At 37.1% G+C, this 144179-nt stretch overlaps 4 protein-coding genes across 4 annotated transcripts; 2 read left to right on the top strand and 2 right to left on the bottom strand.

Annotated features, from left to right (window-relative positions):
• The first annotated feature begins 7734 nt into the window (after positions 1–7734).
• LOC121417670 (angiopoietin-1-like) lies at positions 7735–17212 on the top strand. Its single transcript, XM_041611404.1, has 6 exons — positions 7735–7797; positions 9254–9299; positions 11892–12056; positions 14191–14265; positions 15607–15755; positions 16949–17212. Exons 1-6 carry the CDS (start codon positions 7741–7743, stop codon positions 17210–17212), a joined length of 756 nt encoding a protein of 251 aa, XP_041467338.1. The 5' UTR covers positions 7735–7740.
• A 25986-nt stretch (positions 17213–43198) lies between these two features.
• Positions 43199–44494, top strand: LOC121417669 (trace amine-associated receptor 7a-like). Its single transcript, XM_041611403.1, has one exon. The coding sequence runs from the start codon at positions 43199–43201 to the stop codon at positions 44492–44494; it is 1296 nt and encodes a 431-aa protein (XP_041467337.1).
• A 14894-nt stretch (positions 44495–59388) lies between these two features.
• On the bottom strand, positions 59389–92871 carry LOC121417279 (zinc finger protein 665-like). The gene is made up of 6 exons (XM_041610922.1): positions 92773–92871; positions 72330–72496; positions 70736–70831; positions 64992–65071; positions 63982–64534; positions 59389–61401 (listed from the first exon to the last, which is right to left on the bottom strand). Exons 2-6 carry the CDS (start codon positions 72463–72465, stop codon positions 59477–59479), a joined length of 2790 nt encoding a protein of 929 aa, XP_041466856.1. The 5' UTR covers positions 72466–72496; positions 92773–92871; the 3' UTR covers positions 59389–59476.
• A 7711-nt stretch (positions 92872–100582) lies between these two features.
• Positions 100583–138550, bottom strand: LOC121417278 (zinc finger protein 260-like). The gene is given in 9 exon segments (XM_041610921.1): positions 100583–101162; positions 101164–102002; positions 102171–102338; positions 102927–103502; positions 105138–105396; positions 105817–105896; positions 129414–129509; positions 131360–131548; positions 138347–138550. Coding segments are annotated over 8 exon segments (2310 nt in total). The 5' UTR covers positions 131496–131548; positions 138347–138550; the 3' UTR covers positions 100583–101006.
• Between the last annotated feature and the right edge of the window lie 5629 nt (positions 138551–144179).

Here is a 144179-nt window from a genome sequence, read left to right as displayed (position 1 = left end):
TAATGAAATATTACAGTACAAGTCCAAGTCTTTTTCCAGACCCGGTTTTTCAAAATTATAATATACGTCCAAAGTCTTTTTACCAGACCCGGTTGTTTCAAAATTATAATATACGTCCAAAGTCTTTTTTCCAGACCCGGTTAATTCGAAAATTATAATGCAAGTCCAAAGTCTTTTTTCAGACCCGGTCGTTTCAAAAATTATAATATACGTCGGTGAGGGGTAAAGACAACACTCTAAGCCCAAGCATTTTAAGTGTGTTTAATTTTGAAGATTGGTCTCAGCTGTCATTTTTTTTTTCAATATTTCTTTATCTTTTAAATAACCGGGTCCAGACGAAAGACTAAGCATAATACTCGTGTTATTCCACAAGAATAAGAATATGAGTCTTTTGTTTTTAGGATTGTTTAAATCATGTTTAAATCACCGGGTCTGGAATAAAGACAACGCTCTAAACATGTGCTTTTCTACATGCATGGTCTTAATTTGGAGGATTGTTGGTTCTTAGATTCGTTGTTGGGGGTTGAGTTTTATTGATTTTTTATTCCTGAAATAATTGTGTCTGGAGGAAAGTCGATCTTCGACAATCGGTCTTCATGTTGTTCCACAGTAATTAGATTATTTGGTATTCGTTTTAGAATATTTGTAAAAACTATTTTATTTTTCAAATAGTAACCAAGTCTGGAGAAAGGATGTCTGCTTTACCCATGCGTTATTACAATGTTCTGTAGGGGTAGTAGTATTATTTTAAAAAAAAAACACATATTTTTACTGGGTGAAACTTTGGAAATTTGGTCTTAGAGAAGTTTTTCAGTTACTTTTTTTAATAGCCGGGTCTGGAGGAAAGAGTACGTTTTAAACTCGTGTTATTCCACGAGAATAAAAATATAAGGTCTTATGTTAGAAGATTTTTTTTTCGTAACTGTTTTAGGTCTGGAATATAGACAACACTCTAAACCTCTTTTAAAACAGGTTCTTAGGTTGAAGGTTTGTTTGGTCTTAGACTTTGATTTTTTTAATTCTTACTATTAGCGTTTTTTTTTGGAAGAAAAAAATGGTCGGGCTGAAAGACTACGCTATATCCAGCATTAATAAGATTATGGGGTCTTTATACTGTTTTTAAACTGTTATTCATGTTTAAATAACAGGTAACCGGGTCTGGAGAAAAGACTACGCTTGATTCTCAATTTACTCTTAGTGCATATATTCACAATATACACCGTATAAGTTGAAACAACAACAAAGTCATTAATTCCACCAGTTTTAATTAACTGGGTCTGGAGAAAAGACTAAGCTCGATTCCCATTTTTTCCACAGGAATATCATTATCGTATCTTAGTTTGGACTTATATTATAAATTTTGAAATAACTGGGTCTGGAAAAAGACTTTGGACTTATTAAAATTCTTGAAACAACCGGGTCTGGAAAAAAGACTTTGGACTTATATCACAATTTTTGAAACAACCGGGTCTGAAAAAAAGACTTTGGACTTTTATTATATTTTTTTAAACAACCGGGTCTGGAAAAAAGACTTTGGATTTATATTATAATTTTTTAAACAACCGGGTCTGGAAAAAAGACTTTGGACTTGTATTTTGATGTTTTATTAACCCGGTCTGAAAAAAAGACTAGGTGAACGCATTACTATAGGATTTTAGTTCAGAACGGATTCGCCAAAAATCCCTTCAAATTTATTACATTTGTGGGTAAAGTCATTATTACATTTGTGGGCGATCAAAAATTATTACATTTGTGGGTAAAGTGTTATTACATTTGTGGGCGTTATTACATTTGTGGGTAAAGTGTTATTACATTTGTGGGCGTTATTACATTTGTGGGCGTTATTACATTTGTGGGTGCAACAGGGGGGAGGGAGTCAAATATATTGCTGTACACACGCGTGACCAGGGAATTTCCAAACACCCCCTAAACGAGTTTGTCTCTGTGTGCAAAATAACCCCCTAAACAAGTTTTTCGCGGACTTTATTTACACATTTTGACCCCTAAACAAGTTGTCGCCAAAGTATGACCTCGGGGAAAAAGCTTGGGGGGGGGGGAACATACCCTAAACACGTTTGGCTAGTCTTTTTAAAAAGAGCTTTGGGGAAAAACATACCCTAAATACGTTGAACCCCGCGATTGACCATTTTCCTGTCTTTCAAAACCACCCTTTTTCTTGAAAATCTGTGTTTTTGATACCCTTAACGAGTCCACGCGCGGACCGCGTCCAAAACTGAAAAAAAACCACACCTTTAAACGCGTTTTTTTTTGTCACGCGTGTGTACAGCTAAATATTTGACTGCCCCCCCCCCCCCCCGGAAATCAAACATATTCTGCGAAATATTTATCTAACATTTCCCTTGCATTTTTAGTCAACTGAAATAAAACGGATTCATTCAAGCATTTTAAGCACTTTTGCCACCCAAATTGAAATTTAAACACTTGACTACCCTTTATGTGCCATCTGGATCTGAGGACATACTGAATCTGAACGAAAGTTTATTATCAGACATCTCCAGCATTTTTTAACTAAGTTTTTATCATTTAAAGTGGGTTTAAATTTCATTTTTTCATTTAATACCTTTACACTTTTCCCAAGCTTGACAATGAATAACAAAATGAAAATCATGCAAGCCTACGCCATTTCATGAGTGTAAATCCCAGCTCAGTGTCATATCGTCACGAAGGCCTCGTTGTTTGGGGGAGTGGGGTGGGGCACAATGCACTCTTCGAAGTGTTTTGGGCATGGAAACAAGTTTTAAAAAGGATGAATATATCTTCAAATTAATTTTACTAGCTAAATTCCACGTGCTCTTTATGATTAAGGTCTAGCTTTATTCCCATAACAATTTCAAAGTTCTGCGCAAATCATTTTTCACTATTAAACTTTTAAAAAGTTAGTGGTGCTCACTCAAGCGGAAATACTTTTCGACAGTTACATCGTCATTTTGCTTAAATGGATCTGTACCAATGTGTAAATGTGGAAAAATCTTTTGGATATTACATATGTATAATTTTGCAGGATTTTATCTAAGTACTACGCACTGTATTTTTTTTCTTTGAAAGGATGAATATAGCTTCTTTCTTCTTCATTTTTTCTGTTCTACAAGGTTTTTCTGACTTTTTTTTCTTTTCTGTTTTTTTTTTGGCTTCCCCTTTTCACTTTAGCTCTTTTATTTTCCCTTTTACTCTCCATTACTTCCCTTCCCTTCTCAATTTTTAAATTTGATATTGCTGATTGACAAAAATGAATGAATATGACTGACAAACACTGATTATACTAAGTGGAAAGATATATATCACCACTATGGAACTATTTTTTTTACTGGCGAAAGTATTTGGGCCATTTCACTCTCTCAAGACTAATTTGATCCTGTCAGGTGTAGCCTTCATAAATACAGATTTATTTTAAAAATGAGCTGGTCGAGGTACCCTTTTCTGGTCAGATATGGAATATCAGATATTTATCATATCCACTGGTAGTAAACATCCATTAACCCTCGAATTTCATCCTTATTTTTATAATGTTTTTTTTTAAGTTCCGCTTTAGCACACGAGTCTACGGGAAATTATATAGGCCTGTGATACTAGGAAAACGTTTACAAAGCATTCACATGTTCGCGTCGACACTATTCAATTAATCATGACATCCTACTTCATGAATTATGGCATTATGGCATACGTGGGAAGGCCTTGGAGTGGTTCAGGAATTACCTCTCTAACAGAAAACAATTTGTTTTTCTTAATGACCATTCCTCCAATTTGTGTAATATTAATTGTGGTGTGCCACAAGGAAGTATTCTGGGACCCCTCTTGTTTATTTTATATATAAATGATTTTTGCAGAGCATCTGACATTTTATCTTTCATTATTTTTGCTGATGACACAAATCTATTCTTCTCTCACAATGATCCGCTTACACTTGTTAACATAATAAACTCCGAATTAACTAATATTTTGAATTGGATCAGAGCTAACAAATTATCAATTAACCTTCAAAAAACTAAATATATTTTATTCAGTAATACCATAGATTCCTTACCTTTTGACATTTTTATTGAAGATTTCCGATTGGAAAGTGTCACCTCAATTAAATTTTTGGGAGTTCATGTAGATAACAAACTCTCCTGGAAATGCCATATTGATAATATTTGTAAAACAATATCCCGAAATATAGGCATCATAAATAGGTTGAAAACGTTTATTCCTGTTACTTCTCTACTTACATTATATTCTTCTCTTATATTACCATATATCAACTATGGGATCCTTGTTTGGGGCAATACCCATCTAAGTTTACTTAACAAAATATTATTATTACAAAAAAAGCCCTTCGTATTATTTCATTCTCACACCCCCGTTCTCACACTGATCCGCTTTTCCTTGATTACAAAATTTTAAAGGTTCAAGACTTATACCAATTTCAGCTTGGGCAGTTTATGTTTATGTATAAAAACAGTATGGTTCCTTTTGCATTTAATCATTTGTTTTCTCAAAATAACAATTTTCATAGGTATCCTACCAGACAAGCCGATAACTTTCATCTGCCTATCTTAAGAACTCGTTTTGCGCAAAATACTTTTATTTTCACCGCCCCCAAATTTTGGAATTCATTCCATAAAGATGTTCAACAGGCCCCCTCTATCCACTCCTTTAAGAGAAAACTAAAAATAATTCTTTTACTGTCTTATACCAAAGTAATTAATTAGTTTGTATATTTTTAGTACTATCTAAGCACGCTATTGAGTCACACTCTCGTTGATCCACGTTTGCACTCTCGGTCTTGCCCCCCCCCCCCTTTATCTCTCTCTTTTTCTGACCCTTTCTCTCCACATAATCTAATCTGTGTCTGTCTGTCTGTGTGTGTGTGTGCCTCTATCTCTCTCTCTCCCCTCCCTACTTATCTTTGCCCTCCCTCTCTCTCCCTCTCGCTCCCCTTTCAGTACTTTATCCTTTCTCTCTTCCCTCTATTCTTTATCATGTCTTTGTTTTCTTTTTAGTTTTAAGTATCGTCCCGTATCTCTGTCATCTTTTTATCATTTCTATCACTCACCATCTTGTTATTATTTCCAATATTCTATTTCAACTTATTGTATTTACACCTGCGAATGAGTCCCATTTCTCAAATGTTTTGATATACTTTCTTAGGGGATCCACGCTCTACAAGCAATGCTTTTTAGTGGATCCCCTCATTTCCATATCAGATTCTGTTAAAACTATTTTACAAATATTTTGTACTTGTAATTGATTTGTAATCATTGTTATCACATTTCATTTTTTTTGTTTATATTTATAATGTATGTTTGATCTGTATTTGCTTGTAATGTTGATAATGGAAATGGAAAATAAAACTTGATCTCGAACTTATAAAACAAATTGAATAACATATAATGCATATTTTGTATGATTTAAACAATCTTAAGGCCCCTGTTTGGAACTGTTTGTAGTGACTCATGTGGGGCGATTTATCAAAATATATCAGGCTAAAATCCGCCATTCTTGCAGACAATACCGCGGTCCAATTACTTAATGAAATTACGCTGTAATTTGAATATAAAAAGACGACAAAACAAAGCAAAAGATCGACAAAACAAACCAAAACAAAGCAATGCCGACAATGGGAAGCAACCCCAATCAAGGCAAGTGTCCATATATTGATAGATACCCCTAAGAATATCCTCACTGCCTTGTGTGACCTGGGGGGCCGGGAGGTGGGGGCGGCTGCTGATGGGGGCGGGGGACTATGTGGAACCATGAAAACATTAACCCAAATTAGAACTCAAGTGTTATACCGAGGTTTCATTATACCGAGGTTTTTTTTTACCTGAATGCTAAGAAGGCACGAATGCCTGTGAGCAAGCAACCAGGGGACCGACGGCTTAAGGACCTCTCCGAGGGACCTGGTAATGAGGATAAATGCCTTACCAAAAGGGCACTAGCGCACCACTTGGGAATCGAACCCGGGTCACCTGAATCCGAAACCCCCGCTCTACCGACTGAGCTATCGCACCTCCGTTGTGAATTAGCTCGGAACTCGATGGACCTCTGCAAATTGGGCTGCATGTACTGTATGGGAACTGGAATTCAACATGAAATGGGTGTCGAGAAAATGACCCCTTAAAATGAGGGGCTTATGGGCCGCGATACTGCTATTATTCGCGAGACCCCCCCCCCCCCGATATGTGACTTTAAAGGAACTGAGTCTCCCTTCTCCGTGACCCGACCTCAATCACTAACAAACGCATTGGCCATTCAAGTATACGTCTCACTCCGGTGGCTTCCTCATATGGCTATTATTCTCATCTTGACCATTCTGAGCCATACCCAATTAGTGTAATGGTCAATAGGGAAGGACGGTACTCCCCTATTGACCATTACACTAATTACCTTTCAGCCCCTATCCCCTTTGAAGCAAAGTTGATATGCCGCATGCAAGGAAAGAAAAGTGTTGGATTTTATTATCATCAAAAGAGATAAAAGAACAAAATTGAAAGAAAGGAAACTGTATAGGGGAGGCCTGGAAGAGGAGAAGGGGGGGGGGTGGAGCGTTGTGGCCCAGTAGATAAGTCTTCTGACTTCGAAAGAGAGGGTCGTGGGTTCGAATCCTAGCCATGGTGTAATTTCCTTCAGCAAGAAATTTATCCACATCGTGCTGCACTCGACCCAGGTGAGATGAATGGGTACCCGGCAGGATTAATTCTTTGAATGCATGAGTGCTGAAAGGCAGCTCGAGCTAAAGCCGGGGTAATAACAATAATAACAACGCGCCCCGGAATAGAATATTTCTAGATAGATGGCGCTATATAAATGCCTATTATTATTATTATTAAGAAAATGCCTATTTCGTCGGTGTCTTTAAGACCTTGTTCAAAACGCATTCCTATAAGATGCTTGTACAGTCAATGATTCTGGTATATTATGAGATGCGTGTTGGTCAATTCGATTAGCACGTTATACGTTATACGTTATATGATTTTTTTTTGGGGGGAGGGGGGGAGAAATATTCATTAAAATTAAGCGTACTAATTATTGTTATGCCGATTTGATTGATTTTTTCAAATCACGCTTTAAGTCATAACACAAAAATTGGATACTTAAAAACTCCTGTTTTACAAAAGCCCTATAAGCATTTTTTTCCATTTAATGTAATTCTTTCAATATCAAAAATGAAGAATGCAAATAACGTGCAGGCCTATTTATTTAACATTTCCATGGATTTTGATGTGATAATTTCCATGATTAATTTGTTATTACTCTGACGCGTTGCTTCGTTAATTAATTGGACCTCCAGATTGCCTGCCGGAAGTCACACCGTTCATCCAAAAGAGATTCGATGACCACTCTAATTTGGACGATGGTGTGTGCTATATAATGCAATTGTCCATATGGCCATCAATTCAGTCGTCCGATATTTTATATATCAACGTGGGCTCAACAAACTGTGCTGAAATCCTCATTTTCACCCGGGATGATGCTGATTTCTACCAGTTCGAACAGACGTACGATTTCAAAATGACAAAATTTTTGCATATTAAGCTGTACGCTGATCCAGCAACTAGAACCTAACGATTATTCACCATTGAATAATTATAGAAGAGCACAGTAAACATAAGAAGCTTGCAATTAATGTAATTGTTTTGACGTGTTTTGGCTTTTCATAGTTTAAGACCTGAATTAGACCAGAATTAATTTTAAACCGGAGTTTAAGAATACGAGTCTACGAGTTGACAGGACTTGACAATGCGGAAGGATACCGTGGTGTGCAGACCAAAAAGACTGAAATTCAGGAATGAGACGGTGAGTTATCTTCCAATGTTAGTCATTATTGATCAGCATGGCCCTGGAAAGCGGGAGTGCTGCGTGTAGTATTCTCCGTACGCAGCACCCCCTGAAATTGATCAATTTTCCTAGCTGATCCCACAAATTTTCAATTGGGTTCATGTCTGGTGAACAAGCCAAGCAAGCCATGGATCCAAGAGCTGAACATTGTGGTCATCCAGAAATCTTGGACAATGTTCGCTCGATGGGGATGCGCATTGTCATCCATGAGAAGAAACTGTTCGGATCAGCTAGGAAAATCGGTCAATCAAAGAATTCAACCAGGAGACACTCTTCAAGATGTCCGGCGTTATCTCCGGGAAGAATGGGACATCACCCCAGAGCAAATTCGCCGACTTGTGACAAGCATGCGACGTCGATGTGCTGCACACATTCAGAGCCAGGGTGGACAAACGAGATATTGAATTTTCTTTTGCTTATGCCAAGATACTGGAATTTGACATTTGTTTCATCGATAAACTTTGATTTAAAATTCTAGTGGAAAAGTGATGCATCCAAGGTGGATAACTTTCTCTTCTCTTTTAGAGTGGTATTTGACTTAAAGTTTGCTTTTATCGTTTGATGGATATTTATGCCACATAAACTTTCACAACTGAAATAATAGCCATGATAGCTGATCGTTTTCTTGCAATTTTCTTTTACTGACATTGCTATTGTTTAATGCCTGTAACCAGCCATGCACTGACTGATCCATTTCTTGCAATTTTCTTTTACTGACATTGCTATTGTTTAAAGCATTTAACCACCCATGCATGACTGTTCACATGAAAATTTCATGTCATACTGGAAGAGGAATATTGTCTGGTCATGTTGACATACAATAATTTGCCTTTAATCAAATATCTATATGGAATATTTTAACTTTTATAAGTGTCCAAGAACTTTTTTTGCTGAGTGTATATTGGTGAAGGTTTGAGGAAAATCATTAGAAGTTTAAGTTTTCGATTTGTGACTCCAGATACGAGCAACTACGTATACCCTTTTAGAATGCATAAATCTCCATATTCAGTTGCCATCGTGCGTAATTTCTCTTTCTTTTTGGAGAGGTCGTGAACCAGTCTGTCTGTTGATATACTGAATTAAGGTACAAATAAAATCATAATCACCTTTTCTGTAGAAAATTACACTTCATTGATTTTCTGTATACTACACGATAAATGGAAAATTAAATTGCTCGCATATAACGTCACAAGTCAAATAATTACAATTCTAACAACTTTATACATCTTTGATGGATTTTCCCCAAACATTCACCAATATTTTCATCATTTTATTTTGCAACTTTAACAATAGGTTTTCTGCCTTTTTGGCCCATTTTTTCTCCTTATACCTTTCCTCTGAGAGTTAATCCTTTTTTTTTTTAATCTGAACTTCCACCTTAAATGAATATATATTTTTCATTCTTGATCATTAGATCCTAGCGCTTTACACCATTCTCCAAATAGCAGCTTATATAGATGGTAAGTGTTCTTATTATCGTGATCCACTGGGGCCCACTTACATTGGCGAGTGGATACCATGCGCGACCAAAAAAACGTAAAAAGGATGTCGTTTTCACGATAGGGCACGTTACGTACGTAACGTAATTAAGGGTGCCAAAACAATAAACTGATGAAAAAGGGGTATCTATTTTCGCTAGGAAAGCTACGCGTTTAGGGTCAAATTTGCGAGGGTATAAAAAATTAAGACTAAAATGTTTTATAAAGGGTGTACTTTTGCCCCAAAATTCAACACTACGTTTTTAGAGTACAATTTGCGCAAGGGGTGGGAGGTGGGGCTGTACAAAACCCAATGATGTTGGTAAAGGGGGGTACAACCGACGTCCGTGACATAACAACTGAAATATTGCTGTACTTGTTTAGGGGTTCAATTCAGGAAATACTTGCCAATAGTATCGTTTTGTTTCAATACTTGTCAAGGGGTGCATTTTCAGAATATGGAAAATACGCGTTTAGGGTGCTTTTCGAGACCTCATGGTCGCGCATGGTATCCACTCGTCAATGGAAGTGCCCCCCCCCTGGTCGTGATCATGCTTATTGGAAAAAACAGTGTTCCACAGTGTGCAACACAATAAATGGAATCGCCTCCACACTGTTAAATTTGATAATTTCAACATATTCACATAGTCGAACATGTGAACACGCTGTGGTGGAATAGTCACACAGTCTGTCGAAGTGTCCACAGTGCGGAAATATCTTCACACTGTTGAATTTGAGCAATTTAACAGTATGAATACTATCTTCACATAGTCCACAATGTGAACACACTGTGATCGCACTGTGCGACAATGTGTACTTTCCACCCGGATGCTTATGATTAGTTATTATCTTTTAAGGGAGTATACTCTGTCGGGTTGAAATATTATGTTTGAGGTGCATGGGTAATATCTCTGTCACATTTGCTCTACGGCGGATGTACGGCGAATCGAAAACAGCTGTTTTATTCACATTTATTCAAACCACCTCACTGGTACACCAAAATGTTAGAACGGCTGTTTTCGAATCGACGTATGGCCGCCGTGGAGCAAATGTGAACGAGGTATAAGACATTAATAGCGAGTATTCGCAACCACTACGCAGGCACTTTCCGGAACGTTTAGAATATAAATAAAAATGCTTATTACTAATCAGAATGAACGACTTAGAGTTCATTGTCGAAAATAAGTAAACCGTCCGGGACAACATATCGTCCTAAGATTATAATAATAACAACAATAATATGGGTACCAGGGAAACCACTTCAGTTCTGAAAACTGACGAAAAATTGCTTAACTTTGTTTGGAGTCCAAGACGATACTGCTGCTTTGATACACCGATTTCCGTCAAAGGCTTCTTCTTATGACAAGCTCTTAGATTCCATGGCCCCGGGAAGCAGTGGAGCTGGGGTACTGAAGCATCCTCAAGATATTCAAGGGAGGGGGCCGGGGGTGCTGCATTTATTATTCTCCAATGGCAGCACCCATCGAATTCTGGAAGGTGTGACAAAAAAGGGAAAAATGTAACAGACATGAACCTCATTCTGTAGTGAAACCTTTTTTTTTTCCTTTTTGTAGCGAAAATCTTTAATAATTCCCCTTTTTTGCTTGCTTGTCAAATTAACATCAGCACCCCGGAAAAAATCGTTTCCAGGGCCTTGCTAGATCTTAACGCTCCAGAATTCGTCTGTGTATATAGACATGATAGAGACTAGCATTGCTGACAGCATTTCGTGGTATAGGGTTGACATGCTCTTTTATCTTATGAGTGACAGCCATGTGGCAAGCCGTATTACGTATATATTTTACTCCTAGCGTCGTGGTCTATAGTGCTTACGACTCTCGTTTTTCAATTAGAGGGACGTTCCTGGGCTCGAACCCCAACCATGGCGTATCTTCCTTCAGCATGCAAGAGATTTACCTGCAGATTTTGCTGCTCTCAACCCAGGTGAGGTGAATGGGTACCTGGTAGGATTCATTCCTTGCATGCACTGAGTGCTGGAAGGCAGGTCGAGCTAAAGCTGGAGTAATAATAACAACGTGCTTCAGAATTCATCACTTCTAGATGAATGGTACAATATGGAAGCGCCGTGGTGTAGCGGTTCTGACTCTCGCCTTGTAATCAGAGGGTCGTGTGTTCGAATCCCACCATGGCCTAGCAGACTTTGGCAAGACATCAATCCACAATTTGCCACTCTCCACCCAGGTCTTAAATGGGTACCCGGTAGGATGTGAAAGCCTATGTAGTATGCCTAGCAATCGAGTCTTGGAACTCTTGTTGGAATGCTCCCAGGGAGTGGAGAAGGTGCATATTGTATGCGGGTATGCAATGATCCGATGACCGGGGTAATAATATATCTGTATAGCGCTTTGAGACGTCGTTCCGATGTGTTAAGCGCTACATATACAGTAACGGCGGAAATCGTTTGTGGAGCAATGGTCATCCTTAACATGGAATGTCTGCATGAGCTGCACACTTGCACTATCCGCTGTACATTGAAAGCATGGGGGGCCCATGCGATATTATTCACAATCATAAAATCGGTAAAACTTTAACATTGTGCCATTTCATACACAGGATTGGGAAATATCGAAAGACCATGTACTCCCTTGATACCATGTGGCTCTATTACATCTCGCAATAGTAACGTCATCGATTTAATCCCGAAGATTTCAAACAGGATGATGACAAGCAGAGCTTTTAACAGAAAGAGTGAGGAAATGTTAATGTGTTCTTTGCCAGGTATGTAAACTACTTGGCCCGTATTCTGATAGCAGGTCTAATATAAACACAGGTTTAAAGTTGTGGTTTAAGTATAGGAAGCCAAAAGTATCAACATTTTTATTAAGTTGTATATGTTTACTTTGCTCTTTCCTGATTCATCGATGGTGACGACAATCATCTATTTATACTTCCTCGACAATTATGAATGATTTCGGAGCCAAATGAGCTGAAGTATGATATCTCCACTGTTAGTGATTTATGTAACAATTGGCTATCCATACTTAAACCACAACTTTAAACCTTGGTTTAAGTTAAACCTGCTATCAGAATACGGGCCCTTGATTTTGATAGATCAGATATAAGTGAGTGAGAGAGAAAGAGAGAGAGAAACAAGGGGTGATCAAGAAAACTGCTCTAATGATAAGTTTGTATAGCGCTGTTTTTTATGAGTATATTCGGCTGCACTTGTTCAGAGATGTATATATATATATTTTTTTTACTAGATTCTACATGTACATAACAATTTCTTAATATAAAGACACGTGTTTTCAATTTCGACTTTGAAGAGTCATGAAATAGGCAGGCTATTCATAGTTTTGGTGCAGTAAGTGCAAATTTTATTACTATCACCAAGTGTGACTTTTTTGAAAGTGGATCTTGAACAAAAAATTATCTGCGGAACTACGGAGGCTTCGACTATTTGATTTGGTTTTAATTTAACGTAATTCTGTTATGTAGTGCGAGACTTGACCGATCACAAACAATAAAAGAATTTTGAATGAAATACTTTGACGTACTGGGCAGCTGCTAAACAGTGGAGCTCTCTCAGAAGAGGTGGCGTGGAATTGAACTATTAGGAGAGAAAAGGTGTAAAGGGAAATAAGGGTGTTTGTTAGTCAGGGCCCGTTACATTACGCCGTACAGCGAATAATCCTGTGACTGCTTTTTGCGAGAGATCCTTCACAATAACCATTGGATCACTCTTAGCAAGCAAACTTACGATCAATCGCTTAGTTCTGCGTTGCGACAGATTAAACTTATCTCAGACCTTCAGTTAAAATATGTTGCATGTTCATTATGTTTAAACAATTATCTTTGATGTATTTAATTTTACATGAAAAATGAAAATCTTTTGTTGATTGTACTATAATATATGTTTTTCGAATTTGGAGAGAAATATGATATTACTTTGAAAAGGTTACGAGGTTAAGGCGCTTGTGAGTATTATCAGAGATTTGTGGATGTGTACTTCAGGAAGTGTGTGATATCTATCTGATTGTCTTATATTATTGAAATGATACAAGTCCTGTCTGTTAGAGAGGGTGTGTTACCTTGTGTGAAGGGGATATTTAAAAATAATATATACATGCATACAGTGCGTCCTTGAAAGAAAAAGAAACCAGGATTCTCATGTCTTTTTTTTCTTTCAAGGTAAATGATTAATGATATTTCATTACATTATAAATTTCAGTTACTTCTCTTTCCTTTGATACCAGTATGAGACACTTACTTCACGCATTAATGAGCAAGAGGAATTCGAACTATTAATATCAATGCCAAAATTGGGTTGCGCAGAAAAAAAATACAATAAATTGGTTTAATAGTAAGACGACTGGGCTTATCCGACCATTGGCTCATTAGCATAATTATTATATTCTTTGTTTCTGTCAATGATCTATAAAATGAGATTGGATTCAGATTCACACGTGAGCTTCTGCGCAAATCGTTTCCGATATGCCTTAATATTCATTGTTTGTAATCCGTCATGCACGAACGATTTACTAAATTTTTGGTGTTAAATCAAAGATAAGATCCTACTCTTACCAGGCATGAATCATATTTATAGTTAAAACGTATCAATAATTGTAAAATGGGTTTCCTGTTTGTTGGAATGCACTGTTGACTTAATAAATTCATTTCCTGATGAATTCCTACCGGTGGAAATTCGATTAAAATTGTCTCTTTACGTTTGTTTCATTCAGCTCATTGCATTTTGTTTTAAACTGTTTTAAACTTTATATATATATATATGTATATATATATATATATATATACATATATATAAATCTTGTATATTCATACATACATGTATATAAATCATATGATGAATACATTTCAATGAATTATGAAATATTCATAATATCTCCAACAGCCTGCCTGAGTAACCCTTGTCTGAATGGTGAAACCTGTGTGGAAACCATGGTCGGTTATCGATGCGAATCATCGGGTGAATATCTATTTTCTTATTGCATGCACTCGAGTTGTAAATCATTGTACAGTTTATTTTCATTCCTATCATTGAAAACGGACATTGATATCTTTTGTATGGCTTTTAACTTTCTATGCATGTAGGAATTTGAGTGGGAAGTTGATCAATAAACGAGAAATATAATGATATTGTAATTCATGTATCTCCTTTTTATGTTGATACAAAGCGCATGATGCAAGTAGATATAAAATGGATTTTATATAAATGATTTTTCACAGGCTTTTTTTTAATAGGGCAGGTGATGTACATTGTTATTTTTGATTGCGTTAAAAATAATTCCGAATGGAGCTAGGAGTCACATCTGTTTCGAGTCAAAGTGACTGGTTTCCGAGATACTTCGACTTGGAAGCGAGTGATTTTCACCTGATGACACAACATTCTGAGTCAAATTCATTCCGTCTGGGTCATATTAACTCGGATTGGCTTTGAGTCCCAAACGGAATCATTCCAAGTCAAATTTTACTCTGTAGAAACAAGAGTGCATTGTTTCGTAAATTTAAGGAGAAGAAGGGGGCGGAGGGGTTATATTACATGTATACAGCACAACCTGTCTATACCAGTGACCTGTCTATAGTGACCACTAAATCTGATTTCCATGGAAGCAGATTGCGTGTAAAAGAACCTGGGGCCGTTTCATAAAGCTGTTCGGAAGTAAAAAGTGACTTTATGATCGCGACTGGTGATCTTTTGTTGTAGTAAATGATATCCACCATTAAATGTTGATTATCTAGCTCGTAAGAAAGGTTCACCAGTCGTTCTTAAAGTCGCTCTTAACTTATGGAGAGCCTTATGAAACTCCCACTTGTCTATAACTGCCAGCTGTCTACATAGGCCACATTTTTTGCCCCGTGAGTGTGACGTCATCAGTTTTCCTTTTTTTCGAATTTCAGAGTTTTGATACCATATGTTGGTAGAGCATGATGAAAAAAAACTCCCTACCAAAATTAGGTGGGAAATGGTCCATGAGGCCTGAGAAACGACTTCATGAATACATAATTAGCCCCATTGTCCAAAGTCAATATATTATTGGTCTGATTCTAAATGTTGGGAACCATGCCAATAATACACTAACTTCAGTGGGGCTAATAATGTATTCATGATGTCATTTCTTAGGCCCCCATGGACCGATTCCCGCCAAATTTTGGTAATGGGAGTATTTCATCATGCGCTACCAAAATATGGTATCAAAAACGCTGAAATTAATGCTAGAACAAAAATGATTTCTGTGACGTCGCTATTGGCAGGTTTCACTGTCATTATTATCATTGTCTTTATTCTTTCCCAAATTTCTTTTCCCAGTGTGCTACTCTGATTGTAATGCTGCGCTTGACGCTGCTCACCGCGTGGATGGTGTCTATCGGATCTGTTTTATCACATCAGACGGTGTTTACAAAGGACCTTACAGTGTATGGTGCCGCTATGATGAAACATTTCACATCGGATGGCTGGTACAGTCCTCATTCATTTCCTGGGGCCCGTTGCAGAAAGAGTTGCAATCAATCGCAACTCTAAAAATAATGCGTAACTTGTATTTCAACCAATCAACAGCGCGCATTTGGGACTTGTGATTGATTTTTTTACTTGCGTTTAAACGCAACTCTTTCTGCAACGGACCCCAGCAATAGCAAGTTTTCGCAACCACTATACAGACGCTTTCTGAAACGTAAAGAATCTACTGAAAATGCCCGTCAAATAACAGTGAACAGCTTAAAGGGCATTGTCGACTATCGGTTAACCCGGGCAGCAGATTGTCCTAAGATTCGGAGATGACAAAATGAAATTATAAATGTGTTGTTTGTCCCATGGACCTACTACTCCTCTAGGTCCATGTCTGTCCAGAGTACAGGTGGGTGTTTCATAAAGCTGATACGTAAGTTAAAAGTGACTTTAAGAACGACTGGTGATCCTTTTTTGTGGTAAATGGTATATTCATAGGAGGTGGATATAACGCGTGAGAAAGGATCACCAGTCGTTCTTAAAGTCACTCCCAACTTACGAACAGCTTTATGAAACGGCCCCCAGAACGACACTGCCGTCTTGATTTACCCATTTTCGACGAAGGCAGCTTTGACATTAAAGGCCTTTGACAATAAATTCTCTACGTTCCAGAAAGCGTATGTGTAGTTGTTGTTTGAGTGTATGAGACTACACACGTCACAACTCAAACTGTGAGTCCCCTATATTGTCAAATTAAAAGAATGTGGGGGTTGAAGTTAGAGGGTGTGCGTGTGAGGAGGGGGTGGGGGTTGTGAGTGTGTATATGTATATCACAATGATTTCGTATTGAAATACTCTCTCTGATATGCATTTGTAATTTCGGTTCGTACGGCAAACATATCCATTTAATTCAGGTGGGTGTTTCATAAAGTTGTTGGTAAAGTTACGAACGACTTTACACACGACTGGAACATGTTTTGAAGTCACAACTCAATTACATAGAGATATCACATCGCATAAGAAAGGATCACCAGTCGTGCGTAAAGTCATTCGTATCTTACGAACAGCTTTATCAAACACCCACCAGGTCATACAGAGGGTTGTGTGTGTGTATGTATATCACAATAAATTCGTACTGAAATACTCTCTCTGATACGTATTTGATTCTTTTCTTTTGTATGGCTAACATATCCATTTAATTCAGGTCATACAGAGGCGTTATGGCGGGAGCGTTAACTTTGAACGGCCGTGGGAAGACTACAAGCACGGCTTCGGCAATATCTCGACGGAGTTCCGGCTCGGCAACGACCTCATTCACGACCTGACAAGTAGCAGGACCTTCCTTCTCCGCATAAGCATGTGGAGTGAGGACGGTTCATACTATCACGTGAGATACCATCCTTTTCGAGTCGGAGACGAGGGTAGTGGTTACCAACTCCACCTTTGTCGACGTACATGTGGTACGTGATGCCCGCCTGTTTATTTTGGTTTTTATTTTGTATTGATAGGCCTATTAACCCTTCTCACAGGCTTGTTTCATTCCATTGGGTTTTCTCGTCGCAGCTCGTAATCGCGCAACCCGACCATTCAAGGAATATTATCATTCTGTTAACCAATAGTCTGATGAGTATTGCTTATTCGTTCATCATAATTTGCGTTGAACGAGGGTGCCTTGGAGGCTCGTAATGCAAAAAGTTTCATTAAGAAAAGAAGTAAAGAGGGTGAAATATACCAATTCTCGATGAATACATGTCTATTCGAAATCTATGACTATTCAATTTTTCAAGGTCTTTGCTATTGCATATGCCATTGTGTACCATCTCGGCTCGTTGTGCCACTGGTCATTATACAGTGCGTCCCACAAAAAACGAAACCGATATCTATTGATGATAACTTAATCACAAATACAATAGACAAATGACCTACCATTTTAAAGCTTAGAATCTTCTCGTTCATCTGAAATTACTTAGATTATTTTTCATTCATGCATGAGTGAGCAAAAACAATTTGAAGAGGAGATACAAAAAAGTAATTTGGCGGGCTTTATCTGTGTTTCAAATAGAAAACCACATTTTAAAAATGTTCATTATCTGCTCTTTAATTTGATACCTCAATTACACAAAATGTTCAAGAAATAACAAAGTTCTAGTTATTTGAAATAAGGCTTGAATTTCAATAATTTCATAAAATGAAGAGGTTTTACAGGTTAGCATTCAAACTCACTCCACACTCCGTTTGTTGACGGTCATCCATGCATTAAGTCTTTTGTTAACCGTGCGATAGCTTCTGTGGGAAACCGATGAAAACACGTTTATTTAATGAAATTATAGAAATTAATACAAGCAATGTTTCGAGGGAACATAACCTTTTTACTTCTTGACCATTTGTTGTGATTAAGGTATCAAATAAACGAGCAGATATTGAACTTTTTAGGCATGTGATTTTCTTTTTGAAATTCACATACCCCCGCCAAATGAGTTTTTAGTGTCCTTTCTTCAAATTGTTTTGCTCACTCATGCGTGAATAAGGAGTAATCTAAGTAATATTAGATGAAAGAGGAGATTCTGAGCTTTGCATTGGTAGGTATTTGTAAATTGTTTTTGCGATTAAGTTATGATAAATCATCGCTTAATCTCAGTTTCGTTCTTTCTAAGACGCACTGTATAGCCTACAAATAGTGAATAGGAGGAATGAGTTTAATGGTACGAGATTTGGCCCGTCATACTCATGCCTTAAATTCGTATTCTTTTTAAAATGAAGGTTGATAAAAAAGATAATTGTGGTTGGCTTATATAGGATATCGGTTAAAATTTTTCCAATAACTGCAATGTCACTTAAAATTTCGCCCTTTAATTGTTGCCTGTCTCCTTTCACCCCAATCCATGGTGAAATCAAACCTTTAATTTCTTTTTACGCATTTGCTTGAATTAGATAGCAGCTTCGAACTGCAGGATGGAGCTAAGTTCAGTACGATCGACCGGGACAATGATGTGCTACCGGGGAATGACACTTCATGCGCCCGTCTGAAAGGGGCTGGATGGTATGAACATTGCGGCAACGTCAGTTTTAACACGAGACGAACGGAGAACGGAACAATTGGGGTATGGCGGTCGGATGGAACGGTGATAAGGTTGGGAAGCTTTGAATTTAGGATAAGACCAGATTAAATTGATGACAGTAAGGTCAATATTCTTATGAAAATAACAACATTTGTAATTTATCTGCAATGACATTTATTGAGGCCAGGGGCGAATCCAGGATTTTCTTGGGGGGGGCACATTTTCTCGAGGAAATTTTGAAAAGCAAAAAAAAAGAGCAAAAAAGGAGGTTTTTACCCCAAGCTGATGGTCATTTCGTCCATGAAAAAATTGAGAAGCCAAAAGGAAAAAATAAGCTTCTCACCTAACATGTATGAATGACATATTCCCATTAAAAATATATACCGAGACTTTCAAAGCGTGGGGCGGGGAGCTTGTCTAAGAACGGCATATCTACATTTGTATTGACTATCTCGGTATCTTGCCATTCGATTTACTCATTCACTGATTCTATTTCCAAAAGTAAATGTAATGAATATATAAAAAGGGGCCACAAATAGAAATTACACAATGTGTTTGTTCTTGATTTTGAATTTGAACCCGTTAATCTTCTTAAAAAAAGGTTGTATTTCTTGTGAAAGTTGTTTTATCGGGATATTATGATCTCGCGAGGGGTATCTAATACATTCACATTAATTTTGCCCTATACGGCGGCCGTACGCCGAATCATCGAAAACAGCCTTTTTATTCATTTTTATTATGTAGCTGGTACAAAAAAAATGTTAAGACGGCTGTTTTCGACTCGCCTTACGACCGACTCAAAGCAAAAGTGACTGACTGAGGTATAACTCTTTTTGGCGGTTCGGACACAACCAAGTGGTCAATATTTGTTATATGTGATAACTCTTGTTAGTATATTTGGCTAAATACGCGTGAACAAGAAGCAAAAGACATATGATACTACTAATAGCTGGATTTATATAGCACTTTTTGCCTTCAGATTCAAAACGCAGCTATTATTCCCCCAGCCTGCCTATTATAAGCGCTCAAGCATTGGAGGAATTTCTTCCTACCGAGTACCCATTCACCTCAACTGGGTTGAGTTGCAGCACAATTTGGGTAAATTTCTTACTGGAGGAAAACACACAATGGCTGGGAATCGAACATCGAACGTCCCTCAGATTGGAAGACAAGAGTCATAACCACTCGACAACGACCATTCCAAGCAAAGTACATGAAATTATTTCGAGACAACTAAGCGAGAAGTAATGCATTTTAAATATACAATAAGAATGATAAAGTATTCATTGTTTCGTGTTCGTACCGAACCAATTTCACGACACACAATATTTCGAAATTACATGGAATTTATAAACATAAAATCGAATTCTTAGTACTTAAACTGCTGTAGATTTCTTACCAACATGATTTAAATCAATTTGTAATTATATTGCTTTTACATCACAATGCACAGAGTATATACTTGTTAAAGACCCACATTACAAATTAAAGCCTCACTCACCTTATATGCCTTAGAAAGCAAGCAATTGACTAACTGTTGTGGGTTTAATATGCTTTCCAGCTAAAACTGATTTTGTAATTTTATCCTGTAATTTTTCTATTTCTATGTATGATCTGAGTATTGTAAGTCAGTAAGTAAGTATTGAGTAAGTTTTTCTTTTGTTCATTATGTGTCTGGAATGTGATTATCGACAATTCGTGCGATATATATTAAATCTTACATTATCATTATTATCCAGAGTCAATAATTTGTAAAACAATATCTCATAATACAGTGCGTGTAAACAAAATGGGACAGATTTGTTTCATATCATGTTGTCTATATTTTGGTGTTAATAGTTGGTCTGAAGTCTTATCTGTTAAATGCAATTTAAAAAAATAGTTTCGGTAATGCTTGAGCGAACACAGAATGTTTTTGTTCTGGGGTTAAAAAGGAGGCTTGCACCAAAACGGCATAAAATGATATGATGATCGGACTTGTTGCTAATCAGCAGACTTCCTCTTAATCTTTTCATTATCTAACTAAGCCATAAGTTTCGAATTACGCGGTCAAAATTCTTTTTTTTTTGCTTGAATCTTTCTGTTGTTTTATTTCAAATATGTTCTCTTTTAGCTTTGAAAATTCCTTCTTCAAGCAAAAACACTTTTTCAACCGAGCTATGGGAGTGCGTTTATTTTTTTCTTCTTCAAATCCTTTGATTGTGTGCTAAAAAGGCTATGGTGCCTTTAAACAGTGGCCTGCTGACTGGCGGGGCCCAGGGGTGCTCCCCGAATAAAAAAAAATCATGACCAAGAAAAAAGTGGAAAGGAAATAAAAGGAAAGATTAAAAAAGTGAAATATGATTTATTTTCTGAATATTATGTCAAATCTATCACAAAATTTGATAGTTTGAAAACAAAGTGGACATTTTTGCTTGCTCGCTTTGATCGCTCACAACTTGTTTATACATTTCATCCGATCTGCCATATCTAGCTCCTTCAAAATTGACTCGATACACCATTGCCATTGAAATACATGAATCATTTCCTGTTTGTCCTGTCAAGCACATAACTTGGTCAAGAAATCAATAAACCCTTGAAAGTAGGATTCATTTCTTTTATAAAATATACCATAACATAATTTGTTCTACATAATAACATTACAATTTCTCCCAATTAACAATGGAATTCTTCTTGCTCGGGTTGACAAAAAGGTCTTCTCTTCAAAGGTAAAGAAGTTTCAATGGAAAAGAAATAATTCAAATAAATAGATTTGTAAATTAAATTTGACAGCCTGATTCGAAAATAATTGCTAAAAGTCTGATCATCAAATGATTTGCATAAAATTCAAATACCCAAAATTCAATGACGCAAACATCTTATTTTTAAAGTGATTCTTTGATATATGTCTTTAAAAGAATCTGATGCCCATCTGCCGTGCCTTTTAAATAGGCGATCTGGTACTCCGATTTGGGCTGCTGCGGTAACACCGCCCGCCCTCAGGCTATAACCCAAACTGCTCGAGTTCACCCCGATAGCTTCCAGAACTTCTTTGCAATTCTCTCTACATCTTGAATATGACATCTTTCCTTTTCTGAGTTTGTAACATTTCTGAGATGTACAAAAAGTGAGAACACAAAACCATTTTCTTTAGATACAGATTGTGTACTATCTAAATATATATCTGCGCATATTTACTGGACATGTTATTCTTCCAGTGGTAAAAACGATTACCCAGGCTCCTCTCGAAATTCGTCAGTCTTACTTTTCTCAAGGAAAACTTCCATGTGAGAATCGAATAATTCAATGTCACTAAGCTTAATGTTGGATAGTTCATCGAATCTTAAAATTCCTGCATATGCTAACAATAACATAGAACAATTAAGAAGATCTTTCACAGATCCCGAGTCAAACTTAGAAACGATACTCAAAAGCATGTCAGGGGTAACGGATTCTCTCCTATTCACCGGTCTTGCTAGGATCCTCTTGATCCCTTCTAAAATCAATTTCAAGAAATTAGATACACAAGGATTATTTCTGTTCCTTGTATTGAAAGAACAGTCAAATTGCTATTTCAAAGCATAAGAAGCTGTCTCTATTTTTGCTATATGGGGATCCTCCATTTAACAATATAAAGTACATACATGTAAGTCTTGACTTGCCGTGCCACTGTTACTACACCAAGGTTTCCTTGCTTCTACTGCACGTTTATATTTCTTGACCGTGCTCTCTGAGCGGGAGGCTGCTAAAAATCTCATGAGCGTGTCTTTGAATTCAATGTCGTGTATAAAATATAAAATGAAAGTAAAGAGGATACATCCTCCTCTGTGAATTAGATGAATTCTCCATGAAAAGCTGCCAATGCAATCATTAATAAAATATATATTCATTTTGCTACTGCCATGCAGTGCAGATGCAAACAGACAACACTTCACAATTAAGGGAAACCATTGTATACTTTTAATACCCATTCTCCAGTGAGACAGTGTAATTTTTCATCTCCAGTGAGATACTATCGCTCTGCTGTCAATCTATCTACCGACTAAACGTAGACAATGACTCCACTTTTGAATTCATTGGATCCAAAAACGGTATTTCTATTTTGGCCCTGATCAAAATGTGATTTGGATCAGAAAACTTGATAATCTGACGAATTATGCTTGAAAATGTGCTTTTTCTGGAGAAAAGTAAAAGCCAAAAGGGTGCAGAAGGCCAAATAAGAACCACAAGAGTAGCTACTGTTCAGTTCGCTTTAGTGTGTCTGATAGCTTTTGGTACCATTTTGATAAGGGAACTAACCAATTATTGTGATGTTCCCAGGACATTGAAAATGCATCTAGTTGATTAGTATTGGGGATGTAAATTTGGAATTGAAATTCGGAATCTTAGCGCTGTGTTCGTTTGCAAAACTATCAACTGTGTGTGTTCCCCAAAGTCTATCCATGAAGCTATTAAACAGACTAATAGCTCTATGGTCTATCCATAAGAGAAAAGGGTTTCTGAAACACCCCAATCATCCGAATCAATTTATCTGCTCGAGGCATCTGCCTCTTGATTTTGCTTTTATCGGTATCCACTGTATCTCCATTACTATCTTCATTTGATAACAGTAATCTACTAACTCAATAACGCCCAGTCTGAGACTGGGCGTTGTGGCGTGCGCCTGTAATCTAAGCTGTGGGGAAGTTACAAATTGATGCGGAGGTACGAGGTTCGAGCCCTGGTCACGTCTTTCGGATGGTGACGTTAAAGGTCGGTCCCAGACGTAAATAATCATATCTGATTGATACACGTCTGACAAAACTCAAATACACACACAATACTAAGCTGATGCAGATCATTTTTCATACTGCCCTTCTTTATCATCTTCTCTACTCCAGTATTATCTGTGAATATTTTTAACTGTTTGGTTTCTTATACTCTTTTCAAATGCATTTACTGCCAGTGCAACACCTTTTAGTTCTCTCTAAGTGGAACGTTTACCTTGCTCTTCTGACCAGATGTGTTGGAATTTCAGTCCGCCGCACTCTGCTGACCTAGCTCCACATCCGATGTGGATGGCGTCTGAAAAGACAAGTATCTGTGGTATAGAATAATGCAATATATTTCGTACATTTAATGACTTAACATTATCTCTCCAGAAGAACAGTTCTTTAAGATATCATTTCGTGTAGATAGATTAATTTCTTTGTCCCAGTGTTTGCAGGAGACAACAACAATTGATGAAAATCTAGTTCTCAACTGTGCGATCTGCCCAGTTACAGGTAGCAAGGAAATAATTCTACCTATAAAGGCCGCTAATTTCCTAGCGGTAGTGTGTGGTATGAATTCCAAAATGTTGACAATTCTACGATCTGATGCATATAAAGTGCCACTTTTGGAATCCCACGTCAACCAAGCCAATTAATTTTCTTAGTTGTTATCCATACTGACTTCTCTATTTTAAGCACTAAATCCGCATTCAACAAGTCATATCTGACTGCTGTGGCAATTTCTTCACATTCGTGAAAGGAGGATGCATTAATCCATTCATCATCTAGAATACAACTACAAAAGTACGTTTATTCCTCCAGTACTTGACAATTTTAGTGAAAATATATGGAGCAAAGAACAATCCAAAAGGAAGTACCTTAAAAGAGCAATATGTAATAATTCCGTTGAAGTTCCAGCTGGAACATAAATACTTACAATAATCTTCAATGTATCAATATGGTGATAACCCGACTTAAGGTCAAAGGAAACAATGCAGTCAACCTTTTGAAGGTATTCCAGTGCTATATTCCAATCTTCAAATTAGGATAATCTTTGTTTCCAAACGTTATATATCTTAAATCTAAAATTAGGCACTTCTTGTCAGAATTGTGAAAAGGAACTGTAAAAAGATTGACGTATAGTACAGAACTCACTTCGAACATGTCGAAATCAAATCTTTATTCAATACTTCAAGAACAGCTTCCGAAATGAAGTCTGTATGCTCAAGGGCTGATTTGTTATTATGAAACACTTTTGGAGGAGGGGTCTTAAGAAAGGGTATCTTATAACGAAATTGCATCATTTTCATTTTCTTATTCTTTGGCTCCTATTAATTTCCAGAAGTCAACGTTGACTTTCATTCTTCCTCTAACAATGGGTTCAGCTGTACCTTGTTCGTATTCAAAATATTTGATTCTGTAATCTTCAATTTCATACCGATTCTTCTCTCCCCTGTCCGATTCCAGATCTCTTTCTACTCTTTCACTTAATTCAGGAAAAGCTGAAAACAAGAATCCAAGAAAACATACTGATATCCAATAAAAGCAAATATATTGTACTCATTGCAAGCATGACAGTTTTTATGATTTCTAGAAGACCCATGCAACGTGACAGTATTCTCAGTAGAATTTGACTTCTCAAAATCTAATCAATAAATCATGTTTACGTGAAAGAAATTGTCACCATATGATTATCTGTAAGATTCCAACTCGGCCCACTTTTTTTGGGAAAAACATTCAATTAACTTCAAACCATTGGTACCACGTACTCACATCAATGCTATATGCAGACGAATGCTTGAAACATGTCTATAAATATTGTCAAAATTATGCTTACCGAATCCGGTATCTTTAGAGGCCTGTGCCTTCTTTGGTGGGTTTGCTATTCGGGCAATTCCTCCTCTAATGTTAGTCGATTTGACATTTTCCGAACCTAGAAATGTTCTTTCCGATGAAGTTTTTTTCTTGATTCGTGTTCCTATGGGGTCCTAGAACAAATTCAGCTTGGTTGCCCAAAGTTGCCGTTTGGGCAATTTTGCTAATTTGCATAAATCCAAAATGGCCGACAGATGCCATCTTGAAAACCTAACTTTTGAACCCCTGTCCCAAAAATGATGAGTAATGACTCGTTTTAGGGGTTTAGAGATGTGTAGAACCGATTTCTGTAATCATTTTTGCAATATAAGGTCATCTTCAGTTCAAATTCAAGATGGCCGCCATATGCCATCTTGAAAAATTGACTTTTGATCCCCTTGCCCCAGAATGACGAGTAATACCTCTGTTTAGGGGTTTTGGGGTGTGCAGAATCCATCTCTGCTTTCTATTTTGCAATATAATGTCATCTTCAGGTCAAATCCAAGATGGCCGCCATATGACGCCATCTTAAAATATCAACTTTTGAACCCTTTGCCCCAGAATCATGAATAATAACTCTATTCATGAGTCATTTGCTATGTTGATTCAATTCATGCAGTAATTTTGCATAAAGGATAATCTTCAGATCAAATCCAAGATGGCCGCCAACCGCCATCTTGAAAAATTACTGTCCGAGGCTTATACGTGTTAGAACTAATGTAAAGGGATTTCAGTAAGAATACTCATTTCTTTTATCAATTCTCAAGTTCAAAGTCAAGGTGAAGTTACATCTTAGATGTCAGATTTCGATATTAACTGCTCAACTTAGAATGAATCCTCTTTAGGTTTGGGCTATGGATCCATTTCGAATGTATTTTCATTTTTTTAATGTCCATCTGTTAATAGCTCTATGGTCCATCCATACCTTTCTACTGAAGATGCTTTTAGGGTCTTATTTGAATTTGAAAGTGTTTTGTCAATATTTTTTCTAAATCAATGTGTCCAATGATTGGTAGGCATCAGTTCGCCTTAAAATATTAATGGTGTAGCGCTAGGCCTTACTTTTCTAGAGTGACTATAGAGGTCCACTCTAGAGTGGCAGTCTCTGTTGAGCAAATTTTTACAGATGAAGGAGGATGGCGCTGAGACCGTATAGAGATGCTGCCCTAGCCTTTCTCCTAGGTCTTTGGTCTGCCAATTTTTTATTATTTTCTGACGTCTTGACCCCTGTACTTAGTAGCTCTCCATAGAATGGCGACTACCATCTACACCTTCATAAGTGTTAGTGTCTATGCCGGCAAGTTTTATGTCTCGTTTGCAGGTGTCTTTATAACGGAACTGTGATATACCGATGGGGTGAGACCAATCACACAGCTCACCTTACCTTGGCGAATCCCTTCTTGGATTCGCCAAGGTTTCATGCGGCAAACATGCCCCAACCACTTGAGGTGCCTTTGACTAAGGAGCGAGAATAAGCTTTTGATGCCAGCACGTACGCTGAAGGGCCTCTGTATTTTTCACTTTGTCCTGCCATTTAACGTGCATGACACGTCCGAGGCAGCTGACATGGAAGGTGTTTAGTCACTTTTCTTGGTCGGCGTACGTTTTCCAGGACTTACTTCCGTGCAGGAGCTTGGCCATGACTGTGACAGATTTTACAATCCTGATGCTTATATGCTTGTCCTGTGAAAGGGGGCTAGAGACATATAGTCGGTCCAAGGTAGGTGAGGAGTCCACCACAACCAGACTTGTGTGTGCTGTTGATATACATATCTGGAGGACAGTCGGTGTCTTGAGTCTATCAGGATTTCTGACTGTCTCAAAGGCTGATGGATGATCCAAACCCCTTACATGCACAGAACAGGCAGCTGTTATGTATGACGAGGTCTTGTACTCCCACTTCTTGAGAAGCAGGAGCGACATCGTTTCCGTAAAACATTTCACGAATGAGAACAATCCTGACCGTGGAACAGTCTTGGGGGAGCCTATCTTCTGCAGGAGGCTAAAGAGTGCACTCCTGCTGACCAATTAAGTCAATGGCTCTTGTCAGGAGGAAAAGTCCAATAATAATTTTAAAGGAAGTTAATAAGTTAACTATTTAAAAAAAATACGGAGAAATCACTTTTTAATTCAAATAATACTTTAAAGTCATTTCACTGGAAAAGTATGGTCGCATAGATATAAAAAAGGATTAAAACTCCCGAAATCATAGCCCAAATCTTGAATGGTTTCATTCTAAAGTATGCGGTTAATGAGGAAATCTATCAACCATCTGACCATGACTTGACTTCGAACTAAAAATGGAGTGATTAAAAGAAATGAATCATTCTCACTGAAATCCCCTTACGTGAGCTCCAATACATAATAACAACCTTATTGGGGAGAGCACTTCTTCAAGGTTCAATAGTCTCGAAAGTAGTTTTTTTCTTAATATGGCGTTTAGTGGTCATGTTGGATTATTTTGACCTGGAGATTATCCTTTATTGCAAAATCATTAACAGAAATGGAATCAACATACCAAATAACTCACGAAACGAGGGATTATTCATGATTCTGGGACAAAAACTTGAGAATTAATAAAAGATATGAGTATTCTTACTGAAATCCCTTTACATTAGTTCTAACACGTATAAGCCTCGGAAAGTAATTTTCAGGATGGCGGTTGGCGGCCATCTTGGATTTGATCTAAAGATTATCCTGTATGCAAAATTACAGCATGAATTGAATCAACATACCAAATGACTCACGACTAGAGTTATTATTCATGATTCTAGGGCAAAGGGTTCAAAAGTTGATATTTCAAGATGGCGTCATTTGGCGGCCATCTTGGATTCGACCTGAAGATAACATTACATTGCAAAATAGAAAGCAGAAATGGATTCTGCACACCCCAAAACCCCTAAACAGAGGTATTACTCGTCATTCTGGGGCAAGGGGATCAAAAGTCAATTTTTCAAGATGGCATCCGGCGGCCATCTTGGATTTGACTTGAAGATGACCTTATATTGCAAAAATGATTACAAAAATCGGTTCTACACATCTCTAAACCCCTAAAACGAGTCATTACTCATCATTTTGGGGAAAGGGGTTCAAAAGTTAGGTTTTCAAGATGGCATCTGGCGGCCATTTTGGATTTATGCAAATTAGCAAAATTGCCCAAACGGCAACTTTGGGCAACCAAGCTGAATTTGTTCTAGGACCCCATGGGAACACGAATCAAGAAAAGAACTTCATCGGAAAGAACATTTCTAGGTTTGTGTATTGAGCCTATGGGACTATCAAATCGACTATTTGTTAATATCTGAGATATATAGTCTGCGCTGATGATTTGAAACTGGCCTGGCTACCAGCCTGGCTGTTGTCCTTGCGGGTTAGGATTTACCGAATTCATCGTTACTGGGACCGAGCCCGCATTAGGCGATAAATTATTATCAGGCTTTCTCAAAGAGGAAGGCAATGATCCCAAAAACAAATATGTCGGAGGATACCGCCATGATATGGCTCTTACCTAGTGTACAAATACAGCTATACGACGCCGAAGCTAGAAAAGGTTACAATAAACATGGCTCCAACAAGGAGGAAATAGAAGCGTGACTTGTCCGCTGCGTGCTGAAAACGGTCAATGATTCAAACGACTCTGTCATGACTGCACACCGTTTAACTTTCCCGCCTCCCCTGCTGATTTGCATACTTGAAATGCAAAGCACGTAACCAACAATAGGAAACGTCATTGTTAGCGGATCATGCACGCTCTTACAAGCAGTGCTTTTTAGTGGATCCCCTGATTTCCCTAACCAGATATTGTTAAAACTATTTGACAAATGTTTTGGAATTTGTAATTGATTTGTAATCATTGTAATCATATTTGATTTGTATTTTTTTATATTGTTAATGATGAAAATGAAAATAAAATCTTGGACTTTGATTTGAATAATAATCTTAAATAAGAAGTAATTTAATTAAAAAGTTAATTATTTTCTAATGGACCATTAAGTTGGAATTTATTCTCAGAGGAATTTAAAGAAAGTTGTTCACTCAATTAATTGAAGAGGAATAATGAATTCAAGACCATCACAAATTCAGTTTAAATTTTATCATTTTGCATTGGTTGTTTGGTATTTTCCATGCATTAATGCTTGTATGAATGTTTATTAAGTATCAGGTCTATTTAATTTTGGTTGGATAAGGTTTACTCCTAATTGGTTATACGTTCTCGTTATACATACATTATTTTTCTTATACTGTATTATTATTCTATTCTGTTATTTACTTTAATATATGGTTGTATTTATTTCGAGAAAAATAAATCGAATTGAAAATACGAATTCCTTTTTTTAAATTCAAGTTGGCGATTAACAATTGTGTCACAGACTGTCATAGACTAATTCTGTTTGGATTGTGTTTCCTATCGTAATTTCTACCGGGAGGAGGGGGGGGGGCTTTAAGGATATCTAGCAAGGGATAATGTATACACAGACATAGCAACGCACCTGACACATAGTCTGCAGGCACAGACCCTGATTGAAACTTTGATCAGCAAGTGTGTCTCCACGCAAAGACTAACACATACAAAACTTGCCGTTTCAATTCGAGAGCCTTCGGTATACACAAGGCATGAGTAGGCTGCACGTTCAGACCCTAAACTAGAGTGAAACGTTTGCACAGCAGACTACCTGGCACGTTCCAGAACCCATTAAAAGTGTTTTTATTTTTCTTCGGAAGCCCCCCCCCCCCCGTTATAGCCACACTCTAAAATCAAATCAGTCAAATTGACTACACAGTAGTCAGCTTGGTGCAGCTGATTGTCTACAATTCTGACATGTATTCTAGTAAAATATAACTACTGTTCAAGTAAAATACGACTAGAATATAGTCAAATATGACTAGAATAACAGTAACCCTATAAAATAGTCATTTTTGACTGATTTGTTTTTAGAGTGCAGAGCTTGTAGTGATCTAAAGTCGGATTTATCTTTTCGTTATACCTCGGTCACATTTGCCATACGGCGGCCGCACGGTGAGTCGAACACAGCCGTTTTATCATTTTTTGTCATAGCTACATAAGGTGGTTTGAATACACATGAACAAACGGCTGTTTTGGCCTCGCCATACGGCCGCCGTATGTGACTGAGGTATAACGAACAGATAAATCCGACTTTAGATCACTAACAAGCTATTCACTCTAAAAACAAATCAGTCAAAAATGACTAGTTAATAGGGTCAGTTGGGTGCAACTGTGACTGAGGTATTAAAAACCTGCTCAGATTTGAGAAGATAACAGAGTTTATAATAAGTTTATAATTTCTGTTCAGTAATACAACTGGCGTATAGATTGAGGGGGATCCCCAAAAGTCTCACTATGTATAAAAAGATTGAGGTAAAAGAACGAAAAGGAAAGTAAATGAGTAAAATGCTATTTTCTGAACTTTAAGCCGATTACTATCAAATAATTGATTTTTGTATTAAAAGCGTCAATATTTTTCTCGCTCGCTTCACTCGCTCGTACATGCAGCATTTTTAAAAAGAAATTTGGCCCCATAATTCATATTTTGCCCCCTCATTTTTTTTGCTCATTACGCCACCGGTAATAAAATTGGTTTACATCAACGAAGGTAGAGGGCAGCAACACACAACACTGCCATGTTTTGCTGTTCTCTACGTTCGATGGTTTAGATTAGATGATATTGCCAGCAAACACGTAATTCTGATTATGTAGCATCGGTCCCAAACTAGCGGCACTACAAGGTTGTGAAAATAACCCAAAGGATATTACTAGAAGCATTTCTGAAATGTTCTGAAACATTGCTAATAGCTCTTATTTGGTTATGAACAGCGCATAGGCCTATTTGATCCATAGACAAATAAGATTTGATGCCACTGTAGTTTCATAGAGCGCCACAATGATCAGCAACACAAAATCATTTCATCATCTCGCTTTTTTCATATCTACTTGCGATTGAAGTTGAACTTGGTCATGGGTGTATTTCTATATTAAAGATTTTATCTTTCACTTCAAAATGTTGCTGTGTCATTAAATCTATCACCCAGTCGCATATTGATACTTAAGTGACGTATGCACACCCACACACACACACGCACGCACACCCTCAGACACACACACACACACATATATATATATATATATATATATATACAGTGTATAAAGACGAAACTAGTTAAAGTGACATTTTTGAGCATTCTTTGACTATTCTTCATTTAGTTTGATTATTATTTACTTTCCGTGACGGGGGACATACTTCGTTGTTTCATCGTGTTTATATACAGTGTATATATATATATATATATATATATATATATGACTGCGTGTTGGTCACAGATGAGATAAAAGAGGCAAAGAGGTAATGCATTGTTATAGTTCCATCTGTAACAATGGATTTGGAAATAAACTTTGTTGGAACTATAACAATGCATTACCTTTTTGCATCTTTATAAGCAGATATGTTGCAAGCTACACCTTAAGGTAGTTGATTTTTTTTTGCTATTGTACATCGTTTTGTAAATTCGACAAAAAAAGTGATACCACAATTTGAGACCATTCACATCTAGCAATGAACTAGAGCAGCTAGGTGTCCAAACTAACTCCCTTTTGTGTCAAACCTTTTCCGTGGTAAGGGTTGAACTCCTATCATAGAGGAGGTGCGATAGCTCAGTGAGGAGGTGCGATAGCTCAGTGAGGAGGTGCGATGGCTCAGTGAGGAGGTGCGATAGCTCAGTGAGGAGGTGCGATGGCTCAGTGAGGAGGTGCGATGGCTCAGTGAGGAGGTGCGATGGCTCAGTGAGGAGGTGCGATGGCTCAGTGAGGAGGTGCGATGGCTCAGTGAGGAGGTGCGATGGCTCAGTGAGGAGGTGCGATGGCTCAGTGAGGAGGTGCGATGGCTCAGTGAGGAGGTGCGATGGCTCAGTGAGGAGGTGCGATGGCTCAGTCGGCAGAGCGGGGAATATTCCGGTGACCTGGGTTCGATTTCCACTACCAGTGCGCTAGTGCCCTTTGGTAAGGCATTATCCTCAGTACCAGATTCTTCGGAGAGGACCTTAAGCCGTCGGTCCTCTGGTTGCTTGCTTACAAGCATTCATGCTTTCTTAGCAATCAGGTAAAAATCACCACCAATCACCAATCATAGGGCTCCTATGAGATTCTGCTCCCAGTCTACTAAAATAATAAAATACGTCAGGCGGCAATCAAGAAAAAAAAGAGTTAAAAAAGGGTGACGTAGGTTTTGAAGTAACCTTTAAAAGTTTCAAATACACAAACCATGGCGAAACGAAACGTCTCTAATCAAAAAAACGTTCTCAAGTAACGACATTTGTCAGTGCATGGATCCATTTTACCCGTAGACATATTAGATTATAATTAAAATATATTTCATTGTCGGGTTTGCCTGGAGAAACTTGTAGCGTGAGGTACATCGGGAAGGGCATAGAAAAAAAAACTGTCTGGAAACTCATGAAAATGATAATTGTTAATGGAGTATTACCATGACTACCGAAAGTCGCTTCCACAAACACAGCACTTTACGAAAGTGGTGCAAGTCATTTTCAAAGGAAACATTTTAATTAAAATAGTGGGAGTATTTAAATGTAGCATTACAATATACCAATTCGATGCAAAAAAAAAAGAAAAAAAAATCAAGTACTCGCAGTCAGGTGAAATAGAATATGGAATGTTTTACCTAACTTATTGATTTTACTCGCTTGGGATGCAACAAAGTGATTATAAAAATGAATACGACAATGTATGTATTGGAGTGAATTTGAGAGTAGGCGGGAATGACGAGCTCGAGAATCCTGTGAAATTATTCGAGCTACCAACTGAAACTTCAGTTTTGTGGATGTTGTATTTTAATGATAGAATATAGATTTTCCGCAACAGCTAAGCAGATCTGGGCCCCTTCTTACAAAGAGTTGCGATTGATCCGATCAGTCGCAACTATGGAAAGCCATCAACATCTAAAATGCATGTTGGTTCAAAATATTTTCTAGATATGCTGTATATTCATGCACTCATCCTTTTCTTTCAAGTTCAGTGTGCTTTTCTTTGCTTACATAAGAGGACATTTCCTGCAAACTAAATTATGACATTGATGGATTTCCATAGAGTTATAATTTACTGGATCAATTGTAACTCTTTGTCAGACGGGGCCCTGTTCTATAATATTCATGGCAGTGTGGTATTCAAGATCAAGAAAACGAAGGAACAAAAGAAAAACAACAACAAAGAGGAATAAAAGGAATAAGAAATAGAGGCGCATTACAAAGGAAAAGAGAAAGAAAAAAAAAAAGAAGTCGTGGATGCAGGATGTACATTATATGAGAATCAGAATATCAAAATGAAACGTGGGAAGATTGAACGGAATGGAAAAAAAGAGAATAAATACAGAAATATAGAAAATATAGTTTCTTTTTAGTTTGGCTATATAAGTATTGATATTTGGCAAAACTGGTAGAGTGCCATTCGAAGGGGAAACGCCAGTACAATAGAGAAAACGAACGAAATATCCCTTGTTCAATCATATCAAAATCATAAAGAACTAGGAGGGATAAATACATATCTTAAGCTAGATCAGACAATAGCGATGAAAAATATTAAACCCAATGGCGGTATAGACAAATCAATAGAAATATGAACGGCAAAGTCTTATTATCAAAAACTTATGTTTCAACAAAATCAAATTTGTATTTGCTTCAACAGTTTTTCGTCCTCTCAACAAATGGGAAATATTATTGATTTTATTTTCTCAATGCCGACAAAGAAAGAAAAAATCCAGGAAAGGGTTTTGAGAAAGAAATCGATATCTCGAAGATTAAATCAAGATTTGGTCAGGTGTGATAATGCTATTCATTGGATCCAGTCTTTATTTGCACGTTGTGACACTAGCCTCGTTCAGACCTGCGGACGTTTTACAAAGACCTAATTATGAGGCTACTGGAGTAAAAGCATTTCTTGGGTAAATGCCTCACGGTTTCGTTCACGAGTGGCTTCAAGTAATGATGAAGGGTAAATGGGGGGGGGGTTGTATGTTTTCCTTTTCGGAGGGGGAGGGGGATGGCGATTGCCCTCTATGATTATTCAAGAAATGATAAAGGGTAAATGGGGGGGGGGTTGTATGTTTTCCTTTTCGGAGGGGAGGGGAATTGCGATTGCCTTCTATGATTATTCTAGAAATGATAAAGGGTAAATAGGGGGGAGTTGTGTGTTTTCCTTTTCGGAGGGGGAGGGGGTGGCGATTGCCCTCTATGGTTATTCAAGAAATAATAAAGGGTAATTGGGGGCGTGTTGTGTTTTTTCCTTGTCAGAGGGAGAGGGGGGGGGGCGGTTTCCCTCTGTGCTTCTTCAAGTAATGATAAAAAGTAAATAGGGGCGTGTTGTGTGTCTTCCTTTTCGGAGGGGGAGGGGGAATGGCGATTGCCCTCTATGGTTATTCAAGAAATGATAAAGGGTAAATGGGGGGGGGGGTGTTTTCCTTTTTTGGAGGGAGAAGGGGTGGCGATTGCCCTCTATGATTATTCAAGCAATGAAAAAAAGTATATGGTGGCGTGTTGTGTGTTTTCCTTTTCTGTTTCACCTTTTATGTGCATAGACACACCGTTTTTTTTTTAAATCTTAGCAAAATGGGAATGCAATCGACAAGCCTAGCGGTTAAGCCCCCCCCCCTCGCCTAACCTGCCTTTTGAACTTTATCAACTCATGTTTTACAGCGTACAATTCATACCTTCCGTCGATTGAAATATATATGTTTGTTGGATATGGAAACAAAATGAAATGCACTGAAAGAAAAAAAGGGGGGGGGATAAATATATATTAAAGGTCTTGACTGCATGTGTATTTTCTATAATAGGAAAAAAAACGTTGGTCATTTTTAGCTAATCTCATGTCCCTACTCAGCTGAGCCATTACGGCACAACTGTTCTGCCGAGGGGTCCAGCTATATTATATAAACAACATGAAATTCATATTACAAAAATAAATTCATTAAAAAGATTATATAACATAAAAGCAACATCATATCAGTTCAAGGGAGAAAGAACAGCGATCCCAACCCACCCTACTGTAGAAACCGAGTCCCTATCCCCGCCCAATACACCCCCCCCCCCCGTACCCCCGAATTATTTATTTAATCTTTTATTTAAAGGGAAAAAGCTTTCAGGATTTGGCCATTATGGCCCGAATTCACAAAGGTGGTTTTGAGAACCCACGGTTGAATCCATGGTTTTTGCAGATTTCCTGTATAAATTACGCTTAATTTAGCGCGTGTCTGGCCAATATCCAATGCTTATGCGCGCCTTTGTCACATTGCACCAAATATGCTGTTTAGATACGCTATTTTATTCATGATTCCACTGTTTGAAGAGTGGACTCATGAATAAAAACAATGAACTTATGAATAAATTAGCGTGGATAACCACGGCAACAGGCGTCATTTTGGCGCACTGTGACAAAAGCGCGCATCAGCATTGGATATTTTTTATACACACGCCCGATGCGAGCTTAATTACGCGTAGTTTATAAAGGAAATTGGAATAAACCACGGACTCAACCGTGTGATTTTAAAACCACCTTTGTGTATTCGGGCCTAAGTGTCCCAGTGGACAACGAATTTAGTTAGACATAAAAGGGTCATTCATTCATTCCATTTCTTTTTCTCAAACCGCAAAAAGAATGGGAAAAGAAGAAATTAAAAATTGATGATGATGAACAAGTAGTTTTATTTTCATGAAATAATATTTCTTTCTAAGGCACCACGTCCTAAAAACATCTCTTGTATTGACTTTAAAATGCAGGGAGATCAATGATTTTAACTACGCTGTTAAAAAAAATCATTCTTAAAATAAAAGAAGTTCCTGCAGCAGAGTCTCGGGAACATCTGTAATTTTACCAGATTGCGAAATCTTGTATCATGTAAAATCACAGGAAATTGGTATTTGGTGTATGGAACCTCACAAATTTCCTACAATAAAACACCCTTTCTCCTTTTTTAAACAGACTTGTTCCGTTAAATTGCAGAAAAAAATCTTGTTTTATGAATTTACAGAAGGATCATGATTATGTTATTGCTTTCTGCAAAATCTTTTTTCCCCCCGTAAAATCAGGTTTTTTAACATTGTACAAGCCTTCGCGGGAACATCCCCATAAGCTCGTTTTGAAGGAAAAAATATTGAAATTTACAAAACAGACTCTCTTTCTCAGCCATTCGAAATTAGCGAAACATGAGAAAGCGAATTGACCCCCCCCCCCCAAGAAAATGGAACATGTTGCAACATATTCAATTCAATATCTTCATCAAGACACGATGGTAAGAGGTGCAATAAAACAATTTATTATGAAACAATTGTGATCGCTCTTGTAAGACAATGATTATTCTTATTCAGTTGTATTTTGCTTTCCCGACGTCGAATAGATAATGATTGAGAAAGTAATAAGAGAGGGAAAAGTGGTTTTCTTGAGAACTGGTGCAGTAAATCGATAGTTATAACGAAAGCTTCGACAGTCGTTCTAAAGAAAGACTTATTCGAAGAGAACATTTCCATCGACTAATCAATGAGTGTGTGGGTAGGATGGTGTGTGTGTGCGAATTTCATTGTGATTCGAAAAAGAGTAAAGCAAGAGGCAATGGAGAGTTATATAAATGATTGGAATATTCTACGATGGTTATTTTTGCGATTTGAATTTGGAGACTCTTTCTGACTGTGGAAGTGCAAGACAGGCAAGCTTTTCATCAACTCTTTCTTCCTCAATAAAAGTCGTCGAAAGAATCAAGTAAGTATAATTATACATGTATCATTTCCCTCCATTTAATAGGATCAAACCCTAATAGGGTTTGATCCCGAAGGGCTCTGCAATCATATGATATTATTAATGTAGTGATTAAGGAGGGGGGTGGATAAATAAAGAGAGTGTGACAACATATTTCTTTTGTAGAATTTGTTTTAAAAAAGCATCTGCGAAAAGAAGCAAAATCCTTAAGAAAATCAAAACAAAACACACGCGCACATAAACTGTTTTTTTATTTCTATAAAACCCGGATTTCTGGGGTTTAAGTAAGGTCCCTCACAAACGCTTTTAGATTTTTGATAATTATTCATAATAAATATCGAAATATTTCGATGATAACTTAAATGTTAATATGAATGATTTATATTTTGTTCTCTTATGCCAAAATGTTAACATTATATCGTCCGAAAATTATGTACTTATTTCTTATTAGAGAAGATATATATTTAAGAAATCGTTATTTTGTTGCGAGTACCGAAAGCATTATAGTGAAATGCGTTTTTGCAAATCGATTATTTGTATGAGCAGATGAGTTGAACTGAATTATTCTATTGTTTTCATTGTGAATTAATTTCTATGGCAGAAATAGAAATCAACGTCAAAGTCATTTAGAATCATAATTAATGAGCCAGGACTTCTGAAATCCAAGCTTTGCATGTTAATGAGGCCCTACGGCAGCACACTATTATATATACAGATATATATTGATTACAATATGCAAGGAATTAAGATTAGACAGCAATAAATGTTCTGTACATAAAAAGAAAGAGCGATGTTTTGTTACCCTACGAAATTTCGTTAAAATGATAAATCTAGCCAACTTCATTAATATAAAATCGTAGAAATTTTCGCATTTGGTCCCCTTTTCTATTCCAATTCCAGTGGTTTAAATTTGATTATTTATTTCAAATAATGTTTGTGTAATAATATTAATATTAAAATTGTAAATCATTTTTTTTAAGTGCTGATCAAATAATAAATATACAGATTAAATATGCTAATTATAACATCAACAATTATTATTACAAAATCGCACCTTTATAGAAATTATGTTCAATATACCATGTCCGGCCCCCTAAAAATTGCTGTTCCATAACGCTACCGCAAAGATATCTTCCAGAAATTCCTTTAAAAAATTGAAATTATTTTTAATTCAAACATTCATTGTGTTTTCAAATCCTCCGATAGCATACGTTTCCTTAACTTCTAAAACTTTAGTTTTTTCCCTTTTGTTATTTACTTCTCTCTCTCTCTCTCTCTATATATATAAATTATATATAAATGTGTAAAGTTATACATGTACAACAGCACTCTAAAAAATGAAGTGCTAATTCAGCTCTTAAAGAGCGTGTATAGTGACTGCACTTCGGAGTGCTGATTTGTCTAGTTAAAATTTGAACGAGAAAAGTCAGCACTCCGAAGTGCAAGCAGTCACTATACACGCTCTTTAAGAGTTGAATTAGCACTTCATTTTTTAGAGTGAGCTTTGGCAACTCTTTTTATATAAATATTTTGTGAAAGAAATTGATTTAGAGAACAATGGTAGGCGTAGCTTAAATCAAGGTTCCCCAGAGCTATCTACCCTTTGGAAAAATTGGTGATGCCGAAAAAATGTCTCTGTCGGGAATCGAACCCGGGCCCCCAGCTTTGAACGCCGGTGCCTTAACGTCTAGACCACAGAGACGGGTTAGTGGCTAGGGCGACCCCGATCCGATTGACCGTAGGATAGACAGATTTTCGACTCGATACCAATTATAATTTCCTTTGTCGGGTGAAGGTGGGTTTTGAACGGCTTGTCATTGTTCAAAACCCACCTTCACCCGACAAAGGAAATTATAATTTGTACCGCGTCGAAAATCTGATTATCTATTCCATTTTCATTACCAGATAGTATGTGCTCCAAAATACCATTAGGTGAAGGATGTAAACTAAACAACTGGTGGATCCAGTGCCCGCCGCCTTTGAAAGGCACAATTAAAATTTGTAATGTAAAACAATGCCGTTAAAACAGAAGTGTAACCCCCCTTTTTGAAAGTGTAGACCACCTTTTTTTGCTTGTCAAATTTTCCTCGGAAAAAATGTGCCCCCCCCCTAAAATAAATGAAAAGTAAATAAAAATTATGTTTACTTTTTATTACACAAGACTACCGATTTTACCAATCAAATTTATTTCGATTGGATGTTCGGTCAAAATAAAACACCCATTGGATACTTATGTTTTGTCTATATGTATAGAACTCATTTTCAAGCAAGGAATGGACTAAAAGTTTCAGGATATAATCTTTGTCAGTAGCGTTCTAACATCCAATGGTTAATTCTGTAAAACCAATGCCTAAAGTGCTATCTTGAATAATAATTCAAGAAATTACCAAAAGAGGGCACTAGAAGCTGCATTCAATCTCTAACGGACCCCGAAATGCCAAATTGAAATTCAATGGGCGAAAACACATTAATGACTGCTACAATTCGGTAATAATGGAATGTTAAGTGATACACGAGTCCAATTCACATTACTGACCTTTCATTGAAAGTGATGAAGGGTTTTAATTGCATTCTCATTTAACATGGTGACGTCATGATACAGAGTAAAAACGCTGTTTAAAATTTTTATACAACGCTGTTTACTAAATGAACCTTACAGTAATTGTTTAAACAGTTTAAACGATTGTTTAAATCTTAAACAACAAAGTTGAATTTTCAATATATAATCTTCTATAAATTAAATATGATTGTTTAGATTGTTAAACTACTGTAAGGTATATAGTAAACAGCGTTTTTACTGTGTAAAACTTTGGGTTTGCCATCATGGTTTTACTGTGTCAAAGATCAATTGTAGAAGAATGGTTTGATCTTAAAATGAAATGTATATTTTTGTCAAGGTAAAATTGCGAGGATTTCTATATTGGAGTCCATTCCAACTAAAGAGTTAATTTAATAATAAAACAAACTCTACACAACCATAGGGATCGACCTTGTACAAAACGATCTGAATAGAGATAACAAATATATTCATTTATTGTGTGGTCATTTATAAGAATCTCCCCTCAAAAGTGGGGGGGGGGACACATTTGAGTTTTCCAATGTTCTTATACACACACACATATATATAAATATATATATATATATATATACGATTATAAATAAACTATATAAAAGCAGTCACTCCTCAGCTATATTTCCATAATAGTGCTAGCGAGAAGCGTGCACTAAAATCTTTGGAAATTTCATGTATTTTGTCCCGAACATTAAACATTTTGAGCAATGTTTGAGGTCCTTAAGAAGATGTTACTGCTAGCGCGAGCAGAAATATTAAATGTACGTTCTGACTTGACAAGGACTCTTTGCAGTTAGCAACAGAGACGATTTCAACGATCAAATACGAGCGCGAAGCGCGAGCTGAAAAACATTTGATATTTTGATCTGAAACTGGATATTTAACCACGTTTTAAATAAAGAAGAAGCTGGGTATCTTAATGAACGTGCGTGCTCGTATGTAGATTTAGATCTAGAATCTGGGCATTCTAAATAATTTTTGTTAATGAAAAATCAATAATGCGAGGGCGCGCTGGAAATATTTGATATTCTGATCTGAAAAGGGAGAATTTTAAGAACTATTAAAAGCACTTTGTATGAAAATTCTAAAGTGAATATGGATCCCACTTATTAAATGATGCGAGCGCGAAGCGCGAGCTGACATCTTGTTATCATTTTGACCTAGGACAGGAAACTTCCAATGACATTTTATCATTTGAAAATGATGACTATCTTCCTATTTCTCTTCTTAAGAGCGAGTTGAAAATTTTCGATATTCCATTCTGAAAAAAGGGACAACTTGATTATTAGGAATTCATGAAGATATTATCTTACTTATTTATCAAATAACCCTAATGAGACCGCAAAGTTTGTTGATATTAAGGCCAGAAAACTGGATATTTTAAGCAACTTTTTAGTGGTAAATAGGATGCATGGGTTAATATATTTTAACAAAAATAATGCTCGAGCAAATCTCAAGCCGTACTTTTTGTTCAAATTCCATTTAAGGGGGATTTTAAGAAGTTTGTTAAAATCAATATAGGGGTATACATAACTCACCAATCAAAATGCGAACGCGCCGCGCGAGCTAATACGTTTTGACAATCAGACCTGAAAAGAGATATTTCGTGAACTTTAAAGGTATGGTCCAGGCTGGAAATATTTATGTCTCACTAAATAGAGTAGAATTTACAGAGCAAAATTGTGAAAATTTGATCAAAATCGGATGACAAGTAACAAAGTTATGGAATTTTATAGATTTGCATTATCCCGGGGAAACAGTTCTATGCATGTCTTTATGAGTATTCAATAGGTGGGCTGATAATGTATATCCCTACTTGTTCTTTTGTATTTTATTATATGAAATTAGGTTTATTAAAACAAATTCTACCAAAAACTAAAACAATTCGATTTACAACTGATTAAGTACTTTAGTTATTTATTGCCTCAACTTATTTCATCATCATAAATGTGTGGAGCGTTGTGGCCCAGTGGATTAGTCTTCGGACTCTGAAACAAAGGGTCGTGGGTTCGAATCCCAGCCATGGCGTAATTTCCTTCAGCAAGAAATTTATCCACATTGTGCTGCACTCGACCCAGGTGAGGTGAATTGGTACCCGGTAGGAAGAAATTCCTCGAATGCTCGAGCTCCAGATCAAGGTAGCCGTGCTAAAGCCGGGGTAATAATAGCAGGGCCCGCTGGGAGAACAGTTTTCGGAACTGAAGTGGCAACCCTGGGTAAATATGCCGCTATTATTATTATTATTATTAAATGTTTCATTTTTCATACATGTGTAATGGAGACACATCATTTACACATGTATGAAAAATGAAATGTAATAACTTAGGAAAAGGAAAGTGGAGATGTGACATCATCAGCCCACCTAATGAATGATCATGACGATCTGCATAATAACTGTTTTCACAGAATATTGATATTTAAAATTCAATAACTTCATTATTTTGTTATCCGATTTTGATGAAATTTTTAGCATTTTGCTCTGTAAATTTTACTCTATTTACTTAAATATGAATATTTTCAGCCCAGACCATCCCTTTAATAACAAATAACAATATGCATCTATATAGCGCAAAACTATTTCGATATATTCTATTGCATTGCAAGAGGTTCCCAGAGGCTTGACATAATATTGGAACAGATTTGAAAGTCTCTAAAGTTGTGGAATTCCTAATGTCGAGGGAAAGTTTGTCCCATATAGTTGTGGGGCTGATATCAGAAATAGTGACATTGCTTCAGTCTTGAGTGGGCCTACTTGCAGTGTGAGTGTATCTTGTGAGCTACCAGTACGAAGGTTATGGCCATGAGACCGGAATTTGAATTTTGAGAGATATGAGATATACGGAATACACGAAGAAAATGGGTACTGGACAAATCAAATAAGGCTAGCGCACAGTGCAAGCTGAAAATGTTGATATTCAGACCATGAAATGAACATTTTACAGAACACTTAAAAAATCAATTTGTAAATAAAACAAGCTCGACATTCGACAGTTTTTTTTTAACGAGTTCAAAACTTGATATTTCAAGCTCCATATCAGCCCATTGAGCATGATATGTACCCCACTGGCACAGAAATGCGAGCACGAAGCGTAATATGTCTTTACCTCCGAACCTCCCTTATTCTATTCACTCGTCTTCCTCTTATTATTCCTCTTTTTTTTTCTTTCCCCTTATTTATCTTTTATTGGTGCTCCTTCCACAATAAAATTGTGTATGTGTGTGTGGGGGGGAGGTGTCCCCTGTTTCACCTTGGATTTTGTCCAAGGTCATTAGATTAAGGTTTTCACCTGATAAATCTTGGCGAGCTCATATTTCACCCAGTGAAATCACTTTGAAGAAGCTAATAATAAATTCTCAAAACATCTATGTATAAAGTGAACGCTCTTCTTTATCAAATGAATTCAGTTTGGAGATGCTAATAGTCAACCATCTTTGTACCATGTAAACTCTCTTCTTTTTTGCAGATATGGCGTGCATGGCTCTTGGAGCAGCTGCCCTGTTCCTGATGCTAGTTGCTGGCCTGGATGAGGGATTGGCAGAAAACACTTCTGCTTGGTCGACGTCCTTACAGAGTTCATCTGAGCAAGAGTGGACCTTTGAACTCACCACGAGTTTCTTGCAAGATGTTCCAAACCTGACCACAACGTCGACCGTGACAGAGATGGTGAATGTCACTGTTGTCTCCGACGAAAACTTAGATGCTGGATTTTCCACTCGGGGCGATGAGGTTCAGACTGTCACGTTGCAGAGTAGCGCATCCGCTTATGATGAATCATCCCATTCTGTCCCATGGAGATGGCACTACCCAACCTGGTCATGGTGGCAGTTGGTCCAACTAACGTCCTCCGTACTTGGTGTTGTCGGCCAAATGCTTGTCATGGTGGTTATTTGGCAACGCCGGGCCATGAACCGTTCTGCTGATACCCTAATCGGAGCTCTAGCGGTTGCGGACTTCCTGACCTCTGTTCTGATCTTGCCATTGCCGGTGGCAGTTAGTGTGCCATCCACACTCCTTGGAGAAATCTATTGCAGGTTTGTCTTCAATGGTTTCTTCATGTGGTTGGCAGTCGGAGCCTCCATCCATACCCTTGCTTTGATATCAGTAGAGCGTTTAATAGCCGTCATGTATCCCATTCTTTTCAATCGTTACTCCAGCAGAGAGAAGGCATCCGTTGCCGTTGCAGTTGTATGGCTGGAGCTGATGATTACGACTCTTAACCTGATTTTGACTTGCAGCGTAGAGGGCGTCAGTCATACCTGTGTATTATCCTTTCCACCGTCACTTGGCAAGTTCTTCGGCGTTAAAACATTCCTTGTGTATTTTATAATCCCTGCTACGGTAATGCTTCTAGCTCAGGCGGTGACTGCGGTCATTCTTCACCGAAAATCGAAACAGTTCAACGAAGGCAAAGCCCTTCAGAACAGGTCTAAGAGTCTCTTGACTGCTAGAAAACGGGTCATCCAGATGCTATTCGTGGTCGTCCTGATTTTCATCGTATGCTGGGGTCCAAACAATGTTGCTTACTTTCTCTTCAACTTTGGTTTTATCAGCAGGAGCTTTGCCTTCAGCAGCATAAATCGCATTCTCACATTGATTGCCTTCTACAACTCTTGTCTGAATCCGATCGTTTATACGGTTCGGCATCCGGAGTTCCGACAAGCTATCCGCGGTTTGATTTCGGGCTCAAAAGTGCACGGAGGGGCGTTATTTGAGTACAAAACTGAGCGAAAGGTTCCGCCGACAGGACAAAAGGTTGCTTGAGATTTTTGACAGAAGAAGAGGGCGTCGCGACCATATTTACAACATACATGTAGAGCAATCAAAATAAAAAAATATCTTCATAAAGCATGTAAAAGGTTGTGTTTTAGACATATAGTGTAGAATGTAAACATCTTCAAGAAAATAAGTATTCTGTGAACGTTCAATTTCTAGTAGGAGTTTCTGCAATTTTATTCTGAAATCAATAGTAAATGAAAATGTTCACATGATAACCAGGTTTTAGACATAGTGTAGAATGTAAACATCTTCAAGAAAAAAGTATTCTGTGAACGTTTAATTTTTTAGTAGCCTAGTTTCTGCAATTTTATTCTGAAATCAATAGTAAATGAAAATGTTCACATGACAACCAGGATGTAAATGACTACATTTTAAACGTGACAATCGTAGAGATAAATAATACAAAGATCGATAATTACATTATACACAAAGCGTGTGTTACATGTAGTAAGTTGAGTAAAATACGGTTTATTTCCATTTCGTCTAATACCGATGCGTACCATTGCTCATCGACTATCATTTGGTCTACCATCAGTTCGTCAACTCACCACATGGTCTACTTCCATTTAGTCTTATGCCATTCCGTCTAATAACCAGTTGGTCCAATTTGCTATTTGGTCTATATACCATTTGGTCCAATAGGACTTAGTGTTAAATTGTGCAAAATGAATGGAAATGAAATGGATATTAGACCAACCGGTTAGGAGACGAAATGGTCATAGACGTAATAATGAGTAGACGAAGTGATGATTGGACCAAATGATTGTTAGACGAAATGTTGATGGACGGAATGGCATTAGACCAAATGAACGTAGACCAAGTTGTGAATGGACGAGTTGCACGAATTGGCAACTTACCTAAAACTCAGAGGCAAGCTACATTATAAGCAAGAAACTGCTGGAAACATTAGCAGACGGGAGAATTCGATTGTGAGTATACGTTACATCAGGAATTACAGATTTTGATATCTCAAAAACATATTTGGATATTTTCATCGCAACATGTGATTTACTATCAGCACTCTGCACCAGTAGGAATAAACCTGAATTCGGTTATCTGCGGCCTTTAAATTATCGTAGATTAGTGGTTCAGTGACACAAGTACACCTTACACGTCCATGTATCATATATCATTCAGAATATTTCATTTGATATTTTATTTTTCAGAATAAATGATACTATATAAAAGGGTGAAATCAGTCATTCGACTTATTTCAGTAACAGTCCAGTATAGGCCCAATAGAAACTTGACCAAACCTTGTTTCTTATATAAACAATATTTTTGAAGGTTTCTTGTCAATTCGTTTGGGCCAGTGGCGGCTATTTTAGATATCAAAATACAGCAACGTTCCCATATGTGCATATATGACATATTAAATGATATATCTCGTTAGTAATGATGATTTGCATACATTACTTCGTTCATACATCGCATTTTTTTGTAGTTTAGTGCTCATTTTTGTAGTTATTGTATACTATATATAATAGAGTATACAAGGGCCTATGGCCGCCATTTGGAATATCAGGAAAATAAATATTTTGTCGAAAAATTATTTTTCAGAGAGTAGTTCGCTCCTGCCACACAATTTTATGCATTTCATAGCAAATGTGGGGACAATTTTATGATTTTTATGGGTAATTTGCATATTTTGGCGGCCATATTGGATTTTTCCAATTTGCGAAAAATGCTCAAGGTTACACGATTGGCATCATCCAGATTTGTAATCAGCACCCTCGAATTGATAAGAAACCATCAAAAGATATTATACATAAAAAACAAAGTTATGCCTCTTCTATCCTGGTCTATAACAAACGTGATATTAAGACGATGCGAATTCCATCAAAATACATTACATGTGAATTGAAATTAATAAATGTGTGCGAGTAAAAAAAATGACATTTTAAAGATCTTAGGTGTCCACATAGCAATCTTTAAATATATCTATAGTCTTATTATAGAGCGTTTTCTGTAGTCAATATTTAAAATCAGGTTCTAAATTAAATTTGAATTATAATCAATAACGCTCTCTCTCTGTAAAGCTAGATTTCAAATTCGGATTTAAATTGAATTAAAGATATCAGTTTCAAAATCTCGGGCAAAATCTACATTAATATGGTAAATAGTTTGAATTCATATTTCTGCAGTAGTACGCCATTTCAGAGAATAGAATGCAAGGTTAAAGAATACATTTTAGACATCCTATGACCTTTACTTTAAATTTAATTGAATCAAATTTAAAGTAACGTTTCAAGCGAGCATTTTGTATTTGTAGTTTATTCATTTAATCACGGATAAAAAGCCTGCTTTCAGCTAGAAGCTGCTTTTCAGCAAGGCCGTGGACAAAAGATAATAACAAATAATATCAACATAAAACAAGCATACAAAAAAGAACGAAAAACAAAATAAATCAAAGCATGCGTAAAATGTAATTGGCAAAAGTAAAATTGGAGTAATACAAAAATGAAAAAAAATAAATAGACGAAAATTATATATAAAGTTATGTCAAAATTAAACATAAAAAATGAAGGTATGTAATCCCAGATAGCAAAGTATCTGGGGCCCATATGGGAATCATGTGGGCCTACTGGGGCCCATGTGTACCATGTAAAACCCATATGTGGCCCATATGGTTTGTCCCACCAAGAACCCAGATAATAAAACCATATGGGCCCCATGTGGTATCTATATGGGCAATGTGGTCTTATTTCAGGGTCGACCGAGCCCAGATAGAAACATATAAAACCCATATGGGGCCCATATGGGTTTTCCCACCTAGAACCCACATAATAAAACCATATGGGCCCCATGTGGTATCTATATGGGCGAAGTGGTATAATTATGGATCGACTGAGCCCAGATAGAAACATATAAAACCTATATGGGTCTTCCCACATTATAATTATATTGAATATTCTGTTCTCCAAGTGCTAACAATATTAATCAAATTGATATTACAAAGAAAATAAATAGGTCTTTAGTTTGTTTTTGAATAATTGCAGTGAAGGACATGAGCGGATGTTGATAGGGAGATATTCCAAATACTGGGACCTGTGAAACCTATGCATTGTTGACCTTTCTTGGAGTTCATTCTTGGGACTTGTAAAAGAAAAGGGTCTGTTCTAGAACGTAATGAATATTGACTTTGTTGAACTGGAGAAAACAGACATGATATGTATTGTGGTGTTAGGTGTTAGAACCCACATGATAAAACCATATGGGTCCCATGTGGTATCTATATTGGCGAAGTGGCATAATTATGGATCGCCTGAGCCCATATAGGAACATATAAAACCCATATGGGGCCTATATGGGTTTTCCCACCTAGAACCCACATAATAAAATCATGTTGGCCCCATATTTGTTTGTTTGTTTGTTTTATTTATTTACATACGGTAAAAAACCTGCTATCAGCCGTCAGGCTGTTTTTCAGCAAGTCCGTAGAACATAGTACAATAATATAAAAACAACAAAAACAAATTTATACATGAGTGAATAATAAAAGCAAAGTGACATTAGAATAACATATTTCGCAACTTAATTACACACACGCACCCCCCCCCCTAAACCACCAAAAAATATACACATGTGTAGTTTAATGATAAAGCTAAAATGTCATGGGAAATAAATTTGATATGCTTCGGGTGAAAGAAGAAAGTTACTTCATTCCGGACCAGTTGAGGAAGTTCATTGAAAATATGCGATGCATTATACAGTGTACTTAATTTCAAAATATTTGTGTTGGGTTTATCTAAAACTAGGGTTCTTTCAATATTTCTTAGTGAATATGAGCTCGTTTTGGTACATAGTCTGGAACAAATAAGAACTGGTGCTAGATTATTTAAAAGTTTGAAAATTAGAGTTACTATAAGTCCTTTTTTATTTTAACATTTAGACAGTCAACCTTAATCCTCTTGAATAGTTCAACTCTATGTGGTATCTATATGGGCAAAGTGGCATAATTACCCAGATAACAAAATATCTTGGCCCCATATGGGTCCAGTGTGGATTATCTGGGACCCATATGGCCCATATGGAAACCATATGGGCTAGAAGTGGGTAGGTCCACATGGGGCCCATCTGGGTTATATCTGGGCCCATATGTACCAGATGAATATCATCTGGGCTGGAGATGGGCATTTCCAAGTGGGACCCAGATGGGCTAAAATATGTGGGACCCATCTGGGATATATCTGAGCCCTTATATGTACCAGATGAACATCATCTGGGCTAGAGATGGGCATTTCCAAGTGGGACCCAGATGGGCTTAAATATGTGGGACCCATCTGGGTTATATCTGGGCCCATATGTAACAGATGAATATCATCTGGGCTGGAGATGGACATTTCCAAGTGGGACCCAGATGGGCTAAAATATGTGGGACCCATCTGGGTTAAATCTGGGCCCATATGTACCAGATGAATATCAGATGGGCTAGAAATGGGCATTTCCAAGTGGGACCCAGGTGGTCTAAAAATGTGGGGCCCATCTTGGTAATATGTACCAGATGAATATCATCTGGGTTGGAGATGGGCATTTCCAAGTGGGACCCAGATGGGCTAAATTATGTGGGACCCATCTTGGATATATCTGGGCCCATATGTACCAGATGAATATCAGCTGGGCTGGAGATGGGCATATCACAGGATCGATCGATCTAGACTGCAGTCATGAATATTCATTACAACAGTAAATGACCAAAATTTTAGCTAAAACAGCTACAACAATTTATTTTATACATTTTATACAACAGTTTATTTTTGTGCAAGGATTCCACCGTAAAAAGTTTCAGAAAAGTATGTAATTTATTACTATAAAATTAAAAATCGAAACATTTAATTTCAGGACAAAATTTTCAAGGTTAAATATTGAAAATAGTTATTAACCATTGCCTGTCAAGTATAGCAAACTCGCTGTATATATAGAAGTCAATAACAAGATTCAGTGGTTAGGTGTAGGATAGGATTAGGATTTAGGGTTAGAATGTAGGATTATAGGATATGATAAGGATTAGAGTATTGGGTTGTAAAGTCACCTTAATGACACAAATTAGTGTAATTTTTTTAATTGATTAAACACAGTATTGTTTTCATATGGGGCAACCCATTTTGGGCCCATATGGGAGCAATGTGGGCCTGCCCATATTCAACCCACACTAAACCCACTTGGCCAAAATGGGCCCCACATAGGTTGTACATATGGGTCCCAGATTGGCAAAGTGGGGCCCATACATAGCCCAAATGGGCCCCATATGGTTTACATGGGTACGATGTGGGCCTGCCCATATTTACCCCACGCGAAACCCTGGCCCATATGGGCCCCAGACGGGGTGTAGGGTGCAAAAAACACAAGGGGTCCAGATGGGCCCATACATAGCCCACATGGGCAACCCATATGGGGCCTACATTTTTAGCCCAGATAAACCCACAAATAACCCATATGGGCCCCATATATTTTGTTCACTGGGATGCGGTATCATCAAGTATGGGGAATTAAATTAAGAAAGTGATATGAGACGTGCAAATGTAGTCGGGTTTTTTTCTAATCGGGTTGTTGCGAGTATATTGAATACGTTATAATGCATTGTAAGAACATAGAATTTATCAATACAATCAACAAGGCTTTTATAAATCAATGTTCATTAACATTAGATTTTAGAAGATTATGTGTAGATTAGATGACCCGAAAGTATACATTTCTTTTGTATATTTGTTATTATCATTATTATTATTTATTAATTCATTCATTTGTTTGTTTGGCGCCAACTGCGCCTGGGAGTATGAGAGCGAACTGAATCATTGCGGTACACATGTCTCTCCTTCCGATATAACTGATTAGAGTAAGTAACTATATGCGAAAGTATCTATAGCACAAATTTGCAATGAAAGGTCTTACGTACACTATAATGACTGCGCAGTTGTGTAATACGAAATTTTTAGACTGATTCAATTAAGTTATGTTTTCGCTTGCGACCATATTTTATCTATTTAAATACGGGATAAAAAAAACCTGCTTTCAGCCGCAAAGCTGTTTCCAGCAAGTCCGTACATAAAAGTTGGAAAACATAAAACAAATTATAAGTCATGAACAAAATAATAAATACAAACATTTGAAGAGACATAAATTACATGATAAAAATAAAGATTTGAGATAAGAGAATAAAAACTATAAAAGCAAAAAAAAATATATGAATATATACACATTCAAAACATAAACAAAAGTACAATCAATATACAAAAATGACAAATCAATGACAAAAAATGAAAACAATACAATGGTCAGAATATCAGTCAGCAATAATGACGGAAAACTAATTGGAAAGATATTTTGGATGCATTTTTTTTAAAAGCCGGTAGATTTGTTTGTGTTCTTACAGATTGGGGGAGGTTATTGAATAAATGACTGGCAAGATATAAAGAGCTATTTTTCAAATGATTGGTGTGGGGTTTTGGAAGATGAATATACTGTTCGATATTTCAAAGTTAGTGATGCGTGTCTTTAATTGTAATTTACCGATAGAAAAAATACTATTCCATTGGAATGAAATGTGACGATACACAATAAATAATTCTAAATTAAAGCCTATACTAAGCCTATCTTTAGTTTGATTTGATTTATTGTTTTCTTCTGCATCCATAACATTCGTATAATACATTTTTCACAACATAATAAACATAATACGTTAGCATTTTTGGCATGAATTATGAATAAAGAGTACTAAAAAGATAATTCCAGACAAAAATGATTAACTATATAATATTCACAATTTGAAGAAGGATTGTCATCATAAGCAGATTGCTTGAAAAAATGACAATCCCAAACTTATACTAATTGAATTAAATAATACAATTATAAAGCAGAATGGGCATATATTTTCAAATACGAAACATGAATTCATGCAATATTTTAGTATGAAGATGGAGATGATAAAGCTGAGGGTGACGGTGATATGATGATGAAGATGATGATGATGATGATGATGATGATAAAGGCCATGAAGATGATGATGGTCATGATGAAGATATTGATGACGAAATCGAAGGAGGAATAAATTCACGATAAAACGGATACGACACAGAAATTTTACTTCAAGTATTCTGATAATAACATAGACTTATCGTTTGCCTTAAATGACTGAAGAGATGAACATTGTTTAACAGGCTCTGGTATAAGTTTGGGGTAAATCCCTCAAAAGTGAATGTCACTAACGCTATTCATTTCTAGATTATATAAATATTTTTGCCTTAAAACCGCTGTGATGTGAAAGGTTGAAAATAATGAAAATTAGTTTTTCCGATCTTTTAGGTCCCGTCCAAACATCTTGTTTAATTATTGTGGTCAGGGGCGGAAATCTCTCCCACTCCCAAAAGGTAGGGGGACAAGGGGCCGGAAAATTTGACAAGAAAAAAAAAGGTAATCACCTCCCAAAATTTTAAGGTCATTTCGACGAAAATAAATTTGACAAGCAAAAAAAAAGAAAAAAGGTTATCATCCGAAAAGTAAGGTCATCTCCTAAAATACATATTTTCTTTCGATTTCTTACCATCATAAAAGACCCAAAATAGTAGGGGGACATTTGATATTGTGTCCTCCCTACTATTTTGAATAGGGGGACACGTCCCCCGTCCCCCCTGGGATTTCCGCCCATGATTGCGGTAATTGAGTGTAAGTGTATGCTTATTTTTATTTAATTCATTTCGACACAATGAATGGTTGAAACAATACAAAACAAAATGGGTAGTCAATAGATAAATGAATACATAAATAAGAAAGTAAATGATAATAAATAAGTGCATAAGATAATAAATATAAAACATAAAGAAATGATGTAGTACTGATTAAATCAATAAATATCTGGAATGAATAAAATAAGTAAATAACTAAATAGAAATAACATGCAAATACACGATCAAAAACAAATAATAAAGGAATAATGCAAGTAGATGAACACGTGAATAAATGATTAGATAATATAAAAAATCAAGGGAAGTTATTTTTTCTTTACTTTTGTTATATGTATCATATTAATTGTAAAGTATACAGGTATTCATGCAGAGTATGGACCGATTACGGTACCTACAGGTTTTGGGGGATTACTTTCTGCCATTCACCTTACCTGGGTTGAGAGCTTGCAGCATATTGTGCATAAATTTCATGCTGAATAAAATTACGTCATGGATTGGAATCGAACCGATAGCCCTCTGCCGTTGTGAGGATGGAGACAGGAATTACTATCATTGATCCCAATTAATACCTATGCAGCTTCTAGAACCTCTTTGTACAGCTACTAATATTTCCCGTACATGTTGTCTTTATATACCACAGTATTATAGTAATAATTTTTTATGCGAAGAGAAATAATGTAGAAACACACAATTTGATGTAATTGATGATTGAATGTACACATGTATGTGCGTGATTATTATAAAAACAAGTTTGTTTTTTCTTTCATTGTTTCATACTAGTATAATGTATATTGCTTTAAACTCGAACGTGAACATCGGAAGTTTTCAAGAGAAAACCCTGAAAAATGTAATTTCATAAGCATCTTTACATGATTTCCAAGGGCGTAGACTGGGGAGTGAGCTTGCCGGGTAAGCCCGCCATTAAGGACCATAAGTAATAACTGGTATAAGGACCACTAGTCATAACGTGTAAAATCCTTTACCCGAAAGTTCGCTAGTCATAAAAGTGAAAAGGGGTCACTAGTCATATGGACCATGAGTCATAAGGTCCGATATTCATAATGCAAGATAACGATCGCTTTTCATAATGGACAATAAGGGTAATTGATCACAAGGATCGCTAGTCAATGAGGGTCGGTATTCATATAATAATAGATAAGGGTCGATCGTTAGTCATAAAAAGGAAGAGGCTACATTAATCATAAGGGTCGCTAGTCATAATAGGGGACGAGCTTCGCTAGTCATAATAGTAGATGAGGTTCGCCAGTAATAGTGGAAAGGGTCGCTATTCATAATAGTACGGAGGATTCGCCAGTCATAATAGTAAATGAGGGTCGCCAGTCATAATAGAAGAAGGGGTTCGCCAATCATAAGAGGTCGCTAGTCATAATGGTGTTACGATACTGCAACAAATAACAATGAAAATTTTTAGTTTTAACTTTGATTTCCTTTTTTTCTACTATTATACAGGAAGTATAACACGCATAAACTAACAAAACATATATCAGTATTGATGTTACATGTACATCTCTTGAAGTGTCAGTTCTGCTGATCCCAAAGTTAAAATCCAATTTGGTTGGCGAAGATTCCGTAAATTAAAGTTCACAATGATGGCGATGATGAAACTGCTGTTCAAGCACGATGAATAACAAGAGTCACTGTACCGAGTTGAAATGTCCGTGAAGACGATGATGATGATGATTAACAGTCTATTTCAGCAATCCATGGGTTGAAAAGCGTTCATTAAACAGGTTGATGATCTCGATTAAAACTGAGAATTCCTCTCAAAATAACTGCAAACAGTTCATGACGGCGTGCAAATAATTCCACAGAAAATAAATATTCCATGTGGAAATAAACTGTGCTCTGACATAAAGTCCGGCGTGAAACTCTGAGTTCTGATTTGATGTGATCTTGAATAATCATAAAAATAATAATATGCAACATTTATATAGCGCTTAATACAAATGTTTCTAAGCGCTGCATACTATTACCCCGGCTTAAGCACGGCTACCCTGATCGGGCGCATCGAGCATTCAAGGAATTCCTTCGTACCGGGCCCATTTACTACACCGGGGGCGAGAGTGGTAAATGTAGATAAACTTCTTGCCAAATTAAGGACGCTAGTGCTGCGGTGGGATTTGAACCCCGGACCTTAATGGGTTCAAATTCCGAAGACTTATCCACTGAGCCACAACACCTTGAAGAAACTGCCAGCTTATTTATAAATTATTCACTATTCTGGAAGCTTCTAGTATTGTCTTTAAAAAGAACATATTCTCCTTTCTGGAGCAGTCTTATTTTAGAACTTTCTTGAATGACCTCAGTGAAATTAACAATGTCAACAAAATAGCTGATCCTATTGTCCATTTTCAAAGATTACTCATATTATATCTAAAAAAAGCTTTAGTGGTTCTGTAATGTTCTTAATAAATCTATACTATAAATATCTTTAAAGAGAAAATAACTCAATAAAATTAATGAAATTGCTCTAACAAAACAACAGTAGAAATGGTTCGCCAGTCATAATGGATGAAGGGATCGCCAGTTATAATAGTAGAAAAGATTTGCCAGTCATAATGGTAGAAGGGGTTCGCCAGTCATAATGGTAGAAGGGGTTCGCCAGTCATAATGGTAGAAGGGGTTCGCAAGTCATAATGGTAGAAGGGGTTCGCAAGTCATAATGGTAGAAGGGGTTCGCAAGTCATAAAGGATTTGCCAGTCATAATGGTATAAGGGGATCGCCAGTCATGATAGAAGAAAGGATTTGCCAGACATAATAGTAGAAGGGGTTCGCAAGTCATAAAGGATTTGCCAGTCATAATGGTAGAAGGGGATCGCCAGTCATGATAGTAGAAAGGATTTGCCAGTCATAATTGTAGAAGGGGTTCGCAAGTCATAATAGTAGAAAGGATTTGCCAGCCATAATAATAGAAAGGGATCGCCAGGCATAACAGTAAAAAGGGTTCGTCAGTCACAATAGTAGCAGGGGTTTGCCAGTCATAAAAGTAGTAGGGGTTTGCCAGTCATAATAGTAGTAGGGGTTTGCCAGTCATAATAGTAGTAGGGGTTCACTCGTCATAATGGTAGATGAGGGTCGCTAGTCATGATAGTAGAAAGGTTTCGCCAGTCAAAATAGTAGACGAGGGTCGCAAGTCATAATAGTGGAGGGGGTTCGCCAGTCAAGGGAAATTTGCTAGATAATAAGTGAGGTGGGCGCAAAGCGTGAGAACAAAAAAGGTTATTTTTAAACCTAATATGTATTATGCTTTAGTTCAAAAAGGGTATTGAATTTCGAAAAAAGCTCATTTTATTTTGAAAAGTGTTTTTTTTAATCATTAACAGCAGGAACTGTTAAAAATGACAATTTCCCTTAAAAAAGAGAAATATCTTGAGGTTATATTCTCATCACTTGTTGTGACCATCCTGAAATGTATTATATTGGACTTCAAAAAGAGTATTTAATTTTGGAAAAGGGCACATTTTGTAAAAGGCATTTAAATTCTTGAAAAAAGGCATTTCTTTACCTGCGGGGATTTCTTTTATCATTCAGAGTAAAGTTATGAAGTACACGGTTGTTTTGGCCAAGCATCCATGGTTGACAAACACCTGGTTGACTGTAAAGAGTCTAGACCAGACCAATATAAAAGTGGTTCACTTCTGAACCAAATCAGATTACTTTAGAGATTGTTCCATCATACAGACAGAATATCTAGAGATTGGATTTTAGAGCTACAGAAAAGTATACTAAATCAGTTTGCAGCATTTTTATTATCTTCATCTTCAGAGTATAGTCACCATCAGACTTACTCATGTATTTGTCATTATCGTCAAGTAATCATCATTAATTGATAAATGTATATATGAACTGTACATCCTGCATCAATTCGCCTCATTAAAGTCTAGTTGAAAATAAAAGAGCATTAGATCGAGCGACAACACAACGTGGTGGAGAACAACACAGCAATAGCACGCGACGCTACGTGACTTAATTTAGGGTTTAATTAGTTGTTCAATGGTCTGTAATAATTTCTATTTAAGAAAAAAAAGAAAAACAAAAGATTAAAAAAGAAATACACTTGGAAAAATATTGGCTTTCATAATTTCTCTTTGTAGAAACCTTTAAATTAGTTTACAAAGATGACATCATGGGAAAAAAAGAGAAAATCGAAGTGAAATAGGGTGTTAAATTAGCAAACATAAGTTTTCACGAATAAATTGGAATAATTTATTTCATAATACATAAAAACAATTATTATTTTAAGATTTTTTTAAAAACTGACTTGTAGTTCACGTGGTAAAGAATGCCAATTTTCGGCGCGATCACCCAAACGGTGGCCGAGATCAGAAGGTCCTCCATGGATGATGTCATCCACTCACTTTTTCTTCGTCATTTTGTAAGAAATATTCTGATTTTCTCTCTATTGTCAAGTGAAACAACCATCAATTCCTCTCTGGATATGTGGAATTAACATTGTTTAATACTGTATGGCTCAGTCAAGTTGGTGTTGAAATGTTGTATAATTCAAACATTGAACAACAAAAGAAATAGTGAGTGAAGGACAACATCAACTGTCTCATTTGCATGTCACTGAATTGTGCATATCGCTGTTTTGTGAAAAATAAGCAAAAATAAATGTCATAACTTTCTTACTTTATATCCGATTTTGATGAGATTTTCAGCGTTATGCTAATGTGATTTTTCTCTATCTATTCAAAACAGCATGGACTTGACCTTTAATGATACATAGCAAACAGGACTCGACATATCAATGCCAGTAAATAATTAGATTATTAGTTATGTATGAGAAATTAAAAACAATCCATTTTCTACACAACTTCAGCAAGGAGTCGCTCATCAAACAGGCTGACCGTGACCCGAAGGAGACAAAGTATTGGAGGGGCACAGCATTATTCACCAACAATACAGTGCCCCTCCAATGCTTTGTCTACTCCGGGTCACGGTCCGCCACTGCTTAAATGTACACATAATATGATACAATAATGTCTATAGAGTACAGGCTACAAGTTTCGGGCCATCTTCAGATATATAGAACATCTGCTGCATTCATTGAAAAAAGTGATTCTGTATTTGCTTTGGCAGTTCCTTGCATCACGCATGTTTCCAACTGTTTCTGATCGCACTTTGTCAAACCAAAGTCTGTTTTCATAATATATTCAAATTATATGCGTAACTTTAAAGGTATGTATAAATATATATTCAAATTATATGCATAACTCTGAAGGTATACATAGAAATGGAATATTTAAAGCAAAGCTTGTCAGAGGTTTGTCTGACATAGTAGCAAATAATATATGTGAACCTGTCAATCAGATCGTCATTCTGCCTGAAATGTCGAGTCTTCCCTCCTGCTCTACAACTCCACTAACAACTCAAGCCAGCCTTCTCTCATCTATTAATCTTCTCTCACTCCTCCAACTCAACCAGCCTTCCACTCAAGCCTCTCATACTTCCTACTGCTCAACTCTCTGGTTTACAGTCCTCTTTAAAACTACACTCATTTCCAAAAGATACTCTACTTTCTAACCTTCTCTTTCTCACCTCTCTATTTCTCTTCTACCTCTATCAACTTTTATCTTAGTCCTTTCCAGGTCTTTACATATTGTGTACCATATAAACAACTTCAGGGATAGTTTATGCCACCATGCAAACCTTCAAACACCTGCTAGAATCCAGTTTGCATATATTATTTGGTGCTATGTCACCACGTCTCGGACAAACTTTTAACTCGTCAAAATTCATTGCTTTAAATATATTCAAATTTATCCATACTTCAATATTTAAAAAATTTGCATTAATTTTGAATATATAATGAAAACTGGCTGGGGTTCAAAGAAAACCAGTTGGAAAGATGCTTGTGTGACGTAATGGAACTGTCTTAGCCCATTTAGTATCAATACAATTTGTTTCTATTGATAATGAGAATTCTTCTACAAAAGAAATTAATGTAGGTGTCCCTCAGGGCTTAATTCTTGCCCCGGTTTGTTTTTACTTTTTATCAACGACTTATCGAATCATGTTACTAGTGCCTCAGTGTATATGTACGCAGATGACACTACTATTTCAGTATCTGGTAAGACTAAAATACAGGTCAAAACCAATCTAACCCAGGCACTGTACAAGACCTATTCATGGTTAAGAAATAAACTGATATTAAACTATAATAAAACAAAAGTAATGCTATTAGGGTCAAAACAAAAACTAAGCACTACTCATAATCAACAAATATCAATAAATATACATGGCTGTACTCTACAATGTGCAAATGAAGTGAAGTGTCTAGATTTATGGCTTGTGAGACTACCTCTTTAACTAAACATCCTACCACATTGAACATGTATAAAGGGTTTCTTGCCTGAATGGAATTGTTGATGTGTTGTGAGATGATCTTCACAATTAAATGCCTTACCACACTCATCCGCAAATAGGGCTTTTCACCTGCATGGATGCATTCATGTGTTGTGAGATGATTTGCAGATATAAATGCCTTACCACACTGATTACATGTATAAGGTTTCTTTTCAAGTATTATATCTTCCTTGAGATTCTTGATTAAATGTCTTACCTCATAGATAAAAAACACAGGGCGTTTAAACTGTATGGGTCCGTTTGTGTCTTCTCAATGAACTTCCACCACTAAATGCCTTCCCACACTGGTAACATACAAAGGGCTTCTCACCTGTATGGCTTCGTTTATGTCTTGTGAGATTGGATATATCACGAAATGCCTTACCACTTTGAACACATTCCAATGGTTTCTCACCTGTATGGATACGTTTGTGTACAGTGAGATTGCATTTTTCAAGAAATGCCTTACCACATTGGTCACATACAAAGGGCTTCCTCACCTGTATGGCTTTGTTTATGTCTTGTGAGATTGGATATATCACGAAATGCCTTACCACATTGATCACAAACATAGGGCTTTTTACCTGTATGGATCTGCTTGTGTCTTCTCAATGAACTTCCATCTCTAAATGCCTTACCACACTGATCATACTCAAAGGGCTTCTCACCAGTATGGACTCGTTTATGGAGTGTGAGGCTACCTTTTTGACTAAACATCCAACCACATTGAACACAGTTAAAGGGTTTCTCACCTGTATGGATTCGTTTATGAGTTGTGAGAACGGATATTTCATGAAATGCTTTACCACATTGATCACACACATAGGGCTTTTTACCTGTATGGATGCGTTTGTGTACTGTGAGATCAAATTTTCCGAGAAATGTCTGACCACATTGATCACATACAAAGGGCTTCTAACCAGTATGGATTCGTTTATGTTTTGTGAGGTTGGATATTTCATTAAATGCTTTACCACATTGATCACATACATAGGGCTTTTCACCTGTATGGATGCGTTTATGTGTTTTAAGAGTATATTCACGATTAAATGCTTTACCACACTGATCACATACAAAGGGCTTCTCACCTGTATGGATACGTTTGTGTACTGTGAGATCGGATTTTTCATAAAATGCCTGACCACATTGGTCACATACAAAGGGCTTCTCACCTGTATGGATTCGTTTATGTTTTGTGAGGTTGGATATTTTAAGAAATGCTTTACCACACTGATCACAGACATAGGGCTTTTCACCAGTATGGATGCGTTTATGTGTTTTAAGAGTATATTCACAATTAAACACTTTACCACACTGATCACATACATAAGGCTTCTCACCAGTATGGATTTGTTTATGTCTAGTAAGATCTTGTATTTGACTAAAAGCCTTACCACATTGATCACATACACAGGGCTTGTCACCTGTATGGATACGTTTGTGTACTATGAGATCAGATTTTTCAAATAATGCTTGACCAGGTAGGTCACATACAAATGGCTTCTCACCTGTATGGATTCGTTTATGTCTTGTAAAATTGGATAAATCATGAAATGCCTTACCACATTGATCACAAACATAGAGCTTCTCACCTGTATGGATCTGCTTGTGTCTTCTCAATGAACTTTCTTTACTAAATGCCTTACCACACTGATCACACTCAAAGGGCTTCTCACCAGTATGGACTCGTTTATGTGTTATGAGAGTATATTCATGGTTATATGCTTTACCACACTGATCACATACATAGGGCTTTTCACCTGTATGGATTCGTTTGTGTAAAGTGAGATTGCATTTTTCAAGAAATGCCTTCCCACACTGGTCACATACGAAGGGCTTCTCACCTGTATGGCTTCGTTTATGTCTTGTGAGATTGGATATATCATGAAATGCCTTACCACATTGATCACAAACATAGGGCTTCTTACCTGTATGGATCTGCTGGTGTCTTCTCAATGAACTTGCAACACTGAATGCCTTACCACACTGATCACACTCAAAGGGCTTCTCACCAGTATGGACTCGTTTATGTGTTATGAGAGTATATTCATGGTTATATGCTTTACCACACTGATCACATACATAGGGCTTTTCACCTGTATGGATTCGTTTGTGTAAAGTGAGATTGCATTTTTCAAGAAATGCCTTCCCACACTTGTCACATACAAAGCGCTTCTCACCTGTATGGCTTCGTTTATGTCTTGTGAGATTGGATATATCATGAAATGCCTTACCACATTGATCACATACATAGGGCTTCTCACCTGTATGGATCTGCTTGTGTCTTCTCAATGAACTTCCATCACTAAATGCCTTACCACACTGATCACACTCAAAGGGCTTCTCACCAGTATGGACTCGTTTATGTGTTATGAGACTCTGTTTTGTGTTAAATGCCTTACCACATTTAATACATACAAATGGTTTCTCACCTGTATGGATAAGTTTGTGTACTTTGAGATTGGATATTTGATGAAAAGCCTTACCACATTGATCACACACATAGGGCTTTTCACCTGTATGGATGCGTTCATGTGTTGTGAGATGATTTGCAGAAATAAATGCCTTACCACACTGATTGCATGTATAAGGTTTCTTTTCAAGTATTATGTTTTCCTTATTTCCTGATTTCAAAATTATCTTTTCACCATGTGTAAAATCATTAATATCACACATGGATTTTTGTATTTCTCCTTCAACAAATTGTAGAATGCGTTCCTTTGATGCATACGATGGCAAGACAACACCATTAAGCCCATGTTTGTACTTGAGATGCCTTGCTAAGATGAGAGGAATAGCATAGACTGATCCACAATACTCGCATCTGTAGAGTCCAGAATCTATCAAGAAAAACAATACATATTCATCAATTATTTGAATGATTAAAGCTGGTATATAACCAATTACCTTGGAAACATTTTACCTCTAGGTTAATCAGCCATATTGGCTGACATAAAAGACGACAGATATCACTCTTGGGCCTTTTTATCGAAGTGGAGACAATGGCAGAGTTGGGATTCGAACTCACAACCTTGCGATTATGAGTCCAATGCTCTAACCACTGGACCACAACAAAGTCTTAATTCACTTAATAAATTGGCCAAGGCATGGTCATTTGACAGCATTTACAGAAGTCCAAAGAAACAAAATTCAGATAAAGAAAATTTCAAGGTCACAAATACAGGGGGTTGGACTCAGACCTCCTCATTTTAAGGAATTTCCCAATATAAATGCTAGATATTCTGGCCTGTACTATATATTTTTTTGTGTAATCTCTTTTCCCTCCACAGGGGCAGGGGAAAGGTCTTATACTTTGTTTTTTGCATTCTCAAAACATTGTTCTCGCTATGAATATATGAGTAAAGAAGGCTGTCATTTCCAACTCTCGTCTGCGTACTGCAATCATCACACTCATTATCTATTTATTCATTTATTATTATCATTATTAGTATTACTATTATCACAATCATTATTATCATTATTGTTATTGTAATCATTATTATCATTATTCTCCTCCTTCACCTTCTTCTTCTTATTATTATAAAGGGATGGTCCGGGCTGAAAGAATTTATAGTTTTTATAAATAGAGCAGAATTCACTGAACAAAATACCGAAAATTTCATCAAAATCGGATAACAAAGTTATTGAATTTTAAAGTTTAGCAATATTTTGTGAAAACAGTCGTCATGAATATTCATTAGGTGGGGCGATGATGTCACATCTCCACTTTTTCTTTTGTATTTTATTATGAAATTAGGTTCATCCAATTTTTTTTCCTCCACGCACTAGAAAAATTGAATTGACAACTGATTTAATGCATTACTTATTCCATTAATACACCTTGTATTTCTAAATAAAATTTCAAGAATCTCTGCACACAAGAGGAAAAAATAAAGGGAGATAATCAATGGGTCCCCCTGGCGACAACCTCTTTTGATTCTAGATCTCGGAGTGAGGTGACTATTTACCACAATACAAGATTGAATATTTTCATTGAAGACATTAAACCATTGTATAATCGATGGGTCAAAATTAAAGTATTTAAATACTTTTCTAATGAAGCTGTTAGAAATGGAATCGAAAGCCTTTTCGAAATCGATTAAAAGAAATAAAAAGAGGATATCCTTCACATCTGTATACAAAAGCAAATCATATAGCAGTCAAATATTTTCACCAATAAACCAACCTTCCATAAAACGTTTTTGGTTCTCATGTATTAAAAGAGGAAGCATCTGTTTGAGTCTATTTGCAATACATGCCGAAGCTATTTTGTATGTAACATTCAATAAAGATATTGGTCTCCAATTTCGAAGATAAAGTCTTTCTTTTTGGGAATAAGAGATATCACAACAAGTTTCTGATTTTGTGACATGCTTCCTTATTTTAAGGCACAATTTAGGTATCTAAGCAAGAAAAAGTTTATATCTTTTCAGAAATGTTTGAAAAACCCGACTGTATACCCATCTAGTCCAGGAGATTTACAACTCTTCATATTTGACAATGATTGATATATCTCCTCTATAGTAAGCTCGCAGGCCTTCCAAAGATTGAGCTCAGTCTGTTAACTTGGGTACATCAGCATAATCTAAAGAGATGTTCAAATCAATATCAATGACTTCGTTCTTTCGATACAATTCTGAATAAAAAAGTAAAATCTCGGATTGAAGATTTTCCTGAAGACAAATAGTTTTATTTTCGTTATCAATCAGTCTATTTATTTGTTTGTTCACTGCATTCTTTTTTTCTGAATTTAAAAAGTATTTTGAAGGGTTTTCACCGAATTCCATCCATTTAAATATAACTTAACTTTCTTGTTTTCTAACATTTCAATATATTTATTTGTATCACGTCCATTCAACATACCAATTTCGGTTATACTTCGTAATTCCAAAGGTCCTTCATTCCGAAGGTTCATAATTCCGAAACACGTAAATTGCCTATACCCCTATGTTCGTTAATCCGTAAACATAAAAGGGTTCATTAACCTGAACATATGTGGCTTCATTCCGAAAGTTCGATAATCCCAAAACGAAATAAGGTTCGATGTTCCGAAGGTTCGTAAGTCCGACAACGAAATAAGTTTCGTTGTTCCGAAGGTTCGTTAATCCAAAAACATAAGGTTTGTAGTTCCAAAGGTTCATTAGTCCGAAAACGAAATAAGGTTCGTTAATCTTTACATTTTCGGACTAACGAACCTTCAGAATTACGAACCCCATTTCGTTTTCGGATTAACGAACCTTCGGAATTACGAACCTCACTTTGTTTTCAGACTAACGAACCTTCGGAATTATGAACGTCATTTCGTTTTCGGACTAACGAACCTTCAAAAATACGAACCTTCGGAATAACGAACCGTCGGAATATCGGAACCTTCGGAATAACAAAGCTTCGGAATTACGAATGTTTCCGCACACGCTTACCCTTTTCACATATGGATTGGAATTGGGTTGGAGCATGGCTGCCTCCTGAAGCTTCTTCTGCCTTCTGATCACATGACAGAATGAGATCACCTGACTTGGTCCTCTGATCACCTGATGATATTGGATTGGTTTGTGTCTGGGTAATATGATCACAGTTTTTCCATTCAAGATCATTGATTTTCCCTTCTGCATTGTGATTAGCCTCACATATTTCTGCCTTCTGATCACCTGACTTGGTCCTCTGATCACCTGATGATATTGGATTGGTTTGTGTCTGGGTAATATGATCACAGTTTTTCCATTCAAGATCATTGATTTTCCCTTCTGCATTGTGATTAGCCTCACATATTTCTGCCTTCTGATCACATGACGGAGAGACAAGATCACCTGACATGGTCCTAAGATCACCTGATAATATTGGATTGGTTTGTGTCAGGGTAATTTGATCATAGTTCTTCCATTCCAGATCAGTAATTTTCCCTTCTGCATCATGATTAGCCTCAACTAGCAGATGGCCATCATCATCATACTCGGCTTCTACTTTTATGGTGAACTTAATGTACCGGTAATAAAAAAAAAGAATAAAAAAAATCAAGATACAAAACACTCCAAAAATAATACCAAACATTTTGACATGTCAGATCATGCAACAAAAACACATGCAAAGAAGAAAAATAAGAAAAAAATTATCATTGAAATATGGGATTTTTATTTAAGCATGTACCAGAACTTGGCCAATGAACATCTTTTCATAAAGCTGTTTGTAAGTTAAGAGCGACTTTAAGAACGACTGGTGAACCATCGCCAATTCAATATACCATTTACCACAAGAAAGGATCACTAGTCATTCTTAAAGTTCCTCTTAATTTACGAATTCTTCATAGCTTTATGAAACACCCACCTGGATTAAAAAATGTATGATCTTGTAATCACTGGCAGCGAAGCATGTACTAATGTGACCTAATGAACTCAGAGACATGCAAAATATTTTCTTAGATACTCGTACTTACTGTATTCAAATTCTCTTTATGTAACTCATTCTGCACTGTATGACATGTATTTCCCTGTTGATTATGAACGTCAGAAGACCCTAGAGAAGAAAAGAGATGGATAACTATGTACCTGCAAATATATACACAACAAAAAAGTAAGTCCCCCCTAAATCAAATTGCTGTATACTTTTGAACGGAATCAATTTGAGATATATTTCGTAGGTGGTTTTCTACACTCATTTGGCAACTCCTGGGGAAAAATGGGATTGATCGGTCGAGTCATGCATGAGTATTTAAAGATTGAATTAAAAATGACCATTTTTGAAAGTCACAAGAGTCGTTTTTCAGATTGTGCAAATACAAAGTTGGGCAAAAGTTCTCTTTGGGTGAATTTTATTGTGTTAATACTGGTTTACTATCCATCATTTAGCCACTCCACACACAATTTTGATATCGTATGTTCATGGTTGAGAGAGCACAATATTGCAGGGGCCGCGGAAGCGGAGGAGAGGGGGGGGGGGGGGGGGCCCGCTTTATTTCCCAAACCATGTACAGAAATGTAAAAATGACCATACGATTGTGATTTATGCATAGTCAGCCCCCCCCCACTTTTGGCTCAGCCCCTCCCCTACATTTTGAAAACCGTTCCGCGGCCCCTGTGACGTATCATCATAGGGGTTTTTTGGTAGTATCCTCTACAACTTGTTAGGTCAGATTAATTTTGAAAATATTGGTGTCTCCCTATTACAGGCCCCTCCCCCATTTTTAGATTCTGGATCCACCACTGATTTGTCCATAAATAAAACTGATCATGAGAAATTGTTAGGAAAGGAATACATTTATGCAGCATAAAGAGTATTCATTCTAAGTTTTCGAATGTGCTTGCTCAACCATGAAAATGTTTAAAGTTCGGAAAGTGTGTGGTAATAGAAATGGTGGATGATAAAAACAACAGCATTTAAAGTCACATTTGAAACCAAATTTGCCCTCAATATTCACCTTATTACCCATTAAAATGAGTCTGTGACATTGAAAATACCAATTTTCCCACTTTGATGCGTGCTCACTCATCCATGAATAAACAAATCGATTTCATTTTTGCACAGGATTCTGCCCATAGGTGGATAAACATTACTGCCAAATGACATTGCTAAAGACAGCCCTGAAAAAAAGTTCCACCATATTGAATAAGGGGTTATTTATTCTTAAAGGACAAGTACACCCCAACAAAAACTTGATTTCATAAAAAGGGAAAATTTCAACAAGCATAACACTGAAAATTTCATCAAAATTGGATGTAAAATAAGAAAGTTATGGCGTTTTTAAGTTTTGCTTATATTCAACAAAATAGTTATATGAACGAGCCAGTTACATCCAAATGAGTGAGTTGATGACATCACCCACTCACTATTTCTTTTGTATTTTATCATATGAAATATTATTTTCTCGTCATTGTCATGTGAAATGAAGTTTCATTCCTCCCTGAACACGTGGAATTCCATTACTTAAACATTTTGTACTTCTAGTCGATTTGACAGTCTCATAGGCTCAACACACCAACCTAGAAATGTTCTTTCCGATGAAGTTTTTTTCCTGATTCGTGTTCCTATGGGGTCCTAGAACAAATTCAGCTTGGTTGCCAAAAGTTGCCGTTTGGGCAATTTTGCTAATTTGCATAAATCCAAAATGGCCGCCAGATGTCATCTTGAAAACCTAACTTTTGAACCCCTGTCCACAAAATGATGAGTAATAACTCGTTTTAGGGGTTTAGAGATGTGTAGAACCGATTTCTGTAATCATTTTTGCAATATAAGGTCATCTTCAGGTCAAATCCAAGATGGCCGCCAGATTCCATCTTGAAAAATTGACTTTTGATCCCCTTGCCCAAGAATGACGAGTATACTTCTGTTTAGGGGTTTTGGGGTGTGCAGAATCTCTTTCTGCTTTCTATTTTTCAATATAATGTTATCTTAAGGTCAAATCCAAGATGGCCGCCATATGACGCCATCTTGAAATATCAACTTTTGAACTCTTTGCCCCATAATCATGAATAATAACTCTATTCGTAAGTCATTTGGTATGTTGATTCAATTCATGCTGTAATTTTGCATAATGGATAATCTTCAGATCAAATCCAAGATGGCCGCCACCCGCCATCTTGAAAAATTACTTTCCGAGGCTTATTCGTGTTAGAACTAATGTAAAGGGATATCAATAAGAATACTCATTTCTTTTATTAATTCTCAAGTTTTTGTCCCAGAATCATGAATAATCCCTCTTTTCGTGAGTTATTTGGTATGTTGATTCCATTTCTGTTAATAATTTTGCAATATAGGATCATCTCCAGGTCAAAATAATCCAACATGACCACTAAACGCCATCACTAAACGCCATATTAAGAAAGAAAAAACTACTTCCGAGACTATTGAACCTTGAAGAAGTGCTCTCCCTTATAAGGTTGTTGTTATGTATTGGAGCTCATGTAAGGGGAGTTCAGTGAGAATGATTCATTTCTTTTAATCACTCAATTTTTAGTTCGAGGTCAAGTCATGTCTAAGATGGTCAGATGGTTAATAGATTTCGTCATCAACCGCTTACTTTAGAATGAAACCATTCAAGGTTTGGGCTATGATTTCGGGAGTTTTGATCCTTTTTTTATTTCTGTGCAACCATACTTTTCCAGTGAAATGACTTTAAAGTATTATTTGAATTAAAAAGTGATTTCTCCTTAATTTTTTGTCCAAAAAATTAGTTAACTTATTAACTTCCTTTATAATTATTATTGGAATTTTCCTCCTGACAAGAGCCATTGACTTGGTCAGCAGGAGTGCACTCTTTAGCCTCCTGCAGAAGATAGGCTCCCCCAAGACTGTTCCACGGTCAGGATTGTTCTCATTCGTGAAATGTTTTACAGAAACGATGTCGCACCTGCCTCTCAAGAGGAATATACATAACAGCTGCCTGTCCTGTGCGTGTAAAGGGTTTGGATCATCCATCAGCCTGTGAGACAGTCAGAAATCCTGATAGACTCAAAACACCGACTGTCCTCCAGATGTGTATATCAACAGCACACACTTGTCTGGTTGTGGTGGACTCCTCACCTACCTTGGACCGACTATATGTCTCTTGCCCCCTTTCAGAGGACCAGCATATAAGCATCAGGATTGTAAAATCTGTCACAGTCATGGCCAAGCTCCTGCACGGAAGTAAGTCCTGGAAAACTTACGCCGACCAAGAAAAGTGGCTAAACACCTTCCATGTCAGCTGCCTCGGACGTATCATGCACGTTAAATTGCAGGACAAAGTGAAAGATACAGAGGCCCTTCAGCGTACCTGCTGAAAAGCTTATTCTCGCTCCTTAGTCAAAGGCACCTCAGGTGGTTGGGGCATGTTTGCCGCATGAAACCTTGGCGAATCCAAGAAGGGATTCGCTAAGGTGAGCTGTGTGATTGGTCTCACCCCATCGGTAGATCACACCTCCGTTATAAAGACCCCTGCAAACGTGACATAAAACTTGCCGGCATAGACACTAACACTTATGAAGGTGTAGATGATAGTCGCCATTCTATGGAGAGCTACTAAGTACAGGGGTAAAGACGTCAGAAAATAAACGGAATGCTAAATTGGCAGACCAAAGGCCTAGGAGGAAGGCTAGGATAGCATCTCTATATAAACGTGTCTCAGCGCCATCCTCCTTCATCTGTAAAAATTTGCTCTAGAGACTAGTATGGATGGACCTTAAAAAAATAAAAATACACTCGAAATGGACCATAGCCCAAACCTAAAGAGGATTCATTCTAAGTTGAGCAATAAATGTTGAAATCTGACATCTATGATGTAACTTCACCTTGACCTTGAACTTGAGAATTATTAAAAAAAAGATTCAGTATTCTTACTGAAATCCCTTTACATTAGTTCTAACACGTATAAGCCTCGGACAGTAATTTTTCGAGATGGCGGTCGGCGGCCATCTTGGATTTGATCTGAAGATTATCCTTTGTGCAAAATAACTGCATGAATTGAATCAACATATCAAATGACTCATGAATAGAGTTATTATTCATGTTTTGGGGCAAAGGGTTCAACAATTGATATTTCAAGATGGCGGCCATCTTGGATTTGACCTGAAGATGACATTATATTGCAAAATAGAAAGCAGAAATGGATTCTACACCCCCCAAAACCTGTAAATAGAGGTATTACTGGTCATTTTGGGGCAAGGGGAACAAAAGTCAATTTTTCAAGATGGCATCTGGCGGCCATCTTGGATTTGACCTGAAGATGACCTTATATTGCAAAAATGATTACAGAAATCGGTTCTACACATCTCTAAACCCCCAAAACAAGTCATTACCCATCATTTTGTGGACAGGGGTTCAAAAGTTAGGTTTTCAAGATGACATCTGGCGGCCATTTTGGATTTATGCAAAGTGAGTGAATGTTTAATTAAACGCCTTTGAATCATTGAAGCTTCTTAATTGGTCATGAACATATCGAAAAAGTAGATAAAAGATCAGTTTCAGTTACCAAAATGAAACACTACTTGCCTATGATATTTAAAAAATTGTATTTTTGTTTTCAATGAATGTTCATTGAACCATGAAACGATGAATATTGTTCAAAATACTCATCCCAAAAATAACTGTCACCATATTCTATCATTTTTATTGATAGAAATGTGTTAAAAATCCAATTACAGCAAATTTGGACTTGTGTTTATTCAACTGTGAAATTCAGCCAAGAGTTGTATCGTCTTTTAGAAAGTACCTTTTACAAGCCTTCTGACTACTTTTCATGATGAGAATGTGGAATCACTTCCAATAAAATGGAATCAAAGTCATGATATTTGGCTGGTGACTTTTGAAAAGTGACATTTTTGTCTTCTGTCGGTGCTCACTGAAGCATGACGTAAAATACGTCAATAACATTATTCCGAGGGTAGCTTATAAAATTACATACACGCTCATGTAAAAATATATCAAAAGCTCAAATTGGTTCAGAAATTATCGACGTTTGTTCAAGGGGGACTTACTTTTTTTGTTGTGTATATATAGATATAGAATGATTACCATGCATAAGTCATTACTGATGCATTGGCCCATTTATTGGTATTTCTTTATTTATGATCTGGTGAGAAAGTTGTACATTGTAATATTAGTTATGATACATTTTGTTGTGCAAAGTATTTCTATTTCCTTTATACTTCATTTTCCTTTCTCTTAACCGCTTGGAGGCAATTTTGCGATTTTGCGGTATATAAAATTGTTATAATTATCATTAATTACTTATAAATGGTTGTAAAAAAAATCAATATTCTCCAGAAAATTCAGTCATTCTATAAAACAAATGATACACAGGTTATTGTATATCAATCAATGCCATTGCTGATGTAATACCGTACTCACCCGACTTTCAATTTTCTGTTAACATAGGCCAACAATAATCTTCTGGAATCATCACGTTCAAACAATGAACCAAGTTCAATTCCAATCAATCAGCAAAAATTTTATTCTGACTCTAGTCAATTATGAATATTAACTCCTCAGGCTTGTAATACATCATACAACGCTTGACTCCTTAGGCCTTTACACCTGAAAGACGTGACAATTAAAAATCACATCAAAATTCATTGCGTAACTTTCACAAAGAAGGTGATATTCTTTTCATTTTCAAAGGACATCAAAAATCAATTTCAGTGTATTCCACATTCTGTTGATTTTAAATTGCTAGGTTACATGTAGAAACATGGTAAATTCACAAACCCTTTGTCTCTGTCCCCTTATACTCACTTTCCTCAATTATCTCTGTCTGTAATATCTGCTGACGTTGCATGAACTTTGGTGGGTTGACCTGTACCCCTGTGTATTAAAAACAAAAATAGCTTTTTCAATGTTGGTATGAAACACCAATATTGACAAAAAACAAAGTGATTGGCATTATTCAAACAAATTCCCATGAAATGATAGAAAAAATCTACAAAAATCTACAAACATTCGTGATTCCGGAGGTTCGGATATTCTGAATGTTCCTCATTCAGAAGCTTCGTTTTTCCGAAGGTTTGTAATTCCGAAGGTTCGTTAGTCCGAAAACGAAACGAGGTTCGTAATTCCGAAGGGTCGTTAGTCCGAAAATGAAGTGAGGTTCGTAATTCCAAAGGTACATTAATCCGAAAACGAAATGAGGTTCATAATTCCGAAGGTTCGTCAGTCCGAAAACGAAATGATTAACGAACCTTATTTCGTTTTCGGCCTATCGAACCTTCGGATCAACGAACCTTATTTCGTTTTCAGATTAACAAACCTTTGGAACAACGAATCTTATATTGTTTTCAGATTAACGAACCTTCGGAATAACGCCACAAATCTTCGGATGAAAGAACCCTTTTATGTTTTTGGATTAACGAACATCGAGGTATAGGCAATTTATGCATTTCAAAATTATGAACCTTCAGAATAAAGAACCTCCAGAATTACGAAGTGTAACCGTTCTGTCATGAGTTTAAAGGACAAGTCCACCCCAATGAAACGTTGAAATAAATAAAAAGAATCCAATGAGCATACTATTTTATTACAGTATAAAATATAATTCAAACAATAAAAAGCAAAAGAAATAGTAAGGGACATTAGACTGTCTCATTTGCATGCTACTTTGATTTTTCATTATTTATTCAGTCAACACTTTTCTGGGGTGGACTTGACCTATAAGAATGACTAGTGATCCTTTCTTGTGGTAAATGCTAATTTTTCATTGGTTATTAGAAAGGAACTCACGAATAGCTTTATGAAACACCCACCTGGTTATAATGCTGCTGTTTTACCCAATCTCACTTTCAAAATAGGTCTAGGAATCATGATGTTCCAGGGCCTCTATTTAATTGGAAATATGAATTTTGTAGGTATTGTACTTAAAATTTTACTTGGTTTGTAGAAGTATTTAAAAATCATATTCAGATCACATCTAAGTATTTTAGTTTATAAAGTCAAATTTAAGCAAACCATTGTGACATCGTGATATTTGAGCCAAGAAACGTGCAATGATTGTATCAATTTGTGTGCAGTATGTATGACTGCGTGTATCACAACTAATATATTGCACACAGGCCAGTCTTAAGTCTGGTAGGTGGCCGACTTAGATTTAAGAAAAATACTTAGCTAAAAATACAGTTGAATACCAAAAATGGTTAAGTATTTTACTTGAACCAAAATGCTGAGTAAAATATTTTAATATTCTGGCCTAAGAATCAAATTGAATATGGGCCCAGGTCTTGAATTAATCTAAGGAACCAAATTTTATTGACTAAATTTTTTATTTTCCAATGAATGGACAAAGGTTCTTCTGACAAATTACTGCACCTACCAACTTCTATCATCATCTCATAGTTTTCCTTGACATTCTGGATACAGATCCTTTCGTAATCGCTGATATCTGCCCATTCATTGGCTGTGAAGTAAACCTGGACATCTGAACATTCATCTGTCTTTGGCAGAGGCATGGTGATTTGACTATACAAGTTAACTCTGTACCTAGGATAAGATGGAGACAGAACCTGTGAGAAAGCTCTTAAAAAAAGAAACAAGTGGAACGCCTCTGGAAGTCTCGCCTGCATTACGCAATCCGATGCGCAGCAGTGCTGACTTTGAAAACAGCTCTTGAATAATTATTCACAAAGGAAAATATTCATATGATAATGAAATACTCTGTCCATTGATCCAAAATGACCATCGACCATGATTGTGACCCACAATGTGTGCAAAACAATAATTCATACTTGATTAGTAATCAAAAATTACCCTTGTGTTCATGTTTCATGAACTACATGTAGATCCATAAACTTTCTAAGGTATGATGCCAATTCTAGTTATACCCCAACATGGCCAAAGTTCAATGACCTTAAATGACCTTTGATCTTAATCATGTGACCTGAAATGTGCCCAGGATATTCAGGGATACATGGTTGCTCTTATGTCCAAGTTTCATGGACTAGATCAATAAATGTTTTATTTAAGTTATGACATTCCCACAAATACCCTCAACATTACCAAAGTTTGTTGACCCTCATGACCTATGACCTGAAATTCGCACAGGATGTTCAAGGATTCTTAATTACTCTTTATGTCTGAATTTCATGAACTAGATCTATAAACTTTCAAAGTTAAGATGGGAATTCAACAAATACCCCAAACTTGGCCAATGTTCATGGACCCTTAACGACCTTTGAGGGGGGGGGCAGTCAAATGCATTGTTTTACACATGTGTGACCAAATTATTTGCAAACACCCCCTAAACTTTTGACCCCCTTTCACTTGCTCATTTAAACGTTTTGGCCCCTACACAAGTTGTCGCTTGTGCAGGTAGGGTTAAAAAACCACAAAGGAATACAATATTAACATTGTCAATAAGTGTCATCCAAAAATCATCAGGTGATACTTTAAATAGTCCCGGGGAAAATGCTTGGGGGGACATAAATTAAACACATTTGTCTAGTCTTGAGAAAACAAGTGGAATGCCTCTGGCAGTCTCACCTGCATCACCCGATTCAACATAGCAGCAGTGCTGACATTAAAACTACTATAACTCGCACAAGATGTTCAGTGGTACTTGGTTACCCTTATTTGACATGTTTTATAAACCAATACACTTACAGAGATATGATGGTAATTCAACAAATACCCCCAATGTGGCCAAAGTTCATTGACCTTACATGACATTTGACCTTGATCATGTGACCTGAAATGCGCACAGGATGTTCAGTGATACTTAATTACTCTATGGCCAAGTTTAATGAACTAGACCAATATACTTTCAAAGTTATGATGGTAATTCAACAAAATACCCCCAATCTGGCCAAAGTTCATTGACCTTACATGACCATTGACTTTAATCGTGTGACCTGAAATTCTAACAGGATGTTCAGTGATACTTGATTACTATCATTTTCAAGTTTCATGAATCAGATCCATAAACTTTCAAAGTTACAATGGTAATTCAACATATACATGTACCCCCAATTTGGTCTAAGTTCATTCACCCTAATGACCTTTGACCTTAGTCATGTGACATAAGACTAGGGCAGGATGTTCAGTAATAATTGATTAAGCTTATGGCCAAGTTTCATGAACTAGCTCCATACACTTTCTAAGTTATGCTAATATCTCATCCTCATTGAATACGCTACAGACATTATCCATTAATTGTATTCCGATGGGATTAGCCAAGACTTTACCTTCGGGCTTCGGTTAAGATTTGGTGTTGACGCCGCCGTCGGGAAGGCGGCGCCAATAAGCCAGTTCGTAGTTCCTTTCTGTGCATGATCAAAAGATTCTACGCATGATCAGAAGAAGGTCATTTGTACTAAAGTGACATGGTGCTTTAAAATCTAATGAGATAAGCACCAACTTTGATGTCTTGATTATTCATATATTCTTTTGAATTGTCGTTTTCATTTACATCCACAAAAAACAATGCTTCCACGAATGACTGGTATTTCAGTTTGTCAAGTACAATGTGCAACATGCTAAGATATGCATTCAAAGTAGGAATGCAACAAATACCTTCATTAAGTGTTCATTGGTGTGCTATTCTAGTCACCTGGTCTATTCAATTTCTTCATCCTGCTATGTAAGGCAAGCTTACGTAATATCTTGCTTTGAAATCTGCTTATCATGATGAAAGAAATGAAAGGTCATTTGACCAAAATTGCCCATGAAGTAACTACGAACTGGTCTATAGTCTCCCACTGCTATACAGGCGAGACAAAAATCACTTTTGTCACTAATTTCGATGCAGTCACAATATATTTTCATTAGTAACTTACATGTAGGAATAATTTTTGTATTCACCAGAGCGCTAAAAACTTGAATTTTGGGCATATTTTGGTGGGTTACACTTCGTAATTCTGAAGGTTCGTAATATACCTTGACGTTTGTTAATCCGAAAACGTGAAAGGGTTAATCCGAACATTTGTGGCGATATTCCGAAGGTTCAATAATCCGAAAACGAAATAAGTTTCGATGTTCCGAAGGTTCGTCAGTCAGAAAATGAAATAAAGTTCGTTAATCATTACGTTTACGAACTAACGAACCCCATTTTGTTTTTGGATTAACGAAACTTCAGAATTACGAACCTCACTTCGTTTTCGGATTAACGAACTTTCGGAATTACGAACCTCATTTCGTTTTCGGACTTACGAACCTTTGGAATTACGCACCTTCGCCTTCGGAAATACGAACCTTCGGAATATACAAACCTTCGGAACAACGAAGCTTCAGAATTACAAATGTATACAATTTTTGTGTACGCCCTCTATTGGTGGAAATTGTGGAATTATGGCAAGAAAACTTTCATTTTTTAAATAAATCTCTATTTCTAATTTAAAAAAAATGAATTAAAGAATTAAATTTACATAAGAGCCAAGGTAACGTTAGATCACTTGTTCACTGCTACCACCCTGCCTGTGGGGAATCTACAGGTAGGACTATGGTATGCCAATGTTGTACAGAGCACACACTTTAAAAAATCATAAAAATGAATATCACTTTTGTGACCAAAATTACTAATTTCCATACAGTTGCAATTTATTTTCATTAGTAACTTGTGAATAATTTTTGTATTCACCAGAGCGCTCAAAAACATGAATTTGGGGCATAATTTTTTGTACACCCTCTATTGGTGGAAAGTAATATGGCAAGAAAATTTTCATTTTTTGATCTCTATTTTTAATTAAGAAAAAAATAATTTAAAGAATCAAATTTAAATAAGAGTCAAGTTGTATGAATAATAGGTGTAATGGAGACTGTCAGTGTAAAAAAATCAAGCATTTGCCCCAAAGAAAAAGAGAAAATAAGCCAAACATTGCCACCCTTATTTTGCCACACATATAAGTGAGAACAAGGTTATATCATAACCTTGTTCATTGAATGAGTGCGTTAGATCATTTGTGGTAGGGTCCATGGTTAGATGATGAACTGAGAGTGAGACTAGAGTGTAAGAAAATCAAGCATATTTTGTCCAAAAGAAAAAGAGAAAATAAGCGAAACATCTAGGTATGTGACAAAAAAAATGAAAATCCTCAAATCTCAATGAATTTGGTATCATTTGAAAGCCCTTAAAAAGACCTTTCAAATGATACCAAGAACTCAAATTTTCATCAAGAAATTATAAAGTTATTCCAGTTTAAGTCGCGCATATTTATCCAAATTTGTGGTCATTGTCTTAATGTAAAGTCAATGGAGTGCATAACCGATTTTTGTGACCATTTCGGGCATTTTGTGACCATTTTGAACCCAAGTCTTCAACGGGCTCTAACTTCTTTGTTTTTGAGCCCTTTGAAGTAATTTAGGTATCAATGGAAAGGTGAAAGAAAACTCAATTGATGTGTAATCATTTCACTTGGTAATTTTTCTTATTATGTGTAAAATAATTTCTTTTAATTAATTCTAATTAATTATGCAAATTACAATTACTCGCCTCTTTTTTTTGCCAAATGAAGGTGATAATGAGAGATAATTTGTATATAATTTAGTTGGCATCAAAACAGCATCATGTACTCGGACCAAACATAATTTCCTAAATAAATTAGTTTAAAGTATTGTTTTTGTAATTTCTAATGTATTTCTTTGTTTTTCTGATATAAATTACAATTACCTCTATTTCAACTTTAGTATTGTGTACATGTATGTATGGGGTCTTTTTTTTACAAATGAAAAATATCATTCCTTTTGTACATGTACTTTGTATGGTATAAAAATACAAGTGTGCTTTTCTGATGTATTTGATTGTTTCACCAATTCTTTATGTATTTTATTGTTTCAACAATTTGTTTATAGATGGATAATGTAGCTTTCATTTTGGAGACCGTGGGCATTCGATTACAATTTTTTTTAGGAAGGATGAGCAGCAGAGTCTGAGGGTGTAAAGATGTAGCATTGCATGTAATTCAAGTATCAAGAAGGAAACATAAAAATTAAGCTTTAATATATGCATTTCTTAGATATGTATGATTACAACAAAGGCCATGTTCGAGCACTCCTTTTTTTATGAAAAATAAGTTCATATTCTAGCGTGAAATCACTGCACATAAATAAAGCTCTGAACAGCAACAAAAACAGGCATCAAAGCTCCAACACTCAAAACAAGAGAACAAAAGTGACACAAAAATTTATACAAATCCCATCCCCATTTCAACTTATGAACACAACCCCCCCCTGCACCCTTCTTGAAAAAAAAAAATAATTATAATAAAATAGAAAAAAAATGAATAACATAGAAAAAAAAATAGACAATAGAGCAATGTGGAAGGGGTGTCTGGAAAACGAAGACCGAAGACCGAAGACCGGGGACACATATCACACTCGTGTGAAAGCGTTTGTAGTTCACGCACGAAGTGTGTACAAAGCAGTGCAAAGTGTGTACAAAACACGTGCGCGGGTTAGAATGGACTTTGGACCTTGCCCCCTACACATGTTCTCCCATTGACATAACGCATGTCCCCGGTCTTCGATCTTCGTTTTCCAGACCTGTTGTTGGGTGTCTGGAAAACGAAGACAGAAGACCGGGGCCATCGCATCCGTCTAGCTAAAATAAACCATTATTATATTCAGATCAAATTCAGGAATATTCCGATATTGGATATGTAATCAGTTATCATTGGTTGATAAGTTAATGATTAATTGTAAGGATATCGTTATCAACTAGGGCATAATTAATACCTAACAATTATAACGTACATAATTTATTTCACCCACGGAATTCAGCCATTGCAATTCTCAAAACTGTCATAAAAATTAAAACTTGCATACAATACACCTCATACTGCGCAATCACGTACAAGCAGACTCAACTTAAACTGGCGTTTGCAACCATTTTACTACCATTGACATTACGCATGTCCCCGGTCTTCGGTCTTCGGTTTCCAAACCTGTTGTTGGGTGTCTGGAAAACGAAGACAGAAGACCGGGGCCATCGCATCCGTCTAGCTAAAATAAACCATTATTATATTCAGATCAAATTCAGGAATATTCTGATATTGGATATGTAATCAGTTATGATTGGTTGATATGTTAATGATTAATTGTATGGATATCGTGATGTGAATGATAATTGATTGAGCAATTTATCGCGCTCAGCTCAGCTGGCATTAAAATTTTATACCATTGACATAACGCATGTCCCCGGTCTTCGATCTTCGTTTTCCAGACCTGTTGTTGGGTGTCTGGAAAACGAAGACCGAAGACCGGGGACACATATCACACTCGTGTGAAAGCGTTTGTAGTTCACGCACGAAGTGTGTACAAAGCAGTGCAAAGTGTGTACAAAACACGTGCGCGGGTTAGAATGGACTTTGGACCTTGCCCCCTACACATGTTCTCCCATTGACATAACGCATGTCCCCGGTCTTCGATCTTCGTTTTCCAGACCTGTTGTTGGGTGTCTGGAAAACGAAGACAGAAGACCGGGCCATCGCATCCGTCTAGCTAAAATAAACCATTATTATATTCAGATCAAATTCAGGAATATTCTGATATTGGATATGTAATCAGTTATCATTGGTTGATAAGTTAATGATTAATTGTAAGGATATCGTTATCAACTAGGGCATAATTAATACCTAACAATTATAACGTACATAATTTATTTCACCCACGGAATTCAGCCATTGCAATTCTCAAAACTGTCATAAAAATTAAAACTTGCATACAATACACCTCATACTGCGCAATCACGTACAAGCAGACTCAACTTAAACTGGCGTTTGCAACTATTTTACTACCATTGACATTACGCATGTCCCCGGTCTTCGGTCTTTTTCGGTTTCCAAACCTGTTGTTGGGTGTCTGGAAAACGAAGACAGAAGACCGGGGCCATCGCATCGGTCTAGCTAAAATAAACCATTATTATATTCAGATCAAATTCAGGAATATTCTGATATTGGATATGTAATCAGTTATGTAGTTGATATGTTAATGATTAATTGTATGGATATCGTGATGTGAATGATAATTGATTGAGCAATATATCGCGCTCAGCTCAACTGCATGGCATTAAAATTTTACTACCATTGACATAACGCATGTCCCCAGTCTTCGATCTTCGTTTTCCAGACCTGTTGTTGGGTGTCTGGAAAACGAAGACAGAAGACCGGGGATCGCATCCGTCTAGCTAAAATAAACCATTATTATATTCAGATCAAATTCAGGAATATTCTAATGTTGGATATGTAATGAATTATGATTGGTTGATAAGTTAATGATTAATGATAAATGATTGAGCAATATATCGCGCTCAGCTCAGCTGGCATTAAAATTTTATACCATTGACATAACGCATGTCCCCGGTCTTCGATCTTCGTTTTCCAGACCTGTTGTTGGGTGTCTGGAAAACGAAGACAGAAGACCGGGGCCATCGCATCCGTCTAGCTAAAATAAACCATTATTATATTCAGATCAACTTCAGGAATATTCTGATATTGGATATGTAATGAATTATGATTGGTTAATGATTAATTGTATGGATATCGTAATGTGAATGATAATTGATTGAGCAATATATCGCGCTCAGCTCAGCTGGCATTAAAATTTTATACCATTGACATAACGCATGTCCCCGGTCTTCGATCTTCGTTTTCCAGACCTGTTGTTGGGTGTCTGGAAAACGAAGACAGAAGACCGGGGCCATCGCATCCGTCTAGCTAAAATAAACCATTATTATATTCAGATCAAATTCAGGAATATTCTGATATTGGATATGTAATGAATTATGATTGGTTAATGATTAATTGTATGGATATCGTAATGTGAATGATAATTGATTGAGCAATATATCGCGCTCAGCTCAGCTGGCATTAAAATTTCACACCATTGACATAACGCATGTCCCCGGTCTTCGATCTTCGTTTTCCAGACCTGTTGTTGGGTGTCTGGAAAACGAAGACCGAAGACCGGGGACACATATCACACTCGTGTGAAAGCGTTTGTAGTTCACGCACGAAGTGTGTACAAAGCAGTGCAAAGTGTGTACAAAACACGTGCGCGGGTTAGAATGGACTTTGGACCTTGCCCCCTACACATGTTCTCCCATTGACATAACGCATGTCCCCGGTCTTCGATCTTCGTTTTCCAGACCTGTTGTTGGGTGTCTGGAAAACGAAGACAGAAGACCGGGGCCATCGCATCCGTCTAGCTAAAATAAACCATTATTATATTCAGATCAAATTCAGGAATATTCCGATATTGGATATGTAATCAGTTATCATTGGTTGATAAGTTAATGATTAATTGTAAGGATATCGTTATCAACTAGGGCATAATTAATACCTAACAATTATAGCGTACATAATTTATTTCACCCACGGAATTCAGCCATTGCAATTCTCAAAACTGTCATAAAAATGAAAACTTGCATACAATACACCTCATACTGCGCAATCACGTACAAGCAGACTCAACTTAAACTGGCGTTTGCAACTATTTTACTACCATTGACATTACGCATGTCCCCGGTCTTCGGTCTTCGGTTTCCAAACCTGTTGTTGGGTGTCTGGAAAACGAAGACAGAAGACCGGGGCCATCGCATCCGTCTAGCTAAAATAAACCATTATTATATTCAGATCAAATTCAGGAATATTCTGATATTGGATATGTAATCAGTTATGATTGGTTGATATGTTAATGATTAATTGTATGGATATCGTAATGTGAATGATAATTGATTGAGCAATATATCGCACTCAGCTCAGCTGGCATTAAAATTTTATACCATTGACATAACGCATGTCCCCGGTCTTCGATCTTCGTTTTCCAGACCTGTTGTTGGGTGTCTGGAAAACGAAGACAGAAGACCGGGGCCATCGCATCCGTCTAGCTAAAATAAACCATTATTATATTCAGATCAAATTCAGGAATATTCTGATATTGGATATGTGATGAATTATGATTGGTTGATAAGTTAATGATTAATTGTATGGATATCGTAATGTGAATGATAATTGATTGAGCAATATATCGCGCTCAGCTCAGCTGGCATTAAAATTTTATACCATTGACATAACGCATGTCCCTGGTCTTCGATCTTCGTTTTCCAGACCTGTTGTTGGGTGTCTGGAAAACGAAGACAGAAGACCGGGGCCATCGCATCCGTCTAGCTAAAATAAACCATTATTATATTCAGATCAAATTCAGGAATATTCTGATATTGGATATGTAATGAATTATGATTGGTTAATGATTAATTGTATGGATATCGTAATGTGAATGATAATTGATTGAGCAATATATCGCGCTCAGCTCAGCTGGCATTAAAATTTTATACCATTGACATAACGCATGTCCCCGGTCTTCAATCTTCGTTTTCCAGACCTGTTGTTGGGTGTCTGGAAAACGAAGACAGAAGACCGGGGCCATCGCATCCGTCTAGCTAAAATAAACCATTATTATATTCAGATCAAATTCAGGAATATTCTGATATTGGATATGTAATGAATTATGATTGGTTAATGATTAATTGTATGGATATCGTAATGTGAATGATAATTGATTGAGCAATATATCGCGCTCAGCTCAGCTGGCATTAAAATTTTATACCATTGACATAACGCATGTCCCCGGTCTTCGATCTTCGTTTTCCAGACCTGTTGTTGGGTGTCTGGAAAACGAAGACAGAAGACCGGGGATCGCATCCGTCTAGCTAAAATAAACCATTATTATATTCAGATCAAATTCAGGAATATTCTGATATTGGATATGTAATGAATTATGATTGGTTAATGATTAATTGTATGGATATCGTAATGTGAATGATAATTGATTGAGCAATATATTGCGCTCAGCTCAGCTGGCATTAAAATTTTATACCATTGACATAACGCATGTCCCCGGTCTTCAATCTTCGTTTTCCAGACCTGTTGTTGGGTGTCTGGAAAACGAAGACAGAAGACCGGGGCCATCGCATCCGTCTAGCTAAAATAAACCATTATTATATTCAGATCAAATTCAGGAATATTCTGATATTGGATATGTAATGAATTATGATTGGTTAATGATTAATTGTATGGATATCGTAATGTGAATGATAATTGATTGAGCAATATATCGCGCTCAGCTCAGCTGGCATTAAAATTTTATACCATTGACATAACGCATGTCCCCGTCTTCAATCTTCGTCTTCCAGACCTGTTGTTGGGTGTCTGGAAAACGAAGACAGAAGACCGGGGCCATCGCATCCGTCTAGCTAAAATAAACCATTATTATATTCAGATCAAATTCAGGAATATTCTGATATTGGATATGTAATGAATTATGATTGGTTAATGATTAATTGTATGGATATCGTAATGTGAATGATAATTGATTGAGCAATATATCGTGCTCAGCTCAGCTGGCATTAAAATTTTACACCATTGACATAACGCATGTCCCCGGTCTTCGATCTTCGTTTTCCAGACCTGTTGTTGGGTGTCTGGAAAACGAAGACAGAAGACCGGGGCCATCGCATCCGTCTAGCTAAAATAAACCATTATTATATTCAGATCAAATTCAGGAATATTCTGATATTGGATATGTAATCAGTTATGATAAGTTGATAAGTTAATGATTAATTGTATGGATGTCGTGATGTGAATGATAATTGATCGAACAAAATATTGCTAAATTTTAAAATTCAATAACTTTGTTATCCGATTTTGATGAAATTTTCGGTATTATACTCGTGAATTCTACTCTATTCATTAAGCTATACATACTTTCAACCCGGACCATCCCATTAAAAACTCCTTATAAAATAAACCTAATTGTAATAGAAAGCAATGTCATCGACCTAAGACAGGTGGCAAGCGCGCCCTTGTGAATGTATTTTCCATACGGTCGGCGAACATGAAACAATAGTGCGTCGCTTGCTTACTACTTTGCGGTTAAACCGGCCGAGACGTTCCCACGCGTACATTTCGAGACAGCAACATTCAGTACGCGTTTGGAAGCCCTGTTTACACGTGCATCGGCTTTTGGCTCAGAACCATAAGCCGATGCAGAATTGGCTTTTATGGTCTATCTTGCACCGCAGAATCGGCTAACCCTCTCTGGGAATCGACGGGCGGACGACATTTATACCGTTTTCATACTGAAGGCGAAGTTGAGTTACTCCGGAATAACTCCCGATTGAGTTTATACGCTTGTACTGCGGACCGACTTTAAACCCCCTTTCATATTGGCAAACACCGCAGCGGTGTATCCGCAGTTGTTGCCATGGTTTCCAAGCGAGTTCGCGCCATACGTGCTGCGAGATCACAGCGATAAGTGCATACCGCATTTCCGGTGCGGAGTAACTCCGTTTGTAACCCTCTTCTCGAAGTGGGTTGAGTACACCGCTTTGAATCCGGATCAACTAATCTCAGACTTTTCGGTTACAGCCCGATAGACCGCGGGTCCGTTAGACCGCGGGTCCGATAGACCGCGGGCCCGATAGTCCGCGGGTCCGATAGACCGCGGGCCCGATAGACCGCGGGTCCGATAGTCCGCGGTGTGTGTAAAATTATCATCATGACAATATAATGAAATTCATGTTATAAAGAGGTCAATGATACGAGTCCATGGGGTTCTATAACGATGACCCACTGGACAATCGCCCCCTGACATCTACTTCAAGGAAAATATTATCCCCATATTTTTATCGTCGGGGACTGTTACCCCCCCCCCCCCCCGGAAATATACCCTCTAGACGCCATACGGAGCCTCTAAAATGCCATCGACTTGACGACATGGCGAGATACTTTATCTTGCCATATCGACTAAATAAGATTATTATGTCCGCATGGCGAGATACGTTATCCTGCCAAGTCAGTCCACTTATAAAAAGTTATGTGTCAACAGTCAACATGACGAGAACATGGCGATTCATCGGGATTCTTGCCGGGACTTGTACACTTCATATCTCGCCATGTGGACATATGGACTTGACAAGATAGAATATATCGCTATGTCGAAATAATAAGCTTATTAATTACTTAGGCGGCGGAAGTGGGGGGGGGGGGCTTTCCCCCCTAAATTTTTAGTTGAGAACCTTTTTTTGGTCGTCAATATCTTTTCTACGTCCCCTCTCCCTAAATTGAGGTAGACCACCCTAAAATATTTTTGCCCCCCCCCTAATTTTGGTTGATAACCTTCCTTTTTTTTCCTTGTCAAAATATTTTGGTGGTCCCTCCTAAAATTTTGGTTGATTTGCTTGTCAATTTTTTACCTGTGTCCATCCCAAAGTTTCAGGTGGATCCCCCTAATTGTTTTGCCTTCGGCCGCCAATGATTAATTAAGACATGGTAAGATAAAGTACCACGCCATGTCGTCACGTTAAGGCATTTTCACAATTATTATTTTCATAATTATCTGGGACAATTGTCTGGAGAGTAAATTTCTGGGGGGGTAACAGTCCCCGGCGGTAAAAAAATATGGGGATAATATTTTCCTTGAAGTAGTTGTCAGGGGGTGATTGCCCTAATGGGTTATTGTTATAGAACCCATGCAGGCGCGGATCCAGGATTTCAAGGGGAGGGAGGGGGAGCAAATTTGATCTGATGTTTGGCGCCCATGTGTACTTTTCGAAAAATGGCGCCAACTCCCTACCGGTCAGACTAACTTAAATTATCTTATAATCACATTAAAAAAGAAATAAAGACCACTTTTTAATGTGTTCTTGAAAAAAATCCATGAATACATAAATACCAAAAGGTAGGGGGACACAGGGGCGGTTCCAGCCTTCGCCAATAGGGGGGGGGGGTGGGGCGGAAATTTGTTTTCAGCCATATTTTCCCCGATCGGCAGCTCGAAGATAATTTTTGTTTGTTTCTTTGAAGGGGTAGTCCTTATTAGTCACTTCTTGGCTTTATTCTCATAAATTAATACATAATATCATAATCCTCATTTATATGATGCGAGCGCGAAGCGCGAGCTAATTTTTTGGGAAATTTTAAAGTTGAACTGATTCTGGGCAATGTTTGTTATCCTGAAAAAGACATGTATGCAACTTAATAATTACTACGAACGCAAAGCGCGAGGGGAAATGAACTGATGAAAAAAATACCTGTTACATTTGATTTGACAATCAAATAATGCGAGCGCGAAGCGCGAGCTGAATCTCTTCGAAATTTTCACCCAAAGAAAGGAAATTCTAAGCACTTTTTTATTAACTCAAGCAGAATAGGTATATGAGAAAACAAATAAATCAAGCGCGAAGCGCGAGCGGAAAATTTCTAGATTTAGTTCCATGATATTTACTGAACGAGACACTCTATTCATGATTTGTAAATCCTAAAAAAAAAATGAGATTTAGACCTAAAAGGGGGCCACTCTGTTCATGTTTTGTAAATCATCAAAAGGATGAGTAATATGGGGTCTTCCTACATTAATAATGCGAGCACAAAGCGCGAGCAGAAAATTGTTTAATATTGTGATCTGAAAATGGATAATGATTTAAATTAGAGAAAGTTGGGTATCTGAATAAACATGCTCGAGTGTGTTTCATATTTAGACCTAGAATCTAGGCATTCTAAATACAACTTTAATCATGAAAATCATGAAACTTTGATAGTCCGATCTGAAAAAAGAGAGTCAATTTCAGCTTTATATTTCTAGCACTTTGTAAAAAAATTGTAAGGTGGATATGGATCGCACTTAAAAAAGAGCTGATATTATTAAGACTTTGAGTTTTGACATAGGACCGGGACATCCTTACGACATGCCATCATATGAAAATGATGACTATCTTCCTATTAATCTTGCTAAGCGTGAGATGAAACAAAGGGACAATTTAATTATTAAATTGATATCATATTTATTAATGCCTATTGAGGGCACAAAATCTGATGATATCATGGCATAAAAACTGGACATTTCACTTTTGTGATTATGAATAGGATGCATCAGTTAATATATTTGTAACCATTAATGCAAGCGCAAGTCGCGACCTATAATTTTTGATAAACTGTCATGAAAAGGGGATTTTAAGTAGTTTGTTGTATAAACTATATTGAAACATTTATATAACTCGCCAATCAAAATGCGAGCGTGCAGCACGCTAGCTGATGCGTCTTAACAATCAGACAAGAAAAGGGATATTTTGAAAACTTTATGGAATACACGAAAATATAGGTACATGATAAATCAAAATTTGCGAGCGCGTAGCGCAAGCAGCAAATGTTAACATTCAAACCATAAAATTGACATTTTTACAGAGCACTTTTCAAAAACCAATTTTTAAATTACACAAAATAATGAAAGTTCGATTTCCGAGGTGAAATATATATGTGTTGTATATTGACTTCCAAACTTGATATTCGAACTACATTTTGAGCAAGATATGTAAATCACCTAATAGGCAATGCGAGCGCGAAGCGCGAGCGAAAGTTTTATATAGTTGCATTAAAGATTCTTTTTATTTTCCAAGTCTTCCCCTCATCTTATTTCATGCCTTCGTCGTCCTTCTCTTCCTTTTCTCCTCTCTTTTTCATCCTTTTTTCTTCTTTCTTTCCTTTTTTTTTCTTTTTTTGCTCCGCCAAGGGGGGGGGGAGCTCGGCCCCCTGGATCCGCCTATGGGGAGAAGGGGCGGGAAAATATAACAAGCAAAAAAAAAGGGTTATCATCGCCAAATTAAGGTCATCTCGTCCCAAAATACATGTTTTATTTCGATTTAGAATAATGTATTTCTATGATTATAAAAGACCAAAATAGTAGGGGGACATTTTATATTGTGTCCCCCCGACTATTTTGAGTAGGTGGGACACGTTCCCCCCCCCTTTTCCCCTGGGATTTCCGCCCATGATGTAATATCAGTGGGAGCGCGAAGCACGAGTGATTTTGGGGGGTTTCAATTTGGTTTAACTTCTCACCAGATTAAGCCCTACCAGAATATTGTAAACCGGAGCTGTAGTTTCTGTACTGTTGTTTTAGTATACCCTTCAATATCATTAATGATAACCTCTAGGGAATATGCAATCTCGACTAATTATCCTCATCAGTGGCATATTTATTCAGCATGGGTGCAGGGGGGGGATCGAGGGCACCAAGATATAAAAATAGATGAAATGGGGGGTAGACGTTAAAGAAAATCTGAGATTTTATTCTTGAAAAACACATTGAGGTATCTCACAAGGCCTGAATAAATAATGAGAACCCGAAGCGCGATCTGATTTTTTTCCCTGTATTTTATCTTGAAAGCCTAAGTCAGGGGCGGTCCCAGCTTCCGCCAATGGGGGAGGGGCCATTTTTTCACCTATATTTTCCCCGATCGGCCGCTCAAAGTTGATTTGTCCAAGTGCCGTAATGAGCCAACAATTTCGAGGGGGCTCGATATGGCGTATCGCATAAAATTGATAAGAAGTTGGCAGTGAGCGAAGCGAGCAAGCAAATATGTTGACACTTTTATTACAAAAATACAAGGTTGTGATAGTATTATAGATTTTGACATGATATTTGGAAAATAATAGTATATTTCATCCTAATATCCCTTTAATTTCTCTCTATTTTTTCTAAGCGTTGATTCTCTCTTTTTTGTTGGGGGGAAGGGGCAAACGCCCATGCCCTGACAGTAATTTCCTAGATTTACTTTATAAGCAACATAAATGTGTTAAATCTCATAAGCCATATGCAAGCTAAAAATCAAATTTCATGTATATTGTCCTGAAAATTTAACATTCTGGGCAATGTTTGTGAACCTGAACAGGACGCGTATGTAACTAGATAATTACCACGAGCGCGAAGCGCGAGCAGAAATGTTACATATTATGGCCTGGTCGAAAAGTTAGCCATTAAGAAGATACATATTTCAACAATTAAACTGAACATTTTTGATATTCCAACCTAAAAAAGATGAGATTTCAAATCCCCCAATGGGACATTCGACATTCATTTCCATCTCTCTCTTTCTTATCTTTCTTCCCATCTTTCTCTCTTTTTAATATTATTCTCTTCCTATTTTTCTTCTTCTTTTCCCCCTTTTCATTTCTTTTCTCTTTCCCCCCATTACTTATCCCTCTTTCTTTTTCTTTCCTTTCCCCTTTTTTCTCTTTTAATCTTTTTTTCTTCTCTCCCTCCCCCTTCCACTCTCTCTCTCTCTTTATTCTCTTCTTTTCCCCTCTTCCTCTATCTCTTTCCAGACACCCAACAACAGGTCTGGAAAACGAAGATCGAAGACCGGGGACATGCGTTATGTCAATGGTGTGAAATTTTAATGCCAGCTGAGCTGAGCGCGATATATTGCTCAATCAATTATCATTCACATTACGATATCCATACAATTAATCATTAACTTATCAACCAATCATAATTCATTACATATCCAATATCAGAATATTTCTGAATTTGATCTGAATATAATAATGGTTTATTTTAGCTAGACGGATGCGATGGCCCCGGTCTTCTGTCTTCGTTTTCCAGACACCCAACAACAGGTCTGGAAAACGAAGATCGAAGACCGGGGACATGCGTTATGTCAATGGTATAAAATTTTAATGCCAGCTGAGCTGAGCGCGATATATTGCTCACTCAATTATCATTCACATTACGATATCCATACAATTAATCATTAACCAATCATAATTCATTACATATCCAATATCAGAATATTCCTGAATTTGATCTGAATATAATAATGGTTTATTTTAGCTAGACGGATGCGATGGCCCCGGTCTTCTGTCTTCGTTTTCCAGACACCCAACAACAGGTCTGGAAAACGAAGATCGAAGACCGGGGACATGCGTTATGTCAATGGGAGAACATGTGTAGGGGGCAAGGTCCAAAGTCCATTCTAACCCGCGCACGTGTTTTGTACACACTTTGCACTGCTTTGTACACACTTCGTGCGTGAACTACAAACGCTTTCACACGAGTGTGATATGTGTCCCCGGTCTTCGTTTTCCAGACACCCCATGTGGAAGTGAAATATTTCCTCTGAGAGTGAAAAATTAAACAACAAATTTTTTGCATTTTAATCAGGGGCGGAAATTGGCCCCAAAGGTAGGGGGACGCTGGCATCGGCGGCGAAAGCCAACAATTTTAGGGGGGACCACCAAATTATTTTGATAATCAAAAAAATACACCAAAGGTTATCAACCAAAAATTATAGGGGGACGCAGAAAACTAAATTTGACAAGCAAAAAAAAAAGTTATCAAAAAAAAAAAATTGAGGTGGGGGGGATCGTCCCCCACCTCAAATTAAGGGCGGGGGGGGGGTACACTTCCCCCAGCTTTCGCCGCCTATGGATGCCGGCAACTCTGACAAGTTAAAAAAAAAAAGTTTATCCCCAAACTGTTGTAAGGTCATTTTAACCCCAAAAAGTTTGACCAAAAAAGAAAAAAAAAATGTATTATTGTTACATGTCCCCCTATTATTTTGGGTAGGGGGACGTGTCCCCCTGGGATTTCCACCCATGAATTTAATTTTAGAAAAGTCAACATTGATATTCCACTGTCAAAAGCAAATCCAGTTTCCAAATGAAACGATAATCAACCACCTAGACTAGACTCTTGACTTGAGTCACATAACCTTGGGATGATAAAATCTTTCTGTGACAAATGTATGTATTAAAATCAATATCAGAATAATTATCTACGGTATAATGACAGAGATTTCCCAAAAAAGGCACAACATAATCATCAAGTAAGAAATTTACGATCTAGTTCAATCCAGCATGAACGACTCACTATCGACCGCTCCCATCACCCTGCCAACCGCAGGCGCATCGGGCAGCTCGACTGCCGAGAGACCGGCTGTGACAAGGGTAGCATCGCCCTGCCAAACGCAGGCGCATCGGGCAGCTCGACTGCCGAGAGACCGGCTGTGACAAGGGTAGCTGGCATCTCTTATATCTGGACTGCGCAGCGTCAGAATCGCGTAAGTTTGGATTTTTTGATAATTCAAATATATTTCCAGTCAAATTGTATACCTAATCGGATTCTTGTTTTACTTACCATTTAGGCATAATCGTGATATAGTCCCCAAATCCAAAAGTGGGGATCATTAGAATCACACCTACCAGAACGTATGAAAATCACTTCCTTTCTCCAGAACACAGTCCCCAACTCTTGCACAGCTCTGTAGCAAAATGATAACACACACAAATGAAACACACTGCACTGTATATAAACACTAGGGTTCTCTCCCTATTATATACTCGTGATACAGTCCCCACTCAATGGGAAATCAAGTTCGATTTTCACGGCGGTGGGGACAGCTTCAACAGTATAGTATACTCGTGATCCAGTCCCCACGCTATGGGATACACGGTTCGCTTTGTACGCAGTGGGGACAGTTCCAACAGTATAGCTATACTCGTGATACCATCCCCACGCTATGGGATACACAGTTCGTTTGGCACGCAGTGGGGATAGCTCCAACAGTATCATACTCGTGATACCGTCCCCTCACAACATGAAATCGTGCTCGTTCAACAAGGGGATGGGGACAGTTTCCCAATGCAATGTGAAAGCATTTTAGGATATGGCTGCGGAAGTTGGGGGGGGACTTCAGCCCCTACCTTTTTCCAAACATAAACGTGAAAATATGACCATAGAATTGTGATTTCATGTGCAGCTTCCCCCTTTTGCACCCACAAATGTAATGCACTTTACCCACGAATGTAATAATTTTTGATCGTCCACAAATGAAATAATTTACCCACAAATGTAATAAATTTGAAGGGATTTTCAGCGAATACTTCTAAACTAAAATCCTATAGAAATGCCTTCATATAGCACAAAAGTTCGAAGTCTTTTTTTCAGACCCAGTTTTACAAATCATTTCTTAAAGAGTCAAAAAGTAACAAAGATCCCCACTCTTGTATTAATGTAAAATAACATGGAAATATAGCGTAGTCTTTCATCCAGACCCAGATCTTTCAAATAAAAATGAATACTACTACTAATAAATTAATATTATTATGAATTGAATCATTCAAATAAATTTATATAATTATTAATTTATTAGTAGTAGTATTCATTTTTTTGAAAACCCTGGGTCTGGATGTAAGACTACACTATATTTCCATGTTATTTTACATTAATAAGAGGGTGGGGATCTGTGTTACTTTTTGACTCTTTAAGAAATGATTTGTAAAACTGGGTCTGAAAAAAAGACTTCGAACTCATATAATTATTTAAACAACCGGGTCTGGAAAAAAGAACTTATATAATTTTTTAAACAACCAGGTCTGGAAAAAAGACTTTGGGCTCACATTATAATTTATTAATCAACCGGGTCTGGAAAAAAAGACTTTGAACTTTTGTGCTATATGAAGGCATTTCTATAGGATTTTAGTTTAGAAGTATTCGCTGAAAATCCCTTCAAATTTATTACATTTGTGGGTAGTCATTATTTCATCTGTGGACGATCAAAAATTATTACATTCGTGGGTAGTCATTATTTCATCTGTGGACGATCAAAAATTATTACATTCGTGGGTAAAGTGCATTACATTTGTGGGTGCAAAAGGGGGAAGCTGCACATGAAATCACAATTCTATGGTCATATTTTCACGTTTATGTTTGGAAAAAGGTAGGGGCTGAAGTCCCCCCCCAACTTCCGCAGCCATATCCTAAAATGCTTTCACATTGCATTGGGAAACTGTCCCCATCCCCTTGTTGAACGAGCACGATTTCATGTTGTGAGGGGACGGTATCACGAGTATGATACTGTTGGAGCTATCCCCACTGCGTGCCAAACGAACTGTGTATCCCATAGCGTGGGGATGGTATCACGAGTATAGCTATACTGTTGGAACTGTCCCCACTGCGTACAAAGCGAACCGTGTATCCCATAGCGTGGGGACTGGATCACGAGTATACTATACTGTTGAAGCTGTCCCCACCGCCGTGAAAATCGAACTTGATTTCCCATTGAGTGGGGACTGTATCACGAGTATATAATAGGGAGAGAACCCTAGTGTTTATATACACATGATACAGTGTGTTTCATTTGTGTGTGTTATCATTTTGCTACAGAGCTGTGCGAGAGTTGGGGACTGTGTTCTGGAGAAAGGAAGTGATTTTCATACGTTCTGGTAGGTGTGATTCTAATGATCCCCACTTTTGGATTTGGGGACTATATCACGATTATGCCACCATGGCATTTTAAAATTTCGAACATTTCCGCGTCCAAAAATTTGATGAACTTTCAAGCTCCGATATCCACACTTTACAGGCGAGTATCCACATTGAAACTTATATGTACAGAAAGAGCACATCTTCAGCTGTCTGTTAAAAGGCACGAGATTGCACCTACTATGTGCGCATGCGCATTAAACCCCATTTTCAATGAGCCGCCCCAGACAGAGGCGATGCCACTCGTAGCAAAACCCGCGCGAAAACCGTGCCACCAAAACCAGCGCTCGCGATGCCCCGTATTCGCACATACTAGCTAAAACATCACCACCCTTACTTTGCCACACATGCATGACATGGAGATGAACTGATGAGAACAACTTTATTAGATAGGCCTCATTTAGATGTGTCGAGGTCCTGGCCATGGGGCAACTTATACTTATATGATCATGTCTGATATTTTATAACCTTGTTCATTGAATGAGTTAGCATGGGCATGGCTAACCCAGTGAGCTAGCTACGGCCCTTCGCGGGCCGGAGTTCCCTGGGTTGGGGCATGGCCCGAGCCTGGGATTGGCCGATCCGAATCACGCCGCATGTTGCATCGGTATCGTTTGCATCATGTTTGAACTCGTCCACATGCAATATGCCAAGGCAAGGGCAAGGCAATGACCAATGCAATAATGGCTAGGGCATAATCAATGCACAGTCTGAGCAAATGCACTCACCAAATATGATTCCCATGTATAGTCTCGGCCTACATTGGAAAATCGCAAAAGTCTGCGTTGATACTAATGGGTTTCTTGTCGACCGCCAGCATGCAATTTCAGATGATTTTTTCTTTTCGATTTGTATTGTTAAAAGTACTGTATATAAGAAAAGTATGGAAAGCTATTTGCGCGCAGACTTTTGGCCAATCACGAGCGCAAGTGGTAACTGATCAGTATAGTACAAGTATCGGCCCATTGGCATCAGGCATTGCCTATTTATGTTGGATAAACCGGGGGGGGGGGTACTCACGAAATAAGGCATTTTGGGATGTGCCGCTGGAAATAAACGGGTCGCTTTTTGGAAGAAATCTTTAAACATGAGGTATGGTTTTATATGCCCAAATTTTTAGATACTGGCCTTAAACCTGCTATCCTAAAAAGGTTTTTTATTTCTTCTTAGTTAAGTTTGAGAGGAAATGTGAGAGAATAATGGCTGAACAATATCATAAGCACGAATATGAAATCATAAAACCATAGCCAATGTTTGGGAATTTCTTCCCAAAGAGAGCCCATTCCAGCAGCACATCCCCGTTTTAAGTACCCCCCCCCCCCTTCGGAATGGATCCAGGATTTTGCATGGAGGGGGATGCGGTGATATTTGTGTACAAGGAGAAACTTGATAAGCAAAAAATAAGGACCCTCATGCATGTCATATTCCCCCTGGCCTTGTGCCTCTCCACAGAGAAAGAGGGGGGGGGACGGGGGGCAGGGACCGGATGTGCACCACCCTACCCGGAATCGCCACTATACGGTGGCGTGCACTTAACTGTCTTCATGAAATATGCACAAAACTTTAGAATGCAATAACTTTGATATTTGTTTTCAGTGCATTATCAGAATTTTTTTCATCTATTCAAAAAAATATTCTAACTCAGACTTGAGCATCCATTCAAACCAATATTTCCGAAATGCCGCAAAATTTTGACTTTTTTCTTTAAAGTCTTGCACAACTTTTGAGAAGAGATTTACAATATATAGCATCATGGTGCTACGTGACTTAAGTTAGTTGTTAAACGGTCTGTACTAATTTCCATTGAAAAAAAAAACAATGAAAAACAAAAGATGAAAAATCAAAGAAATATATAAGGAAAAAATTTGCTTTCACAATTTACTTTGTGGAAACCTTTAAATAAGTTTGCAAAGATGATGTCAGGAAAAAAAAGGGAGAAAATTTTAAGTGAAATAGGGTGTTAAGATTGAAAATAATGGTTAGTAAATTTGTATACCGTAAGTAACGGTGTATTAACCGCACCCGTGTATTAACCGCACCCCCAACTTTGGACTAAAAAAAAAAAAAAAAATCTCACATTTACATGCATATTTGAGGTACGAAGAAACAAAAACTAAGTTTAAGATTTCAAAGTTAAGTATCCAAAGAGATTACCGGTATGCGGAAATCTGCTGTTCTTGATCAATTCATCTACAAATGTTAGAAAGAAAGAACGGTCCCGCCAATATTGGCCACTTACACACTCACTCACAGTCACAGTGTACACACACACAGAACTGCCATTTCATTGCAAACTACATACAGTAGCAGTCATGCCAATACATCTTATCAAATTATGATCTGTGTCTTTCCCAGCGTAGGAGGAAGAAACATTCACATTTCTTGCATCACAACCTCACAATCACTTTCAGAAATTTGATGTTTTAGCATGAATTTTGGATACGGGATTACAGGAAAGTTCAAGAAACAAAGAAATTGACATTTTTTTCCAGTTGTTTTTTACGGCTTCGTGCCGTCTCTCTCGTGCGTGGTTTACATGGTATCTTATGAAGAGCAAACAGGAAGGAAAAAAACGAGCTGGCGCGAAACGGAACTTTTAATAGCGCCAGCTTAAGTCGCACTAACCATATTACAACGCAATCTCTAAGCTCACTCAACTCCCGCTCAGCGGTGAAAAAAAATTTACCGAGTATGCTTGGCGTCCCTTTTAACTTAGCCAGGGAACTTCACTACTTTGAATTGAGAATAAAGTCAAAATTAGTGTCATGAAGGTGGGTGCGTTTGTTTTTGACAATATCTAATTAAGATCGTAATAATTGCTTCCCATTACCCGCGGCTCATACCCCTGTAAACGACATTGCCTGGGCGGCTACGCCCGGCCACTCGATGTGTTGTGAACTGGCAGACATCGTACATGTACGGGAGGGGTTACGGCGGGCCGGCTCAAACCCGTCACCGTGTATAAACCGCACCCCCGACTTTTGCTTCTATCCCGCCGAGAAAAAGGTGCGGTTAATACACCGTTACTTACGGTAGTTTATTCATAATACATAAAAAATAATTATTTTAAGAATTTGTTAATACTGACTTGTAGTTTACGTGGTAAAGAAACAAGGCATGCCAATTTTCGGCGAGATATACCGAACGGTGGCCGCGATCAGAAGGTCCTCAATATGTTTTGAAAAGCCCAGTCTTTCTAGGGTTAAGTACTAATGAGCATGATCGGTTAAGGGTTCGCATTGAGGTGAAATTTTTTTTTTTAGATATTTCTATCAAAATTGCTTTTAAAATGATCTTTGATATTTCAGGTTTCAACGAACTTCGTTTCATGAAGATTGATGATTCCGAAAGTACTGGAATAGTCCATTTTATTCATGGGGGTGCTGTTACCTCTCATCACGGACGGACATTTTTACTCAAATTAAATTCACTCTAGTTTTCTTGTTATTAAAGTTACTCTAATTTGGTTTGGATGTTCTTGCACTCTGAACATTAATCTATTATCAAACATAAATCAGTAGAAAAAAAATATTGGGAACTAATTTTTTTTGGTAGGTTTTAACATTTCCATTTTGAAATTTCCGTCCGTGATGAAAAAAAAGATGAAAAGTTTTTTTATTCTTTATCAAAATAGAAATGAAAAATAAAAAGGTGCAGAGGTATCTCACTAAACACTGTATGTCATTTTATTAGAACATAGCTGAAATCCATACATTTTATCTATATCATAAACTCAATAAAAAATGATCACGGACGGACACTAATTTCATCACGGACGGACAAAGTAAATTCACTCAAATTCAATTCACTCTAGTTTTATTGTTTTCAAAGTTATTCCAATTTGGTTTGGATGTTCTTGCAATCTTAACATTAATCTATCATCAAACATAAATTATTAGAAAATAAATATAGGAATTCAATTTTTCTGGTAGATGTTAATTTCCGTCCGTGATGAAATTAATGTCCGTCCGTGATGAGTTTTTATGATATGGATAATATGTATGGTTTCAACTTTTTATTCTTTATCAAAATAGAAACGAAAATAAAAGTGTGTAGAAGTATCTCCCTAGACACTGTATAACATTTTATTTAAACATAGCTAAGATCCATACATTTTATGCATACAATAAATCAATAAGAAATGATCACGGACGGGCATTAATTTCATCACGGATGGATGAGTGAGCAATAACTGCATAATACTGTAGAATAATCCATAGTATGCAAATGAGAAACTTCAATGGTGAGCAGATTATGAATTTGATTTTAGTTTCAATTTGCAGTGAAATATGGCACTGAGAATTATTCAGAACTCAAATGGATGGAAACCTACAACTCTTCTAAAAAAATTGTGATATCTTTAGATGTTATTGGGGCTAAATTATTGTCAAGAAAATTTGTTAAACATAATTGGAATGAAGATAGAGTTGGAAAGCTACATATATGCCAAAAAAGCATAAAATAAAATGTGGTTCCAAAGAACAAGTCCAAAGCTGTAGATTTAATCTATTCAAGCTTGCAGAAAGTGATGGAAAAGAAGAAAGTAGAATGCATAATCTGATAAGCTGAAAAATCATCAATTTTTCCATGTACAAACCTATGGATTCACAATGCTTCTACATGTATAAACCAAACATGACATCATGGTCTTGAAGCTTGGGAAAAGTACAGGAATACCTTTTTCGAAGTCTATTTTGGAGCTAATTTTAAACAAATTGCTTATCTGGTAAACTATTCATTTATGAAGCTTGCACTGCAGTGTTAAGAAGTATTAAGCTTTTGATTGGTATGTGATTTATCAATTTCAATTTTAGATTCGGTCAGGGCCTAAATACATGAGGGCTGTTGATGTTATGGGGTGTCTCCACATTAATACGTGCCAAATATGAATTTAAAGAGAGCCTCTGACAAGTTTTGTGGTCATACTTGATCCAACAAACAAGCATAAGGATCAGCAACCTGTGAATCTTTTGGATTTAGGTATTAATGGACCTAAAAAAACATCTTTGCTCTTGGAAAATTAATGCCCCAAAATGTATTAACATGTATCATCATGATATATCATAAAAATACTTGTATCAACATGATCATTGATAAACTAGATGTTGATTTGGTACCTGCATGTACTAGTATTCTGTAATTTAAAAAGAAGACAATGTGCATTAGGACATTCTTTACATTTGATTTTGACAAGAACTGTGTTTAAAGCAATCGTAAGTCTAGATTATACTGTGCGTCTGCATATAATCAAGTTGCTACAACTAAAATCAAGTTGTAGCAACTTGATTGTGCAACTATATGTAATACTGTTTATCATATTAAATAATGTACAAATCATCAATACAATAGCATTTGTTTCTCAAAAAAAGTAATAAGAACTTCTTACAAGGTACTTCCAATGTATTTTAATTGTGTCCGTCCGTGATGTCCGTCCGTGATGGAAAATATTTGCAATTCTCTCAGAAGTTTAATATTGATTAAGAATTCAATATGCTGAACATAAAAGCTAACATACCTGAGTGTAAGTTGCATTAACAATTATTGGTCAATGTTAAGCTGTTTAGATAGAAACATTAAAAATGTACAAAAATTCAGAAAACCACATTTCTATCTTGTCCGTCCGTGATATGGCACATTTAGTGGATTCCTATGTTTGTAGGTAACCATGGCAACAAACTTTTTTCATCATTCAGCATACTTTGTCCTACCCTTCTCTATAAAACACAAAGGAACTTTGTTCATCTTATTCCTAATTTGTTACAAGCCTTCAAAGTTTCCAAAATCTATCAAATGTCCGTCCGTGATGAACCGATCACGCTCTTATATGAACATCAGAAATAGCAACAACAAAAAATAAAGAATTCAACAAAAATGCATTTAATATTTTACCAGTTCTCTCTTTAATATGCCACCGTTCTCATAGAATATTTGTTTAGTTTACTCCTGATATTCTTCAACATGAAATATGTGTTCACATTGAATTCTGTAGAATCTCTATCAGGACACATAGTCCTCATACTGAAGCATGCTTAATAAAAAACAATAATAAAAAAGACCAAACCATTCATCAACTACTGAGAATTTACGGACAAGTCCGCCCCCAACAAAGAGGTGATTTGAATAAAGAGAAACATCCAATAAGCATAACACTGGAAATTTCATCAAAATCACTGAGTTGTAAAATAAGAAAATTATATTTTAAAAGTTTTGCTTAATCAAAAAAAAAAACGGCTTTATGCACATCCTAGTCGATAAGGAGACTGACGATGTCAGCACTCGCTATTTTTTGTATTTTATAATATGAAATATTCTGATTTTCTCCTTATTGCCAAGTGAAACAACAATTAATTCTTCCCTGAACATGTTTCATACTAAATGGTTCAGGATACATGGCAAACAGGACAGATCAATGCCAGTAAATAATGATTAGATTGTTCGTCCTTAAATGTATGCATAATATGATACAATCATGTCTGTAGAGTACAGGCTACATGTTTGGGGCCATCTACAGATCTAAAGGACTTCAGCTGCATTCATTTAAAAAAAGTGATTCTGTATTTGCATTGTATTGGCAGTTCCTTGACATCACGCAAGCATGTTTCCAATTGTTCTGATCGCACTTTGTCAAACCAAAGTCTGTTTTCAAAATATATTCAAACTTTAAAGGTATCCATACATACATATTCAAATTATATGCGTAACTTAAAAGGTATGCATAAAATTTGAATATTTAAAGCAAATGTTGTTATTTGACATCCTAGAAGCTTGTCAGAGATTTGTCTGACATAGCAGCAAATAATATATGTCAACCTGTCAATCAGATCGTCATCCTGCCTGAAATGTTGAGTCTTCTCTCCCACTCCTACTCTACAACTCCACTAACAACGCAAGCCAGCCTTCTCTCATCTATTCAATCTCTCACTCCTCCAACTCAACCAGCCTTCCACTCAAGCCTCTCATTCTGCCTACTGCTCAAGCTTTCAACTCTTTCTGGTTTACAGTCCTCTTTAAAATTACACTCATTTCCAAAAGATACTCTACTTTCTAACCTTCTCTTTCTCGCCTCTCTATTTCTCTTCTACCTCTATCAACTTTTATCTCAGTCCTTTCCAGGTCTTTACATATTGTGTACCATATAAACAACTTCAGGGATTGTTTTTGCCACCATCCAATCCTTCAAACACCTTCTGCTAGAATCCAGTTTGCATATATTATTTGGTGCTATGTCACCACGTCTTGGACAGCAAACTTTTAACTTGTCAAAAAACATTGCTTTAAATATATTCAAATTTATCCATACTTCAATATTTAAAACAATTTGCATTAATTTTGAATATATAATGAAAACTGGCTGGGGTTCAAAGAAAACCAGTTGGAAAGATGCTTGTGTGATGTAATGGAACTGTCTTAGCCCATTCAGTATCAATAGAATTCGTTTCTATTGGTAATGGAAAGTCTTGTACAAAATAAATTCATGTAGGTGTCCCTCAGGGCTTAATTATTGCTCCAGTTCTATTTTCACTATTTGTCAACAACTTATCAAATCATGTTACTAGTGCCTCAGTGTATATGTATGCAGATGACTGACACTACTATTTCAGTATCTGGTAAGACTTAAGCACAGGTCAAAAACAATCAAACCCAGGCATTATACAATAGGCCTACCTATTCATGGTTACAAAATAACTGATCTTAAACTATGATAAAACAAAAGTAATGTTATTAGGGTCAAAACAAAAACTAAGTACTACTCATAATCAACAAATATCAATAAATATACAAGGATGTACTCTACAATGTGTAAATGAAGTGAAGTGTCTGGGTATAACAATCAATAATTGCCTTGACTTTAAGCAACATACCAATTCAATGTCAAACCTTATCAAATGTAAGCTTGGCATTATTAGCAGGAATAAACATTATTTTAATAAATCTAAACTTTCCAAACTTTATTGGGGATATGTCATACCCCCTATCCTCTATCGTTCTGTTTTGTTTAGCAAATAAGGAAATTATTTCACGCTTTACAGTTTACATAAAATGGCAGCGTACCCGATATAAAATCGTACATGGGTGAAACGTTCTGAAATCATATTTAAACAACTGAATTGGCCCTCTTTGAACAAAGTTCTCCATAGAGCCTCATGTGTTCTTATGTATAAGTGTATCAACTGATTATTGCCTGCCATTTTATACGTTAGATTTTCTTTTGTCGATGAAGTTTCAAAGAGAACCACACATAGTTCTGACAAATTTGCTCTTCTAAGAGTTTTTACCAAAAAATATCTTCTTTTTCTAGGCTCTTTCAATCTGCTTGACCATATAAGGTTTTCAAAATGTGTTCATTCTTTCAAATACCAACTTAAACTCATATAGACAAATCACATCGTTCATTTAAATGAATATGCTGTACTTATTCGCTATTCCATTGTCTGTGCCGTTCCTAAAATACACTTAATCTCGATTCCTATTCTTTTCTTGTCTTTCCGTTATTCCCACTTCATTCCATAAGAGTAAAACATTTTTTTTTTTTTGGGGGGGGGGGTTATATCTCCATGTATATTAGTGATAAAATTACCAAATGATGTCTTCTGCTTGGCTTTTTATTCCTAAATTAAATTACATTGCCTTATTCATATTTGTAATGTTTTTTAATAATCAGAGCCCTGAGGAACTAGCTTTTTAATGTTTGTAATTGCACATTTATATCATGTACCTTGCCATTTGTATCTCGTACATGTTCTCGTGATTTTACTTTTTCTTTTTTCCTGTATCTCATAAAATGTCCTGTTACAATGTTTTTTGTATATTGTATGTTTTTATGCTGATCAGACCACCCTGTTTACATAATCAAAAATAAACAATAGATAAATCACCTGTACGGACTTGCTTATGTATTGTGAGACTATATGCCCTTTCACATTGATCACAAACATAGGGTTTTTCACATGGCTGGATTCGTTTATGTGCAGTGAGCTGTTGTATTTGATGATGCCCAACCACATTGATTGCATACATAGGGATTTTCACCAGTATGGTTTCGCTTGTCTACTGTGAGACTGGATTTTTGGTCAAATGCCTTACCACATTGATCAAATATGACGGGCCTTTTACCCGAGTGTATGGATTTGTTTATGTAGAGAAAGATTTCGTATTTGACTGAAAGCCTTACCACATTTATCACATACATAGGGCTTTTCACCTGTGTGGATGCGTTTGTGTACTGTGAGATTGGACTTATCATTAAATGCCTTACCACACTGATCACACACATAGGGTTTCTCACCAGTATGGATTCGTTTATGGGATGTGAGGGTACTTTTTTGACTAAACACCTTACCACATTGATCACACACATAGGGTTTCTCACCAGTATGGATTCGTTTATGTTTTGTGAGATGATATTCACCATTAAATGCCTTACCACACTGATCACAAACACATTGCTTTTTAACTGTATGGATACATCTGTGTACTATAAAATTGTTTTTTTGATAAAATGCCCTACCACATTGATCACATAGAAAGGGCTTTTCACCTGTATGGATTCTTTTATGTATTTTAAGAGCATGTTCAAGATTAAATGCCCTACCACATCGATCACAAACATAGGGCTTCTCACCTGTATGGATCCGTTTGTGTCTTCTCAATGCACTTCCATTACTAAATTCCTTAACACACTGATCACACTCAAAGGGCTTCTCACCAGTATGGACTCGTTTATGGATTGTGAGGCCACCTTTTTGACTAAACATCCTACCACATTGATCACACACATAGGGCTTTTCACCTGTATGGATTCGTTTATGTGTTGTGAGACTGGATATCTGATTAAATGCCTTACCACATTGATTACACACATAGGGCTTTTCACCTGTATGGATTCTTTTATGTATTTTAAGAGCATGTTCAAGATTAAATGCCCTACCACATCGATCACAAACATAGGGCTTCTCACCTGTATGGATCCGTTTGTGTACTGCGAGATAGGATTTTTCATAAAATGCCTTACCACACTGGTCACATACAAAGGTTTTCTCACCTCCATGGAATCGTCTATGTCTTTTGAGAATGGACGTTTCATGAAATGCCTTACCACATTGATCACAAACATAGGGCTTCTCACCTGTATGGATCCGTTTGTGTCTTCTCAATGCACTTCCATCAATAAATTCCTTAACACACTGATCACACTCAAAGGGCTTCTCACCAGTATGGACTCGTTTATGGATTGTGAGGCCACCTTTTTGACTAAACATCCTACCACATTGATCACACACATAGGGCTTTTCACCTGTATGGATTCGTTTATGTGTTGTGAGACCGGATATTGCATGAAATGCCTTACCACATTCATCACATACATAGGGTTTCTCACCTGTATGGATTCGTCTATGGGTTGTGAGATCAGATTGACGATTAAAGGCCTTACCACACTGATCACATATATAAGGCTTCTCACCTGTATGGATACGTTTGTGTACTGTGAGATTGGATTTTTCATAAAATGCCTTACCACATTGGTCACATACAAATGTTTTCTCACCTGTATGGATTCGTTTATGTGTTCTGAGAATGGATATTTCATGAAATGCCTTACCACATTGATCACACACATAGGGCTTTTCACCTGTATGGATGCGTTTATGTGTTTTAAGATGAGATTCACAATTAAATGCTTTACCACAATGATCACATACATAGGGCTTCTCACCTGTATGGATACGTTTGTGTACTGTGAGATCGGATTTTTCATAAAATGCCTTACCACACTGGTCACATACAAAGGTTTTCTCACCTCCATGGAATCGTCTATGTCTTTTGAGAATGGACGTTTCATGAAATGCCTTACCACATTGATCACAAACATAGGGTTTCTCACCTGTATGGATTCGTTTATGTGTTGTGAGATTGGATATCTGATGAAATGCCTTACCACATTGATCACAAACATAGGGCTTCTCACCAGTATGGGCGCGTTTATGGATTGTGAGGCTACCTTTTTGACTAAACATCCTACCACAATGATCACACACATAGGGCTTTTCACCTGTATGGATTCGTTTATGTGTTGTGAGATTGGATATCTGATGAAATGCCTTACCACATTGATCACACACATAGGGCTTTTCACCTGTATGGATGCGTTCATGTGTTTTTAGATGATTTGCAGAAATAAATGCCTTACCACACTGATTACATGTATAAGGTTTCTTTTCAAGTATTATGTTTTCCTTATTTCCTGTTTTCAAACTCATATTTTCACCATGTGTAAAATCATTAATTTCACACATGGATTTTTGTATTTCTCCTTCAACAAACTGTAGAATGCTTTCCTTTGATGCATAAAATGGCAAGATAACACCATTAAGCCCATGTTTGTACTTGAGATGCCTTGCAAAGATGAGAGGAATAGCATAGACTGATCCACAATACTCGCATCTGTAGATTCCAGAATCTATCAAGAAAAAAACAATACATATTCATCAAGTATTTGAATGATTTATTGAGGTGACAGGTGCCCTATTACGTTTATCTATCATTAAAACTAAAATCCCCGCTATAACACGGGAGCCTATGTATCTTAGGCAACCCCTATTTCGTTTTCCTCTTAAATAAGTGGTTAGCACCTTGCAGCTTCCCATGAGAGATTTTCTTCTTTTTAACTTCAGCTGTACTTCTCATTTTCTTACGTCATAGTTTAAACTCTTCCCAGGATTTTGCCCAAACAGGAAAGGAAAAGTAGGAAATTTGGCTTGTTTAAAATTATTCCATGTCCAAAAGTCATGAAGACCAAAATGAAGGTCTGAACGACGCAAAATTATACAGAATTATCGATGTAAATAATTTTAACTGAAAACTGGCCCAACAAGTTGCGATGTGCTCGGCACATGGGGAGCTAGCTGTACTTTTTCTCTCTAGCTCTCTCTCCCCCTCTTAAGGTGGAAGATTACAGTGTGCCCCAATTTACGTTATCTCAGTTGTGTCCAAAAGTTTTTTCAAGTATAAATGCTAGGTTGTCATCATGCTATATTACTGTGCTGAAAGGACTAGGTGTGTATATTACAAAGGGCAAGAACAACACACACAAGGTATCCTTGGAACATGGGAGCGTTACATAAAGGACTTGTCAGACATTTTATCCTAAAAGTACTGTTTTATCTGACAGTTACTATGGTAACAGCGCCTCTTAGCAAATCATAATCAAGGAAAGTTGTCAGACGTGAGAACTTGTCACACAACAATGTTGATGAAATTGCTCCTCAGATCTAACACTCCACATTTCACAACATATCAAATAAAACATTTGCCAAAGCTGTAGTCATCCAAACCATCACACAAGACGGTCGAAACCCATTTTAGAGTAAATCAGTTTCAAAGTTTACTATAATTTCCACACGTTGTTTCCCAGCCTTACAATATAATCCTTGAAAGCAAAATACATGATCGGAAAGACCAAGACAATTGCTTGATGTTTGTAACTTCATATCTACATCAAACCAAGAATCAAAGAAAATATTGCAAGAGCTACAAATACTTGTGATTTTGGTTTAAGCCATTTATATTTTCTCTGTACAAGAACGCCAAGGAGATGCAATAACCCTGACGGTGAATTCAATGCACGTCATCAACCAAAACATTATATTGCTCTTCCATGTGCAAAGTAAATGACAGTTTGGCTTACCAAGTATTTGCATATTAAGTGAGCGCAGCTGTTGTTTGCTTTGCTACTGCACTCGTTTCCAATGGAATTTAAGCATTTTTATCGACAATTTGTATGGCATCGGTTTAAAAACCCTAGATATCTCAGAAAATAGAATGCTGCCTAGAAATTTAAGTATATAAATAGGACGTTTACTTTTAATTTCTGAAAAAAACACACACTCAATTTTTTTTTTACCATAATTGACTGATACGACAGTTCGCATGAACAGCGACGATGTGATCTCCCAATTTAGTTTTCCAGACCCCAATGTTCCTGTTGCATTCTAGTTTTCAACAGTCAAATTAGGAGACGGACTAATCATCAAGCCCCTTTAGTCGTAAGCAAATTCATTTTTTCAGGGTATGATTTAAGGCCCTACACGCTTACCCTTTTCATATATGGATTGGAATTGGGTTGGAGCATGGCTGCCTCCTGAAGCTTCTTCTGCCTTCTGATCACATGACAGAATGATGAGATCACCTGACTTGGTCCTCTGATCACCTGATGATATTGGATTAGTTTGTGTCTGGGTAATTTCATCACCGTTCTTCCATTCCAGATCAGTCATTTTCCCTTCTGCATTGGGATTAGCCTCACCTAGCAGATTGCCATCATCATCATACTCGGCCTCTACTTTCATAGTAAACTAAATGTAAATAAAAAAAATCAAGTTACTAAACATTCCAAAAATAAAACCAAACATTTTGACATGTCAGATCATGCAACAAAAACACATGCAAAGAAGAAAAAAATTATCATGAAATATGGGATTTTTATTTAAGCATGTGCCAGAACGTGGCCCAGAACATCGTTTCATAAAGCTGTTCGTAAGTTAAGAGCGACTTTAAGAACGACTGGTGAACCATCGCCAATTCAATATACCATTTACCACAAGAAAGGATCACCAGTCATTCTTAAAGTTGCTCTAAATTAACGAAGAGCTTTATGAAACACCCACCTGGATTAAAAAATGTATGATCTTGTAATCACTGGCAGCGAAGCATGTACTATTGTGTCCTAATGAGCTCAGAGACATGCAAATATTTTCTTTCATACTCGTACTTACTGTATTAATATTCTCTTTTTGTAACTCATTCTTCTCTGTATGACATGTATTTCCCTGTTGATTATGAATGTCAGAAGACCCTAGAGAAGAAAAGAGATGGATTACTATGTACCTGCAAATATATATAGATATAGAATGATTACCATGCATAAGTAATTACTGACGCATGGCTAGCCATGCATCCAGTAATTACTTATGCATAGCAAATTTACTGGAAGCATGGCTAGCAATGCATCGCTGGTTACTTATAAATGGGTGTAAAAAAATTATTCTCCAGAAAATTCAGTCATTCTATAAAACAAATGATACTGTACACAAGTTATTCTACATCAATCAATGCCACTGATAATGTAATATTTATATTCACTTGACTCAATTCTCTGTTACATAGGCCAACAATAATCTTCTGGAATCATCACGTTTAAACAATGAACCAAGTTCAATTCCAATCAATCAGCAAAAAAATTTTCTGACAATTATAAATATTTGTAATACATCATACAACACTTGACTCATTAGGCCTTTATACCTGAACGACATGACAATTAAAAATCACATCAAAATTTAGTGCGTAACTTTCACAAAGAAGGTGATATTACTTTCATTTTCAAAGGATATCAAATCACAATTCCAGTGTAACATTCTGTTGATTTTATATAGTTAGGTTACATGTAGAAACATGATAAATTCACAAACCTCTTGTCTCTGTCTCCTTATCATCACTTTCCTCAATTATTTCTTTATGAATTCCTTGCTGACGCTGCATGAACATTGGTGGGTTGACCTTTAACCCTGTGTATTAAAAACAATAATAGCTTTATCAATGAAACAACAAACTCCCATGAAATGCTAGCAAAACTCTACAAGCAGGGGGTTCTGTCTATTCTGTCATAGAGCTGTTCGTAATTTTAAGAGTTTAAACAACAAGTCCACCCCAATGAAACTTTGAAATGAATAAAAATAGAAGAATCCAATGAGCATATCAATGAAAATTTTATCAAAATTAGTAGATGTAAAATAAGAAATTGATATTTTAAATTTTTGCTTAAAGAGACATTCCAGTAGTTGCAGTAAACACTGATTTCATGAGAGTCTGTAAAACAAGGCTTAAATGTCTTTATATCATCGAGGATCTAGATCTGGTACTGTTACATTAACTGAACTTTGTGAAATCTTGAAATCTACACTGAAAAATGTTCACACCGAAGATCCCCAACACAGATAAGCGCACGTGGGACAATGTATAATTATTGCTTAGAGCGTCGTGCCCGACGCTCTACCCGAATCCTGTGCATATTTCTCAGCAATTACACAATTTCTTCGAGAATCCTTTGGCACATGCGTTTTTTTTATACAGACACTTTAGTGGTCATTTCATTGGATTCTGTACGAACCCATTTTGATATCGTTACCAAAACTAGCATTTACCTTTAATTTCACAAAACAGTGGTTTAATGTCTTCTATGAAAATATTCACCTTAAAAAAGGTGTTTCATGCATGAGTTGTGACTTGGGGCAGACCCCCCCCCCCAGGTACGCTAGTGCTAGTGATCCTTTCTTGTGATAAATGCTATTCACCATTTTTCATTGGTGATTACTTAGCACGTAAGAAAGGATCACCATTTGTCCTAGCTTAAAGTCACTCTTAATTCACAAACAGCTTTATGAAACACCCACCTGGTTATAACGCTTCTGATCTAGCCAATCTCATTTTCAAAATAGGTCTAGGAATGATCCAAGTTCCAGGGACTATATTCAATTTGAAGTATTGATTTTGTAGGGATTGCATGCCTACTTAAAATTTTACTTGGCTTGTAGAAATATTTAAAACTCATGTTCAGATCACATCTAAGCATTTTAGTTTATAAAGTCAAATTTAAGCAAACCATTGTGACATCATATTTGAGCCAAGAAACATGCAATGATTGTATCAATCTGTGTGCAGTATATATGACTGCGTGTATCACAACTAATATATTGCACACAGGCCAGTCTTACATGTAAGTCTGGTAGGCGGCTGACTTAGATTTAAGAAAAATACTTAGCTAAAAATACTGTTGAATACCAAAAATGGTTAAGTATTTTACTTGAACCAAAATGCCCAGTAAAATACTTTAATATTCTGGCCTAAGAATCAAATTGAATATGGGCCCAGGTCTTGAATTAATCTAAGGAACCAAATTTTATTGACTAAATTTTTTATTTTCCAATGAATGGACAAAGGTTCTTCTGACAAATTACTGCACCTACCAACTTCTATCATCATCTCATAGTTTTCCTTGACATTCTGGATACAGATCCTTTCGTAATCGCTGATATCTGCCCATTCATTGGCTGTGAAGTAAACCTGGACATCTGAACATTCATCTGTCTTTGGCAGAGGCATGGTGATTTGACTATACAAGTTATCTCTGTACCTAGGATAAGATGGAGACAGAACCTGTGAGAAAGCTCTTAAAAAAAGAAACAAGTGGAACGCCTCTGGAAGTCTCGCCTGCATCACGCAATCCGATGCGCAGCAGTGCTGACTTTAGAACAGCTCTTGAATAATTATTCACAAAGGAAAACATTCATATGATAATGAAATACTCTGTCCATTGATCCAAAATGACCATCGACCATGATCACATGTGACCTACAATGTGTGCAAAACAATAATTCATACTTGATTAGTAATCAAAAATTACCCTTGTGTTCATGTTTCATGAACTACATGTAGATCCATAAACTTTCTAAGGTATGATGCCAATTCAGTTATACCCCAACATGGCCAAAGTTCAATGACCTTAAATGACCTTTGATCTCAATCATGTGACCTGAAATGTGCCCAGGATATTCAGGGATACATGGTTGCTCTTATGTCCAAGTTTCATGGACTAGATCAATAAATGTTTTATTTAAGTTATGACATTCCCACAAATACCCTCAACATTACCAAAGTTTGTTGACCCTAAATGACCTATGACCTGAAATTCGCACAGGATGTTCAAGGATTCTTAATTACTCTTTATGTCTGAATTTCATGAACTAGATCTATAAACTTTCAAAGTTAAGATGGGAATTCAACAAATACCCCAAACTTGGCCAATGTTCATGGACCCTTAACGACCTTTGAGGGGGGGGGGCAGTCAAATGCATTGTTTTTACACATTTTACACATTGTGTGACCAAATTATTTGCAAACACCCCCTAAACTTTTAACCCCCTTTCACTGGCTCATTTAAACGTTTTGGCCCCTAAACAAGTTGTCGCTTGTGCAGGTAGGGTTAAAAATACCACAAAGGAATACAATATTAACATTGTAAATAAGTGTCATCCAAAAATCATCAGGTGATACTTTAAATAGTCCCAGGGAAAATGCTTGGGGGGCATAAATTAAACACATTTGTCTAGTCTTGAGAAAACAAGTGGAATGCCTCTGGCAGTCTCACCTGCATCACCCGATTCAACATAGCAGCAGTGCTGACATTAAAACTACTATAACTCGCACAAGATGTTCAGTGGTACTTGGTTACCTTTATTTGACATGTTTTATAAACCAGACCAATACATTTACTGAGATATGATGGTAATTCAACAAATACCCCCAATGTGGCCAAAGTTCATTGACCTTACATGACCATTGACCTTAATCGTGTGACCTGAAATTCTAACAGGATGTTCAGTGATACTTGATTACTATCATTTTCAAGTTTCATGAATCAGATCCATAAACTTTCAAAGTTATGATGGTAATTCAACAGATACCCCCAATTTGGTCTAAGTTCATTGACCCTAATGACCTTTGACCTTAGTCATGTGACATAAAACTAGGGCAGGATGTTCAGTAGTACTTGACTAAGCTTGTGGCCAAGTTTCATGAACTAGCTCCATTCACTTTCTAAGTTATGCTGTCATTTCAAAAACTTTACATTCGGGCTTCGGTTAAGATTTGGTGTTGACGCCGCCGTCGGGAAAGCGGCGCCAATAAGCCAGTTCGTAGTTCCTTTCTGTGCATGATCAAAAGATTCTACGCATGATCAGAAGAAGGTCATTTGTACTAAAGTGACATGGTGCTTTAAAATCTAATGAGATAAGCACCAACTTTGATGTCTTGATTATTCATATATATTCTTTTGAATTGTCGTTTTCATTTACATCCACAAAAAACAATGCTTCCACGAATGACTGGTATTTCAGTTTGTCAAGTACAATGTGCAACATGCTAAGATATGCATTCAAAGTAGGAATGCAACAAATACCTTCATTAAGTGTTCATTGGTGTGCTATTCTAGTCACCTGGTCTATTCAATTTCTTCATCCTGCTATGTAAGGCAAGCTTACGTAATATCTTGCTTTGAAATCTGCTTATCATGATGAAAGAAATGAAAGGTCATTTGACCAAAATTGCCCATGAAGTAACTACGAACTGGTCTATAGTCTCCCACTGCTATACAGGCGAGACAAAAATCACTTTTGTCACCAAAATCACTAATTTCGATGCAGTCACAATATATTTTCATTAGTAACTTAGGAATAATTTTTGTATTCACCAGAGTGCTAAAAACTTGAATTTTGGGCATATTTTGGTGGGTTACACTTCATAATTCCCAAGGTTCGTAATATACCTCGATGTTCGTTAATCAGAAAACGTGAAAGGGTTAATCCGAACATTTGTGGCGATATTCCGAAGGTTCGATAATCCGAAAACGAAATAAGTTTCGATGTTCCGAAGGTTCGTCAGTCAGAAAATGAAATAAAGTTCGTTAATCATTACGTTTACGAACTAACGAACCCCATTTTGTTTTTGGATTAACGAAACTTCAGAATTACGAACCTCACTTTGTTTTCGGATTAATGAACCTTCGGAATTATGAACCTCATTTCATTTTCGGACTTACGAACCTTTGGAATTACACACCTTCGCCTTCGGAAATACGAACCTTCGGAACAACGAAGCTTCAGAATTACGAATGTATACAATTTTTGTGTACGCCCTCTATTGGTGGAAATTGTGGAATTATGGCAAGAAAACTTTCATTTTTTAAATAAATCTCTATTTCTAATTTAAAAAAAATGATTTAAAGAATTAAATTTACATAAGAGCCAAGGACGTTAGATCACTTAGATCACTTGTTCACTGCTCCCACCCTGCCTGTGGGGAATCTACAGGTAGGACTATGGTATGCCAATGTTGTACAGAGCACACACTTTAAAAAATCATTAAACCTAGGGAAGTTTCTGAATGTAGGCATGTTATGCCTCTGTATTCAGTTCTAGGTTTTTCCTCCTCAAGATGGCTGGCTCACTTCCGGGAACAGGGCTTTCGTAGTCATATTTTATTGGCTCATTTTTCCAGCATCTATCCAGGGCAGCTTCAAAACTGTGCACACTTGGGGCAGTGACAACATCATTACTTAGGCTGTTCCATGTCTTATGTATTCTAACATAAAAAGAATTCCTAGATATTTTTGGGTCTTTGTCCTTGGTATGAACAATTTTTTACTGTGACCCCTGGTATGTTCACTATATTTTTCTTCTAGATTAACCCTATCTAGGCCGGGGGGGGGGGCCTCGGAGGCCCCCTTAAACAAATCGTGCAATATTTTCGCCGCGCGAATTTTTTTGACCGCGCCACTCGCTGACTTTTTACTTTCAAGTCTTGCGCAACTTTTGAGACCAACTTTGCGTCCTCCGGGTACGTGGTTCCGAAATTACGCAACATTATGTAAGTGCATGTCAGACCGAAAATTGCTCAAAAACGTGATTTCATGTACAAAGTCAATGCAAATTGTGTTTTCAACCAAAATTCATAAATGTATGATTATTTTTAGTTTTGCTGCTCTAAATGTATTTATTTTATGCTTTTTATGATCACAGAAGAGTCCCCAACAAATTTCATTGAAAAAACAATGAAAAACAAAAGGTAAAAAAACAAAGAAATACATAATTGCAAAAACAATAAAATACATAAGAAAATGATTTGATATTGCAATTTTTTCATGTACACTTGCTAAGAACACCACAAAGAGTTTCTATACCACAAATTAGTACATTTGGAGCTTTATTTAGGGAGTTAGAGGAAAAAGTGTGATTTCGCATACTAATTACGCATAAATTAGCATAATCACTTAATAGTGACTCGCACAAAAAAAAATTCTATACAATCTTGGATATTATGTCCCAGGCAACCAGCATGCCAATTTTCGGCGCGATCGCGCTGTCGACGGCCGAGATCTTAGGGGGGGCCTGGGAGGCCCCCCCCCCCGGCCATATGAACTCCCAAAATACCCAGGCCTAGATAGGGTTAAGTTTTGTACATTGATCATAACTATTAAAGTGTTTATATGTTTCAATCATATCACCCCTAACTCTTCGATACGCCAGAGTTGGGATTTTTAACCGTTTAAGTCGTTGTGGATAGGAAAGCTTCCTTAATTCAGGGACTAATTTTGTTGCCCTTCTTTGTACGTTCTCTAATGCATGTATATGTTTCTTCAGTATAGGGTTCCACACAGCATGGGCATACTCAACTTGTGGTCGGACAAGCGACTTATATAACAGAGCAAAGTTATTTTTGTCAAGATAAACAAAAGTTCGTCTGATCAAGCCCATAAGCCTGTTGGCCTTGTTTATTTTTGATTGCATGTGTTCTTCAAAGCTGAGTTTATCATCAATTACAACACCCAAGTCCCTTTCGGAGGTGACATGTTCAAGCGCATCATTCATTAAAGTGTATGGTAAAGCTTCCTGCTGGTCTTGCGTGTTACCAATAGAGAGTACACTACATTTCTTGGGGTTGAATTTCAGCAGCCATTTTTCTGACCAGCATTTCAGATGGTCAAGATCTCTCTGGAGTGAATTGCAATCATTCTGATCTCTTATAAACTTGAATAGCTTGGTATCATCAGCAAAAAGATAAACATTACTTTCAGTAACGACGTCTGGAAGATCATTGATGTATAACAAAAATAACACAGGGCCAAGGACACTCCCTTGCGGAATTCTGCTTTCTACATGACCCCAACTTGAGAACTCGCCATTCACACACACCCTCTGTCTCCTTCCAACAAGGAATGCCTCGATCCAACTAACCACATGTTCATTTATACCAATACTACGGACCTTTTCAAGCAGTCGACGGTGAGGTACCTTGTCAAAGGCCTTCATAAAATCTAAATAAATTACATCAATTGTACCCCTTTCTTCAAGAGCTTTAGACCACTCATCAACGACATTAAGCAACTGCAGCATAGTAGAACGACCAGGCAAAAACCCATACTGCCTATCACTAAAAAATCCATTTGAATTCATATGATCAAGGATCTCATTGCGTAAAATGGATTCCAAAAGTTTACAAGCTATACATGTGAGGCTTATCGGCCTATAATTTGATGGAAGCGATCTATCACCTTTTTTAAAAACAGCACTCACATTGGCAGATTCCCAGTCACAGGGAACACCTTTCTGTAAAGAGGTCTTATAAATGATACTCAAAGGTAGAGCAATTGCTGGAGCTACCTCACGTAAAGTCCTAGGATGGAACCCATCTGGCCCTGGAGACTTAGAAACATCAAGTTTGGAAAGCAAAGAAAGAACACTATCTTCATTTACCACAATTTCACCAAAATCTTCAACTATATTGTGCTGAGCAGGGGTAGGAATATCACCAGGAGGCTCAGTGGTAGAAACTGTAGAAAAATAATTTAGTTAAATGTCTGCTTTATCGCGATCTCCCTCAACAAGTTCAGCTGTTTGTGGATTCCTAAGAGATGCCACTCCAGTTCTAATTTTTGTTTTGAAATGCGCATATGGCCAAAATTTCTTTGGATTCAATTTAACTGCCTTAGCGATATTTTTTTCAGTTTTTCTGGAGTCGTCTAGTAGCTGTTTTGACCCTATTACGAAGCCTGTTATAAGTCTTCTTCTTGCTTACTGTTTTATCTCTAAGATAACGCTCCCAACTCCTATGTTTTGTCTTTATTAGTAAAAGAGTATCTTTATCTATGGGGAAATCACCTTTCTTGCCCCACGATTGTGTTCTAGATATTGTTCTTGCTGGAATGTACTTGTCCTGAGCAGCTTTCAATTTACCTTTGAAAATGCACCATTGCCTTTCGACATCATTACCTGCAGATGCAAGGAGAGTACGCCAGTCTAATGAAGCCAAGGCTTCCCTCATATCAACAAAATTAGCTTTGTCGTAAAGAAATACTTTTTTCATGTTACTGGACTGGTCATAATAACAGTTCAGATTGAACAGCAATATAGCATGGTCACTAGAACCCAAGGGACTGCAGTGTTGAACTGTTGAAATAAGATCATCTCTATTTGTGAAAATTAAGTCAAGGATGTTCGGTTTGAACCCATGTCTGAATCGGGTAGGGTGTGATACATGTTGATACAAAAAGGCATCACGTACACATTCAACAAAGTGAAATTCTTCACTATTTTCATTTTTGGAAGTCGTCCATGAATCCCAGTTGATATCTGGGTAATTGAAATCCCCCATTAATAGAATATGACTATATTTCGTGACGAAATATAGTCATATTCTATTAATGGGGGATTTCAATTACCCAGATATCAACTGGGATTCATGGACGACTTCCAAAAATGAAAATAGTGAAGAATTTCACTTTGTTGTTTTCGTCCTCGAAATACTCGCTATTGTGCTTAACAATGCCATGTTATTTGCTTTACTTCCACTGTCACTTCTATAAAAACAACCAATTAAAAGCTTATCTTTACTCCTTAAATGCAATTCAACGACTTCATTAAAGTCTTGGTGCATTTATGCGTTGACGGCATTAGCACTCAAAGATTCATGAACATGATAATTCCCCTACCAGGGGCATTAAGCACTTTTAGAAATGTACGTCCACGTAGTGGACTGGTACGAGATGACGTCATTTTTTGGCCTGCCATATGCCTCAGGTCCTCACACACGTCCACTATCAGAATTGAGAACCTCGCCACATCCATTTTGCGGTTCTCCTAAATCATAGACGACGTGCACGTGAGTGACGTCATTTTAACCGTTCAAGCTCAGCATGAAGATCAACCTTTCCCTTTTAATACACAGTTTTCAGTGACTTTTTACAAAATTAATGTAAGTTGTACGATGCATAATGTTTACCATATTTGAAATTGCCTTCTGATTTACAAAATATTTATCAATATATTTCCTAACTCGCGTAAAAAGGAATCAAAGCGAGTGAAAGGGCAAGTGTGCACAAGTTGCACCTTCGCATCACCCGACCGGGTCGCCAGGCGATGGTACGCCAGATCTTCCGGGTCGGGCAGCGTGTCATGACCCGCTGGTTATCATGCTGTTTCACGTGGACGTACGTACACGTACCAGTCGAGTGAAATCTAAAATGTTCGCATCTGTAGTGAACAAGGGCAGACGACGACGTTGATTCGAACGATCAGAGGACTGCGACGCCGTTCACGTTCACTGCTTCTAAAAGTCTCCATTGGTAACATTAGTGAAGTGTATTACATATTCATTTAAAGTTAAAGTAAAATCTTAAAATATCACTTTTGTGACCAAAATTACTAATTTCCATACAGTTGCAATTTATTTTCATTAGTAACTTGTGAATAATTTTTGTATTCACCAGAGTGCTCAAAAACTTGAATTTGGGGCATAATTTTTTGTACACCCTCTATTGGTGGAAAGTAATATGGCAAGAAAATTTTCATTTTTTAATCTCTATTTTTAATTAAGAAAAAAATAATTTAAAGAATCAAATTTAAATAAGAGCCAAGTTATATGAATAATAGGTGTAATGGAAACTGTCAGTGTAAAAAAATCAAGCATTTGCCCCAAAGAAAAAGAGAAAATAAGCCAAACATTGCCACCCTTATTTTGCCACACATGGAGATATAACTGATGAGAACAACTGAATTAAAATAACTGGATACTGATGAGAACAACTGTATTTAGATAGGCCTCATTTTTAGATGTGTCGAGGTCCTGGCCCTGGGGCAACTTATAAGTTATATGATCATGTCTGATATTTTATAACCTTGTTCATTGAATGAGTTAGCATGGGCATGGCTAACCCAGTGAGCTAGCCTACGGCCCTTCGCGGGCCGGAGTTCCCTGGGTTGGGGCATGGCCTGAGCCTGGGATTGGCCGATCCGAATCACGCCGCATGCTGCATCGGTATCGTTTGCATCATGTTTGAACTCGTCCACATGCAATATGCCAAGGGCAAGGTAAATGCAATAATGGCTAGGGCTTAATGCACAGTCTGAGCAAATGCACTCACCAAATATGATTCCCATGTATAGTCTAGGCCTACATTGGAAAATCGCAAAAGTCTGCGTTGATACTTGGGTTTCTTGTCGGACTGACAAAAAAAGTGGAAATTGGAACGCCGTGTATCGGACCGGTCGACCGCCAGCATGCAATTTCAGATGATTTTTTTCTTTTCGATTTGTATTGTTAAAAGTACTGTATATAAGGAAAGTATGGAAAGCTATTTGCGCGCAGACTTTTGGCCAATCACGAGCGCAAGTGGTAACTGATCAGTATAGTAGAAGTATCGGCCCATTGGCATCAGGCATTGCCTGTTTATGTTGGATAAACCGGGGGGGGGGGGTACTCACGAAATAAGGCATATTGGGATGTGCCGCTGGAAATAAACGGGTCGCTTTTTGGAAGAAATCTTTAAACATAAGGTATGGTTTTATATGCCCCAATTTTTAGATACTGGCCTTAAACCTGCTATCCTAAAAAGGTTTTTTTCTTCTCAGTTAAGTTTGAGAGGAAATGTGAGAGAATAATGGCCGAATATCATAAGCACGAATATGAAATCATCATAAAACCATAGCCAATGTTTGGGAATTTCTTCCCAAAGGGCGACCCATTCCAGCAGCACATGACGAAAACCTCTCGTTTAAACTTTGAGTCATTGCCTTTGAAAGAGGGGAGAGTTCCAACTCGAAGAGGCTTATCAAAGAAAGTAAACACAAGTAGCCCCTTGTGGGCAACAGTTAACCGCATGCGCGCTCAGACATTTGTTGGCGCAATTTATAGTCATAAATCTCTCTCCCCCTCTCTCTTTGCTCCTGCCTGTATCACTTTGTCATGGTCATCTCTCCCTCTCTCCTCTCTCCCTCTTTCTTCTATACTCTTACGCTTGATATCATCATTCATTGATTCTTTTTTTCTTCTTTATCTACTTCTCCCTCTGCTTCTTCCCTTCTGCCTCAGCTCCTTCATTCTCCTAGCTGTTTCACTACCCGGGGGGGCCACTTCCATTCACGAGTGGATACCGTGCGCGACCACGGGGTCTCGAAAAGCACCCTAAACACGTAATTTCCATATTATGAAAATGCACCTCTTAACAAGTATTGGCGTGTGAAACCCTACCCTTAACAGGTATTGGAAACAAAACGATACTCTTGGCAAATATTACCTGAAATGAACCCAAGTACAGGGATGTTTTATTGTTACGGGTCCTTCGGTCGTCGGCTTTACCTTATTTGGTTAAGTACGACCCCACCTTCTTCTCCTCGCGCAAATCGGACTCTAAACACGTAGTGTTTGGGCAAAAAGGACATTCTTTATAAAACATTTAAATTTGTTTTATCATCCCCGCAAATTCGACCCTAAACACGTAATTTTCCTATAGCGAAATAGATACCCTTTTTTCATTATTTTTGTGTTTTTGACACCCTTATCACGTTACGTACGTAACGTGCCCTATCGTGAAAAGGACATCCTTTTTACGTGTTTTTTTGGTCGCTCATGGTATCCACTCGTCAATGTAAGTGGCCCCCCCGGGTTTCACTATCTACTCCAGTTTCCATCTGTGCAATTAATAATGAGTGCATACCTATTGCGATCTAATTTTTCATACTTTAAGAAATGTTATTTATTAGGAGTATTATCATTGCCACGCTTAACCTCATAATTCCATCATTGAAGTGATTCACACCCCTCTCATTTACATTAGAAACCAAAATCTGGTCTATGAATTAGACTAGTCAATGATAACGAGTTTGCTGTCTTTCAGATTGAAACACTGACTTCCGAGTTCCCGAAGACTGTCTACATGGGAAACTCGGAAGTCAATGTTTCAATTTAAACGAGGCAAAATGCGTCCGTTCGATACGAACACATGAAGAGCGTTGACAGCACGCTCAGCAGAGAGACACTGAATATAACATATCTTGGCTTATACCCGGTCCTTTTCAGAAATTCAAAGTTATATCTGGGGTAGCTATCAATTTAAGAAGTCTTATTTATAAAATGAAGATGAAATAACTAACAAGAAAACGAATCATGATGTCCAGAAATTCAAGCTAGTCAGATTAATCTGCACTTGCAGTAAAACTAAAAACCACAGCCAAGGTCAGTGATGGGCGATGACTATTGTGTAAACAACATATTTTGGCTACTCCCTTCGCAATGCAAGTTGATCATGTCTGTGTTTAGAGGATTCTTGAGTAATATTTCATCTATTTCCAATCAAATTTTCATGCTTTAAAGCTTATTCTGGGATACAAATTCTTGTTAACAACTTTTCCATTATAATATTAAAAAGAGACAACTTTTGTGACAGGAGAGTATCATTAAACCATGCAGCTCAGTAGGAATTCAGCCCCGGGAATTCAGTAGTTGTACAAGCCCTTTATGCCCTTTTCACACCAGAGGGCATTCTGTGGTTTGGGGGACAGATAAGGTTTCTTGGGGTGATGCAGAGAAGTCGATGTTTCAATTCCGAGTTTGCCAGGGCTAACTCGGAGAGATTTAAACAGGAGATTTTCGTATGACATCCCCGTTTTAAGTACCCCCCCCCCCCCCTTCGGAATGGATCCAGGATTTTGCATGGAGGCCCGGGATGCGGTGATATTTGTGTACAAGGAGAAACTTGATAAGCAAAAAATAAGGACCCTCATGCATGTCATATTCCCCCTGGTCTTGTGCCTCTCCACCGAGAAAGAGGGGGGGGGGGGGGGACGGGGACCGGATGTGCACCACCCTACCCGGAATCGCCACTATACGGTGCCGTGCACTTAAGCTGTCTTCATAAAATATGCACAAAACTTTAGAATGCAATAACTTTGATATTTGTTTTCAGTGCATTATCAGAATTTTTTTCATCTATTCAAAAAAATATTCCAACTCAGCCTTGAGCATCCATTCAAACCAATATTTCCGAAATGCCGCAAAATTTTGACTTTTTTCTTTAAAGTCTTGCACAACTTTTGAGAAGAGATTTACAATATATAGCATCATGGTGCTACGTGACTTAATTTAGTTGTTAAACGGTCTGTACTAATTTCCATTGAAAAAAAAACAATGAAAAACAAAAGATAAAAAAAACAAAGAAATATATAAGGAAAAATTTGCTTTCACAATTTACTTTGTGGAAACCTTTAAATTAGTTTGCAAAGATGATGTCAGGAAAAAAAAGGAGAAAATTTGAAGTGAAATAGGGTGTTAAAATTGCAATGGTTAGTAAATTTGTATAGTTTATTCATAATACATAAAAAATAATTATTTTAAGAATTTGTTAATACTGATTTGTAGTTTACGTGGTAAAGAAACAAGGCATGCCAATTTTCGGCGAGATATACCGAACGGTGGCCGCGATCAGAAGGTCCTCAATACGTTTTAAAAAGCCCAGTCTTTCTAGGGTTAAGTACTTATATGAACATCAGAAATTGCGACAACAAAAAATAACGAATTCAACAAAATGCATTAATATTTTACCAGTTCTCTCTTTAATATCCCATCGTTCTCATAGAATATTTGTTTAGTTTACTCCTGATATTCTTCAACATGAAATATGTGTTCACATTGAATTCTGTAGAATCTCTATCAGGACACATAGTCCTCATACTAAAGCATGCTTAATAAAAAACAATAATAAAAAAAGACCACACCATTCATCAACTACTGAGAATTTACGGACAAGTCCGCCCCCAACAAAGAGGTGATTTGAATAAAAAGAGAAACATCCAATAAGCATAACACTGAAAATTTCATCAAAATCAGTTGTAAATAAGAAAATTATATTTCAAAAGTTTTGCTTAATTAAAAAAACGGCTTTTTGCATATCCTAGTCAATGAGGAGACTGACGATGTCATCCACTCGCTATTTTTTTGTATTTTATAATATGAAATATTCTGATTTTCTCCTCATTGCCAAGTGAAACAACAATTCATTCTTCCCTGAACATGTTTCATACTATATGGTTCAGGATACATGGCAAACAGGACAGATCAATGCCAGTAAATAATAAGAAATAATTGTTCGTCCTGTGTGATAAAGTAAAAACAACCCATTATCTACATAACTTCAGCAAGGAAAGTCGCTCATCAAACAGGCTGGGATTCTTAAATGTATGCATAATATGATACAATCATGTCTGTAGAGTACAGGCTACATGTTTGGGGCCATCTACAGATCTAAAGGACTTCCGCTGCATTCATTTAAAAAAAGTGATTCTGTATTTGCATTGTATTGGCAGTTCCTTGACATCACGCAAGGATGTTTCCAATTGTTTCTGATCGCACTTTGTCAAACCAAAGTCTGTTTTGAAAACAGACTTTGGTTTGACAAAGTGCGATTAGAAACAATTGGAAACATGCTTGCGTGATGTCAAGGAACTGCCAATTCAAACTTTACAGGTATCCATATATACATATTCAAACTATATGTGTAACTTAAAAGGTATGCATAAAATTTGAATATTTAAAGCAAATGTTTTTTTGACATCCTAGAAGCTTGTCAGAGATTTGTCTGACATAGCAGCAAATAATATATGTCAACCTGTCAATCAGATCGTCATCCTGCCTGAAATGTTGAGTCTTCTCTCCCGCTACTGCTCTACAATTTCATTAGCCAACTCAAGCCAGCTTTCTCTTATTTATTCAATCTTCTCTCACTCCTCCAACTCAACCAGCCTTCCACTCAAGCCTCTCATTCTGCCTACTGCTCAAGCTTTCAACTCTTTCTGGTTTACAGTCCTCTTTAAAACTACACTCATTTCCAAAAGATACTGTACTTTCTAACCTTCTCTTTCTCGCCTCTCTATTTCTCTTCTACCTCTTTACACTTTTATCTCAGTCCTTTCCAGGTCTTTAAATATTGTGTACAACATAAACAACTTCAGGGATGTAGTTTATGCCACCATGCAAACCTTCAAACACCTTCTGCTAGAGTCCAGTTTGCATATATTATTTGGTGCTATGTCACCACGTCTTGGACGGCAAACTTGGACGGCAAACTTTTAACTTATCAAACAACATTGCTTTAACTATATTCAAATTTATCCATACTTCAATATTTTGAAATTTGCATTAATTTTGAATATATAATGAAAACTGGCTGGGGTTCAAAGAAAACCAGTTGGAAAGATGCTTGTGTGATGTAATGGAACTGTTTTAGCCCATTCAGTATCAATAGAATTTGTTTCTATTGGTAATGGAAAGTCTTGTACAAAATAAATTCATGTAGATGTCCCTCAGGGCTTAATTCTTGCTCCAGTTCTATTTTCACTATTTGCTTATCGAATCATATGTTGTTTGAAGGTTTGCATGGTGGCATGTACAATTGCTGATGTGGTTTACGGACAGTCAACCTGTCCGAAACGTCGAGTCTCTCTACTACTCATCATCTCTACTCGCCGACTCAAGCCAGCATCTCCTCATCAGCTCTACTACTCAAGCTGTCCTCACTCAACATTCCTTCTTGTTTACAGTCCTTTTCAGGACTATTTTCAAGAAAGAATACTCTATTCTCAAATCTCCACTTTCTCGCCTATCCACTTCTTCTCTTCTTCTATCCACTGTTTCTATAACACTCCACATGGTGTACCGTAAACCACATCAGCAATTATCGAATCATGTTACTAGTGCCTCAGTGTATATGTACGCAGATGACACTAATATTTCAGTATCTGGTAAGACTAAAGCACAGGTCAAAACCAATCTAACCCAGGCATTATACAATAGGGGAAGGCGGGGTAAGTTGAGCAGAGGGGCAAGTTGAGCCACCAGCCCAAGGCCAATAATGAATGAGTCAGACATTGTGGTGGTGTCATGTATTGATGACCCATAGCATACTCCTTAACCCCACCACATTGTTTTCCACTTTGAAACAAAAAGTAGTTTTTTAGAGGGAAAAGTATGAATTTCAGCCAAAAAAGTAAGAGTGTGAAATAGATAAGTGCTTTATTCACACACACATCTTTAAATATAGTAAAGACATGATAACAACATTGTTAGTCCAGGTATGGATCTTCATTCTTGTCATAGTCTTTTATATGATGGATGCATAATAAATGTGTGGATACAAAATTATCGCACTAATTTCGGACTGGGGTAAGTTGAGCCAAACAGCACGGGGCAAGTTGAGCCATGGTAATTCTTATGGTAATGTATCTTAAAAAACAAACCATAAAAAAATCGATTGAAATGCAGGCTGAAAGGAGCAAATTTACATGACTGCTTTTTTCCTTTTAAAGGATGTTAGTATTTATAGAGAATTAGCAAGTGAAAAAAGACTTTAAAATTGACATGGTTCTCTTCCCATACATTTTGTACGTAGTTTTTGTGGCTCAACTTACCCCAGATGGTGGCACAACTTACCCCATATATGGGGCAAGTTGAGCCATTTGACATCAGTTTTTTCAAATGTCACGATGACTTTCAGTGTGGGGGTAGAAAGTTATATGTAGGTGAAAAATATTTCCCAAGAATCAAATTTAAAGGCAAGGTACTCATTTCTACAATAATACTAGTCATATCAATTCTAACATGCAAAATGCAAAAAGTGTCGCAACTTACCAAGCCTTCCCCTACCTATTCATGGTTAAGAAATAACTAATCTGAAACTATAATAAAACAAAAGTAATGCTATTAGGGTCAAAACAAAAACTAAATACTACTCATAATCAACAAATATACAAGGATATACTCTACATTGTGTAAATGAAGTGAAGTGTCTGGGTATAACAATCAATAAATTGCCTTGCATGACGAAAAAACTTCCATTTGAGATCACTATACCCCGGTTTCCCTTCTCATCAATTCTCTTCTCCAAGTCCGACAAACCCTAACATGCCCCAAGCAAGCAATTTAAGTATCAAAACACGTTTCTTCACATCGGTCCGAAGATAACACAAGAGCCCGGCATATACAGTCACAGCAGGGGGCCACACAAGATGGGAGGCATGCGCAGCGGTGAGCTCGGTTTCTGTTAAACATGCCGTCATTTTATTCGCTTACTTTCCTTATTTCGAGGTCGATTTTCTTCGTTCGAAATTGAAAATGGACTAACATTAGATTACTGAATACAATGTGCCTCTGAAAACGTGATTAAATATCGAATACAATAATTTCGTTCCGAATGTCCTACTACAGGCAGAGAAGTCTTACGTAATAGCACAGCTGTTGTTTATCTTTTGGTCCTTCGCTCAACACTCATATACTGGCCTGTGGAGGTGAAATTGAGACAGCAGGGATTACCCCTGGATTACCTGGCCAAGCGCAGGCAATAAGGGCTTGTAAATGATATTTGGGAGATCCAAATGAAAAATGGGGTATAACACTGCAGTTTGCAATCTGAACTGCAGTATTTATCCAAAGGGGGGGTTTCACGTAATGACTTTAAGCAATATACCAATTCAATGTCAAACCTTATCAAATGTAAGCTTGGCATTATTAGCAGGAATAAACATTATTTTAATAAATCTAAACTTTCCAAACTTTACTGGGGATATGTTATACCCCCATCCTCTATAGTTCTGTTTTGTTTAGCAAATAAGAAGGAAATTATTTCACGCTTTATAGTTTACATAAAATGGCAGCGTACCCGATATAAAATCGCACATAGATGAAACGTTCTGAAATCGTATTTAAACAACTGAATTGGCCCTCTTTAAACAAAGTTCTCCATAGAGCCTCATGTGTTCTTATGTATAAGTGTATCAACTGATTATTGCCTGCCATTTTATACATTAGATTTTCTTTTGTCGATGAAGTTTCAAAGAGAACCACACATAGTTCTGACAAATTTGCTCTTCTAAGAGTTTTTACCAAAAAATATCTTTTTTTTCTAGGCTCTTTCAATCTGCTTGACCATATAAGATTTTCAAAATGTGTTCATTCTTTCAAATACCAACTTAAACTCGTATAGACAAATCACATCGTTCATTTAAATGAGTACGCTACACTTATTCGCAATTCCATTGTCTGTGCCGTTCCTAAAATACACTTAATCTCGATTCCTATTCTTTTCTTGTCTTTCCGTTATTCCCACTTCATTCCATAAAAGTAAAACATTTTTCTTGGGGGGGGGTTTATATCTCCATGTATATTAGTGATAAAATTACCAAATGATGTCTTCTGCTTGGCTTTTTATTCCTAAATTAAATTACATTGCCTTATTCATATTTGTAATGTTTTTTTTTAATAATCAGAGCCAAGGAAGACTAGTTTTTTAATGTTTGTATTTGCACATTTATATCATGTACCTTGCCATTTGTATCTCGTACATGTTCTCGTGATTTTACTTTTTCTTTTTTCCTGTATCTCATAATGTCCTGTTACAATGTTTTTTGTATATTGTATGTTTTTATGCTGATCAGACCACCCCGTTTACATAATCAAAAATAAACAATAGATAAATCACCTGTATGGACTTGCTTATGTATTGTGAGACTATATGCCCTTTCACATTGATCACAAACAGGGTTTTTCACATGGCTGGATTCGTTTATGTGCAGTGAGCTGTTGTATTTGATGATGCCCAACCGCATTGATTGCATACATAGGGATTTTCACCAGTATGGTTTCGCTTGTCTACTGTGAGACTAGATTTTTGGTCAAATGCCTTACCACATTGATCAAATATGACGGGCCTTTTACCCGAGTGTATGGATTTGTTTATGTAGAGAAAGATTTCGTATTTGACTGAAAGCCTTACCACATTTATCACATACATAGGGCTTTTCACCTGTGTGGATGCGTTTGTGTACTGTGAGATTGGACTTATCATTAAATGCCTTACCACACTGATCACACACATAGGGTTTCTCACCAGTATGGATTCGTTTATGGGATGTGAGGGTACTTTTTTGACTAAACGCCTTACCACATTGATCACACACATAGGGTTTCTCACCAGTATGGATTCGTTTATGTTTTGTGAGACGATATTCACCATTAAATGCCTTACCACACTGATCACAAACACAGGGCTTTTTAACTGTATGGATACATCTGTGTACTATAAAATTGTTTTTTTGATAAAACGCCCTACCACATTGATCACATAGAAAGGGCTTTTCACCTGTATGGATTCTTTTATGTATCTTAAGAGCATGTTCAAGATTAAATGCCCTACCACATCGATCACAAACATAGGGCTTCTCACCTGTATGGATCCGTTTGTGTCTTCTCAATGCACTTCCATTACTAAATTCCTTAACACACTGATCACACTCAAAGGGCTTCTCACCAGTATGGACTCGTTTATGGATTGTGAGGCCACCTTTTTGACTAAACATCCTACCACATTGATCACACACATAGGGCTTTTCACCTGTATGGATTCGTTTATGTGTTGTGAGACCGGATATTGCATGAAATGCCTTACCACATTCATCACATACATAGGGTTTCTCACCTGTATGGATTCGTTTATGTGTTGTGAGACCGGATATTACATGAAAGGCCTTACCACACTGATCACATATATAAGGCTTCTCACCTGTATGGATACGTTTGTGTACCGTGAGATTGGATTTTTCATAAAATGCCTTACCACATTGGTCACATACAAATGTTTTCTCACCTGTATGGATTCGTTTATGTGTTCTGAGAATGGATATTTCATGAAATGCCTTACCACATTGATCACACACATAGGGCTTTTCACCTGTATGGATGCGTTTATGTGTTTTAAGATGAGATTCACAATTAAATGCTTTACCACATTGATCACATACATAGGGCTTCTCACCTATATGGATACGTTTGTGTACTGTGAGATCGGATTTTTCATAAAATGCCTTACCACACTGGTCACATACAAAGGTTTTCTCACCTCCATGGAATCGTCTATGTCTTTTGAGAATGGACGTTTCATGAAATGCCTTACCACATTGATCACAAACATAGGGTTTCTCACCTGTATGGATCCGTTTGTGTCTTCTCAATGCACTTCCATCAATAAATGCCTTACCACACTGATCACACTCAAAGGGCTTCTCACCAGTATGGGCTCGTTTATGGATTGTGAGGCTACCTTTTTGACTAAACATCCTACCACAATGATCACACACATAGGGCTTTTCACCTGTATGGATTCGTTTATGTGTTGTGAGATTGGATATCTGATGAAATGCCTTACCACATTGATCACACACATAGGGCTTTTCACCTGTATGGATGCGTTCATGTGTTGTGAGATGATTTGCAGAAATAAATGCCTTACCACACTGATTACATGTATAAGGTTTCTTTTCAAGTATTATGTTTTCCTTATTTCCTGTTTTCAAACTCATCTTTTCACCATGTGTAAAATCATTAATTTCACACATGGATTTTTGTATTTCTCCTTCAACAAACTGTAGAATGCTTTCCTTTGATGCATAAAATGGCAAGATAACACCATTAAGCCCATGTTTGTACTTGAGATGCCTTGCAAAGATGAGAGGAATAGCATAGACTGATCCACAATACTCGCATCTGTAGATTCCAGAATCTATCAAGAAAAAACAATACATATTCATCAAGTATTTGAATGATTTATTGAGGTGACAGGTGCCCTATTACGTTTATCTATCATTAAAACTAAAATCCCCGCTATAACACGGAGCCTATGTATCTTAGGCAACCCCTATTTCGTTTTCCTCATTTAAATAAGTGGTTAGCACCTTGCAGCTTCCCATGAGAGATTTTCTTCTTTTAAACTTCAGCTGTACTTCTAATTTTCTTACGTCATAGTTTAAACTCTTCCCAGGATTTTGCCCAAAAAGGAAAGGAAAAGTAGGAAATTCGGCTTGTTTAAAATTATTCCATGTCCAAAAGTCATGAAGACCAAAATGAAGGTCTGAACGACGCAAAATTATACAGAATTATCAATGTAAATAATTTTAACTGAAAACTGGCCCAACAAGTTGCGATGTGCTCGGCACATGGGGAGCTAGCTGTACTTTTTCTCTCTAGCTCTCTCCCCCTCTTAAGGAGGAAGATTACAGTGTGCCCCAATTTACGTTATCTCAGTTGTGTCCAAAAGTTTTTTCAAGTATAAATGCTAGGTTGTCATCATGCTATATTACTGTGCTGAAAGGACTAGGTATGTATATTACAAAGGGCAAGAATAACACACACAAGGTATCCTTGGAACATGGGAGCATTACATGAAAGGATTTGTCAGACATTTTATCCTACAAGTACTGTTTTATCTGACAGTTACTATGGTAACAGCGCCTCTTTGCCAATCATAATCTAGGAAAGCTGTCAGACGTGAGAACTTGTCGGACGAAAATGTTGATGAAATTGCTCCTCAGATCTAACACTCCATATTTCACAACATATTAAATAAAACATTTGCCAAAGCTGTAGTCATCCAAACCATCACACAAGAAGGTGAAAACCCATTTTAGAGAAAATCGGCTTCAAAGTTTACTATAATTTCCACACTTTGTTTCCCAGCCTTACAATATAATCCTTGAAAGCAAAATACATGATCGGAAAGACCAAGACAATTGCTTGATGTTTGTAACTTCATATCTACATCAAACCAAGAATCAAAGAAAATATTGCAAGAGCTACAAATACTTGTGATTTTGGTTTAAGCCATTTATATTTTCTCTGTACAAGAACGCCAAGGAGATGCAATAACCCTGACGGTGAATTCAATGCACGTCATCAACCAAAACATTATATTGCTCTTCCATGTGCAAAGTAAATGACAGTTTGGCTTACCAAGTATTTGCATATTAAGTGAGCGCAGCTGTTGTTTGCTTTGCTACTGCACTCGTTTCCAATGGAATTAAGCATTTTTATCGACAATTTGTATGGCATCGGTTTAAAAACCCTAGATATCTCAGAAAATAGAATGCTGCCTAGAAATTTAAGTATATAAATAGGACGTTTACTTTTAATTTCTGAAAAAAACACACACTCAATTTTTTTTTACCATAATTGACTGATACGACAGTTCGCATGAACAGCGACGATGTGATCTCCCAATTTAGTTTTCCAGACCCCAATGTTCCTGTTGCATTCTAGTTTTCAAGAGTCAAATTAGGAGACGGACTAATCATCAAGCCCCTTTAGTCATAAGCAAATTCATTTTTTCAGGGTATGATTTAAGGCCATACACGCTTACCCTTTTCATATATGGATTGGAATTGGGTTGGAGCATGGCTGCCTCCTGAAGCTTCTTCTGCCTTCTGATCACATGACAGAATGATGAGATCACCTGACTTGGTCCTCTGATCACCTGATGGTATTGGATTAGTTTGTGTCTGGGTAATTTCATCATCGTTCTTCCATTCCAGATCAGTCATTTTCCCTTCTGCATTGTGATTAGCCTCACATAGCAGATTGCCATCATCATCATACTCGGCCTCTACTTTCATAGTAAACTAAATGTAAATAAAAAAAAATCAAGTTACTAAACACTCCAAAAATAATACCAAACATTTTGACATGTCAGATCATGCAACAAAAATACATGCAAAGAAGAAAAATAAGAAAAAAATTATCATAGAAATATGGGATTTTTATTTAAGCATGTGCCAGAACGTGGCCCAGAACATCGTTTCATAAAGCTGTTTGTAAGTTAAGAGCGACTTTAAGAACGACCGGTGAACCATCGCCAATTCAATATACCATTTACCACAAGAAAGGATCACTGGTCATTCTTAAAGTTGCTCTAAATTTACAAATAGCTTTATGAAACACCCACCTGGATTAAAAAGTGTATGATCTTGTAATCACTGGTAGCGAAGCATGACCTCATGTGTCCTAGTGAGCTCAGAGACATGCAAATATTTTCTTGCATACTCGTACTTACTGTATTAATATTCTCTTTATGTAACTCATTCTTCTCTGTATGACTTGTATATCCCTGTTGATTATGAACGTCAGAAGACCCTAGAGAAGAAAAGAGATGGATTACTATGTACCTGCAAATATATATAGATATAGAATGATTACCATGCATAAGTAATTACTGACGCATGGCTAGCCATGCATCCAGTAATTACTTATGCATAGCAAATTTACCGGAAGCATGGCTAGCAATGCATTGCTGGTTACTTATAAATGGGTGTAAAAAAAATTATTCTCCAGAAAATTCAGTCATTCTATTGAAACATATGATACACAGGTTATTGTATATCAATGCCATTGCTGATGTAATATATTAAAAACCACATCAAAATTTAGTGCGTAACTTTCACAAAGAAGGTGATATTCTTTTCATTTTTTCAAAGGACACAAAAAACAGTTTACCTTTGCATAAATTGCCCCCAAAACATATATGTGGATACAGCAAATCACAATTTCAGTGTAACATTCTGTTGATTTTATATTGTTAGGTTTCATGTAGAAACATGGTACATTCACAAACCTCTTGTCTCTGTCCCCTTATCCTCACTTTCCTCATTTATCTCTTTATGAATTCCTTGCTGACGCTGCATGAACATTGGTGGGTTGACCTGTACCCCTGTGTATTAAATAAAAACAAAAATTGCTTTTTCAACGTTGGTATGAAACACCAATATTGACAAAAAACAAATTAACTGACATTAATCCAACAAAAGTCCCATTAAATGCTAGCAAAACTCTACAAGCAGGGGTTCTGTCATAGAGCTGTTCGTAAATTAAGTTTAGGGACAATTCCACCCCATGAAAATTAGAAATGAATAAAAATAGAAAAATCCAATGAGCATAACAATCAAAATATCATCAAAACTGGGAATAACATATGAAATTGATATTTTAGATTTTCACTTAATTTCACAAAACAGATATATATGCACATACTGGTACAGTGGTAGGCATGCAAATGAGGGGACTGTCATCCACTCAATATTTCTTTGGTATTTTATTACAGTATGAAATATTCTAATTTTCTCCTTATTGCCAAGTGAAACAAAGATTAATTCCTCCCTGAACATGTGGAATTAGCATTGCTTGATAAGGTTCAGTAACGCTAGCCCTTATTGTCAAATCAGTAAAAAATTACATATTCTATAATTCAAACAATCAAAAAAAGAAATAGGGACATTACAGACTGTCTCATTTGCATGTCACTGAGTTAGGTGCAAATAACTGTTTTCTGAAAAGTAAGCAAAACTTTAAAATGCTATAACTTTCTTATTTTACATCCGATTTTGATGAAATCTTCAGCATTATGCTAGTTTGATTTTTCTCTATTTATTCAGTAAATATTTTTCTGGGGTGGACTTGACCTTTAAGAACAACTAGTGATTATTTCTTGTGGTAAATGCTATTCACCATTGTTCATTTGTGATTATTTAGCATGTAAGAAAGGATCACCAGTAGTCCTTAAAGTCACTCTCAACTTACAAACAGCTTTATGAAACACCCACCTGGTTATAATGCTGCTGTTTTACCCAATCTCACTTTCAAAATAGGTCTAGGAATCATGATGTTCCAGGCCTCTATTTAATTGGAAATATGAATTTTGTAGGTATTGTACTTAAAATTTTACTTGGTTTGTAGAAACATTTAAAAATCATGTTCAGATCACATCTAAGTATTTTAGTTTATAAAGTCAAATTTAAGCAAACCATTGTGACATCGTGATATTTGAGCCAAGAAACATGCAATGATCTTATCAATCTTTGTGCAGTATGTATGACTGCGTGTATCATAACTAATATATTGCACACAGGCCAGTCTTAAGTCTGATAAGCGGCTGACTTAGATTTAAGAAAAATACTTAGCCAAAAATACAGTTGGATATCAAAGATAGTTAAGTATTTTACTTGAACCAAAATGCTGAGTAAAATACTTTAATATTCTGGCCTAAGAATCAAATTGATTACCGACCCAGGTCTTGAATTAATCTAAGGAACCAAATTTCAATGGTTAAAGGTAAATGCTAGTTTTGGTAACGATATCAAAATGAGTTTGTACAGAATCCAATGAAATGACCACTAAAGTGTCTGTTTGTATAAATAAAATGCATGTGCCAAAGGATTCTGGAAGAAATTGTGTAATTGCTGAGAAATCAGCAAATAAGCACGGGATTCGGGTAGGGCGTCGGGCCCGACGCCCTAAGCAATAATTATACATTGTCCCACGTGCGCTTATCTGTGTTGGGGATTTTCGGTGTGAACATTTCTCAGCGTAGATTTCAAGATTTCACAAAGTCCAGTTAATGTAACTGTACCAGATCTAGATCCTCGATGATATACTGGCAATTAAGCCTTGTTTTACAGACTTTCTCATGAAATCAGTGTTAACTGCAACTACTGGAATTTCTCTTTAATTCTTGTTTTTTCCAATAAAAGGTGAAAAGTTCTTCTGAGAAATTACTGCACCTACCAACTTCTATCATCATCTCATAGTTTTCCTTGACATTCTGGATACAGATCCTTTCGTAATCGCTGATATCTGCCCATTCATTGGCTGTGAAGTAAACCTGGACATCTGAATATTCATCTGTTTCTGGCAGAGGCATGGTGATTTGACTTTACACGTTTGCAAACTGAATGCACCAAGATAACTCCATACCTAGGATATGATGTAGACAGAAACTGTGAGAAAGGTTAAAAAAAAAGTGGAAGGCCTCTGGCAGTCTTGCCGGCATTATGCAATTCGACACACAGCAGTGCTGACTTTGAAAACTGCTCATGAAAAATTATTCACAAAAGAAAACATTCATATAATAAAATACTCTATCCATTGACCCAAAATGACCTTCGACCATGATCATGTGACCTAAGATGTGTGCAAAACAATAATTCATACTTGATTAATAATCGATGATTGCCCTTCTGTCGATGTTTCATCGGGGGGGGGGGGGGCAGTCAAATGTATTGCTGTACACATGTGACCAAATTATTTCCAAACACCCCCTAAATGAGTTTTTCTCTGTGTGCAGTTATAACCTCCTTTCACTGGCTTCATTTACACGTTTTGGCCCCTAAACAAGTTGTCGCCAGAATATGACCCTTAAGTTTTGTCTATTTGCTGACAATAAGCTTAAAGTTGAATAGACAATACTATATTCATGGGTATTGCATCCCCAACCCCCCCCCCCATCTCTTGTGCAGTTAGGGTTAAAATACCACAAACGAATACATTGTTAACACTTGAAATAATCGTCATCCAAAATTCATCAGGTAATATTCTAAAAAGTCCAGAGGAAAAGGTTTGGAGATAAAACATACCCTAAACACATTTGACCTCCTGATTGACCAGTCTTTCAAAACAATCCTTTCTTTGAAAATCAGTGTTTTTGATACCCTTTACTATATAAATTGTTTTATTTCCAATAGTCTATACTTGTTAAGGATAGGGTTTCGGGTTTCACAAGCCAATGCATTCTCACAATATGGAAAATACGTGTTTAGGGTGCTTTTTGAGAGGACAAGTTAAAGAAAGCTAAAAAAAAAGGAAAAAAAATGGGTCGGGAGGGGGGGGGGGAGGGGCCGGTAAGGTTGGACAAATTAAAGAACGCTTAAAAGAATTCAAAATAAAAAAAAATTGGTCGGGGCCCAGGGGCCGGGATGGGGGAGGGGGGCGGTAATGCTTAAAGGTACATTGTAGCTACCAAAAATTGGGTTGGGATGGGGAGGGGCTGCGGAGCCGGTGACGTTGGACAAGTACCAATAAAGGGTAGCCCCCCCCAAAAAAAAAAAATAGGGTTGGGGCGAGTAATAATGGCAATTATGGGTGAGGGGGAGGGTTGTAAACATACGCAGGGGCCTGGGGCAAATTATGGAAGGGGTAAACATAGATATAGACATAGTAAAGCAGGCAAAAAAAAAAGATTGGGCCTTGGACCATAATCAGGGTTTAAAAGGGCAAGAAAGGTCCATCTCCATCTGTTACATAATCAACAAAAACCAAACAACCCTACTCAACAGACTATTCAGTCTCTGCATTGACCTTGAATTTTCCAGATTGAGGATAGTGCAAGCCCTTATCTTTCCCGCTGGCGGTATTTCGCGGTTTGCTAATTGGTAACAAGTTTGGTATCATTACAAAGCTTAGAATTCAAAGAATCTCATGATGCTGGGAGCAGAGCTACCAAGTCTCACGCATTATGCATGAGACTCAAGCATTTTGGATTCTTGTTCATCCCCTCAAATCTCTGTCTCACGCAACTATCACAGCCTATCCCCATATACATTGTACACAATGTTTGTGATCTCACTCAGATTCACAGAAAATCTCACGCATAGCTGGTCTTTGAACTTGGCATCTCGGTGGGAGTTTTTTGGTTTTTCATGTGTAGGGGTACGATAAAGGGGTCAAAACATTCATGTCATCATCAAATCACCATATCAACAAAATCTCAACAAATCATGATATCAAAATGCAAAAAAAAGTCGGATTTCTTAGACATAATTTCTGAGCAAAAGTACCAAACTAACGATTCAAACACTGGTGTAAGTCAAAATCTTGTGTGTCACATGATTATGACATGAGCAGTACTTTCCACTTTTGGCTTCTGTGATTCAAAATGGCAGCGCGCATCCTCCGATCAGGCAGGTTTCTTTCAAGACACATTTCAAGTGCAAAATATCTGGCGATTCTTACCTCAAATCAGAATGTAAAGTAAAAATTTCCTATTTCAATTTCATAATCTGCGGATTTTCGTTGGTTAGAGTGTTACTGAATTAATATTTAAAGACTGGAAAAGAGTTTTCTGAGACCATGTTTTACACAGGGGCAGAGCATACCGATGCGAACGCGCGGCTGGTTTGGCATCGCTAGGAATCTGCTTATCACATTTTTATCTGCCGCCAAGGTAATCCTTTTTAAGCAAATGTAAACAAAGAAAATTGGTCTCCCAGTCCCAAACTGAAATTGGATACCCAAATTCTTTATAAAAGTCTCTGATATTGGAGATACATCCATCTCTCTCATGGGAGACAGTCTCCAAAGTCCAATACCAATTGGCCGTGCGCCTCTACTGAAGATTAGAACTAACTCCGTGGTTTGTGGATAAGAGATATGACTAACTTGTCCATGAGTTGAGAAACAGGCCCCTGGGCCTGGCTTCATTGAGAGTAATCCTACATCAGTACACTTGTTCACTGCTACCATGGCTACCACCCTGTCTGTGGGGAATCTAGAGGTAGGACTATGGTATGCCAATGTTGTACAGAGCACACACTTTAAAAAGTCATTAAAATATCACTTTTGTGACCAAAATTACTAATTTCCATACAGTTGCAATTTATTTTTCATTAGTAACTTGGGATTAATTTTTGTATTCATTAGAGCAATCAAAAACTTGAATTTTGGACATATTTTTTTGGACGCCCTCTATTAGTGGAAAGTAATAATATGGCAAGAAAATTTTCATTTTTTTATCTTTATTTTTAATTAAGAAAAAATAATTTAAAGAATCAAATTCAAATAAGAGTCAAGTTGTATGAATAATAGGTGTAATGGAAACTTTCAGTGTAAAAAAATCAAGCATTGCCCAAAAGAAAAAGAGAAAATAAGCCAAACATTGCCACCCTTATTTTGTCACACATGGAGATATAGGCCTAAGACTTAAGTGAGAACAAACCTTGGCCTTGTTCATTGTCAAAAATGAGTGTGTACAGTTACAGTGCCGGCCGCGGGAAACGTCACGCCCGAGCACGCAAACAGCCTAGGGGGCTTTCGCGTCTAACCGAGGGTATTCAAGGAGAGCAGTCTAGGGCGTTTAGACGGGCCCGCGGTTTCCCGCGTGCTATATAATATTGCCGTGCCCGCACTTACCCTCGGAAATTCTAGGGTACGTACATTACACTATGTTTACATGTACATGTACGTCGATTATCTTGTGATAGAGCATTATGTTTTTAAACTAGCGTGATCGGGATCTATTGTAGGTTGAATTTTTGATTTAAGATGTTATTTGTTTTCTTTTCTTTTATTCTTTAATTTCTGTTTCCCTTTTAATTCTTTTCCCTTATTATTTCTTTCCCTTCTTTCCTTCCCTGTTTCCTTTCCGTTTTTCTTCTGTCTTTGTTTCTTTCAAATAACGAAGGAATTATTTTTCTTTCGTTCTTCCCTTCTTTCTTTCTCTTTTTTCTTACTTTTCTCTTTTCTCTCAATATATTTTTTCTTTCACACATTCATTCATCTTCCCTTCCTTTATTTTAATTATTTCTTTCTTTATTCATTTCAAGTAATGACAGAAACCGTTATCTGTCCTTTATTCTTTCTTTCAACGTTTTAATCATACTTTTTCCTTTGAATTTTCCTTAATTTTTTCTTTCTTTCCTCTCAATTCATTTCTTGCTTCCTTCTTTCTTCCACTAGCCCTCCCTTCCCTTTCTTGATATATTTTGTTAACAAGTCTAACATTGTGTGGCCTTTTTTTTGGTTGATTTTTTTGGCCTGGCTCGGTCGATCCTATGTAGTGCTTTGCCGATTGTCCCGTATTTAATTTTGTGAAATCTGGTCACCCCGGCTGGAACGTCGAAGCTTTTATCGCAATGAATCTAAACTTTTCGAAATATAGATACATGCATATACTCTCGGACGAAGGCCTTCCCCGAGTCTTGACATTTTTTCAGTGCTCATTTACCATTTCCTTTCGCTGGAATAGTCACAATGATCGTTGATTACGATACAACGTTACGACGTGTTTATGACATCGGTCATGCGCGAGGTCGACTCATGATATTTCACCGCCTCCTTTTTGTGCCACGATCTTTCTTTGATTTCTTTAAAGGGGGTTGTCGATTACGATCGGACGTTGGTGTGTTCTTTCGACATCACATCATGCACGGAAGGCAAGAGCCCCACTTATTGTCATTTTATCTCATTTCGGTATTGATATTTTATAAACCTTTATCATAATAAGCGGGGTATATAGGGGGCCGGGGGGGGGAGCAAAAAAAACCCTCTCATATCGGGGAAAATTGTTCTTTCTCACATCATAAAAAGTAGACGCGCAAAAAGCGAACCCCAGCAAAACTGGTTGTGCTCATCGATTTTTTTTTATTTGGTTCTTTTGTTATTGTGCAGTCTGGGAGAGTCTTGCTCCCCGTCCACGCCGACCCTCTCCTTTGATCACATCCGCTTCCCAATTTATGACAGGATGTTCTTAGAAATGGGGGGGGGGTATTAATTATCTGATGCGTCAACAACAATGAATAAGGATATTCTTTTCAATTCGGTTCAAATCGGGTCTTTAAAACCCCCACCCTGTAAAAAGTATAAATTTACCCCAATGTTGCAGATTTAACAAGTTTGTCTTTTTGCTAAAACATCTGATTACATTATCTGCTCTCGATTGCGGTGTTAGTTACATCGGTAGATATTCGGATTGGGAAGATAATAATAATTAACATAATCAAAGTAAAGATTACTTGTCCAACGCATTTATTACGCGCAATTTTATAAAAAGTTATAGATGGGTTTAAAACGAATATTAATATCCTTGATACACTTATATGATGATCGTCGAAGTAAAGATTAACCTATCATTTTTACGAACTGCGGTTTTATATTGATAGATTAGTTGGATCATTTCGGGTCTAGACATTGTTTCAATTATTTCATTTCAGTAAAACAATATTTTCCTTCGAATATATTTTGTTATATGAATTGGAAATGATAAAACAAAATCACAAAACCAAACCACAGCTTGGTACAATACATAATTCAGTGTTATATGGAAGATAAAAATAATAATACATGAGATTTGTAAATCGCACTTTCCATCTTGATTAGATGCTCAATGTGCTCCAGAGCAGAACAACAAAACTATTTGCATATATGTAACTATTAAAAACTTTCCTAACGCATTTAGCTTAAATGCTTAAACCCAAGCAAAAGTATGTTTTTGAAAGCTACTATGACGTGTTGTATGGAATGGGTACTTAACGAGTTAATTATCACTTGCCAACAAAGCAAGAATGGAGCTATACAAACCCTTCTTTTCTTTTATTAAGAATTTTAGCGGGTGCTCACGCAAACGCTAACTATCAAACCTAACTTCTTTTCGGGGAACAAAGGAGTTAGTCGAGCCAAGTTGAAGAATAAAAGCCCGTCCGGGTTCACCTCTATACAATATAGTCGAAAATCCCTTTAATCATCACGCTCGATATCCCCCGCTATATTTTCTCTTTCTCTCCCTTTCCCCTCCTTTTTACCCCCCCCCCCCCATTTATTCACTCTTTTCCTTCTTGCTCCCCTTCATATTTTTCTCTTTTTCCCTCCTTCTGCTGTCCCTCTATATATTTTTTTTCCCTTTCCTTCTTTTTTCCCTTTCCTTTATCCCTTTTCCCCCCTTCCTTTTCTGTGCCCCCTTTCACTCCTTGATTTGTTTCTCCCCTTTATTTTCTATTGCTTTCCCTTCCCCTTCTTTTGTAATACCCCCTCCGTTATATTGCGAAACAACAGTTTCTTGTATTCTATAGAAATGTATAAGTAGCTTAATCTAACATAGCATTATATGTTGGGAAGAGAGAAAGAGTAGTTTTAGAGAGGGATTGAGAAAGAACTAAACGATAAATGAAAATAAATTTGATGATGAGAGGTGCATATGAAAATGATGTCCACAGATAAACATCGGGAAAAGATGAGAGCTAGTGGTTGAGATAGATAAAGGTAAATCAGGAAGGGGATAAAAAATGATGAAAATTAGAGAGGGGTTCCAGTATTTTGATAAGAATAGTCGTATCCTTTTCTTTCCTTTTCCTTGTTTCTTTTCTTAGTCCCTTTCCCTCTCTCTTTCTCGCCTTCAGTAACTTTTATCCCCGCTATTTCATCTTTCTCAATTTTCCCTTCCTTTTTAATTTCTCACCCCTTATTCCTTCTCTTTATCCTTCTTTCTTTTATTTGCCTTCCACCTTCCCTCTTTTCTTTCTATCTCACCTTCGCTTTTTTTCATCACCCCTGTTTTCTTTCTCTCTAGGTTCTTTTTCTTGTTTTAATTTCCCCCTTCCTTATCCCTTCTCCATTTTACCTTTTCCCTCTTTCTCTTCTTCACCCCCCCCCCCCCCCTCTATTCTCTTTCTCCCCTTTCCCCTTCTCTCAGTCCGGGCTCCCAGTTTTCTATTTCTTTTATCAGCCTCTTATTACCTTTTGCTTCCGATTTGAGATAGTTTTTGAAAAGTTTTAGTGTTAGGCCTACAGTGCCGGCCGCGGGAAACGTCACAGTGCCCCGGGGATAGACGCGGGCGGTTCCCTAGGGCACTCATTTTCAAGGGGAGCGGACGCGGGCGGCCTCCCGCGTCCGCTCCCCTCAAATGCCCGCTACGGGCTACCGCGTCCGCCCTAGGGGGCACTGTGTAGGTTTGATTGAACTCGACGGTCGACCACATGTCAATGCAATGAATGAAATTAACTCACCAAAAATAATCCCCATGAATAGTCTAGGCCTCCATTGGAAAATTGCAAAAGCCTGCGTTGATACTAATACCGGGTTTCTTGTAGGGCTGAGAAAAAAAACTGGAAATTGGGACGCCGTATCGGACCGGGCCGGTCGACCGCCAACATGCAGTTTCAGATTTGCTTTTTCCTATTTGGTTTGTATTGTTAAGCGTACTGTATGAGGAAAGTATGGAAAGCTATTGTGCGCGCAAACTTTTGGCCAATCATGAGCCCATTGAATTGCCTGTTGGATAAACCGGAGGGGGGGGGGTTACTACAAAATAGGCATACTGGGACGTGCAGCTGGAATGGGTCACTGTTTTTGAAGAAATCCTTAAACATGGAGTATGGCTTTATGTTGGAAAATCCCTAGCCATGCCCCAAATTTTAGATTTTAGATACTGGCCTTAAACATGGGTTTATACTTCTCCAATTTTGGGTGATAACTTCTTTTTTTTGCCAATATTAGGCACCTAGCTTTCTAACCAAAATGGCCCGTAAATATGGGTATGGGTTTGGAACCTTTAGCCGCACACCCCGTACAAATCAAATCAAAGTACCCCCCCCCCCCGTTGGATAAAAACTTGTTAAAATAACAATTTAACCCTATCTAGGCCGGGACCCGGGCCTCGGAGGCCCCCCCCCCCTCAACAAATCGCGCGATATTTTCGCCGCGCGAAATTTTTTGACCGAGCGAGCCGCTTGATGACTTTTTACTTTCAAGTCTTGCGCAACTTTTGAGACCAATTTTGCATCACCCGGGTAAGTGGTTCCGAAATTACGCAACAATCGATATACCCTAGGGAAGTTTATGAATGTAGGCATGTTATGCCTCTGTATTCAGTTCTAGGTTTTTCCTCCTCAAGATGGCTGGCTCACTTCCGGGAACAGGGCTTTCGTAGTCATATTTTATTGGCTCATTTTTCCAGCATCAATCCAGGGCAGCTTCAAAACTGTGCACACTTGGGGCAGTGACAACATCATTATTTAGGCTATTCCAGTATTTCTAACATACAAAGAATTCCTATATTTTTGGGTCTTTGTCCTTGGTATGAACAATTTTTTACTGTGACCTCTGGTATGTTCAATATATCTTTCTTTTAGATTAAGTTTCGTACATTGATCATAACTATTAAAGTGTTTATATGTTTCAATCATATCACCCCTAACTCTTCGATACGCCAGAGTTGGGATTTTCAACTGTTCAAGTCGTTGTGGATAAATGCATGACTATGATTTTAGTTTTGCTGATCTAAATGTATTTATTTTATGCTTTTCATGATCACAAGTCCCCAACAAATTTCATTGAAAAAACAAAAGATAAAAAATAAATACATAAGAAATTGCAAAAAACAATATAATACATAAGAAAATGATTTGACATCGCAATTTTTTTCATGTACACTTGCTAAAAACACCACAAAGAGTTTCTATATACCAAGAATTATTACATTTGGAGTTTTATTTAGGGAGTTAGAGGAAAAAGTATGATTTAATTATAATTACGCATAAATTAGCATATTCACTTAATGGCAATTCGCATGAAATAAATTACTATACCGTCTTGTAGATTATGTCCCAGGCAACCCGCGTGCTAGATTTTGGCGCGGTCGACGGCCGAAATCTTAGGGGGGTCTGGGAGGCCCCCCCCCCCGGCCATATGAACTCCCAAACTACCCCGGCCTAGATAGGGTTGAGGGACGCACCATTAGAAGTTTAGGTTACCCAATGTTCTAGAATTTCTTACAAAAGAGTGACCCATTCCAGGAGCATATCCCCGTATGTCTTATTTCGTACCCCTCCCCCCTCCCCCTCGGGGTGGAGGCCGGGTAAAAATGGCAGAGGTAAAAATGGCAGAAGTAAAAATGGCAGAGGTAAAAATGTCAGAGGTAAAAATGGCAGAGGTAATAATATGGCAGAGGTAAAAATGGCAGGCAAAAATGGCAGAGATAAAAATGGCAGAGGTAATAATGGCAGAGGTACAAATGGCAGAGGTAAAAATGGCAGAAGTAAAAATTGCAGAGGTAAAAATGTCAGAGGTAAAAATGGCAGAGGTAATAATGGCAGAGGTAAAAATGGCAGAGGTAAAAATGGCAGGCAAAAATGGTAGAGGTAATAATGGCAGAGGTACAAATGGCAGAGGTAAAAATGGCAGAAATAAAAATGGCAAAGTTAAAAATTGCAGAGGTAAAAATGGTAGAGGTATGGCAGAGGTAAATAAATGGCATAGGTAATAATGGCAGAGGCATAAAAGACAGAGTTAAAGATCATGACATGCTACATCAACAGGGAATTAAGACAGAGCCTTTCGGTTAATATCAGTCGTTATTGAACTTAAATTGACTCCTCTCGACAAAATGAGTATTATGATCTAATGATTAGGTATTAAGGATTTTTTGTCATCATATTAGGTCTATACTTTATCGTTGTTATGATTAAACTCAAACATTTTCATGACAAAATGATTTCAATTGGTGATTGATGAAAGAATTTATCTTGGCCAGTTCGTATATTAGAACATCACTTCATGCCATACATACCCAACCAATTTTAATGTAAACACCAATGTGCGCTACCATTAACACACTGAAATAGACAAGTTTGGGATTTCTTCGAACCACGTGCGTAACTTGTTGGATAACAGAAAAATAATAAAATGCTCCGTAATAATTTTTTTTTTACATTTCAACATCATCATTGATATGATACGCATGTAGTTTAATGTAAATGATATAATAATAGCAATATAGTGTTCAGTTGTTTAGATTAATACCTCATTACACCTAGTCCTAGTGGATGTCAGGTTCCTAAACTAGTTTCTATGGTAACGATTACCGCATGAATTTTGAAATGTGTAGCGAATCAGGGATTTAAATTCATAGGTGTTTCTGATTTTGATTTGATTTGATTTATTTCTGCATTCACATCAATATCAGAATTACAAAATACATATATACAATATTTACAAAGGTAATACATGATTATAACAAAATAATAGTCGCATAGTATAAATATTGTAAATATATATTAACAAAATATTAACAATAGGTACCATTCTATCGACCTATTTTTAAGTGTAAATTCACCCTGGCAAATGGTTTACTGTAAAATTAGCAGAATAATAATTGGTGGTTTACAGAAAGTCCATCAAAGATTAAGAAAGTTATTAGAAGTTTTAGTTTTTGATCTGTGACGACATATACTAGCAACTGCCCAGTATTCTATTTACCAAAATATATACTTTTCTAATCAGCGGTTCGTGATTGCCCCCCCCCCCAAAAAAAAAAATACTTTCGGAAGCGGATGTGAAATGATTATTATGTTGATATACTATAAGGTGCAATAAAAACTATTTAATTTTTTTTTTAAAGAAAATGACATTTTCATATAGGCCTATATTTTTTATTACACCATGTAGTATTCGTGGATCAGCACCACAATACAGTCTTTCATTTACCAATCACTACAGATCAGGCAGATCTTTGGGCTCATCCACCTCGGGCTTTCTCATCATTCCAAAAGTTTCAATTTAGTGCAGAAAATTTACAGTATTATTTACAAATGTTACGCTTTCCATTAGTCAAACATTATAATTGCAATTTTCTTCTCAGAACATAAGTGTATGCATGGAGGGGATTTTGGATTTTTTGGCATGGGAGTAACTCCCATGCCAAAAAATCTAAAATCCCCTCCATGCATATAGCCTATAGCTACCTCTGTCATTTTCACCTCTGCCATTATTACGGCTGTCATTATCTCTGCCATTTTTACCTTTGCCTTTTTTACCTCTGCTATTTTTACCTCTGCCATTTTTACCTTTGCCATTTTTACCTCTGCCATTTTTACCCTTGCTATTTTTACCTTTACCATTTTTCTTCTGCCATTTTTACACCGAGCCGGGGTGGATCCAGGATTTTGTATAGAGGGGGTGGGGATATTTATGTGCAAAGAGAAACTTGATAAGCAAAAAATAAGGACCATCATGCATGTCATATTCCTCCAGTTCTGTGCCTCTCCAGGAAAGAGGGGGGTTGGAGGGGGGAGAGCACGGGCCGGATGTGCACCGTCCTTCCCTTAGGAACACAAGTTGCTTATGAAATGAGGGGATTAAATGGGTACTCTGGCCTATAAAACTAATTTTAAATAAATCCTAGAGCGATGAGCAAAAATTCCATTAAAATCTGATAAACAATCGAAGTTATTAAATTCTAAAGATGTGCAATATTTTGTAAAAATGTTTTGAGCATGCCATATTAAAAAAAATAGTGCACATGTACCACCAATGTATATAGAATTCCATCTAATCTATTTGAATTTTGGATAACTAGAGCACCGTTGCCGTGACCCGTAGACGGCATCGAACCCCGGACTTTAAACGTGCCTACGGTGCCTTAATTATAGACCGGCCACTCGGCCACAGCACCTCAACTCCTACCGTCCCTCTCCTCATAAAATAATTCGCCTGATGATGCCTCTTCTCCCCACCCACTCCTAATTGCTCATTTTATTACACAAAATTATAATTATTTCATATCTTTAATATATTTGTGCTTAAAATAATGTTCGGCCAGCTTACATTTCTAATCAAACCCAACTGAGTGAGAAGAAAAGTAATAGCAGGTCACTCCCTTACCCTTCTTGGAGAGCAGGGCACCACCCCCCTTCCGAGTATGTATATGAGAATCTTGAATGTTAATTTTCATTGATCAATGATGGTCCATTTTTCAAAAAGAATGACTTGTTATGATAATAAATGTACTTTTATCGGCCAATCAAAACGATTGATCTCCATTGCTTTAGGGGCGCACCATTTATATATCCGGGGCTCCGTGGAAGTAAGGAAAAAATATTTGCTCAAAGATGAAAGGAAAAAATGCATTAACCCAAACTTTCACCCCCCCCCCCCTCTCTCTATTTTAAATTTGTTATTATAACAGGTTATATCCAACCGGGGGGGGGTATTTGGTTTGGACAGGGGTGTGCGGTTGAAGGTTACTACCCATATTTATGGGTCATTTGAGCTAAAAAGGTGCCCACTATTACGGAACTATTAAAATTTGACAAGCAAAAAAAGGGGATATCATCCAAAATATAAGGAGAAAATCGATCCATGTTTAAGGCCAGTATCTAAAAAATTGGGGCCATGGATCAGTATCTATAGATTTGGGGGCATATGTCTAGGGATTTTCCAGCATAAGACCATACTTTGCTGTTTTGAAGATTTCTTTCAAGAAAGCGACCCATTATTTTCAGCGGCACATCCCAGTATGCCTTATTTCGTGAGACCCCCCCCCCCCCGGCCCTTATCCAGTGGGCAATAGGATAATAGTCCATTCCATTCCTTGTTTTTATTTAGCAATAAGTCATAATTGACTATTTTTGCCACTCACTGTATAAAGAGTTGGGTAACAATTTTATTGACTAATATCATTTTCATTTTTTATTTTTTCCCTTTTTTTCAATCATTTCTTGTATATTCGTTTTTTTTTATTCTATGAAAAAACGAACAAAACAAAACATTTAATACTATAAGGTCGTTGATCTAAGAAAATCATTCTAACAAGGGGGGAGGGGCTAACTTTTTAACAAGTTTTCTGTACTCTGAATTCTCAGTGTACCAAACATCATTTGTGTTATATTTGTTTTTTTTTCTTTACAATTCAATAATCTCAGTGGCCTATGATAATTTTCTGGGGTTTTATTGACCCGTAAAGTACGTAAAGACAGAGGAAGAAAGGATTTATGAGATCAAGAAGTGATAAGATAGGGAAAAATGAACTGATTTGGAATGACTGAAAGAGAGACAGGCAAA

The sequence above is a fragment of the Lytechinus variegatus genome, chromosome 6, assembly GCF_018143015.1.
Source record: "Lytechinus variegatus isolate NC3 chromosome 6, Lvar_3.0, whole genome shotgun sequence".
Lineage (NCBI taxonomy): Eukaryota > Metazoa > Echinodermata > Echinoidea > Temnopleuroida > Toxopneustidae > Lytechinus > Lytechinus variegatus.
The sequence above is the reverse complement of the archived record's forward strand: the minus strand, read 5'-3'. Positions and strand labels throughout refer to the sequence as shown.

Bases quoted from the DNA above. Each gene is read 5' to 3' on its own strand.
- LOC121417279 (XM_041610922.1), bottom strand. From the start codon at position 72,465: ATGCCTCTGCCAAAGACAGATGAATGTTCAGATGTCCAGGTTTACTTC. The intron at 65,072-70,735 runs GTTTGTGAATTT...TTTCTTCTCTAG, and splicing joins TAAGGGGACAGAGACAAAGG to GGTCTTCTGACGTTCATAAT. The intron at 64,535-64,991 runs GTAAGTACGAGT...CGGTACATTAAG, and splicing joins ATAAAGAGAATTTGAATACA to TTCACCATAAAAGTAGAAGC.
- LOC121417670 (XM_041611404.1), top strand. From the start codon at position 7,741: ATGCGGAAGGATACCGTGGTGTGCAGACCAAAAAGACTGAAATTCAGG. The intron at 9,300-11,891 runs GTAAGTGTTCTT...TTTCATACACAG, and splicing joins AATAGCAGCTTATATAGATG to GATTGGGAAATATCGAAAGA. The intron at 14,266-15,606 runs GTGAATATCTAT...TTCTTTTCCCAG, and splicing joins TTATCGATGCGAATCATCGG to TGTGCTACTCTGATTGTAAT.
- LOC121417669 (XM_041611403.1), top strand. From the start codon at position 43,199: ATGGCGTGCATGGCTCTTGGAGCAGCTGCCCTGTTCCTGATGCTAGTT.